General features: G+C 52.6%; 3 protein-coding genes and 1 long non-coding RNA gene across 5 annotated transcripts; 1 reads left to right on the top strand and 3 right to left on the bottom strand.

Annotated features, from left to right (window-relative positions):
* Positions 1–25,232: 25,232 nt before the first annotated feature.
* LOC119113895 (zinc finger and BTB domain-containing protein 49-like) lies at positions 25,233–44,810 on the bottom strand. Its single transcript, XM_037238159.1, has 4 exons — positions 44,790–44,810; positions 44,458–44,647; positions 43,901–43,954; positions 25,233–25,690 (listed from the first exon to the last, which is right to left on the bottom strand). The coding sequence occupies exons 1-4, from the start codon at positions 44,808–44,810 to the stop codon at positions 25,458–25,460; spliced, it is 498 nt and encodes a 165-aa protein (XP_037094054.1). The 3' UTR covers positions 25,233–25,457.
* A 13,019-nt stretch (positions 44,811–57,829) lies between these two features.
* Positions 57,830–76,288, bottom strand: LOC119094328 (phosphatidylinositol 3,4,5-trisphosphate 3-phosphatase and dual-specificity protein phosphatase PTEN). 2 transcript variants are annotated; one of them, XM_037217398.1, is made up of 11 exons: positions 76,056–76,174; positions 73,684–73,860; positions 72,870–72,999; positions 68,352–68,526; positions 67,247–67,354; positions 66,025–66,169; positions 64,983–65,391; positions 64,523–64,549; positions 60,551–60,665; positions 59,899–60,004; positions 57,830–57,991 (listed from the first exon to the last, which is right to left on the bottom strand). In XM_037217398.1, exons 2-11 carry the CDS (start codon positions 73,766–73,768, stop codon positions 57,963–57,965), a joined length of 1,329 nt encoding a protein of 442 aa, XP_037073293.1. In that variant the 5' UTR covers positions 73,769–73,860; positions 76,056–76,174; the 3' UTR covers positions 57,830–57,962. The 2 variants fall into 2 exon arrangements, with proteins under 2 accessions (XP_037073293.1, XP_037073301.1); XM_037217406.1 differs by lacking the exons at positions 64,523–64,549; positions 76,056–76,174 and adding an exon at positions 76,220–76,288.
* A 2,139-nt stretch (positions 76,289–78,427) lies between these two features.
* Positions 78,428–114,227, top strand: LOC119113988 (H/ACA ribonucleoprotein complex non-core subunit NAF1). The gene is made up of 10 exons (XM_037238257.1): positions 78,428–78,503; positions 80,179–80,347; positions 81,363–81,523; positions 82,802–82,900; positions 84,894–85,042; positions 87,625–87,722; positions 110,075–110,189; positions 111,399–111,562; positions 112,066–112,297; positions 114,147–114,227. The coding sequence occupies exons 1-10, from the start codon at positions 78,428–78,430 to the stop codon at positions 114,225–114,227; spliced, it is 1,344 nt and encodes a 447-aa protein (XP_037094152.1).
* On the bottom strand, positions 104,339–108,434 carry LOC119092005 (uncharacterized). Its single transcript, XR_005093483.1, has 4 exons — positions 108,359–108,434; positions 107,271–107,428; positions 106,536–106,634; positions 104,339–105,374 (listed from the first exon to the last, which is right to left on the bottom strand). It is a non-coding gene; the product is annotated as an uncharacterized LOC119092005 (long non-coding RNA).
* Positions 114,228–120,096: the final 5,869 nt, after the last annotated feature.

Below are 120,096 nucleotides of genomic sequence, written 5' to 3' on the forward strand. Positions count from 1 at the left end.
TGACATCAGTGTACAACCCGTCACATATGTTGAGGCATCGCAAGCCCCGTGTCGCACCTGGCGTTCTGCCGGCATTTACCTTTGTCCACAGCGGCTGCTGGGCGTGGTCAGTCGAGTCCAGCGTTTCCGGAGGGATATGTGAGGTTGTTGCTTCCCCCGCCAGTGTCGAAGTCATCACAGAACGACGATGGGTTTAACACTAGTTGCTGTATCACTATTGTGTAGACTGTGCATATGATTTGCAACAAATATAAAGCCTTTCGTTTCATACTCTAATCGCTCTCCATCAAAAGTGCACCAGCTGAGTTTGGTTAAGCTACTCACAATTCAGTTCCATACATGCTACCCTCAATCTTGCTTTGAATTTGCTGTGGTTCATGAGCTATTCGTAATTCATTTTAGTTCCTCATTTAAGCCTGAACGTTTTTCTTGCTGCGAACACCCAAGTTCACTTCACTTCTTTATTAAGCATAAGCAACACAAGCACAATCTCCATTCATCACTTTGTTAATCATGACATTCTTCTCTTTGTCATTACTCCTCATTCACTTCCACTGCTGCATTAAGCACAATCCACTTCAGCACAGAGCCGAGCACACCACATTACATAAAAACCATACACTGATTCTAGTCAGCATACCTGCGCAAAACACAAGTTGCCCCTTTGCTAGTTGTTCACGGTACCAACGGGTTTCACGTTATGGTTGATCTACTTTCTAGAACTCTGTTCTAAAACTAGGTCTCGCTTTATGGCGTCCCACCGCGAAGAGGCTTTCTGATGCGCTGCCACAAACGATGCGCGCGAACACATGCTGCCAATATATGGGCACAGAACATGTTTGCATTCTTCGGTTTTGTCGCCGGACAATCTTAGCCATTGTCCGTCTTGACCATCTTAACCATTCATTTGCTGGCAGGTTACTCATTATACAATTAATGCACAGAGTTGAGACCTACTCGGATTTCGCGGGGCCAGTAGTCAGAGCACTGATCCGCTGACTCAGAGCTCGGTCGTGACCTCGGTCTACCATTGTGACCTCGAAGAGAGGGGTCACCAGACCGGTAGGTCTGTTCAAACGCAGACCGTGCCCGTGAACCGACTGGCTGGCGCTGCTGACGCGGTGCCAGTCGCGTGACAGAGCCGCCAAACCTGAATCGTTTCCTCCTGCTGAGCTTGTGCCGATCGAGGATGGGCCTACCAGTCAGCGCTCTTCCAAAGACCTTCCTTCTACTATCGCGCTCCGGCGTGCGCCCAGCTAAACTGTGCAAGCGGTGTGACACCGCTCTGGCATTCGTAGTGCACGAGGAGGAGGCTTGTATGTGAACACGCTTTCGAATCTTGTGCACCGCTCGGAGAATCCAACGCAGATAACGTGACCAGTCAACTGCCGCGACATGGAGGTTACAGTTTTAAAGCCTGAAGCCCGCACACTGCGGGCTCAAGAATGGGCTCAAAAATGGTGCAAAAGTGGTGCCATTCTACCAAAAGTATTAAAATGGGCTAAAAAAGTGGTACCCCTCTGGTTCGCAACGTCCGACCACCACAGCAATGCTGCACATTCAGTGGACTTCAGTTGCTGTTGACTAGAGGTAGCACTTTTGGGCTCTTTTTACCTGGACTTTGCGAGCGTGCGGGTTTACAGCTGATACCGCCAGCAACAAGTCGTGAATGAGCCGTAATGTTTCGTTTCTTAACTCGCAAGGTTTCCAACGTTGCTTTGACATGTCATGTGTACTTTTGAAGTCGTATCTAGATATGGTGATATATATGTATATATATATATATATATATATATATATATATATATATATATATATATATATATATGCGTGCGTGCGTGCGTGTTGGTGGTGTGTGTGTGTGTGTGGTGTGTGTGTGTGTGTGTGGTGTGTGTGTGTGTGGTGTGTGTGTGTGTGTGTGTGTGTGTGTGTGTTGTGTGTGTGTGTGTGTGTGTGTGTGGTGTGTGTGTGTGGTGTGTGTGTGTGTGTGTGTGGTGTGTGTGTGTGTGTGTGGTGTGTGTGTGTGTGTGGTGTGTGTGTGGTGTGTGTGTGTGTGTGTGTGTGTGTGTGTGTGTGTGTGTGTGTGTGTGTGGTGTGTGTGTGTGTGTGTGTGTGTGTGTTTGCGACATACATTTATGCTGAGATTACACAGCGGACCGGCCGATAACCGACTCTCGGACCTGCAAAACTTCCGCATCAAAGGTTCCTCAGACTACAAGTCACTGATCGTTGCAGACAATATTTTGAGAAAAAAAGAACTTTGATCCAGACTACCTAATTTTGGAATGTCGTTATTGTACATTGCTTTTTCATGCCTATTCGCGGTTTATGCTATGAGTAGGGACATATTTCGCCCCTAAATCTACCAATGAAGGCAGCGTTATTCACGACAAAATCGCTGAGCTGTACCCATGGTGGTGCAAATAGAAAAGCAAGCGTAAGATGCTTCGTCCCCGCTTTACCCCATCTTGTTATGCTGTTCCGAACGGTCCACAGATTACGTCGTGTTTCCAATGATTTCCAGAACTTCTGTTCCTTTGAAAAGGTGATTGAGCACTGGAAAAACATTGTTGATTTTGCCGCCCCCCCCCCCCAAATTATAATCCTTCAATTAATCCAACCGGTGAAAATAACTTCAGTCTCATACCAGCGAGTACCTACGTGAGATCGGTATTCCTTCGCCAGTTATCTGAACCTTTAGCCGCGTTTGCGGTTGCCACTTGATAACGTTTATTAAAGCCTCTACCAGTTTTTTAACCCTATTTTCACAACGTATTGGACAAATACAAATCGCTTTATTGTGATATTCCGGCTTCCACGTCATTCAAATGGAGAAACCGGTGAAAATAGGCAACTGTTAAAGCTACCCATGCTCATATAACACAATTTAAGAATTAACAAAAGCTGAGTGGTCTCTAAGCCTGACTTCTGTCGCGTTTTGCAAAGTGAAACCCCCTTGCAAGTCATTGCATATCATGCTGCACAAGCATATGACCCAGAGCCATACCAGTGTTCCTTAATTTGTTAGCTCTGGTTTATCGCGGTATAGGTGGCATCGTGATGTTCAAATACCTCTGGGTCCGTACACCTTACCACGGATGTTAATACAGCTGCAAACTCCAGTGTTGTCTTCCGAAGTTGATCACGGTGCTGCATCCCTGCTTCGGCCCGGGGGAACATCCGAGAGGTGTTCAGTACAGCTCATACTGACACACGAAGGAGTATCTCGATGAACATGAGTTTGTATTCATGCCGGTCCTGTCCATCCTTATGCAGTTGTACCAGGGCCCGTTGGCTGTCTGCTTACTGTTGAACCACTCAGGCTTCAGCGTGATGGGCCTGTTCCTGTGAACGTTGTTGTAAACGCCGTCGGTACCACTCGCCTCGACGATACCGATGTAGAAGAAGCGACTGCTGCCCTTCATCATGCCCTTGAGGAAGCTGACCTCCTTGTTCGTCTCGGGGAATGCTGGCTCCACGCCTGGTCCGTCCCTGAAGCAGTATTGCTCAATGTAGCTTCCGCGCCTGATCGTTGTCCCTGGGTGCAGTCGGAAGGACTTCATGGTGCCTGGGACCCTACGGAAGTCGTCGGGGACGTCTTCCAAAGTGTAAATTTCCTGTTCGATGCTCGGCGGGCTGGCCTCGGTGCGGAGGGCGGGGTAGAGGGTGCAGTTGTGGGACACCTTGTCGTAGCTCCAGTGGGTACATTCCTCGTGGTGGGCGCACAGCAGAGCACAGGTGGTGCGCCAAGGTGCAGAGGTCGACAGGATATTCGTGGAGGCTCGGACAGCATAACGGTGCCTGTACAGGACACCGGCGCAGGAATTAGCGCAAAGCACGAAGGCCAGTAACATGGCGGTGGTAGGAGACATTTCGCGGTCTGTACCTGACAGTTCTGAGGGCTTCTGATCCTCGTTTCACCCAGGATGGGCATTTATCTATATGACCTTGATATCTGTTTGATCCAATCTTGGTATCTGCCCACACTGTAGTTAAATACTTCTATGTATATGGCCCTGGTATCTGTCGGTCCCGATTTCTGACTGCACCTCAGTTCGTTGTTCTTCCGTAGTTCGTCGTTACCGTTATCTGACTCTACCTGACTTCGACGATTAGCTTCCGTGACCGTTGTATCCGCTCGTATCTGGGCTTGATATCCGTTGTGTCCGGACTTTGTATCTTCGGTATCTGACCTTGAAATCTGCCGGTATCTGAGTGGGATCAGCCCACCTTGGAGCCCTGGGGCGCGGTACGCGGCTTGTCGGCACCTTTTACGGGAGCGTCCTGCACGTGTCCAGACCTGACGAGCAGTGGCCGAGCTGGAAACCTCGGCACCATGGCTTTGAGTAAAGCATGCGCCGCGTGATTATCGAGCTTCGCGACGCCCAGCACTGGCACTGCGACCAGAAGCCGCCCATGGTGACCCGAAAACCGGTCCGGCACATTGACCGCGGGGCCGTGTGCGCAACGGCAGCGTATCCAAGGATGTCGCAGGCGTGCGAAAAAGGTGGATAAAGACCCTTTAACGCCAGTTTTGTCCACACATCGTATTGCAGCATACATAAGGGTTACTCCTTGTCGACTCAGCCAGTGAAGGGTCATTTTTTACGCTCGGCAATCTGGAATTTCGAGGAAGTTTTGACAGGGTTTTTGCTAGCTCTGAACACAATTCTGGGAAAGTTAAAGCACCTGGAGGTACCGTTTTGAGGAAATTTGGGCCAGAGGTACCGTTTTGAGGCATTTTGCCTAAGATAGTAGCATCTCTTATGCAAAGTTCCAGGGTGCTGGCAGCGTACGCTAGAGTGGAGAAACTTTGTGACAAGGTTGGCATCACGTTTTGAATGGGTGGGACGATATCAGAGGGATGGATGCCATTTCTCTAAGAATGGTGTGAAAATCCTGAGTAAGGTGTACGAACATGCTGCTCAGGTAAACTAGCTTGTTGGGACGGGGGGGGGGGGGTGAACATACAACAGATTGAGAGAGCTAATTTAAGCACGCGGAACAGTGGGGCAAAAAAGTGTAAGATATCTTTGGTGCTCCTTTGCAAATGCAATATCTATCAGGAACAAGTTTGGCGAGCTCTATGCTCCCATGCTGGCAGAAAATGTAGACCTGGCAGCTATCACTGAATCTCGGATCAGTGAGCACTTTTTTGGGGACAATTTACAGCAACTTGAGGTATCTGAGTACAGCATGTTCACTCTTCATGAAAACGAAAAATGGAGGTGTAATACTAGTGCATGTAAGGCAGAATATAAAGCGTGAAATTGTAGACGGCATGAAGTAAAACGATGGTGAATAATCCTTCTAGATTGACCCGATTACGCCGAAGGGCAAACAAGTACACATTGGAACTTTCTTTAGACCTCCAAACAGTTGTCAGGATGTGGAAACAGATATATTTGAAGAAATCGGCCGGGGTATGAATGGAAAAAGTGTGGTTGGGGGAGGTTTCAACATCCCGGGCTGGGGCGAAGATTTTGGCTCATTGTCAAATAGTCACAAAAACACTTTTGCATGCCTTGAATAATTTTTCAGTAGCTGGTGTGCGTACCCACCAGGGCACATAAGTTTTGGATCTTGTTGTGACTAACGAGGAAGGGTCAGTAGATGTGTTAACAGTACGTGAAACACTGGGAAATAGTGACCATAATATTGCAAAGGTCTCGTCGCATCTAGGTTATTTAGGTAAACCTAATCATACTCAGTGTAAACTGAGACAAAAACTTGAAAAAACAAAGCAAAAAGATTATCGGAAGCAAGGCTAACACATGCTCACTTGCACACTTGCTCTGGCGATGTTAAAAAAGTCCTTAGCGAATGCAATTTTAAGCCTAAGGGATCCTCCGTCGGTTCGCTTCAGGAAGATGGAAAGTGATGAGCGGAGGACAGGGGTATTGTAGATGCTTTTAGTGGGCAGTTTTCTTCGAATTTTGCAAAGGAGTACGTGTGTGATTTCGCCGGTCATGGGGAAATCTGATAGGAGGCAGTCTACATTTGAAGGTGACCAAGGGTATAGTAGGGATAGCTTGAGGAAAATCAGGGTTAGTAATGCGGCCGGATCTGACGAGATCAGGGTTAGTAATGCGGCCGGATCTGACGAGATATATGGTAGAGTGCTTAATAAATGAGCTAGTGCGTAAGCTTATCATCTTATGCTGATATACAATAGGCCATTAAGTTTTTGAGAAGTATTTGAGGACTGGCGGAATGCCAATATGGCACCGATGTTTGAGAAGGAGACCAAAAGAGTGTCAGCAAATGCAGGCCTATCAGTCTTACGTCACTAGTACACAAGATCTGAGAGAAATTCATTATGCTTAGCATTCAGTTACGCTTAGAGAGGCATGAATTGATAAATAGTAGTCAGCATAGTTTTTTCTCTGGTAGGTCCTGCTTGAAAAATATTTTGGAGTTCACGGAGCATGGTCCTGGTCAGGTAGATAAAGGCAATAATTTGGATGCTCTTCATCCAGATCTTAATAAGGCATTTTGATATGGTGCCACACCAGTGTCTCTTATATCAGTTAGAATTGTATGGTATTGAGGTAAAAAATCTTGCGTGGGTAGGGGCTTGACTGTAAGACTGGAAGAAAAGATTAGTGCTCAATGGTGCTGAATCTCAGTGGGCACTAGTAGCGAGTGGGGTTTTACAGGGCTCGGTGTTGGGTTCCTCGCTCTTGATTATTTTTGTGAATGATATTGAGATGGGATTAGAAAGTAAGATGCTTAAATTTACTGACGTCATTAAATTGATAGGGGTGTCGAAAAATGCGGACCAGATGAAACTTGGCTTCGAGGGGCTAGTGAACTGGGCTTCTCTGTGGCAGATGATTAATTATAATACATGCAAGGTGATGCATATGGAAAGTGGCAGTGAGGTCATTCGCTTTAAAATGGGAGGCCGAGAGTCGGACTAGATCGAGCACGAAATGGACTTAGGAGTTACAATGTTCGGGGATTTAAAGGCGAAAGCAATGTGGGGATGCTAGGAGCGAGGGAATTTGGATGCTGAGACTTATTAATTGGACTATGCATTAAAAGAGTAGGAATGTTGTCAAAATGTGTACTAGCTTATGTCAGATCACACCTAGAGTACTGCTTACAGGCTTGGTCTTTTTGCTTCCAAAATATGTAGGCTGGAGTATGTACAGCGAAAGGCGACAAGGATGATAAATGGGTTTTGACAGCCTAAGATATAAAAATAGCCTTAAGGCCTTGAATTTGTGTTCAGTGAAACATCGTAGACTTAGAGGAGTTCTGATTAAGGAATTCAAGACTACGACATGGATAAACAAGGTAGATCTACAACAAACACTAGAAACTAGGCCAAGACGCAAAGGAAAACAGTTTCAATTAGCAAAAGGTAGGAGTAAAACTATGAAGAGGTAGATGTCATTTAGTCCAAGAGTATTTAATCACCGCAACGAACTTCCAAGCAAAGTTCCAGGAAGTCCCTCCATAGCAGCATTCAAAAATCGTTTCGGCAAGTTCTATCGGTCTAAGGATCTCATTTATGGCTAAGTTCAGTCAGGTCAGGTGTTAAGATTGGTGTCAAGGATGGGTGCGAAACTTGAGGGAGGTCAGCCTTCATAGACCCGTGTGGCTTTTTTGACCTCATGCCTATGTGTGTACATCACGTGTACAAACATGAAGTGGTCGAGCCCCTCGAATTTATAATATTCGCCAGCCCACGCCTGTCCTGGTGCACGCTGGCTGGTTCGACCGGAACGTAGTCCGTCAGCGTCTGTGTACACCATCAAAATCCGAACTCATGCTGAGCGCCGTCAATATGGACTCGCTCAAGACGCTCGGTTCTACTCCACTCGGCTCGGCCACCTCCCGGAAAAACTGCCCCAAGTGCCCCAAGAAAAGTGCCCCAAGTCATTTTGTCGGACTTGCTAAATGTACCCGACGCCCTCGCAGAAGTTGAAAGAGAGTGTTACGCAACTTTCATGGAGTTTTAGGCTTAAATAGCCATTTTGAAGACTATTCCATGCAGTTCACGGCCCTGCCCTTCTAAAGATCTAAGCCCTTCTAGCTTCTGAGCTACATGTCCGCGAAAATGTGTATATTATTTGGGGGGGGGGGACTATTTCCAGGTCACCAAGCCACCCACGACGCCATAATAGCACCATTCAAATCTAGCCACGCCATAGATCATGTGGTGCTAAAGGCCAAAAATAACATTATCGTCGAGCCGTTCAGTTCTGATGACCGTGAGTACGATTTCCAAATACTGCGGACGTGAAGGACTCTCAATCAATGCTCAGCAGCCTGTGCAAGTTTCATTCACGACTGCTTGTTCGGTTAGCTGGATGAGAGCCTTTTAGAGCAGAAGAGATCATTTCAGGGCAATGTGATGGAGGAGAGTGGGGCGGCAAGGGCAGGACGATGGGGCAGGACTATATGCGCCTGGGGGCCCACCGCCGGGCCTTAGTCCGCGCAGGGGCCTCTCTGCGGGGTGTGCGCCGGGCGCCCGTTCAGGATCCCCTCCAGGGGCCTCTCGGCCCACTCGTGGCTGGCGTGCGCAGCCTGGTCCGGACAAGCGGGGCGTAGCGAGAATGCGGCGTAAAGCCAAAAAGAAGACAAGAGGGTCGGATCAAATCGTCGAGATGTTAAGTCCCGAATCTCGAGACGTTCAGTCCCGAATCCCGAGATGTTCAGTCCCAAATATCGAGATGTTCAGTCCCGAATACCGAGATGTTCAGTCCCGAATCCCGAGATGTTCAGTCCCAAATATCGAGATGTTCAGTCCCGAATCCCGCTTTGTGCCACATAACATAAGAAGTTGGACAGAGTTGCTAGCTATCACAGAAAAAAACACCGGCCATAATCGAGCATGTAGATACAAGTAAACGTCTTAAACTGTCGAATAAATATACGAAAGCATCACGCGTAAGGGTTAAAACACGAGCACATAATGATGTTTGGCGCAGTAAACACTTCCAGCGCCGCCACTGGCTATCCTATCCTCCGGCAATGTTATGCTTTCGGGGAGTTGAAGTCAGCAGTGCAGGGGAAGTGGGAGGGGGGTACACAGAGGGCAAGCACGCTTACTCGTTCTATGTATCTTGAATAAGAAAACTTGTTGGCAGACCACGTTCTCTTGCATGCCACACTAAGCTGTAAAAACTGGCGTCTTCAACGTCTGCTGAGTTGAGATCTTGGCAACGTAGTTTCGTCTGTGTATGGTGTACTCTTTACAGCTCGGCTGAGAAAGAACCTATAGGTCATGTAGCACCTAAGATGTTTTTTCTACCCATTTAAATGAAAAAAACATTGGTTAACGACCACAAGTAACTATCACACTATGAACATATGATATTCAGTGGACAGTGAAAAGTCTTGAACCAGAACATGTTTGCATTTGAACAAGATGCCAGCCGAGCAGGACGTGTTGGGGTGGGGGGTGGGGGGGGGGGAGGGGGCTTAAAAGGAGGAAGGAATGGGAGGGGGGGGACATTTAGTAGGTAGTAACATGCTGTATGCTCCAATCTATTTTTTGCGTCAAACATATCAGCAATCATGTAATTTTGTCACTCTTAAATGGTGACATCACCCACCTACTCAAGTGAAAAATAATTTCATTACACCGCGGCCTGAATTACACAAACTGAGGTAAACCGGGCGCGTTAGACAAACCAACGTTCGGAAGGGAAATAAATCCCGAAAATGCTGGTACGTCTGCATAATGATGCATTTGTATTTCAATGGAGCCCGCACAGCACCGGCCATGCATTATTCGCAAATCCTTTGAAGTTGTCCTATGCTCGGAATCATTACGTGACAGTAAGCACCTCATGATATAACCTACCTGCAGCCCTGCGTCCATCAACAACCAACAGCGGCGACCTCCTCCAACTGGGCCGGCATGCCCCCCCCCCCCCCCAATTTATTTCTTTGTTGAGGCACGACATTTTGGAATGCGGACAACCATTGACACGGGCTCCGAATCAACTGAGGGATATTGTTCCGGGCCGCCAGAATGGCAGCCGGAAGACAACCCGTGTGGGAACGGAATGGCCCTTCATCCCTTGACCGGGAACAGTATGTGCCCCTATTGTTCTATTGCAGGGCCCCTTTCCCGGAGAGAAATAGGGAGTACCATTAGTGTTGAACTGAGTTACCAAGAACGAACGACGTTATTCATTGTTTGCCTGTAAACGTCTATGCTTTCGCAGAATCGACTAGTGAAACAAATTATCCAAATGATTAAGCTCGCACGCCGGTTTTCGCCAAAGTAAGGACAGCGATGGCCCGAGTTGCAGCTCCCGTAAAGCCAAACGGTGTTGGCCTCTGCAACCAACACTAGGTGGCGGGTGCCGTGCGCGCGAGAGCGATCGTCACGGAACGATGCTTCCGAATGTAGCACAAAATCAATTCGTACCGTTCAAAGGATAGGCTGGACGTACCTTTCACAATTTTAAGGTTGTCTTCTGGACAGATTAACAGCTACAGCAACGCGAAAATAAATATTCTTCCTTTTCTCATTCAGTTCTGCCACAAGATTATAGCACCACTACGCGGTGCTATAAAGGCCTGTCAGCTCATTTCATCAATCTAAAAATCGCACACGCAAAATGTACGCCAGGCTACCTTCTAAATGCATGGTTTGATGTCCTAAAGCGTGCAAAGGTACTTTTTCAAATGCGTCATTATTTCGTTCACCCGTTGGCCGGGGCTTAGTGTTAGCCGCGGGGCCGACGCTACGAGGTCTACGGAGACTACACCTGCCATCGAGGTTTTTGTGACTAAGAGTTGCGGACACGCATTCTCAAAACTACGTCACACAATGTGTACATCACGAACCAGTTCTGACTGAATTCGTCTGTTTCAGCGAACCGGGACTCACTGTGAACGACATTCATTTGCAGCCTAACTTTGGTTGATGTCCAGAAAGTGATTTTTCTTAGAAACACGACATTCTGTGATGTCTTTTACACTGAAGTTTTCACGCTGCACTTACACTCATACTGGCCCACGATTCTTAAGTGATGATTTCTTTGTGATGGTGAGTCTGGCATCCCTTGCACCAACTGAAAGTCTTGACAATTCTTCATGAAAACAGCAGGATGCCCTGTGTCGATATAGGAATATCAGCGTAGAGTGGTCAAATTTCATGTATTTGAATCACTTGCATGTTGTGCTGTATTGTCACAGTTGTCCATAACGTCGTGTTGACGCATCGCCTAGTACTACTGCAGATTTTCTGCCGAATCTGTGTATTTGAAATCATCATTCCCGTCATCTGACTTGATTAGCGACAGAGACACATACGAATGACACTATCTAGATGTCTTTATTCTGGGCACCCCGGTCGCAGGAGAAATTCATGTCGCCGATAGCATGTCTCGTCAGTCGAGATTGTCACATCAGCACAGGCAGCATCAGCAAAGGCATCTTAATTTAAAGGCACGCTGCACCGGCTTCTTGCAGTCCCACATTTGCATGGAATTTCGAACTGAAATAGCCATCTCGAAGATAACTCGGTGCAGTTCACAGCCCTGCCCTTCTTCAGAAAGGTAGGGTTGCGAACATTCTAGCTTTGGGGCTGGAATGTTTTAGCGTTAAAACAGTGTAGTTCCTGAGCTGCACGCCCTCGAACATGTGCAAACTATTTCAAGGCCACCCAGGCATCCATAACACCATAACATGATTCAAATCCTGGCATTCCATTGGTCATGCGGCGACAAGGAAAAGGCAAATACAATTGTCCAGTCATTCATATCTGGCGTTCGCAAGTACGGCTCGCGATGTAACGGCCGTCAATCGACTCTCAATCAATGTTGTGCAAGGTGCGATGACGCAATCGAAAAATGACGTATTGATGAGCATATTTACTAAGTAGAGAATTGTGTTGCCTAGAGCAGTCTTTTCCACTTCAAAGTGCACCGATAGTTGTAAGCGAGCTTATTTGATCGCATATCATGCTTGCTTCAATGCCTTCAAATGTGGAGCATTCTCTTGTAAGCATAAGGTGGTGCTACCCTGGCACCTCCCGCCAGTTCTTGCGACGTACGTGCAGTGGCCGGTACCTCACGCCAGCACAGGTTTAAAACACCCTTACGCACTCCGTTCGCACAGGTCGCACCACTTGAGACCTTCACGGAGCTAGATGGCCTTTACCCTATCCCATTCGCCACCGATGGCGCAGTACCCGTAACCACCCACTGCCGATTCTTTACTGGCTATACCCCCCCCCCCCCCCCCCCGTTTGTATTGTTCCAGCGTTCCAGCTTGAAAGTGTGAAAGCTTTTTGGAAGTTGACATCGCAGCTTACTGTTTGAAAATTTCAAAGTGACGTGGAATAAGGTAACTACCACAAAAGGAAGCCAAGACCGCGGCACTGATCCATATTCATTTTATTGTATCCCAAGCTTCGGGAGACCTTGCCTATATCCGTACCATATTTTTAACGTGCCCTAAATCCGTACCCAACCCAGCCCATAACCATTTTTACGGATATACATGGACATTCTCAACCTGTGAAGGCCTCCAGCGCCTCCCCCCCCCCCCCGCAACGCGCGTCCTTGTGACGCCACCCCTGTGACGTCACGCGCAGCACCGCGCACCTCGTGGCCGCGCAGTCGGCATCACTGACGACATCCGCCACCTCGAGTCGACGCAGGTGACGCCACGTTCAGCACTGGTACCATTCCATAGCTATGCTTCCCCTGCACTTTCAGCTAGCGCCGGCGGCAGCTGCCATCAGGCCAGCTGACGGTAATCAGTAGTGGTAGCGTCCTATATCAGTCAGTAGTGGTAGCGGCCCGTGTCAGCCAGCTGTGGTAGCGTCCTATATCAGTCAGTAGTGATAGTGGCCTATATCATTCAGAAGTGGTAGTGACCTGTACCAGCCAGCAGTGGTAGCGTCCTATATCAGTCAGCAGTGGTAGCGTCCTATACCGGTACATAGTGGTAGCTGCCTGTATCACTCCGCGGCGGTAGTGACCTGCGTAAGTCAGTAGTGGTGGCGGCCTATTTCAGTCAGTAGTGGTAGCAGCCTGTATCAGTCAGTGGTTGTAGTGACCCGTATCAGTCAGTAGTGGTAGCGACCTGTATCAGTCAGTAGTGGTGGCAGTCTGTATCATTCAGCAGTGGTAGTGGCTTGCATCCAGTCAGCTGTGGTAGCGACTTACATCAGTCAGCTGTGGCAGTGTCCTGTATCAGTCAGAAGTAGCAGCGACTTCTATCAGTAAGTATTGGTAGTGGCCCGTATCAGTCATTAGAAGTAGCGGCCTGCATCAGTCAGTAGTGGTAGCGGTTTGTCAGTCAGTTGTGGTAGCGGCCTGTATCAGCCAGGTGTGGTAGCAGCCTGAATCGGTCAGCTGTGGTCGCATCCTATATACGCCAGCAGTGGCAGCGACCCGTATCCGTCAGTAGTGGTAGCGGCCCGTATCCGGCAGTAGTGGTAGCAGCCCGTATCCGTCAGTAGTGGCAGCGACCCGCATCCATCAGTAGTGGTAGCGGTCCGTATCTGTCAGAAGTGGTAGCGGCCCGTATCCGTCAGTAGTGGCAGCGGCCCGTATCCGTCAGTAGTGGTAGCGGCCTGAATCGGTAAGCTGTGGTGGCATCCTATATACGTCAGCAGTGGCAACGGCCCGCATCCGTCAGTAGTGGTAGCGGCTCGTGTCCGTCAGTAGTGGTAGCGGCGCCGGGTGGGGACCAGACGCATCATCTCCTCCGCGGAGAGGTTGTGGATCCGCCTCAGGTGCGTGCGCAGCCCGGCCACCTTGCTGGCCACCAGACCGCACAGAGAGCAGCGCGTGGCACCTTGGTGCACCTTGCGGTGGTGTAGCAGCGAGCTCCGGCTGGAGTACGTGCGGCCGCAGATGCTGCACGTGCAAGGTTCTGTCGGCACAACGAGGCGTCCAGCCGTTTGTCTCCTGGCAGCGGGGACAGCGCTGGGTGCACTCACAAGGACAACGCTCAGTGTGATACACAGGGTAACGTCCAGTGTACCCCACGGGACAACGTTCAGTGCACTATGCAGGATAACGTTCAATATATCACGAACGGCAACGTTTGGTGTTTTCCACAGGGTAACGTTCAGTGCGCTATGCAGGATAACATTCAGGGCACCAAGCGCATGGCGTTCACCGCGTCACACAGTCACAACGCTTAGCGTGGCACAGCGAACGAGTTCAGCGATCATGCACGCAACACCCTGCTTATCACACGGGGACAATTTCAGCATAGACGATACCACTACACCTTGCACTAGCAGCTAGGGGTGACGCATACCAGACCTTGCGGAAAATGGGCCCGAAATGAGCACCAGAAGCTACCCCATACAAGACCTAGAGTAATATAACAGGTTGGTTTTGACCTTGGTCTGATCTTCATACCTGACCCTAGGCCAATGTCGTTTTTTCATGCAATGGTTGTATTGCCTCAGAAAGTGTTTCTGAAACGCACGGCTTCGTCTAACACTCCGTTGTTGGGTGAGATTAAACGATTCCCTAGAAATTGTCTTCGCTGAAACCATGACCTGATCTTGACCTTCCACAGGTCAGCGACCTTAAAAGGTATATCTAAAATGTTGATGCCAAACGATTCGTTATTCAATTATCTACAGGTATGAGAAGTTTGGCGCGGCTACGCCACGCCGTTCAGAAACCATTCCGGAAAACTCTCGGGGGGGGGGGGCGGGGGGGGGGCGGGGGGGGGGGGGCAATATGATCCCAACCCGAGCGCGTGTTAGGCATAAACGATACCACTACACCTTGCACTAGCAACTGGAGGTGACGTATACCACAAGTCGTAGACAGGGTGCTCGGCATGGCACGGTGCGAGGCCTTTCGCATACCGCGCAGAGAGGGAGCGTGCAGGACATCGTTCATGGGCACAGTCCACTGCGCCGCGCAGTGGCAGTGTGTACTACGCAGAGGCGCGTCCCCCGTCCAGGCGGCGGGGAGCACGGGGGCACGGCCCTCCTTAGGACCCGATTTGAAGGCCACAAGGTCTAATTGGAGGTCGTATAAGGGGTGCAAGCCCTGCGGGATGGGCCCTCAAAAGCCAGTCGGGCGACCCCTTCCGGCGACTGAGCCCTCTGGATCAATGAGAGCGTATACGTTTGTCAGGCACCACTAGAACCAGTCGGCTCCGTGTTGGTTTAGGTCTGAGGGCCCATTGCCCGAGCAGGGCCTGGGCCGGGGCCAGTTATTTACATTGGTCGGGGCCCTTGAGTTAATGAGAGGCCCCCTGCATCCAGCAGAAGTCCACAAAGCCTAACTAGGGGTTCTGTGTTGGCAAGGGTTCCAAGTCTACCAGGCACAGTGTTCAAGGGGTCCAAAGAGGAGCCAAGGGGCCCTTCGGGACCGACGATCAAGGGCCCAGATGGAAGACTCAAGGGTCCGAAGGGCTGGATGTAAGTCACATTAAGGATAGCGTCCAGTAGGGCCGTGGGCTCAAATGTCGCTCAGAGGGTCTCTTGTGCCGACTGAGACTCTTGGACAATGCTGGGCTCTATTACGGCCATAGACGACGAACACCGGACAGCTGGTTCTGTGTCGGTTTGAGCTCTGGGACCCATTTTCCGAGCGGGAACGAGGTCGGGGTCCGCGATTTACCTTGGTCGGGGTCCCTGAAACAATCGATGGCCCCTGTGTCGACCAGAGATCAACAGTGCCTACCAGGGGAACTCGTGGCGGAAAGTATCCCTGAGTCGGTCAGAGGCCGTATTCGAAGGGGCCGAAGGGAGCCCGAAGACGGGCCTGAAGTGCCTCCCGGCGCCAAAATTAAGGGCCCGATTGGAAGGCAGAAGGACCCTAAGGGCACAAAAATCTGGCTGTAGCTTACATCAAGGACCCCGTCTGTGGTGCCGCGACCTCAAACGTCAGTCAGAGGGCTTTTACAACGATAAAAGACCCTAGGACAACGCGGGTCCCTATTTTGACCAAAAACGACCAGCACCGGACAGTCGGCTCCGTGTACGTCGGAAGCCCTGCGGCCCGCTTCTCGAAAGAGGACGAGGCCAGGGCCCGCAATTTGCATTACTCACGGCCGCTGCAACAATGAGGGACCCCTTTGTCAGTCAGGGTCCACAGCGCCTAACGGGTGGCCCTGTGTCGGCTAGGGGTCTCAGGACGGCCACAGGAAACATTCACTGAACAGGGAAGGAACTGGGCCCCGAATGGAGGGCCTCTCGCATTGGTCGGGGTACTTTGAGAATGAAAAGATGTATGAGGACATGCGATGAGAGTCCACAATGCTACAATGGAATGGACCTGTGGCAGTCAAGGCCCCGGTGCGGAAAGGGGCCCTCTGCAGCGTCTTAGCTAAGGGCCCGTTCAGGCGAACTAGTGTCTCTGTGCCCATTTCTCGACCACAAGTGGTGATAGGGAATCTTGTTGCGTTCATGGGGACTTCTGCCTTGATCTGGGACCAATTGCCCGAGTCAAAGGACATCCCGCGTCGGGGAGGGGACCAGTCCATGGAGGAAATGACAGCGGGTTCGTACACCGCGCTGGGACGGAACCGCCCTTTAGCCCCTGGCCGAGGACGAAAGTGTGCTCCCTAGTGTTCCGCCCACGAGTGTCATGCCCCTAAACGAGGTAAGAGGCCTCGAAAGTGTTCAATAGAATGGATATGACTTGCGATTTTCTGTTTATTTGGTCCAGATCAAACAGGAGTGAACGGCCCAAATGATGTAAGATTGTGTTAAAGAGGAATCAAATCGGTTCACATTGCATTTACACACACCTTTACTATTCCTTTAAACGGGACAACCAGACAAGCCCTGACCACCCATCTTTCCAAAAGTAGTGTTCTAGAAGACTTTAACGGACGGGCATCGGTAAACCATGCACAAAGGTCAAGTTAACTGTCTGGATCAGGCGTAATACGACAGGGTCGTGTTGCTTTGAGCCGGAAGTCATACGCGTGTGAAACCAGACATCCGTACTTTTCCGGCTCGACACAAAATGGGTTGTGGACTCATAACCATTGGAAACTTGGCCTCAAGTGAGTCCATTCACCTATAGGAGAATGAGGGTAAGTATGCCCCACCGGCGTACGTGACTTATTTAGTTAGACTCGAACCGGGTATGTTCTCCCAAGATGGGAGGGTTGAAAGCAATTTTTTGCTATTTCTTTCCCGCCAACGTTCAGAGGGTTAATGCTAAATCTAGATAAGACAGTTCTATTAGACTTATTCCTCGCAGAAAAGCAGAATAGGAGAAAGGATAGAAAAATGCGTTCATATTTCGGCTGCATCCCTTTATCGAAACAAACATCAGTGATGGAATTGAACGTATCATGCTCCGGTGATTTGATACTCGTTGCGATAAAAGCGTTTAGCTAAAAGATAAATGCTTCTATCTCTACTTTCTACTGGTTATGCTGCGAGCAATAAGCCAACAATGCACTCTCATCTACATGTATAATACTTTTCGTAAATGCGCTCAACAAATTAGGTAATGCTAACTTCACAGATAGTGATGGGAGGATCTTGGCCCATGGTCCACCTCCCTGATTTCCGTGCTATACAGGAATTAAGCACAAATGGACGTGAATGGAACCCGAACTGGAAGGTTATGCACGTCCGAAGCTCATAACAGACATATGAACGACCCTATAACGCATTAACCTCTTAATCAGGCACATGACTACAACCGAAATGAGTAAGAGCTCAATGCTTCCAGCCGACTCATGGCTTCTAGCCGACGCCTGCTTCTAACGGACTTAATGCTCCTAGCCGACGACGCATGCTTCTAGCCGATGCATGCTCCTAGCCGACAACGCATGCTCCTAGCCGACGACGCATGCTCCTAGCCGACGCATGCTCCTAGCCGACGCATGCTCCTAGCCGACGCCTGCTCCTAGCCGACACATGCTCCTAGTCAACGCCTGCTCCTAGCCGACGCCTGCTCCTAGCCGCCGCATGCTTCTAGCCGATGCATGCTCCTAGCCAACGCCTTCTCCTAGCCGACGCCTGCTCCTAGCCGACGCCTGCTCCTAGCCAACTCCCCCTCCTAACCGACGCCTGCTGCTAGCCGACGCCTGCTCCTAGCCAACTCCCCCTCCTAGCCGACGCCTGCTCCTAGCCGACGCCTGCTCCTAGCCGACGCCTGCTCCTAGCCGACGCCTGTCTGGTGTAACGCGGACCGTGACGTCAGTCGGATCCTGGACGGCTTGGTCATACAGATCATTTGGATAGTCTGAGCCCCGTTCAACACGAAGTCACGTTCCAGTTGAGAATAATTCCTGCTAGATTCCGAAGGATGCCCTGGTAGGAAGGAGAATTCCTGCTAGATTCCGGAGGATGCCCTGGTAGGAAGGAGAATTCCTGCTAGATTCCGAAGGATGCCCTGTTACGAAGCAAAGGCCGTCGTGGTATCTGTATCTGAATAAGTGTCTGGTGTAATAACGATACAAAATGCGGCAGTGGACCCCCGTGGCGTTTAATCGTCCCCATTTTCAATTCCGAGTGTGATGCGGTATTGTCTTTATTACATCCGATCTCGCACAGCCATAATGAGCGCGGACCGAGTGTTTTCGTATTCGGATCCCCTGTGACTCGGATGGAGTCTCGTTTAACGTGAGGGCAGCGGAACCGGCTGGCCAAATTTGTTGCATGGCGCCTAATAGCGCGTCCTCGCTATAATTTCTGTTGTGTATCCACTGATATAAGTACGGGCACGTGCCCTGGGGAAAACTCTGCACATGCACCCCTGAACTCGGACTCGTTTTGTTTCCGCCGGGCCCATGTTTCTCCGTAGCCGTACCCCTACCAGTAGCCCCTTCTCCCCCTCCCCCTCCCGCTATAGTTGGTTTGGATCCCATGAGATTCGATCCCATGAATTTGGCTACTAGATGGCTGATACCACACCAGTGCCCCGAGAGCAGGCTTATGGCCAGCATCCAGATTTAGTGACGTCACTAAAGCGCGTCGTCGCGGCTTAGTGACGCGTCTTTATGCTCTTCTCTATATGAATTGTACACATACCAGGACTTTTTTGATGGTTCAACGGTGATTTCAACCACTTCATGCACCACATTTGTGTAGGGGTCTAAAATGAAACAACCATCTTGAAGATCATTGCATGCAGTTCACATAAGACTTGTCATACCTATTGTCATATACATGTATGTGTCTCATGACATAAGACTTGAAACCCTCTAGTTTCTGAGCTACACGCCCGCGAAAATGTGCAGACTATTTCAATGTCACTCATGCATGCGAGACGTCACAAAAACGTCATTGATTTACTGCCGCCCCATTGGCCATGCAGCGCTCAAGGACGACAAGAAATAACCATCAAGTCATTCAAGTCAGGCGTTCGTGAGAACGATTTCCAGATACATTGGACGTCAATTGGAGCGCAGTCAAAGGAGAGCAAACTGTGCAAGTTTAAATGCCGAATCATAAAGTGTGCTGCATAAGATAAAAAACTGGACACGGCTGTTGGTATTACGGAAATGGGGTGTGTAATCGAATACTTTAGAGGTAATGTTACACATTTGACGACGTTGAAGCACGTATCAGATATGATGAAATAAGCTCACCTATAACTGTTCGTATGCTTGTAAGTAAAAAATACTGCTGTAGATGATACTTATCTGTGCCCTAAATATGCTCTCCTATGCTTCATTGTTTGATTACGCCATCGTAGCTTGTATGACATTGATTGGGAGCCACTTGACGGTCGTTATATCTGGAAATCGTGCTAACGAACGCCAGATATGAGCGACTTGCCAATTAGATATCTATTGAATTTGATCACTGCATGGTCACGATAAAGGGGAAAAACACGAGCCCATAGTGGCATTTACTTCAGCGAACACGTCCAGCACCGCTGCGACCATCTCTTGGGGGGATGATAATGAGAGCTAGTGTAGCAATTTCGCTCGGCCAGTTTGGCATCCAGCATCTCTGACGTCATAGAAACGTTCTATAAAGCAATCAAGTAACGAAGTATTGGGAAGCATGTTTACTAAATAGAGAGATTGTGTTGTTCACAGAAGTCTTTTCCACTTAAAAGTATATCAATAATTATAAGTGACCTTATTTCATAATACATGATGATTGCTGCAATGTCTTCAAACGTGGAACACTCCTTTACGTCACGTCTTCAGCGACCACTAGGCAGAATGCGATCGCTCCGGAAAATTCGCAACAAAAATCCAAGCAAATCATGTCCAAATTCGCATACCTACGGCACAAAACAAGCATGCAGATTGTATATTTGCGTATTGTACTCTGATTACCGCAGTGTATAAGGTAAGTCAAAGCGCAGTGATACACGGCAAATGCCAGAACGAATCATGCTATGGATATGTGACTCCGGCACCGACGCGCCACCAATTTACGTGCACTACAGATGCACACGAAACACAGAAGGCATAGAAGCGGCTCACCAGCGAAGTGACAGGCCAAACCGTGACTTTTAAAACGCGCTCGGGTGGGGGTCAAATTGACCTCCCCGGAGGTTTTTCCAGAACGATTTCCGAACGGCGCGGTGTAGCCGCGCCAAACTTTGCATAGCTGTAGATAATTAAGTAGCGGATCTTTTGATGTTAAAAATTAGATGAACATTATAACGTTCCTGGCTTATAACAGGTCAAAGTTAGGCCATTGCTGTCAGAAAGCATTTCCAGGGAATCGTTCAATGTGATGTAACAACGGGGCGTTAGATGAACCAATGCATGTCTAAGATGGTCTCTTAGGCAATGCACCTATTACATTTAGAATTAAAACCAATTCCATTGACCTAGGGTCAGGTATGAAGACCAGAACGAGGTCAAAACAATCTGCCTTTTTACTGGAGAGCTTGACTTTATGGGGTAGTTTCTAGTGCTAATTTTAAATTTATTCACTACAGGGACCGCAACAGACATCTCCTATGGGCTTTTAAAAAGTCAAAGTAGGTCACTAACCTAAAATGACCCAGGCCAATATATATATTTTAGGAACACAACACCTGGTGTAACCACAGACGCTCAGACAACACAGAAGCAAACTGGCAGGTATTTGGTCCCTCTGACCTTATATATCGACCTTATTTGACAAAACAGTAAAAGGTCACTATCTCACTGATCTTTTGCTTAGAACAGGTTTCTAGCACCACGGCGGTTGTATGAGGAGATCCGGGGGCACGAGACACCAGTCTGGAGTTGAACCGTGTTTGACGTTATTTGACCCCAAAATCATGACCTCGGAACCCCAAACTCTGACACAACAGAGTTCACGTACAGGCCAGTGCACCCTGTAAATTTGATGTATTTAGCTATGTTAGTTTTCAAGATCTCAGCGGGGTCAAATTGACCCCACCTGAGCAAAGGGCATTCAACCGGCCACTCGGACGCGTGTTAAGCGAAGAGATACGTCCGTGCCTTAGCACGGATTCCTGAAACGACAAGGTGCATGGAGCCGTTGTCAAGATCGTCAGCATAAGGTGTATATTTGCACAAGAAACTGGAATATAACGTATATTTTCAAAATCCATCGTTTAATGCGTTAAATCATCGTTAGATACCCGCTGGCATAATGTACTGATACACTGATGCACCAGATTCAACATCGTGACAGCATGCATATCAAAACACCATTTTCCTGGTTTGAATTCAGCAAGATTCACGAAGCAACAGCGAAAGAACAGCAAACGCACAACGAACTCACATGGACGCCGGCTACGTCAGCGAGAAACAATTTTCTCCGTCCTCCCCAGAAACGAGTCATCCACACTCGAGACCACGCGTGGGTCTGGCCCGTGTCAACCCTGAACAAACTGGATCTCCACGCGTCTTCTGTCGGCGCATGCGCCGTTCAGCGGCGCAACAATTTTCTGCTGCCCGGTGCCATCGTCTGAATCGCGTCATCACCAAGCCTGTGCACGTAGTGCAGGTGCCTGCGCAGGTCACTGACGCGACTGCTCGTTTTTCCACATAGCGCGCACGTGGTCAATCCGGTGTGCACCTTCTGGTGCATGTGCAGCGACACGTAACTTGAATATGTCTTCTCGCAGTTGTCACAGCTGAACAACGCTGCGGACACGGCAAATTACCAGTTAGGGGATGGGGATGTCGGGATATTAGGGATGAAAACTGGGCCTTTCCCGTCTTTTCCAGGGTATCCCTCCCTACCTCCGCCCTACCCCGCCCGTTGGTCATGTTTGTCAACGCCTATCCATGGCTAAGTCCAATGGCCAAAGCATGACTAAAACATTTTAGCATAAAATAAAACAATGTGAGCTTGGGTGGGTTCGGGTACCTAATCATGTGCCCCAGGCACTGAAAAAGTACCCCTGATTATTGATATTGAACCGTTGTATCTCATACATGATACACCTTACAGAGGAAATACTCGCGCAAGGCTCGGTACAAAGTTCAACAATCGGAAAATGGACCAATGTCTGTCCAGAGTTTCGCTATGGATGTCAGTTAACCTCTCATAGAAGCGCTCATAAAAGTACCGTCCGGCTGCTGAATTGCTTGAAGGCTTGATCACAGAAAACGTTTGATTGATTGCGCACGTGGATATCTTATTTACCTGCATCTGACGGAGCCCAAATGCCAAGTGAACCCGTTTTAGGTGGAGACGAGTCCGACACCACCAGTCGGGTGCGTGCGAGTCCCAGTCGACGTCAATATGTTCACCAAGACCAACAATACTGTCGTTGCCAAACAGAGGCATTGTTTGTGTTGTGGTGACAGCTCATCTGTGAAGTTCATTTACGTCTCGAATCTGCAGTGCCGTTGACTCAGTGAGCAAATCCGCGCTCGACTTGTAATTTTCAGGTGTATTTCGTCGCACGTCGCTAAGCCTCGCTTCAGCGCGTGGGAAGTGAGCCAGCGTATCAACATACCGCAATGAGCCCCGGTGTACAAGCTTAATCCTTTAAGAACTCCGAGAACCAGCGGCTCAAATGGCATTTCTTCACTGCCTTGAACAGGGGAAGTTTGTGCTTTCTGCAACTGGATGGCCTTTTCGGTATCAGAAGAATCTTTCAAACTTTTTGCGAATGTATCTTAATGTAGTACTCTTCGCTCTTGCTGTTGCTCTTGCAATAAAATGCCCTGCCCACATAACAGACGCTGCGGGAAACAGTCCATCAAGACATGCTTGGTCGACATGTTGGTATCATGCATGAACTCACATGACCGTGAAAAGAAGAGCAAACGCCACACCAGGTGTGCTGCAATGCTACTATATTATAAAAATGGCACAGGCGCTGGTGACAAAAATATCGAATGGACGAGGTACAACAGACGAACACAGTAACACGAACGTAGTTTCTAAACGAGACCGACGAAATCCATGGGATGAGTCTTTGACATTAAAAAAGCACCACTCCAGAAGGGAATCGCAATGCTCCTCGCATAACGCACTCCAATGAATCAGGAAAGGCACTGGGCCTATGCTGATTGGGTGGAGGATGGCGCTAGGCTGCACCGTCAGCCAAATTCACCAAAGGTTGCGTTTGAGCTGTAAATATGACCACATTCCAAGCAGCACAGCACGGAAAACGCGTACGCACCATCTATTACTCACGCAGTCGTCCTTCTTACGGTCGCATGTCCTGTCGCATCCACACAGACAGGTTTCTGTCTGAGTCTGTCCATATGCACAGTGTGCACGCAAGAGTCTTTAGCCCATTTCACCACTATGGGCACGGTCATGGGTATGCACGTCCGCGCAATATTTTCTTCTTCTCAAAGACGTTAAGCTCACATCGGTGGTGCGCACGCTTCCTCCGCGTAACCTTAAACACGCACACAAATCCCCAATCAAATCTCCAGCGCATGCGCACGCGCCGCTCCGCGCATGCGCCGTTCATCGCCGCACGATCTTCCTGTTGCGCGGCGCCATCTTGAGAATCGTCTCCTCGTCCAGCCGGTGCACAGTAGAGAGGTGCTTGCGCAGCACGCTCACCCGGCTGCAGGTCTTGCTGCACAGCGCGCAGGTGGTGAGGCCGAAGTGGACCTTGCGGTGCAGGTCCAGTGAGAGACGGCTCGAGTACGTCTTTCCACACAGCGGGCAGATGTGCTTCGCTGCAAATGCGAACAAGTGGCGGCGTTAGGGTTCAATACGCATCACGTTTTAAACAGACAGTAATGGACCAGGCATAAATGCAGCTAAGTGAATTTGTTTGCAGTCCTTTTGTCTTACAGGGTGTCAATCCAGACAACTTCCAGGACTTCAGAATCTGTGTAATTGCGCCGAGCTTAGTCCGCTTCCTGAGTTTTTGGCCCCCAACGCCGCACATTTTTATCATTTGGGTCAAAGTGACCTACCAGAACGACTGCAGACCACGAGAGCCAGGATGTCGGACGGTCGCCGCCCGGTCAGCATGTTAGAGCAGACACGTTGGGTCTCGAGACGTGACCGTTTATTCGGGGCGTCTCTCATGAGTCGCACGCTCCGAACACAGATTTTGACGCTGTCCTCAAAACTGCCTGACCACGGCGTTGGCGATCTTTTCTCGGCTGCTTTAGCCGCCGTCCCCGACTGGTCCTTAAGGAGAGGGGGGGGGGGGGGGGGGCGTATCGCCATTATGGCCTGTTGTCTCTGTGTGAAGGGTGTGTGGTGGTTTCGGCTGTATTGGGAGGGTCTGCAGCTCCAGAGTTGACATCAGATCTTGGGAGGGCAGTCGTTTCCGCCTTAAGCGCTCGATCACGTCAAGGAGTCAACAAGTATGTGAGAGAATGACTTTTTGAAAGAGAAGCATGGATGGTGAAGCGGAACGTACCGCGGCGGCGACAATTACCTATGAAGCGCGAACATCTTGTTCTTTTAAACATACCTTTCAAGTGAAAAGTGAAGCTCACCAATCCGAGCGTCCAGACACTAGACACTAAACACAAAATGCCGTTAACTCAAACGAAACCTGTGTTTGCAGCGCGAGTTTACCCAAAGTCCAGCAGCTGTCCAAGAAGTTTGTGCAAAAAAGCGAACAACACACCTTGATGTATTCTTACGCGCAAACTCTGTGTGATGTTAACAAACGACGCAACCATAGTGCAAGTGCCCATAACTGGACATGCATCACATTTATTACAACATTTCCTGATTTCCTCACGGGTGCCGCCTGTGATGCGTGTCTAACAGAGTACCCAACGAGTGCGTCCATGGTGCCCTGGAACCTGGCCCAAATGGACGCGCACGTAGGCTTCATGTCTCCACTTGGTCAACCCATCGAAACGCCGCAGCGATCATCGCAGGCACCTAGGGTCATACCGAACTCGTCCCACATTACGATTGTACTGCAGAAACAGCTAAGGGCATCACGTGAAGTCTGAAGACCCGCGCGCGTTCTGATCAAGAGCGTGTGTTTCCACAGGCACAACAGAGTACACCTGAGCACGTAACAGAGCACAGAGCACAGCGCAGAGTAGAACGCAGTCGTACCCCGGCCACGATGCCACGCACCACCTCCTTCCACCTCTGCGGCGTGGACCCTCATCGCACACATTGTCGGGCATCGCGTAGCAGTTTCGTCGGATCCTGGTTAAGACTGCTCCCCTGCGTACAGTCCTCGCTGCATTCGTTTCGGCACAATCTGATCGATGTCCTCCTGTGGTAGCTTGTGTACCATCTTAAGATGCTTCCTCAAGTCGGCCACCTTGCTGGAGACCTTGCCGCAGACAACGCATACCGTCAGGCCTTCGTGCACCTTCATGTGAAGGGACAGAGACTTCTCGTGACCGTACCACTTGCCACAGATCTTGCAACTCATGCCGCCTGTCAAAGGAGGGAGCATTAGCCACCAGCAGTGCGAAAGACGGTAGCAGATGGACAAAAACACATGGGCAGGGCTTGAAATCAAACACTGCCTCGGGGGTGCAGGTTGCGATGAGACCATGTCAGTAGCAAGTCGGGGTGATCAGTGTGGTCAATCCCAACATAGCGTTACCACGAACCGTGAGTGAAATGCCGTGCGGGATGGGAGGGCGGTGTGCAACGCACAGATGCGAGAAAATGCGTGCCTGGCAGACAAGTGGGCGGATCCTTCTCGTCGCCACGATCTTTGGTCACTTCCGCCACGATATCTGGCCTTTTCTGATCCCATGTTCAGCATCGCGAATTCAAACGGGGGTAGCTCAGTGTCTCACGCTTGCTACGGCTGTCAACATATTTCCGGGCGTGGGTTTCAAGATATCAATACGGCAAAATTCAAACCTATGCCATCGCGTGGATGCTTGAAAAGCGATGCCGGTTAAAGTCAAGAAAATGTCGAGCATAACATATGTCACTTTCTACAATGCAGGTATGCCCTGTGAAAAGCTGTTGAACATTTGTATTGTAGAAAAACCCTGCCAAACAAGCCTGAGCATGGTGGCGCAAGCGCGCTGGGCTGTGGTGCATCGTTTGGCGATAAGGACATACATCGGCGCTTGCTGTTGTAAATACGTAAACGTACATGCATACACAATACGTTGATGTGGTTTTTCGAGGACCCGCGCCAGGCCAGGCATTGCTCGCTCCACGTCGGCGTCCTCCGACACCAGCGGCGCTGTCGGCGCGCGAGTGCGCGAGAGTATGCACACTAATTTCAACCACACGAACACAACTGTCAATTTCCACATGAAGTGCATATTCACAATTTATTGACAACCACACAAAAAGGCGATGCCCCACTTCAGAGTACAGTCAGCATGTTCTAATCGTTCGGAACTATAACAAAAAGGATGGAAATTCGGTTTACCATGCGTCCACAGCTTCATAAAGCATTCCGCGACGGGATACCTACAAGGCTAGCCGTGCCTGTTGCTGGCTGAGGAAGTTCAACCAAAGGGGTGGGGGGGTGGAGGATCATGATGTGATGAGGGGTGCGATGGTGCAGCCCGTTCAACAAATGAGATGGAACATGGTCGAAAAGTTCGCGGCAGCACACTTTACAGTGATATAAACATGACTGACACACAAGACAGCTCACGACTCCGAGGCCTCGACTCCCTGCGAAACATTGCCAACCAACTCGATGCGGTTTCAAAGACAACTTCACACCGGTCAGTCATTCAAGAGCGCAGACCCAGTTCAGACCAAACGACGCGTCATTACGTTTCCATCACCATCCCACTTTGTTTCCGACACACAGGGCGCATCGCCCGTTCCACGAATCTTGCTGCTTGTCAACAAAGCTGGCTCCAGACCACACCGGAATCAGCTCGCAACTGATGTTCACTTAGTGCTGGCAGTCGCAAGTCGTGCTATTCCACAGCAGAACGAAAAAGCGTCTGGAATGGACGGCCCATCTTTGGAACGCGGCCACACGTTTCCAGGTCGCAACGCAAGCTGGCTCGTTGGCGCTTCCCTTATGCATCCAAACGCGTGGCATCGACACCGGCGGTCGGCACAGATGTTCGCACACCCAGGACTGACCCCTCGAAGTCGACCACTCGCCAGTCATCGAGCTTCACTCTCTCTTTTCTTCTCTCTCCCACACTCGCCCTGTCAGACAGCATACGAGACATCCCCTACTGTCACCAGGTGGAGCACCCCGTCCGGTGTCGAGGGAACGCCTCAAAAGGCGCCGGGCGAGCCCGCCAGTCACCAGCCGTCCGCCTCGCCCAGCGGCGGCGGCTGACCGCTGGCGGCCGGCGTCGGCCGCTCCTTGCTCTTGGTGGGCACGATGCGGCGCACCTGGTCGCCGGTCAGGTCGTGTGACAGCTCCAAGTGGCGGCGCAGGTCCGCCACGATGCTGCACACCTTGCCGCACAGCGGGCACGTGGTGAGGCCCAGGTGCTTCTTGCGGTGGTGGCGCAGTGAGTCGCGGGTACTTGTACACGTTGCCGCACACGTCGCACCGGTGCACCGCGCCTGCAACAGTGCGGCACGTTAGCAGAGTTGGCAGCAGCGGAACTCTAAGCGAACGATCCGGTTCGATTCACGGGGAAGCCACGGTCGCTGGAAGCTAAGACGACTGGGGCAGTCGCTGACAGTCCAAGCCACGGTAGCGCCGCGCCACGCGCCGCGCGCGTCCAACAAGAGGGTGACGGGAAGGCACGGAAAGTTCGGGAGCTGAGTCAGGCAGGATTGAGTCCAGCACAGCGTTGGGCGCTTTGCAATAGGCTCCAACAGGTCAGCGTAAGCTGCGACTATGACGTCGCACGCCCATGGAAACAGGCAAACTGCCTCTGTACCATCGCGCATTATGTGATGTTCTGACATGGCTCACAGGCGGACGCAACCACTACGCCAATTGAAATAAGCACCGGCGAAATATCGTGCCACATGGCTGTGCATGCGTTTCTGTCGTTCACAACCGAACCATTCAGGTATGAAAGCACGAGGCACCGCCAACGCGACCCTCTCGCGCCAGATCCGAATATAAAGACGACTTTGGTCCTTAGCCAGAAATGATCAACGTTTCTAGCGTATCAAAGAATTGTCACTCACCACGACGTTGCCAGCCTCGCCATACCTATACTACTCATGGAAGCTAACTGACGGCCATTTGTCTTGGAATGCTTCTCCGCCGTCCACGGAATTCGGATACAAAACAGTCACGAGTCATCCTATTTGTGACATCCAAGTCATCAATGCGGTGACGTTGAGAATTGGCTTTCAGGCTGGAACGAATATCAGTAGCTTTTTTGGCGGCGCTCTTTGGTTGCTTATGTCCAAACATAACAACCATGCCATACTAGTGTGAATTTCACGGGATTTCCTGGTTCATTCGCTTGCGTAAGTCCGTGCAATGGATTGCAACCAAAAATCGTGGAACATTTTATGCAAGACACGAGAGCAGTACTTAAGCCATTCAAATCTAGGCATCCGTTCAAATCCGTTCAAAACTAAGCAGAGAAAACAAGTATTCTCCTAGCTATTCGATCACGAATAAAGCCATCATCACTGTCCTTATGACTGCGTAATATCCTCGCACCTGCGCTGAACAAATCATGTTCAAATAACGATACGGCGAAGTGAGCATACTACAAAAAAAACCCTCTTGTGCGAACTGTAGAGCTACGACGTGGCATGTAATCCTTTTTTGCCCTCAGCGACACCCCAGTATGCCTGACTCATGGATCTGAAGAGAAAAGTTGCGCATTCTTACGCCAGTTACGCATTTTTGCACTTTAGGTTATACTGTGGGCGGTTATACACTTTAGGTAATACTGTGGGCGCAGCGCTAACCCGAGGTGACTGTTGCGCCCGCGCCGCCCCGGCCATGTCTTATCATGTCTTATGTCTTATCCAAGTCTTATCCGCGTGTGTCAGCGTCCAGTTACGGGACGGCGGGTTGTGACTTGCATATGGGGAGACCCGGATGGCAAAGGGAGCAGGAGTCCTGTGCGCCACTGATCTTATCAGTTCATTGGCGTGATACACGTAGAATGCAGTGCGCTTTCCGGCACGTCTCTTGTTAGCGCATCGACCGTGCCGATCCGCGAATGTAGACATAATGCTTGCTAGTTAAGGAACCCACACGTACTGATGAAAATTGCGGATTTGAGAGTGCGTCCAAATTTGTGCGAGACTTAATATCAGGGGTCAAGTTGAGAAGAGTTTCATGTAACAGCATACAAGCGTCATCAAAATACTACATCTAACAGCTTAATAACGTATTTGGACACGGCGAAGAAATCGCAGTCACCCGTGATGAGCTATGGAAAAGACTAAGTAAAGAAACCAGGCAAGGCTTGTAGACGCCGGGAGGTGAGCAGCCGCACACGTTGGAAAATTGCTAAGGGCTAAAAACATGTTGCCTTGCTTTAGAATGACTACAATGGCGTCTTGAAAAACCAACTATCACTGGTCCCTGCTGGCTTCTGCTGGCCTCGGCTGACTTTTTGAGACGGTGCTGTTAGTGGTAATTGGGGCCGCTGATTGTGAATTGTAAGGTGTTTGAGTTTGTTTTTGTCAACCATCACACTTCAATACCATTACATACAAAACTCCATTTCACTCAGACGTGCTGTCAAATTTGGCCGGTCTAGCCTGACCAATTCACCGAGAGGGCATTGGTGTGTACCGCTGGGACTTAGAATGTTTTGTATCGGCGACCGGTTGTTCTGCAACACCTATCACTAACTACATTACAAGCCTTTGGTAAGTTGTGTTTCCGTAGTCGTTCAGACCAGAACTGAATGATCGTCATAAAACGGCCACGGCCTTCGCGTGGGATTGCCTCCGTAGCGAAGGGTTCACACTTGCAGTACTTCAACTTGACTCGAGAGGCGTCCTCAACTTGACTTGAAACTCGAGAGGTGCCCTACTAATCGGTGCGTGCTTGCGGAGCCGGAACTGGATATCGTTATGAACACGCGTTTTGGCTCCTACACTTTATGTTCTTTCATATTTCTCCGTGACTTTATAACGTTTACTTGCATTTACATGTTCGGCTATGGCGCTTTTTAAAGTTATCCGATTTCCAGCTTCATTTCCATCCATCACGTATTTTTCCTAACTTCCTGAACCATGCAGCACAAGATGTGATTCGTGTCCGCTTGTGCTGAACGCAATATACTGGTTGAAAGCCAATGAAGTACATTAGTGCCTCACGTTGTGCTGACGTACGCTAAGCATGATTAACTCGATGATGATAATTGTCACCCCACGACCACATGACCTAGACATGACATGACCTAGACACCACATAACTAATGCAGTAAGCAGCATTCGTGTGACGTTTCTTCACCGCCATGCAAAGTTCCCGGACGTCAAACTAAAAAAAAAGGGTTTGGGTCTCCAAAAGGGCATGGCCGTGAACCGTACTGAACCAGCGTGTTTTGAGGGCGACTCGAATGAATTCAACTCAACACTTGAAACGGCATTGCTGTGAACTGCATTGAATTGGCGCTTTCGAAGGCGATGTGGCCCGCCCGCGCAGTGAAGTAGTCAGAGCCCCCCAACAGTCGCGTTCTGCGACCCAGCCACATCACAAAAATCGTAACAAATGACTTGTTTTCCCAATCGTAACAAATGAATTGCTTTTAACTTTCATTTTCCACACCGAAATCATTCTGAAATCGCCTTTTCGTTACCCTTTTGCCCTGAGAAACCCTGCTAGGTTTGACAACTTTAACAGCTTGTGATGAAATGACGCCACCTGACAGGACCATAACACGCATCATTCAAAAAAATCCATCATATGCGTGGATACGGATGTTATGATGAGGCTGCTTTTGGAAAATGCGCAACATCTGGCGGTAGCATCTCAATCGATCATAAGTTTTAAAACAAAGATTGGATAAATTTTACGTGTTGTTTTTTTTTTACTTAAAAAAAATCAGAATTCAAAGTGCCAACTCAAAGTAATAAGGCCGACAATAAACAAATGCAATTTGTTAAACGTGGCCTGAGACCATCACCAACAAACAGTCAGAGATGCGTTTATAGTTAAGGAAAGAGCGTCAATTAGTATTTTTTATTGTCGATGCCACACTTCTGCGGAAGACAAAACCAGCATGGTCTTAGTGCAGCATACCAATAACTTTGCCACCTGGAGAAGACGCGAAGTGGGATAGAAGACGCGAAGACGCGGCTGCTCGTCAGTTACTGGAAAGGAAAGCGATGCTTATCTTTTTACCAGACTACGAGTGTTTTGGGCGGTCAGTGGTGCATACCGAACCCTTACATCGTGGAATCCCGGACCGGAGTTCGGCGTCTCACACCTCGACAAAGGTCAGTCCGATGCCTCGGCCACGATGAGCGTGAAACGTTTAAAATCACTCTGTGATCGTGGTCAACTCACTAAATGCGATCCAGTAGCCAGTCTACCTAAAACACTACTGGTAACGGTTGAAAAAAGCCGGTGCGGGCCTATCGTTTCATTTACACATTTTATTACAATACGAAACATCAACAGGGTAAAACTAGGAAGGACCAACGCAAATGCAAAACCTAAATTACATGTGCTTTCCTGACCCAACGGGAAAACAGAAAATAGCCACCATCGGCAGGTCCCATCTTTCCAACCTGCGCGAGGCCCCCTGAACAAGAATTTGCCTCGCCCAAACACCACCTGCACACATCCTTCTACGTTTCTGCAAGGCTCTGGCATCCCACTGCTTCGCTGGTGATCATAAAAACCATCCTTAACCGCACCGCCGGACGTCCGTCAGCCCTTGACGTCAACAAAAATCCGCCAGTGTGTCAAGCATGACAACAGGCCACCATGCCTGGGGAAGCAAGCTACCAAGGAAAACAGCAACGGAGATGGCGCAGGCATCCACGTGCATACGCTTTCTAAATAACTCACGCAGGCAAAGGCATCCTCGAGCTGCTGCTTGAAGGGACCGCCAAACGACCCTCCGAATGTGTCCACTAGCCGGTCAACTCGGGCGCGGCAGCGACCGCAGCATCCCAACAGCACCTGCTCGCCGACTCCCCTCACCGTGAATAACCACCGTCAGCCATCTGCCATTACCTTCGCAATCGCACACCACCACGAGGTAGTAGGCAGCCCATATGCTGGTGCAACAGCTCAGTGTTCGCTTATCGTGAGTTAACGCACAGTGGTCTGGTCAAGGTCAGCACGCGACTGCCGAGCTTAGTAGCATAACAGGTCAGCACGATCAGCACGGTCAGGTCAGCACGCAGCTGCCGAGGTCAGTAGCATAACAGTCCTTCACGCTGATTGTGGCGAGACAAGCTGAAACACAGCCGACGATGTGACTTGCCTCCATCATCTCATAATCCACGATACCCTGAACCGCAAAATCACACATCGCCCGAGCCGGGCCCCGACTCGGGCCCGACTCGGGGCCACCTGACCGAACCACTGATAACCCCTAACGCACAATCAGTCGGTGCCGCGAAGCGTGCCACTGGTGCAGTCCGCCGCGGACGCGCGCTGTTGGTAGCATGTCTCTGCACAGGCCACCGAGGATACGTTCTGTCGGTCCGCGTCACCGGCGACGCCAACATCAGTCACGATCGCAGGTCTTCGCTGACCTGGCCCCTTGAGCGGCAGACTGCATGAAGGCATCGGCTAAGCCCTGCCGCTTTCCACGAGATCTGCCAGCCCTACATCAACGGAACTCCTGCACTCTGCCACACAGTATCGCTGCACCCCCGACGCCATCTAGGAGCGCTACATCACCGAAAATCGTGCGAGCTGCCATCACCCACACAGCACGACGCACACACGCCCGCGTCACGGGACCAAGCCGTCGATCTGCCCAACCCACGCGAGCTCACGACGGTCCCGTCTCCGGCGTCGAGGTCAGCACTCCCCCGACGACGCGCGGCTCAGACGCAAACTGCCGCCTCTTGTTGGTCATGCGGTCCACCTGGTCCTGAGTGAGGCCGTGACGCGTCACCATGTGCCGGCGCATGTTGGACGTCATGCCGAGCAGCTGGTGGCAGACGGGGCACGTGGTGCGGCCGGCGTGCTTTTTCATGTGCTCCGTCAGGTTGCGCCGGTGCACGTACGAGGCGCCGCACACGTGGCACGTGGGCAGGCCTCCTGAAACGGAGCAGCGACGGTTTGCAGTTCCGCTGTGACGCTCACGCGCCCCGCAGCGTGGATCGCTACCGCTGCAGGCCGCCACGGGCGCGGTTCGGCTTGGAGTGGCACATCCACACTGTACAGAACTGTGCATTGGCACACCGAGAACTGTACAGAACTGCACACTGGGCACGCCGAGAAATGTACAGAACTGTACATCGGCACACCGAGAACTGTACAGAACTGTACATAGGCACAGCGATAACTGTATAGCTGTGGAGGAGCCGGGAGCCGACTGTTTGGTGGGAAGCCGACTGCTTGCAGCAGGAAAGCAAGCGCAACTGCCTGAGAGGAGAGGGGCTAACGCTGTCCTGCCACTGGCCGTTCAAGTCGGCGCCAGTGCACTGCTACCAGTCAGGGGCCTCGAACTTTACGTGAGGCACGCTTAGCTCGCGACTCCGTAGCACAGTGCAGCAGCCAGCAAGCCTACGTAGTGGCATAGACGAAGCTGGACAAAAACACGTCGGAAAGCCCGGTCTTGTACCCTGTTTCTCGTCACATTCGCTAACAGCCTGTTTATAATGTCAGTAGTGCGGCATCATCGGGCTCGACGACGCACTCAACTGCTGAGCCTACATGGCGCCGCCTGACCCTCACCATGGAGGGAAGGAACTCCGTGGACTCCGTACCTCTGGTGTCCCTGACATGCAGCTTAACAGCTACACCATGGGTACCCCGTTTCTGCACTGCATTACCGAAGTTCATAGAGACATAACGAAACCACCCCGCGTCAAACTGTATTTGCTAAACGTTTAGGGAAGCACAGACCAAGTCCGCAGGCCTTAAATCGATCAATCTAACCACACTGAGTTCTGATATTCGTCATTAATAAACAAAAGATCAATTCTCACTGCCAGCGCGACCAGTAAAAACACAATATACTATGCACACAAGAGCCTGACCGTGTTCACCGCAAGGGGGGAATCATTAAAAGGCATGTTGCACATTTGAAAATATTACCAAGCATCAAATATGATGACAAAAGATCACTTATGACCATAGGTATACTTTTATGTGAAATACTTCTCTAGACAACACAATTTTTCTGTTTAATAAATACGCTCCTCAATCCGCCACTGCTTGAGTACGTCATCATACCTTGTAAAACATTGCTTGAGAGTCAACTGATGGCCCTTACATCAGATCGTGCTCACGGACGCCACATATAAACGGTTTGACAATTATATTTTTCTTGATCTTGACTGCCCCGTGCCTAATGGAATGAGCTAATTCGAATGGCATTACTACGGCGTCGTGGATGCCCGGGTAACCTCGAAATAGTCTCCCCGAAATAGTCCGCACACCTTCGCAGACGTGTAGCCCAGGCACTAGAAGGGTTCACGTCTTAGAAAGGGCAGGGCTGCAATCTGTACCACACAATCTTCGAGACGCATATGTCTGCTCACAGTCGCGTACAAATGTGGAGCACCCCCTCTAACTAGCCCTCCCGCACGAATAATAATGGAACTGAATCGCAGCGGATTCCCAGATGGCTCCTGGATTATTATGATATAGCCGGCCGCGACTGCTTAACTCAGCAGCCTTGTGATACTGTGTGAGCACGCGACGTTCCCAGTGCGGTTGATTAACGGGCTTACTGAGGAAATAACGCAGGATGGATACTGAACTTCATGGTGCCTTTGTGCTCGTCATGCCATCAAACTACGCCACGACAGCCCGCCATCGCATGCGACAAAATGTCACACACATCCACACTGCGGCGAACTAGACTATCTCTCTTTGCCCAATTGACGGCAGCAGGTCGTCCAAACGGAATCTAGCGTCAACACAGAGCCCCAGCTGGGCCATCTGGAACAACCAACACCACGGTCAATCACAGCCACTTTGTAATGATCCCGTCCGTTAACGGCACTCCGTCGGCCCGGCATCAGGCCCATATCACTTCTCTGCCTCCCCACACGCTGCCACCATCACCGCCCTCCGCCTCCGCAGCCGCAGTCAGCGCGCCGGCCGCTGCTCAGTGCTCGCCACGTCCCATGGCCGCTGCTCGGCGTCCGCCACGTCCCACGGCCGCTGCTCAGTACCCGCCACGTCCCACGGCCGCTGCTCGGCGTCCGCCACGTCCCACGGCCGCTGTTCGGCGTCCGCCACGTCCCACGGCCCGGACGCAGCAGCAGCGGGACGCGTCGCCAACGCCGCGTCCCGGCCAGGCGCCGCCGGCCGCGGACCGCTCCGCCTCTTGTGGGTCATGCGGTCCACCTCGGCCACAGCCAGCCCGTGCTGACTGGCCATGTGCCTCCGCATGTGCGACACCATGGCGAACGCCTGCGAGCAGACGGGACACCTGGTCTGGCCCAGGTGCTTCTTCATGTGCGACGTCAGGTTGCGCCGGTGGGCGTAGGCCACGCCGCAGGTGCGGCAGACGTGCTGGCGCTCTGAAACGGAGCGGGCCGCGGTGACGGAGACGTCTCAGCGGCGGCAACGGCGACAGCACACCGAGCAAGCCCGTTGCTTCAGCACGAACGGCGCGCTGGCGGCTGTGGCTGAAGAGGTGGCGTAGTTTGGAGCGGAAGAGCCAAGGCTCCGGAGAAGCTGTGGCAGCCATCAAGGCGGTCCCGACTGTGCGCGTGCGACACTTTCTCACCAACGTTGGCAGAATCGACGTTGGAACGCTCGGTGTTACAGCAGAGCCCGTGGACCATCTTGAACATAGCTCTCATTTGGCGTCCCAACAGGAATTCCATCTAGCACGTACATATTCGTCCGAAGATTCGTGCAAGCCATGGTATAAGAAATTCAGCCGGCAATGACGGAAAGAAAATGGTCGCATATGACATCAGCCCAATGTGCATTCCGTGTAAAATGCATGAAGCGCGCAACACCACGGCGACCCTACAATACCAAAACGAAGACGTTGAGGGCCAAGCACATACCATTGCCTCCCGATGTAGCAACGAAAAAGTGAAAAATACGGTCACATTTCTGACAAAACGTCCGGTGGCAGTTATCAAGCGGGTAAAACTGCATCAATCCAATGCACAATCATCTTTTTACCATGCAGTACAGCTTTGTATAATGCCGTTCCCCACTTCCACCAACCAATGTTATCGCTAACAACGTGTTTTAATGCACCACCATCCATGACAATATACGTGAAAAAGTGGCTAAATAAAAGTATAAAAAAGTTTCAGGGACACTTTTGAGCGGATGGGGCGCAACAGGACCCCGGCAATCGCAGCGCCCATAAAACCAGATACCATCATCACCACTTCAGAGTGGGCGCCTCAAAATAGTAAAGAACGTGCACCTTCGTGCCGAAACAACTAGAATTCCTCACGGCATCTCGAGACATCTGTTTCTCGATGGCCCCAGCACGCGTGGTGTCCCTGCGTGGCAGCCGCGGGCTGGGACGCCGCCAACCAAAGTTGACTTTGGGCGGTGTTTAGTATGAGTGGTCAGCCAAGGAATTTCGAGGAGCGCACTGCTTGCTATGAGTCAAGGATTCACATGAATTGCGTACATTGGCTCAAATCTATCCTTAGCCGATAGTGCTATCACTTTCGAGGCTGCTGGTCCGCAACATTCCGGCTTAAGAAGCCCGCGGGAGCTTTTAATACTACTACTGCTGGCTTCATTGCGGGTAAGGGCGGAAATTCTTCAAATAAAATTGTCCTACTTGCATTTTCTTAACCACACATGTATTCTTAATTAGCTAACAATTGTAGGTAACACACGCTGCTGAAAAACAGACGCTATTTGCTTACACAACAATGATAAGACAGAGAAGCTACATTTCATTAAGTTTGGCAATACATAAGGCAAAACCAACTCCTTCAAAACCAGTTTCATTTAATTATTTTAAAGTTTTCCAATGCATGACATTTCATAACCGAATAACTTATGGCATCCTGTAGCTCTGAGAGTAAGCTACCATAGCTTAATAAGTGTCCAATCTGCATGTGTGCATAATTACTTCACTGCACATTAGGAGAGAATACAATCTCAACACAAGAGCAAGGCACATTCTGAAGTCACCCCACATCAAGGCACATCACTGAAGTCACCCCACAAGTCACCCCACTTCTGCCATGGGTGAAGTTTCTGTTCGATCAGTGGGCTCCAGCTCCAGTTCCCAACAGCAAAACACGTGGCGTTATCTATTCTGATCAGCCACATCCCAGACAGATCTTGCAAAACAACACTCCTGGATTTGGCACCCAATTTGTCAGATAAACCACAGGTCAAAATCAATACAGGTAACATGCAAACACACAATGGTTTATACGCACACGTGATGGATACAGTAAAATAGAACATATTCAAACAGGAAGCAGCACCCAATGTCTGGAATGAGTCTGAAAGCATGGCCCTACATTGCAATTCCAAAAACATGCCGGTGAGATCCATAACGGCAAACCAATTCAGTACTTACGCAGCTCACGACGTTCTCCGCAAATTATGAGACATTATTTAGCAATGCCTTCTGATTTGGTGCATATATGCTTTTTGTTTATAGACCATGTTTCTGCACACAGTTTGTAGTTTAACTAAGCCCAACTTTCATTTTAAACAATAATTTCTAAAATCAAACAAATTGTGGTATCATACTACTTATTGGTTTACCAGATACTTGTGATACCAATCACGAAATTCATAGTGATGAAAGTTTGTCCAATGTAATCACAATCGAAGGTAAATTCCTTTACATAAAAGACATGTTACATATGAAAGCAACCAAGTCATTTGTGAGGAATGTTTTGCATACTCAGAGCTCTTTGATTTTTACTGCTTGTGGTAGCCCATATTTGATCTCGTACAGGTTCATAACCTGAGCATTACGCGTTCATTACGGTTCATAAAGCAACAAAATCTGTAGTCAACCTCGAGTAGCGGCACATTTACGCATACAGCGTGGTGGCAACTCTGTGATGTTATATTTTTAAGCTTGACAGCTGGAGTGCATCTTTCAAAGCATATTATTGTCCCAGCTGTACATTTTTTGTGTGTCGACTGCAGATATAACTAAAAAAAAAAACAGTTATACTCGAGCAGTGATATTTCATTACCTCTACAAGTCGACTTGTTTAACAAGCATTGCATCCCTTCATGATTTCCACGTCATCAGCATCTCACTCGTACACTGCTGTGTTCACAAATGCTCGTCCCACCACTACCCAATTGCAGCTGCATTTTTACATCACTGACACTGAAAGATTCGCAGTTGGCATCTCATTGTCCAAGTCAAAACAAATCAGACACTACACCTCACCACCTGCTCAGGTAGCGGTACTGTCGGACCGCACTCTTTCACGATAACTGTACTGATTCCTTTCCAGTGTGCTTCGAGTGCTCCACTACGTAGTTCAGGCCTGTCCGAACGAGGGAAAATTTTACGCAGTTGCGCCTTTTTGTACTCAGTGAAACACCTGTCGATATCTTTCGCGTGACTGTGATATGTTATTTGCCGCCGGTGAAGTGAAGAAACTTGGTATCAAAGCAAAGACCAGGTTGTCAGTCTATGGAAGTACGACTTGTCGCGTGGTTTTAGTTTGTCTAAGATGCGCCATCAGCTTTCACACGTACTGGTCGTTTCCGTCCCGTTGATTCGTGCAACTGTTCACCTACCAGAGTTGTATTCGCACACGCACAGCGCACGGAGCCCTCAATACCATGGACGTCAAAATAATTATATTGAATTATCATTCTTAGAAGATTCACATAGACTTCACATTGCTGCCAATACCAATAGTTACTCAAGATGCCTGCAGGAGTGTTTTTTAAGAACAAAACGAAAACACTAGACACAATCCCTTAAATAGAAAGTCATCCCAAATTGAAAACGGCATACTGTTCAACAGTCCATGTCTAAGTAAACACATCTTGCGCAAATAAGCGTGCGTGCGTGCGTGCGTGCGTGCGTGTGTGTGTGTGCGTGTCAGACGAAGACCGAAGACTAATATATGCGTATAGCGCATAGCAGTTGGCATCTGGAACAACTGCATGCAGTCAACGTGTGACCTATGTAGAAAAACGCAATATTCCAGGCAACATAAGTACGAGATCATTCCACAGCATTCCCAAATTCAATTCAAACGTAAAAAACCTTAAAAACAACTAAAAGCTTAGCACGATATGACACGACACTACAAATATCAAGCATTCACCGGTGGATGGGAGCATGGTAACAGAAGACCCCAGCGCGCAGCGAGCGGGACCAGTACACAGCAAACGGGACCGGACCCACCACAAAAGCTGTCCAGATTAGTGTCTGCGACACGGCAAAAACCGACCCGAACGGAAATCTACGGCTTTCGCAGTACTCTTATCAGACCACCACGCCGGTATCGTTCCAAGCGCAGCCATCTTTGAGAGCACCATTCTACGAACTACAGAGAGATGCCAAACGCTTCACAGTCAGAGTTATATACGTCAGATGCCTATCGTTTTAGTCCAAACTTTTCACGAAACCCTTTAAAAAAAAATATTAGAACCGTCTAAATATCAGAGTTTGCGCGAACTGTGTGACTTTTCAACATGATGATGACGATTTGGGCTTTGGGCAGCACCGACCACGTTGGTCATATGGCGCCCAGACTTTTGAACACACACACACCCGCACGCACGCACCTCCGCACGCACACACCCCGCACGCACGCGCGCACGCACGCACGCACGCACACACACACACATAGCTATGCATACGTCCAAGTAACATGAAAGCACAGTCCTACTGGCATTGTTTAGTGCTTCACTCTTTGTTTTATATTGATGACCTACTAAGACAGCACAGAGCTCACCCTGCTGCTTAAATAAGCTCCCAAGTGGCTAGCATTTCACAGATCGAGAACGTTTTACGTAGTAAAAGGTTCTCGGCTCTATCAGTGGTATGAGGGAGAACGTATCGGCTTGCAACGTATGGATACTACACTGGTAACTCAACAACACTGCCTGCACCTATACTTCATTCCCACAGTTCGCTGGACTACATGTAACCCGTCCTCCCAGCACCCCACCACCACACCAACAGCGGATTTCCTCGCTGCAGTCTTCGTATCTACTTGAAGACAGTGAAAAAACAGTAAGAAGTCAAACCGTCATAAACACGGGAGATGAAACCACAAAAATATGAGACCCACCTGCAGCAACAGTCGACGTATTGCTTCCAGTCCGTCAGGGCACAATCACTTCTTCGTGCTGCAACAATGCTGTTCTGCACATTGACCTCAGAAGCAAAGCCGCGAAAAATACGCATGCGCGAAGCTTCTGTGATGTAAGAAGGCTCATTTACAGAAGCCTGATAAGCACTTCGATGCTTGGCGCATCAGATACGATAAACGGCGATCTTGATGACCTACAATATATAACCTACAATATATATCCTACAGTACATACAATATTGCAGCTCTCAATAGCATGGCCAACCACAAAAGCCTTGCATCTGTTACTTTTATGTCGAATATCTTTGGATCGAGCGGAATGTTTTTTGTAACCTGCCTAGGTAGCACGCCAGGTACACAATGATATTTGATGCCACTTGAGAAAATTCTGCAAGACTCGAGAACGCTTAAGTTTTCCTACAAATGGTGATATGGTACGGGTCGCAAATTCAAAACTTATACGGTTGCATCGCTCATCCAAAAAGGCATGAAGTTTGCCTTGCTATTTTGCAGAAGGCGCGCTAAACGATGCAAAAGTCGGGGTAGGGTGCATACAACCCATACCCCCCTCCCCCCTTCCCGCCCCCCACGCGTACGTAAGCGTCAGAAAATTGAAATTTTGCCCGTGAGTTATCAACGAACAGAGGACTAAAATAAACGGATATTCCTATCTGGTGCGTGCGCCGGACGCCATTTTCGTGACCGTTGGAACCAAAAACCACTTGAATGGAAACCGGGTAGTGACCATGAACCCCATCACCACACCACTACCAGTCTTTTACGGGCGAATGGGCTTTCCAGCGTTGTCAAGTTACCCCACACTTCATCCAAAAGAGCCCTTCGAAAGACACATGAAGACATGCTTTCCAAAGGACGTGCAGGACGCAATCAGAGAGCGCATGAAGTATGAATGGCATGAAAAAACTCAGCGACGACAGTGAACCGAAACGGCGCTCGTGAGTCGCTCAACAAACTGACGAGCTCAAACACGATCAATGACGCACACAACATTGGCCGTCACACAGGCACACAGTAAGCTGGCCGACGCGTTCATAACGCGGCCAGATCTGATCAGTCCGCCCGTTCTTTACATGCTTTACGCTTCTTGCAGCATCAGCTCGAGCCGGAACAACGGCACCCGAGCGTCTGCCCGCCGCCGTGAGATCTTTTGGCAGACGTCCTCAGGCGGCCGCTCAGAACTCCATGTGCCATGTGCCATGTGCCTCGGAACCGTGTGCCATGTGCCTGTGTGACTTCCGCTTCGCTCAGACATGTCCGCAGACCGCATCCGCCGAACAGCCGCATGTCCGCGACCACTGGCACTGTTTGGCACACATTTGGCTGTGGTCGCGGTGTAAGCATTATCATTAGGGAACACTTCAATGTCCCAAGGGGAAGGACTGAGCATAAGGCGGCGATGTAACGCTGGTGTTTACTGAGCGGTCGATTTCCACCCAGCAGTTTCGAATCTATCATGATATCAGCACTTCACGGCGCGCTGCAGCAAAGCCCTCCCGTAAGTCCAAACTGAAACAAGTTGCCTTTTTGGGTACAGTTCTCGGCGCCCCTTCGACCACTGAAGACACTGCTCACACCAGTGAACATCGGAGAGTTTGTTCGCCGTGAAATCCGCCGCCGCGACCAGATTACCGCGGGCCAGACCAGGTGATCTGCCCCACGACCATTGACCACGTGCAATCGATTTGCTTACGACGCACTTATCATACCTATGTCAGGATGGCAACCGGTCAGTGCGCTGCGGGATATGTGAAACTGACCATGTTCGGGCTTTTGTGCTCGTTCGAAATGCGTGCGCATTCGTAACCAAAGCAATGGAGTGAAAGGCATCGAGCCCACCAAAAATTGGGAATGCTATGCATAGAAAGCCGGGGCATCTTACGCCCTATGTCGTGTCTTTATTTTTGCCAGTTGTTCGTTCTTTGTACTCCACAGTTTATGGAGCATGTAGATCATACGATGAACAATATGGAAGGTTGATTCGATGCATCAGTATCAAAGCAAGACTTGAACCAAAGCATTAGGGTGTCGCGAACTGACGAACAGGAGCAAAAGGAGTAACATTAGACCGAGCCACAAAAAAGTATGCCCATTTTCTTCACTCCGCATTTGCTAGGGTTGCACACTCACTTTTACCAATGCGCAAACACAGCTGGTAGATCCCAATATTTCCTTCAGTGTGACAGCAAATGTAAAATGCGAGAGTTCGACACAGTTTTTACGGGTCCCAAACTTTAAGCGTCGTCGGCTCGCGATACTTCGCCGCCTCCGACGGCCCGGGGATAGCCCGCTGACGATTCCACGCGTGACGTCACGTGCCAAAACATTCGAAGTAAAACATGGGGCAGTCGTAACCCGCACGTGATGCACTCGCTTGACGTTTCCTAGCTTATTTCACACGACTTTTAGGGGTTGATATGTCGGGTAGGGCCAAAAGAGGTCAACACACGCTTCTGCGGTCACTACAATCTTCATTTTAATCGCATACTAGCAGTAACTGTCACATTCAAACGGCATTTACATCGCCAGTGATGCATATAAATTACCCTGGCCCAAGATCTACCAGGTGTGGGGCTAATTTGGGCATTTTAAGATCCAGCATAAAGTGACCTTCATTTCCTACGACATCAGTAAAGGTCACGGGCATCGAATGACGTTGATACAAAATTTATTTACAGCTTAACTTATTCAAAATAGATACACATCCCTTATCCGCGGTCATTTTCTTTCTTTCCACTCAATTTGAGTGTGGGACTGTAATGACGCTAGCAGTGACAATAATTATTGGTGGTAGGTGGTACTTATTGGTGGTGGGTAGTAGTTATTGGTGGTAGGTAGTAGTTATTGCAAAACACAAAAATTGGAAATGTTGGGACAACCTGATTTCTTGGACAGTTTCTGGACTGACAGCTGTTCCGCCCTTCGACTATAGGTTGAACTTGGCACATGAACTTCCCGCAAAACGCATCTCTGATCAGAATGGGACGCAGAGCGGACCACGAAGTTTGCAAACAAGGCGCTAGGTCAGTGACCTGACTTGGTTTCAGCGTCTGCATTGTCAGACTGCGCATGCAACCTTGAATTTCCCCTCACCCAAATTTAACCGCGGTGCACTGAACGGATTCAGAAGTGCATTCCGAAACCAGCGGGATTGAATCCCTATGCCACGCGAGGGTTAGATCTCGAGTTTGATAGACTGATTTGCGCAATGAACGGGATCAATACACCACTTTTAATCCCATTTCACGCGGCTGAAATGACTGGCTGCGCCTTAATGTTGGACTCGTGCCACGGATTGGGTTTTTCGCCCGGTCTGCTGGCATGTCTGAGCGAATAAAGGCGCACACATAAGCCTACCTTGCGAACCGCCGTCCTCGCTGCAGCGTTGTGACGGTCCTGCCACTCCGCCTGCTGAAACAGAAGCAACTGGGTCAGCGCCCACCAGAGTGGCCAAAGGCGCATCTGGTTGTGATGTTGTGTAAACAATAAACGCAGCAGAGATGATACCAAGGCGGGCAGAGGCTGTCAACGTATCTGCAACACTCTCGTATGAGAACCATGTTTTCGGATCTTTGCACCGGCAAACGCTGCGATTGTCGTGGCTAACTGGTCACTTCTCGCTGTCCATGACCTGGGATGTTTCCTGATGACACAATTCACCAAAAATTACGTAAACTAGCTTCCTGTTCAAATTCCTTAAATTCCTATTCCTATTAACTAGCTTCCTGTTTCTTCCCACCAATAACCCCCACAGCTGCAAAAATATTGTGCGCCTTTCGAAACCCACCAGCTACAGCATATCCCGCACCCAAAGCGGTTCCCGACTTCAGCAGTGCCCCGCCGCCCCTCCCCGGCGACCGACCACCCGGCCGCGCCAGCCGACGGAGGCCGGGTGGGTCGGACGCAACGCTCACCGCTGCCGCCGAGCCGTTCGGCGCTGAGCAGGAGGGCGTCGCTCGACTGGTCGGAGCCGGCCTCGAAGCCCTCGAAGTCGGCCACGCGGCCGAGCGCGGCCTCCAGCGCCGCGCCCTCCGCCGTCGCCGCCTCCTCCGCGTCGCCGTCGTCGTCCAGCGTCAGGTCCACCTTCTCCACCTTGATCGGCTCCTGGCCGGCGGTCGCCCGCGGTCAGCGCGCCGGCGCTGTCGTCAGCGGCCGCCCCACAGGTGTTTCGCACTGGACGTGGCCATCATTGCGGCTTTACGACGCATTCAGCAGCTCAGGCTACGTTGTGTCGCCTGCCCCTCACCCTGCCACGGAGGGAGGCCATCGCGGGGAACGGGACCCCGTGCCTCTGATTTTCCAGGCGCGCGATTTAGCCGCAGCGCCACTGGCATCCCTCTCAGTATTGGACACTACGGACAGGCTTTTTCCTCGGTGGAAGCGGGTCGTGCGCCAGCGTCCTCCAAAACATCAGTCGCACCTGTGCCCGACGCCGAGACAACCCTCCGCTCATCCTTTACGCTCGCACTTTGTTCCCATCCTACCTCGATATTCGCCCGTATCGACATCACCACCGCTGATGCCGACAGCCACACAGAAAGCAACGCACGCTGCCACGAACACAGCCGCAATGATCCCCAGCCACCGATACCTGAAGGGGCACCTGAGTTGGCTCGGGCGGCGGCGGAGGCGGCGGCGGCGGCGCCGGAGACGCGGCGCGCGGCGGGTCCGTCTCGGCGCGGCGCTTGTGGCGCGGCTCGCCGCGGCCGGCGAGTCGGCGCGGCGTCGACTCGCCGGGCCGGGCGGCTCGGGCCAGCGGGCGCGTCGGCCGGGCGCCGGCCGCTCGGCCCAGTCGGCGCTGGCCGGCGGCCACTTGCGGGGGCTCTGGCGGCGGCGACGGCCTGCTCGGGCGCCTCCGGCTGCGGCGCGACGCCGACGTCAGGACCCGTCGGAACGCTCGGGACGCGCCCCACCGTCCCTGGTTACGCCAGTGTCACGAAATCCCAATAGCAGACAGGGCATTTACTGATGCAGCGTTGTAGGCAACTGATAACCCCTGAACCCATACAGGTGACCTGCAAGGAACGGAAAACACTGGACTCAAAGGGCTATGATAGGCATCGATGATAACGTTTTAACTCCAGCCCCGAACCCAATAGGCGCTACGGGTGGCACAGGCACGTGAGCATAGCATGCATGGGGTGGAGGCGTCACATGCCCAACAACGCGATGTGGCTGGGACGTGACGTCATTAAATCCTGTGCACAGCGCGGTTCTGCAGGGACACAGATGCATGGTTTCACAGGGACACAGATGCGTGGTTCCACAGGGACACAGATACGTGGTTCCACAGGGACACAGATGCATGGTTCTACAGGGACACAGATGCATGGTTCTGCAGGGACACAGACGCATGGTTCTACAGGGACACAGATGCAAGGTTCTACAGGGACACAGATGCATGGTTCTACAGGGACACAGACGCATGGTTCCACAGGGACACAGATGCATGGTTCTACAGGGACACAGATGCATGGTTCTACAGGGAACGCCTCAGAAGTTTGCACGACTATGTTACGTCCACTGAGGGGCTGCGACTGCCAGAGCCGAGCCAGCAATAACAACGGGTATAAACCGGAGGACCCCACCGAGGACACCTAGGTTCCGTTCAAGGTTTCGAGCCAGCACTCTGTTTCAGCAGCGGCGGTGCAAGTTCTGCGGCAGCTCAGAATAGGAGCCGCGATTCAACAACCAGACTCCCGTGGCGTCTGCTGCGCCGTATTTTGCCCACCTTGTCGTCGTTCCCACTGAGGCCCTGGACCTGCAGCATCTCGGCCGTCTTGATGAAGCTGGCCAGCTGGCTCTGGGCCACGTTTGACGCTGCCCTTGTACATGAACTCGATGATGGCCCGCAGGTCGGCGGCCGACGTGTCCTTCAGGAAGATCACCATCTGCTGACATGGGTTGTCCTGAAAAAGAACACATGAGTGCAGGGCTTGCATGTTATGATACACTGCCAGGCCTGGCCACTTCGGTCTGATATCTTAGGATATACAAAAAAGTTGGTCTAAAAATTGGTCCAATTCAGCATACCGTCATCCACAACGCAACAACAAATACCTCTGTACAAGACCGTGGCGTTGTTGCTGTTGAAAACGCTCGGATAACATGGTTGCAGCATTTTCAAACTCCCATAACCTATCTGAAGAAGAACATGAACCTCACCAACAGACCCGTTTTGACGGCGCATGATCACTTACGAACTGTTGCAAACCAACCCATATTTAAAAACAGCGTTGGCGTCATCTGTGAGCCAGTGCTAGCGGATTATCTCGCATGAGTCTAAACTACGACACAAGGACGGGCTCAAGATACCGCGGAACCTGTACGTCATCACTCATCCAGCCCACGGCCTGATCTGAAGAAACTAGCACGGATCTGCAATATGTGAGGGGTTAACCTCGTCAAACCATCTAGGTCTCGCCCTTTTCAACAGTATGAAGGCGTTTATCCGACTCTGCTTGACAATTTCACACGCGATTTCACATTTCACAATTTCACACACTGACAATTTCACATTGCGTCCGAGGCGCAACTTCAACAGCCTAGTGGTGGCGTGCTAAGAGATCTCCCACTTTCAATCAGATGGTCTTGCGGCGCATGTCATGGCTCACGCATCAAAGTGGTCACATGACGTCGCGCGTCTGGCTAAGACAGGTCAAATAGGGTACCCAGTACGCTGAATGTCCAATTAAACTAGCCGTTGGTTGCCATGACGTCCGGAATTTTCGAAACGTAACCTAGCAACCCGATAGCAATTTTATTTTACTTACGTGCACTGCACCTTTCATTGCGTTAGGAAGTTGACCGGCGTTGTGCAATTCCACCATACGGTACGCGTGAGCGTTACATAATTATCTGAAGCATGATGAGCTATTCATAGTGTAAGAATCCTTCTACTTGACGTGGCCTACGTCACTGGATAATTCCAGGTCAAAATGATATACCTTGAATGACACCGTGCGCGCTGCCGACTGCTGCCTCTGTCAGCACCCATAAGACTTTTGCATATGCAACACCAACAGAATCTGGCCTAACCGCTGCGATTTCGCGGCATTTAAATACCCGGAGCTCCTTTGTCGTAATGTCGGTCGCAGTAACAAAAAGCGGAGCATCTACCTCAGATGACGTCCACAGAGCAAAGCCAACGCAAATCAAATAATCCGCCCATTACTTCCAATGTGCATATGGGACGTGCTGTAATCACCATATGACTTGCCAGCCAAACTAAACATGCTGACAGGGAATTAGCGAAAAATACATCTAACAAGATTGGTGATTGCAAAACGCATTTCGACACTTTTGGTTAACCTGGTTGTTGTATTGCAAACAAACCACAAAACTAATTTATAAGTACATTAATAGTGCTCTATAATCCGCTTTGTCAGACAGACAGCCAAGCACTTATCCAAAGAGAGTGGTCAATATTTTTGTGGGGTTTTGACCTGAAAAAGCCATCTTGAAGACTTTTCAGTACTGTTCACATCCAGCCCTTTTAAAACCTAAGACCCTCTAGCTTCTGAGCTACACGCCCACCGAAATGGGGAAAGGTATATTGGGGAGTGTTTCAGAGTCACCTTGGCATTCATGGCGCCAAAAAAACGTCATTAAAATCCTGCCATTCCATAAGTTATGCGGCGATCAAGGCCAACAAAAATATAATTGTTGAGGCGTTCATATCTGGCGTTGGTGAGCACGACTTCCAGATATAACGGCCATTCATTGGCTCTCGATCAAGGTTGTGCAAGGGGCGATAACGTAATCAAACAATGACGTATTGGGGAGCATGCTCATCAAATAGAGAAATTGTGCTGCCTATAGCAGTCTTTTCAACTTAGAAGTACATCAATATCTAAAGTGAGCATATTTCATCATATATGATTCCTGCTTTGATACATTCAAATGTGAAACATTCCCCTCAATGTGATGAAAAGTATCTGCAAATCAACACCAAATTAACAACGCCGGTCAAATCGGCGTGACTGAAAACGCCCATACACCATACATTATGAATTGGTGTTCAGCTTTGTGTACCTTGAGCAGCTCCCTGAAGTATGGGCTGCAGGCAGACAGCATCATCCGGTGCGCGCGCACCCGCTGACCCTCACAGCAGAGCGTGATGTCCACCAGCTCGCCATCCAGCCTCAGCTGATCAAACAGTGACGTCACACTGCCCTGGAAGCCATCCCACTTCAGGCAGAACTTCTGGCCGTCCATCATCTGAAAGCGAGCAGGACAACCCCCGGCGGTTTAGTGCGATATGAGGTACGGATCGCCCGGTCAGTCTACCACGCCGAGCATACCGGAGGTCTGCGCGTGGCAGCCGCCGCGTCACACGCGGCTCGTGTTCCTGGGGTACGGTAGGCACGATAAACTCGACGCCCGCGTCGTGAAGCGTCAACAGTTTGGGCAGCTGCCTATCCCGAAAAAGGACCCAACATTTCTGCGATCTGTCCAACTTAACTACGGCGTTGGTCGGCGGTGAGGCAGTCTGGACGAACAAATGTGACAACGATTCGCCGCTGGGATAAGAGGAACATAACTGTACCAGCAGCTTGATGCACCAAAGTAGCAATGGCAGCGCAGGATGGCGTTGTCGGCGTTTGCATTGCGAGGAACATGGGGGTACCAGCAATGCCAGCTGGGTTTCACACATTTCAATCTGCTATCAGGCTGATGTAGAAGCGAACTGCACTCTCTTCAGCCTGGCAAATGATGTGGCTCATGGTCGGCTCATGCCCATTGTCACCCATCAAGGACATCAAACACTATCGGCGAAGATCGCGATCGATCAATCGAAGATCGATTGCGGATTGGCGAAAGATCCGCGCGGGCGGCCTGCGCTATGGTCCCAACAAGCACCATACAGAGAACACAACCTGTTTGCTTGCACAGGCAGAAAGATCCGCGCGGGCGGCCTGCGCTATGGTCCCAACAAGCACCATACGGAGAACACAACCTGTTTGCTTGCACAGGCAACCATTTGATCATGCACATTGGGCCAGCGATGTTGCTAGTGCACAACATATGCCAGGCCCCGGTGGGGGGGGTGGGGGGTGGGGGGTTGGTCGACACCTGCCTGCCAGCAAGCAGTTTGGGGGAGGGACTGCTCTTGCTGAATGAGCCATACTTGAAATACGCTATCTGTTACACAGGCAGCTATTTTGTTTGTCATTAATTAGGCATACAGCGGAGTTTTTACAAATTCATTATCACAGTATCAGAAACTTGCAAGACAATTCACAAAATTCAGTGCCACGGATGATGAAAGCAGGAGGCTCTTGTGCTCAACAAACAGCTTTTCCGTGGTCTTCAATGTCTTAGTTTTCATCACTGCCCTCACTTTTATGAGCCTCATGCTTGGGAAAGACACAAGAAAGTATATTGGAATCCATGTGACTATATATATATATATATATATATATATGTATATATATATATATATATATATATATATATATATATATATATATATATATATATATATATATATGGGAAAAGTCACCAGAAGACATACTGCCATTAAACCTTCCAGAAATGTTGCAGTCCTGTGCTATCACACCTGCTACCAGCAGTTTGCAAACATGTCACTTTTGTTAGCCCCAAAGCCAAAATTATGGCTGCACAAAGCACATTGAAAACTAACAAATTCCAAACAACATGAGCATTGCCAGTACTCCAATTTGTTCTTCCCAAAGCCCTGTCACTATGTTGTAGCTTGGAGTGCTTCTTGACAGTAATACTGTACAGAGCTGTCACTCTGCATGTTACATGCTGAATCCCAGCTTTGCCAGATTAATACAGCAAGTGGAGTGGATGCATGGTAGCAAACAAACAACTATCATTCAGGCAGAGATTCTGCAGCCACCACCTCATTATTTCCTTAATGTGGAAGTACTGTGTGTGAACTACTTAGTGGCCTGCCAAAATGATGAACCATGTCTTCTAACAACTTTTTTTTCTAAATACACAACCAGAGTAAGGAATCATTATGTGTTTTGTATTAAAATAGCAGGAATTCACACCTTATGGAGACCCAGTAATGTTATAGCTCAGGGTGTATCACTCTGAATCAGCTGGCTGTGTTGACACCTTGGTAGTTGTTTACCATTCATACTATAAGTTGTGATCAAAGCTCTAGACTACAGACACCAATAAGGATATTAACGGCCAGTATTTGGTATCTAAAGGTGTAAAAATGCATTACTGTCTTTGCTTGCTGTTGTACAGGGTATCTTTCAGGCAAAAGGTAAAGACTTGTGAACAGAATACTGGGCACAAACTGAACTCATTATATTCTGAGAACAAACTGTCTCTAAAATACAGCTCCTCAATAATTAACAACAATTTGAGAACAAGATTATCACCTGACATCAGCAACACATAAGCCTGTGAGTTGGGCAGAATGTATGGCCTTGAGTGTGGAAAAGTGTATTCATAATGGCATGAGCCAATGGAGCAATGATAACACTGGTATGGTAGATGAGACTGCTGAAAGGAAATGAACCTTACTGGTTGGTCTTGAAGCCCATCCTACCCATTCAATCATGACCAAATGAATGTAATATCAGACTGGTATATTGATTTGCTTACACATTTATTAGTTATCCATTATCAAGTTTATTCTATGCCTTATATCATTATCATAAAAAAATTTAAGACAGGATGTTATATATCTACATATCATTGATCATAACCATCTGAGGTTCACAGCATCACAAATATGAGACAACTACAGGTTCTCATGACAAATGTTATTATCTTTCATGCAATGTTTATTTACTCAGTCATTATGCATTTTGGGAAAAATGATACATCACATGAGAGATACAGCAAGCATTATACACAACTGTCTTTCACAATTTTGATAGCAAATAGAAATCCAGTGGTAGTTTACTTCTTGTAGCTGTGAGATATGAGCAGTATTGGACCAGTACTGATCATTACTATAATGTATTTAAGACTACAGTCATGTAGCTTGGCTAAGCATAGGCAACCATCTAAAGGCAAAATTATGGATTATGGCATAGGTACACTTGCAATCATGGCATCAGGCTAAGTAAGAATTTGCTGGGTTAGATCAGTATGGGTTAGTCTACATCACATTATTACACAGTTCAACAAAAACTCCTCAATAAAATTACTAAAATCTGTAGCCAATTTTCCAGTGTTTAAACTCCACCAAAAAGCAGATGGTTGTTGATTTCAAGATCAAAAGCAATACTGGTAGAGGCATGCAGATTGGGAATAACATGAGAATCAAAAAATTGTTACCTTACACTCGTAAGTATGAATTGTGTCATATTTCAACTACAAATTCATGGCAAGGAGGAAAGCAAAGAAAACAGCATGCAACTTTTTGTACTGCACAAAGTAGCTACTGCATATAGACAAAACTCAGCAAAATATGTCCAGATTATTGGTGTCCCATGCGCTTCTTCAATAAGTCAAAACAAGTCAAATTTTGATAGTCTTTTAAGAACTGCGAGGCATATCCAGGAGCAAAGCAATGCGTTTCAGAATTTTGCATGTTCAATTTTATGCCTTCAGCATGCAACAGTCAACACGGTACATCATAGGTCATGGGCTTTCTTTACCGTTATTAAACAAGGTGACCGTTTCACAGAACGGTGCCGGTCTTCTCACGCTGTCCACGGCCCTCCTCACGATTCCCCCAGATACGCCTTCTGCTCGTTAGTGTTCTCCGGGCCTTATTCTGTTTTTAGGGTTTATATTACGGCTCGCGAACAGCGTCACCGTCCCGTAGATTGTCTTACGAAGGCAAGTGTGCGCCGGATTCGGATCAGATCAAGTTTTTTTTTTGCATTTAAAACCCTTCGATTCGTTTTTCGAAGAAATTCAAATTTCTCAAAAGATCGAAAGGTTGAGTCACTTAAAGTTGGCAACCCTTACACCAAACTGCTGTGGTATCCTAATGCACGATGTGAGCTCGCACTTGGCATCATAGGAGTACTTCGTTGGCTGGCGCTTGTTCGCTGCGCCGCTGCGCGAGCCATGCACTCCACCGAGATCGCGATTTTTCAGTGTTTTTGCATTGATTGGACAACCAATGATAGCTTCAGAATGGCGACGACTGTGGCTATGGGCATGGCTCTGCTCGGTAGCGGACGTCGCGAGCGGTGGCTGGGCGGCGGTGCGCGCCCTCTCCCCGCCGCGGAACGTGCCGCGCTGCCAGACACGCGGCGCCGCCCGGGAGGCGTCGGCTTGCCTCAACGACTTCCGCCCTCCTTTCCACCGTGCTAGTGACGGTGATGTACACTGCTGGTCGTAAGCTTCATCTGCCGGTGACGGAGCCGGCGGTGGGTAACCCGCGTGCTGTGGCCCGTGGTGCCTGGGTTCACCACGCTCGCGATGTTGTCGGTCGACACGTCCCTCTCCATTAGCGGCGTACTGCACGCGTGCTGGCGGCGGCGGCCGGCGACCGACGACGGGGCCGCGCACGGTGCTGGCGGCGCACGGGTTCCGCTTCCCGCGCCTGACGCCCGCCCACGTCCCCGTCACTGCCGTGGTCGCCACGCCGCCGCGTTTGGCCGGCTCGGCACTGTTCTACGGCGGTCGTGCGGCGAACGTGATGTGCAGTGACTGCCGACCAGAGACGTGGTGGCAACGCCCGCTGTATGTCGACAACCTCCTACGAGCGACGCCGACGGCGCCGCTCTGTCTCGGTCGCACCTGGTCCCTGGGGCTTGACTTCCAGCTGTTGCTGCTCGGCCCGCCGTTGCTGGTCGTTTTCCAGCACAGTCGCCGCACCGGCGCCGCCTGCCTGGCGCTGGCCGACGGCGCGTCTGTGCTCGTGCCGGCGGCCATCACTTTTGCCAGGCGCCTGCCGCCACCTACCTGGTGCCGGGCGAGCGGCCAGCGGACGCGGCCACGCGGGACGACTTCCCCTACCTTGTGTACAACGCGCCGTGGTCGTGCGCCGCGCCCTGCCTGGCCGGCCTGGGCGCCGGCCTGCTGCTGGGCCGGCCGGGGGCCGTCGGCCGCGCCTGCCGACCGCCTGCGCCTGCGTGGCGCTGCAGGTCGGCTTGGTCAGCCTGGATCGCCTCGACTCGCAGCCGGACGCCGCCGCCTAGAGTGCGACGGATGCGCGAGCCGGCCTACCCCGCGCCGCCTGGATGCTCCTCTGCCACGGTGTTGTCGCTGAGCCGCCTCTGCTACGCGGCGCACCTCGTCTCCATGCCCGTGCAACAGTGGTGAGTGTGGGGAAGTGGACGAGCCCGTGCTGCTCAACACGGCCGAAGCGCTGGTTTGGGGCGCCTAGCACCTGGACATCAACTTGGCCCTGGCCTTGCTGTTCACGCTGTTGGTCGAGATGCGGCAACGGCAACGATTGTCCGCCTGCTGGCGCGAATGTTGGTCCAGGGTTCGGCGTGTCGCGCCGCCAGGGTGCGCGCTTGGGAGAACACGGAAGGACACGAGGAGAGCACGGAACGAAGGAACACATAAGGACACGAGGAGAACACGGAACGAAAGAACACATAAGACACCAGGAGGACACGGGACGAGACCCAGCCGGGGGTCTGCGTCGCGAACGCCAAAACGAAATTCGAGAGCAGAGCAGAGCAGAGCGTCGGAGGTTGGGCCGGGAGTGTCATGAGGTCAGAACAGCAGTTGGGACAGACGAGGGAGCGTCAGGAGGTCGAGCCGGCAGTTGGGACAGACCAGGGAGTGTCATGAGGTCGGAAGAGCAGTTGGGACAGACGAGGAACGTCAGGAGGGTCGGAGCAGCAATTGGGACAGGCGAGGGGAACAGTTGGGACGGAGACGAGGGAACGTCAGGAGGTTGGACCAAGCAGTTGGGACGGACCGGGGAGTGTCATGAGGTCGGAGCAGCAGTCGCGACAGACGGCGTTATTCAGTCGAGCCGACGCGATAGAGGAAGCACATTTGTCGCACAAGAAACGCCTTCGAGCGTGGTTGGAAGCTTCTTTTTGTTGTGAAACATAAAAAAAACATACAGGGGTGGAACATTATATCTCCTGGGGGATGGTGGGGGGAGGGACATGGCCCTCAAGGTTAAACTGGATCCCCCCAACATTGGACTGGGTTTTCTGGAATATCAGACTGGAGATTCCACAATGTTGAACTTAGCCCCCATACCCTCTCATTTCTTTACAAAGTGGATAATTCAAAATGTTGTTAAAAAATCGCAGCATGGATATACGTTTCAAATCCTTGTTCACAAATCCTTGTTGAAATCCTTGGTGCATGTCCCGACGCCATGAAAAAATCAAATTGCCGAACTATTTGTTCAAAAGGCTCCTGTACTGTGCTGTTGAAATGAGACACGAACGCCGCATTTCAGACAGCTGTGAATGAATGCCGAATTCAAAGCGTCTTTGAATCGGTCTTGTATTGCTTAGGTCTCTGCAATTTGTGTTGGGCATGTCACTAGAGGCGAGTTCCAGATTTCATCAAAGCAGGTGTCACGCTTCACTGTGGTGCTCCCCCCCCCCCCCCCACCCCCGCCCGGACCTTGGTTGCCCCCGCCCTCACAAAACTTCCGCTATTTCTGCCACATCTTGAGAGCCAGAATACCGATGGCCGGGAGTTGCAGTTTCCATCAAACCGAGGTGGACGCTCGGCGCGCGGGAGCAGGCGTGAAATACCGCTTCCGAAAAGTGACACACGCCTGGACAATCTCCGTTGTAATGTAACATGTAACATTACATGTAGCATCTAACATGTAGCATTACATGCAACATCTAACATGCAACATTAACACTAACAAGTCGACATTCTCGGGCGTTTAAAGGACTCCTTTCAAAAACGTTAACGTTTTTGTTCGCTCGCTGGCCACCGTCTGGTGTAAGCCGCGGGCCGACATCACGTGGCCTGCGGAGACTGTAATGCCGGACGCCGGATTTTTCTTTCATTTTCTTTGAAGATTTGCGAGCGCGTATTGTCAAAACCATTTTGCCATCTACTCGATAACGTGGATTGACGATGCCGATACAAATTCATGACTCCATTTTGTTCTAAGATTTACATTCACTATGCTCTACGTTCACAAATCTCTGTACCTATAACCCAGAAAATTCCAGCACATCATCTAAATGTCATCAGCTCAGGAAAAATGCACTCAATCATTGTAAGATGAATACTGAGGACGGTTTATTCTATGCAATCGTTTGAGCCCGTTACCTTTAATTTATTTATTTCAAAATAAAAATATCTTCATTTCCGTTGGTTGCATCTGGCTCTCGTTTCAGTTAAAGATAATTATTAAAGCATAACGAAGAAAATCGTGCCCGTCGAAATCAAGTGAGCCATATCCGGTGTTTTGTTTCGACCGGGCACTTTGCCATCCCTATGTCTCTTTCCCACCCGACCAAGACTGGCTGAGCCCCGTGTGTGTGTGGGGGGGGGGGGGGGATCATTGAGCATCGAGCACGCGTGCATGAGTATAATCAAATCGTCGCTGAAGTGCCAGTTTGAAGGGAATGTTCGACATTGGAAGATACCGAAACAAGCATCAGGTTTGATGAAATAAGGGCACTTATAACTATTGGTATAGCTCTAAGTGGATAAGACTGCTTTAGATAACACGTTTTTTCTACTTTGTGAATATGCTCCCCTATACACCATTGTTAGATGACGTCATCTTACCTCGCACAGCATTGGTTAAGACCCAATTGATGGCCGTTATATTTGGAAATTGTGCTCACAAGCGCCAGATATGAGCAACACGGCAATTATATTTGCTTAGTCTCGATCACTGCATGACCTATGGAATGGCAAGATTTGCTTGACGTTATTATGACGTACAGATGCTTGGATGACCTTGAAATAGTCTCCCGAATTAGTCTCCACATCTTCATTTGGCGCGTAGCTCAGAAACTAGAGGGGTTTAGATCTTAACCTGCATCAGGCTGGGGTCTCAGACAACTGCGCTCGGCCGGGGAGGGGGGGGGGAGAAATATTACTTCCCCTGAGATCACGAGCTTCCGAACGCCTCATGAGGACAGCAAAGATGCCGTTTTGAAGGTCCGTCAAATAATTAAGACTATGCAGCCAATTTTTAACCTTAGGTCAAATATCAGGTCTCTAGAAGTCACGGAAGAACAAAACGATCGTTCCGAATGACGTAGTGCGGGATCAGGGCCCGAGAGAGGCAACCGTGTATAAGGTCCCTGCGTGACCAGCGAGGTCAGGTAAGGCTGAGCGTCACGCTCGAGCGTGCGCCTCGAGCCCAGGTGCGGCTCGAGCTGCCACCGGCGCTGCCGTAACGCGTCCTCAAAACAGCATTGCTTGCGTTCAAGATCGCTTTTGAGTGGCCACCTGAGGCGGAGGCGCGTTACATAACTGCGCAACGTGTGACGCAAGATTACGGCCGATCACCACCAGAGCCGTCGCCGCATACGTAACTACGCAATCAGCACCAGCGCGGATCCGTCGCCACTGACTGCTGGCCTCGGGTAGCTGGGAGGCTCCGCCTGATCCCATACAAGAGAGGCTCGGTGATTGTCCACTCATAGTCTGCACGAAAAAATACACCAGATGCTCACCATACAAAGCCACCACAAGTTGGAACTGAACCAGTGCAGAACATGGATTAAAATCGCGAGAACATGGCGGCTCCGTTGTGTCTTAAACAACTGCCTCAGCGGCACCCCGTGGCCGGGCGCGACGCCTGCGGGTTCTCAACGCGTATGACATGTCCGGCACGTAGGGCCTGCGGGTTCTCAACGTGTATGACATGTCCGGGCACGTAGGGCCTGCGGGTTCTCAACGCGTATGACATGTTCGGCACGTAGGGCCTGCGGGTTCTCAACGTGTATGACATGTCCGGCACGTGGGCCTGCGGTTCTCAACGCTTATGACATGTCCGGCACGTAGGGGCCTGCGGGTTCTCAACGCGTATGACATGTTCGGCACGTAGGCACACAGTCCGCCGCGCCAACGCGAGCGGCGCGGCACACGAGTCAGGTCGGGTCGGGTCGGGTCAGGTCGGACTGCGTCGGGTCGGGTCCGTGCCGAGGGCGGTCCGCCGCCGCCAGGTTCGGCCAGGTCGACCGACCTTGTCCGAAAGCTGCGCCGGACGGCGGGTGTCACAAGGTCCGGACTCACACAAGGTGTACCTCGTCAGGTCATCTCACTACAAGGTCACCTCACCAAAACGTCCCTGTCCACAATGTCGCCCGTCACAAGACCCGGTCTCGCCACAAGGTCCAATCCGCCACAAGGTCACCTGGTCAAAAGGTCAGACCCGCCAAGTATCCGGCCCGCCACAAGGTCACCCTCGCCACATGGTCCGGCCCGCCACAAGGTCCGGCCCGCCACAAGGTCCGATCCCGCCACAAGGTCCCGCCCGCCACAAGGTCCGATCGCGCCACAAGCCGTCGCGCCGGCGGTCGGCCCTGTCTTCTTTGTACTCTGGCGCCCCACGCCGGCGTCGTCACAGGTGGGTTGTCTCCTTGCCACTGTCTGCCAACAAGGACGAACAGCACACGGTTACCGGTGGGGACGGAGCCGGCTGGATGGCATAATCGCACGCGTGACGTCACTGGTGCTGGCAGAATCACACGCGTGACGCCACTGGTGCTGGCAGAATCACACGCGTGACGTCACCGGTAGTCAGGTCGGGCCGACATCCGTGCCGTGGTCGCTGCATGCCGGCGGCGGCGGGGCTCGAGAACGCAGGGACCTCGCGTCACTGTAGGGCGCGTCAGCTGCTACGGCCGTTCACGGACGGAAAGGATTCTGACAATGTGAAGCGTGACGTGCCGACACCAAACGACGTCCCTGACGTAGGTCCGCGGCGGCGTGCGTGGCAAGCGCTGGGAAGCATGCGTCCTGCCTGGTCTGCTCGACTACCCGCCACCGGTCACGCTCAGGCAGGGACCGCAGGCACGTCGCAACACGCACGAGGCCGAGACCAGACGGAGAATGGACCTCATGCACGCTCAGCAGGCACGCCGTCCACAGCTAGAGAGGGCATGACACCACGGTCGAACAGTACAGCGGAGAAAGGCAACATCGCGTCGTCATCCCACTTACGCCAGCTGCGAGCGGATAGCTTCTCCAGTCCTGACGAACTCACCAGTGGTGACCGAAGGCAAGCATGGCTACCCGTCCCGCAGCCGGTCCTCCCGTCCCTGCACCCGTCCTCCCGTTCCTCTACTCTATTTCCCCGTCCCTGCACCCTGTCCTCCCGTTCCTCTACTCTATTTACCCGTCCCTGCACCCTGTCCTCCCGTTTTCGCAGCCTGTCCTCCCGTCCCTGCACCCTGTCCTCCCGTTCCTCTACTCTATTTCCCCGTCCCTGCACCCTGTCCTCCCGTTTTCGCAGCCTGTGTTTCCGTCCCTGCGCCCCGTCCTCCCGTGGCCACACCCCGTCCGCCCGTCCCTACACTCCATCTCCCCGTCTCTACACCCTGTCCTCCCGTCTTCACAGCCTGTCCGCCCGTCCCTCCGGTCGGCCCGCCGCGCGGGCGACGCCACAGCTCACTCACACAGGTGCGTTCGCGGCTAACTGGGCGAGCCGGGCGAGCCGGGCGGCCGGTCGACCGTGCCGGCGGACGGCCGCCGCCAGGTCACCCGGCCGGCGGCGGGCCGCGGCGCCGCCGGGGGCCGCGGCGCTGCCGGCACAGGCGCGCCGGCGTCAGCGGCCGGCGTCGCAGCGCGAGCATGCAGCGCGGCGTCACATGCACGAGCGTCAGGCGGCGGCCGGCGCGCCACATGCCACCCCACCCGCCACCCAGACGGCGCGCCACGGCCGGTCGGGCAGCGCGCGGCCGGCCGCGGCGTGTCAGAACGGACGAGCGTGGCGCAGGATCGGCTGAGGGAGGACGGGGTCGGCCGGCTCCAGTCTGGCTGCTCAGACTGCGACATGGTCAGTCTGGCTGCTCAGAATGCGACAGGGCAGGACAAGTCAAAACACGACTGGTCGAGTCACACTGTGCTGCTACATGAGTTTTCACGACGCGCCCGCCCTCTGTGGTTCTACGGCATGATCATACGTTGCGCTCATCACGCTACGGGCGACGAAACACCAGGCCGGCGGCCAGAATCAAACCCACGACCGTCCGCACACGTTCGTATGTGGCGCTCAGCCAACTGAGCTGCGGCGCCCAATCACATGTGTTCACATCACACCAACGTGGGTTGGGACAGGGCACGTCAACTCAGGACGAGATCATCTCTGGTCAAACTGGGCGCGGCTGGGTCACGCCGGGGGTAGCGTGGGACAGCCAGCACAACACAGACCAGCTCTGATCAGCCCAGGTCAGGTCAGGTGAGGTCAGGTCAGATCAGTTAAGGCCAGGTCAGGTCAGTTCAGGTCAGGCCAGGTCAGGTCAGGTCGGACGGTGGGATGCGGTGCGTGCTCTCACCGGGGTACTCCTCCTCGTCGTCGTCCTCGCTGTCCGAGTCCGAGCCACTGGCGTGTGGCAGCCGTGGCGTCACGTGGCCGCGCTGCCGCACCAGGCTCAGGTGCATCTGCCGGTCACGTGACGGGCCAGCCGTTCTCAAACGCACGCGGCCAGCGCTTCAACTGACGTTCACCTGATGCGCTCAAGTGACGCTCCAAGTCAAACTCACAAACTCACGTGACAGTCCAAATCAAACTCACACACTGACGTGGCAAACCGAAACGAACTCGCACACTCATGCGACACTCGAATGCCAACTCCCGCGGTCACGTGACACTTACCTCACACCGACGGACTTCATGTGCCGATGAACCACAAACTCACATTACTCAGCACACTACAGTATTTACGCACTTAAACACCACCCAATTTTTCAACAAAACGCTGTTATGCGTATGCTAGCCTTCCAGCTTGCATTGGATTCAAACTGTTTCCTCTACCACCAAGGCACGCCACAAATGCCAATCGAGGCTCAACACAGCTGCCTACCCAGGCAAGCCACAGCTGCCTATCGAGACAAACCCCAGCTGCCTATCGAGACAAACCCCAGCTGCCTATCGCGCCACGCCGCGTCGCCGCCCGCACCAAGCCAGCTGGCGGGTCAGGCCCGAACCTTGAACGAGTCGGGCAGGCGGGAGTCCTTGCAGCCCTTGTCCAGCTCGTACTTGGCCAGCGTCAGCGTGATCCGGTTACTGACGCCCGGCAAGACGTGGGCGTCGCTGCAGGAGCTGCGGAGGAGGCGGCGGCGTGCGTCAGAGCCGGGCCGTGCCGGGTGTAGGGGGCCAGGCGGGGCGAGGGCCGGGCCGTCATGGGCCAATCTTTCCTGGGCTACGAAAGGTCACCACGAAACTCCGCATTGCTGCGTGGAAGGAGCGCACTTCAGGAAGGCTTCGCACACCAGTTTCGGCACGTTCCCACGTCTGGGACTGAATAGCAAGCCGTGAGCCGGCAGCGCGCCTCGCCAGCACCGGCGTCGGTGCGACGTTCGCGGGGAGCCGGGCGGGGCGCTGGCCGCTGTGTCTCCGCCGGCGGGTGCAGCCGGCGCCGCCGCAGGCTGACCGACCTCCGACGAGGTCAGCCACGTCAGCCGATGCACGGCAAGCACGCACGAGTGGGGGCGAAGGGCCTCGGGTGGCCGTTGTGAGGGACGAGTGGAGAGGGGATGGGGGGGGGGGGGTGATTCTGCATTCTCGACGCAGCCGGCCTGGTGAAAACCGTCGCGAAACGAAACAAAAAATTGCCGAAACGACCCTAGAGCGTCTTCTCCCATCGCCCGCATGTTCAGTTACCGCAGTCCGGTGTGGATAGCGAAACGCGCGGCAGGTGGTGGAGCGCGGCTTCTAACATGGGTTCAGGTCGCATCTCCGTGTGTGCGAGCTTCTCTACGTGAACGCAATGCTACAAATAAGACTCCTTCGGCACGCCTCTCCACAGCAAAGTAGCACTACAAGTATGACAACATTCTGGCAAGGGGGATGTCCGTAACACGCAGTTTTTTTAAAATCGAAACCCATCACAGACATATCGTAGCTCAATTGAAAACTGATGACTGAATCAAACGGCAAAGTGGCACACGACTTCCAAACACCAGCAGCGTTCCCGTGGCGCGTGCAGGCCATCGCGCCACGTGACCTCAGACCCGCGCGGCGGCCACGTCACATGACCCCAGTGACCTCGCAGCGCGCGTCCACCTGGGCCCAGTTCTTCACTGACTTACGACCCAAGCTCCGCTCATTCAGGTGGCAGCCCGTGACGTCTCAGTCGCACGCCAATAAAGAATGCCTTCAGTTCCAAATATGGGCACCAGTAGAGCCGGCTCATTAGATTTGAAACTTTCTCAATTTCATAGCTTTGGAATTTTAAGAAAACTCAAAAAATTGCACTCCAATTGGTACTTGTTCTCGAAACTGTTTACATGCACAGAAACACACTGAAAACACGCACAGAAACACTTCAAGCCCGTGGAGACATCTGGTGCGCAGGAATGGCACAGCTGCACATTATTTGAATGAGCAGTCAGTGGCTAGTTTTGTGGCTAGACATCCTTGTCGATCACACTACCCACATGAGATCGAACCTGCCCATTGGCCGGGCATACAATACCGTCAACAATGCACCGACTGTTGATCGGCCCGCCCGTTGCCTTTGCAACAGCGACGGCTTACTTGTAAACAAGCACACCTCGCCTCTCGGCGGAGTAGGGAATGGGCCTGGGCCGTGACACCACAATAAAAGTATGGGCTTACCGGGCTAACCCCAGTGGGAAATGGGCTTGGGCCGTGACACTACATAAAAAGTATGGGCTTACCGGGCTTACCCCAAAGTGGGGAATAAACTTGGGCCGTGACACCACAAGAAAAATATGGGCTCACCGGGCTTACCCCAAAGTGGGGAATGGGTTTCCTTAAAGCAAGTCATAGCAATACCTGGCAACGGTCGACGCGCCGCTGGCGGTCGTGCACTTCAAGCGAACGAACAGGTCTCGATTGCATGTTTATAATGTAATCGACAATGCTGTTTTTCCACAAAATTTGCCAATAGCTGTTCAATCGCATTATACTCAACCGCACCATTCATGCGTACTGTACGTCTCCATGGGGCTACATTAGCTGACTCCACTTGTTACCCACATTTGTAATTTTGCCCGCATTTGGAATCAGAGGAGTTCTTCACTGGCGCGTATCTGTGACGCCACAGGATGCTACCGGAGCGGGAGGAGCTTCGGCCGTCCTACCGCGAATTGCTGGGCCCAGGCGCCGCGACAGCGGCGTGTGCGGCGTCGCTGGAGCCACCTGGCGGCCGCCGCCGGAGTCCTGGCCGGCCGGTGCGAGGGCGCACTGTGAGGCAGTGGGCCGGACACGTGCGATGACGTCCCTGCACCCGCGCAAGACTCGTTGTGATGTCCCTTCACCCGCGCAAGACTCGGGTGTGATGTCCCTGCACCCACGCAGAACTCGGTGTGATGTCCCTGCACCCGTGCAGGACTCGGGTGTAATGTCCCTGCACCCGTGCAAAACTCGGGTGTGATGTCCCTGCACCGGTGCAGGAATCCGTGTAATGTCCCTGCACCCGTGCAAAACTAGCTGTGATGTCCCTGCACCCGCGCAGTACTCGGGTGTGATGTCCCTGCGCAGGTAAGGCACTTTGCAATGTTGTCCCTGCATGGTGCATGTGGCCACGTCAAGTCCGTGACGTGTTGTAGAACCCATGCCACAGAAAAACGATTACGCGTGCCACACAACCATAACCCTCATAACGATTGTGACCGTGCCTCGATAGATCAACAAATCATGACCTAAAAAACAGTTTTTCAATTAAAACGGATCAGGTCAGGTCAGGTCAGATCAGGTCAAATCAGATCAGGTCAGATCAGATCAGATCAGATCAGACCAGACCAGACCAGACCGATTAGATTGGATCGGATCAAAGCCCACGGCAGCAGCGCCTGTGTTGTGTGAGCCCAGACCCCACCATCCAGTCGTCCAGTCCCCCGACCAGCGGCGGAGTGCGATGCCGAACATTTAACGTGCCGCAGTGCTCGGCTCAGCAGCCGCTGACGCCAGCCGCTGACACCAGCCGCTGACATCAGCGGCAGGCCATCCCAGCCAGGCGCAAGCGGTCGGCGCCGAAGCGGCCCGAACCCGCCTGACCCATCACGGGGAGGCTGGGCGGTAAGCGCTCTTACTGACTGGATTGTGCTAGTGGGGGGGGGGGGGGGGGCTTTGCAAGGGGTAACGCTTTGCGACTTTGTGGTTTGTCTGCGGCGAGAAGGTTGCGGACTCAAAATGAAAGTACAATGAATAATGTGGCGCATAATGACATACGCGTTTCGAAGGTCACCAAAAGGGAAGAACTGCCTTGTCACCACCATAGGTTGCACCGCGCTGTGATGATAAATCAAGCAGATGCGTTAACCACTACAGTACCGGCACCCAGCGAACTCATTACTGCACCGCAATAGCGAATCGTGACGGAGCGGAACGTGTTCAAAGTTCTTATCTTGTATCAACGACCTTCAATATACCAGGATGTTCTGGCTAAACAACGTTGTAATGATAAGTAACGATTACACTGACGGCGCTCAATTAAATATGGTTGCTGCCACCGTCAACCTGGTGTGTGCCGTCAATGTTCTGTCGACCGTCAATCGTCTATCAGCATCACAACGTCTTTATCCAGCGCAGAAACCATTGTAGCTGACGCGCCCTATAAACCCACCAACTAAACCAGCGCCTTTAACCAGTGTCCCCTGGCACATGGAAGGTCGTTCCCTGAACATAAAAACGTGTGACACACAATGCCGAAAACCACGAGCTGCGGGCCTTTCTTACGTCGACAAGGGAAAATGCCAAACTCAACAGAGCATGCACGGCTGTCCTCACATTGAGCCGAGAACAGGCCGGTTGCCCTAGCCCCGTCGCACGCCTCTCCAACCCAGTCCCTCCCCACCAGCGACGGCTGCACTCGTGCCAGTGTTCCGTGCCAGTGTCCCTGCATCCGTGTCGTGCTGGCAGCGTGGCTTGTGGGGCCACAGTGCAGCGGTGATAAAAGCGCGTGTCCCGGCCGACACCCCAGCGTCACTTACTGATGCCGAGACTTGAGCTGGGGACGCCTGCAAAACGGTAAATGACTGCTGAAACTCCGCGAGACCAGGCAGGCCAGCGGTGATGCCAGGCTTCAACTAGAAAAATACTGCTGAAACTCCGCGAGACCAGACAGGCCGGCGCCGTACGACAGGCGTCGGCTAGAGAATTATCGCCTAACTCCGCCAGACGGCTCGACGTGTATGTAAAGCATCGACAGGAAAAACAGGGTTGGCCCATTGTGCGGCAATGACGCGCGCATGACTTACCTGGCAACATCGTGCGCCCGACGACCGGGCCGATGGGGCAGCGGCGCGTCCGGGCTGCGACTTACCCCGTCGACAAGGTGACATGAAGGCGGCATCGGCACCAGCCGCGGCACGCCTGCAACTCATCCGCGCGCACGCACGCACACACGCACCAAACAACGGTGCGGCAGCGCCGGCGCGGCCGCGGGCTCACCTGGCGATGGGGTACGCCTGGCCGGGCCCGTTCTCGTCCTCCGGACAGCTGGAGGCCCGCGCCATTCGCTCCGTCCGCTCCGTTCGCGCCACCTCCGCCGCCGGCCCGGCCACGAAGAACGTGTTCAGCCACAGCCAGCACAGCTTCTCCTTCGGCTTCAGCTTGTTCTTGGGCTTGCAGAGCAGCTCCAGCTTGAAGTCGCCGCACAAGTGCAGGTCTCCGTTGACGGGGATGCGGAGGCACGTGTCGCCGGCCCGTCGCGCCGGCTCCACCGGCCGCGAGCTCATCAGCTTGTGCTCCTTCTGCTTGCGCGCCTCCGAGTCGAGCAGCGGCAGCGACGGCACCGGCCGCGCGTCGCCGTTGGACGCGTCCGGCGTCGGACCGCGCGTCTTCACCGAGAAGTGCACGCCTGAGGACGGCGGACACGGGTCAGCGGCTGGTGCGGCAGGGCAGAGCCGGTGACGGCAGGGCGGGCGACGGCCAGCGCGGATGACGGCAGAGCAGGGTGGGTGACGATAGGGCAGCGCGGGTGACGGCAGGGCGGGGCGGATGGCGGTAGGGCAGCCAGAGCGGGCGACGGCAGGGCAGGGCGACGGCAGGGCAGGGTGGGTGACAGCAGGTCAAGGACAACAGACGCTTTGCCCCAACCATCCGTTGGTAAGTAATTCAAGGATATACCATGCCAATGAAATACGCATTAGTGATAAACATGGTCATCATCAATGATGGGTAATCCACTGTCTTTTCAAATAAGGTTTCATGCGGTCTTGACCCAAGTTGACCCCCGAATAGTGCATTATTACTACAGGTCGGGAAGTGCCGGCCCGTCGCGCACGGCTCGCCTCGCTGCGTTACAGCTGACGCGGCAGCGGGATCGGCCGCGCGAGGTCGCCACAGGTCCTGCCAGGTCACGGGACCGTCCCACCACATGGGCTAGCTCCGGCTCCTCTCCGGACCGGCCCGCTCCCAGTCCCGCCCCATCACACGGCCGTCAGGCGGCGGCGCACGCACCGCCGCCAGCCGGCCGGCCGGCGCCACTCACTGGAGACGATGTTCTCCAGCGCCCGCTCGGGCTCCAGCGTGATGGCCTGCAGGAAGAGGTTTGTGGGCCGGTACGCCGGCCGCTCCATGCCCATCAGCCGGTGGAAGTACTCGACGTAGCGCCGCTGGCTGGGGATCGTCACGCCCTGCCGACAGAGCACCGGGCGCGTCACAGGTCACGTCACGTCACCCTCGTGCGCCGGGAAGGCCGCAGATCGCTCGCACGAGGGTGACGCTGACACAGAGGCGAGCTACCCAGCGCTGTACGGCCCCAGCCTGCGCGCATGATAGATGCATCAAGAAACGGGACAAACGTATCCGCGAGAGTATCCAAACGCGGACGTGCACACGCCGGCCGGATGCACAAGATAACACGATTACCAGCAGGCTGGGTTCTTTCGGCCTGAGAAAGCTGCTGTGGGATAGAAGGCGCCGGCCGTGGCGGGGTGGCAGCGGGGCAGTGCTGGGGTGGCAGCAGGGCAGTGCTGGGGTGGCAGCGGGGCAGTGCTGGGATGGCAGCGGGGCAGTGCTGGGGTGGCAGCAGGGCAGTGGCAGCGGGGCAGCGCTGGGGTGGCGGCAGGGCAGTGCTGGGGTGGCAGCAGGGGTGTCAGTGCTAGGGGGGCAGCAGGGCAGTGCTGGGTTGGCAGCAGGGCAGTGCTGGGGCAGCAGCAGGGCAGTGCTGTGGTGGCAGTAGAAGCAGTGCTGGGGTGGTGGCAGGGCAGTGCTGTGGTGGCAACAGAGGCAGTGAAAGGGTGGCAGCAGGGCAGTGCTGGGGTGGCAGCAGGGCAGCACTGGGGTGGCAGCAGGACAGTGCTGGGGTGGCAACAGAGGCAGCATAAGGGTGGCAGCAGGGCAGTGCTGGAGTGGCCATGGGGGTAGTACTGGGGTGGCCATGGGGGCAGCACTGGGGTGGCAATGAGGGCAGTGCTGGAGTCGCACCGGGCCGGCGTCGGCGCCGCGCCCTGCCCCGCACACAAGCCCCTCGTGGAGGCGCGTGCAATGGTCGGGCGGAACTCCAGCCGAAGCGGCCTTCGCACCGACTCGAGACGGGATGACGGAGGCAGCACGACCCCCAGTGACTTTATGCCGCATGACAACAGCACGAAGCAACGAAGGCGCATAGGACTGCAGTGATGGGAATACAGGGGTCACTTCGCAAGGACGGGCTGTGCGCCACACGGGACCACGCGCAGTCGCCGCCCCAGGCGGCCGCGACAGCCTACCTTGCCGTCTTTGGTGCGCTGGTCGCCGTAGTAGGCGAGGACCTCGGCCGGCGTAGCGAACTGCCCGGAGTACAGCAGGTAACAGCAGATCATCACTCCAGTCCGACCCTGGCAACGGCAGGTAACAACAGATCATCACTCCAGTCCGACCCTGGCAACGGCAGGTGACAACAGATCATCACTCCAGTCCGACCCTGGCAACAGCAGGTAACAGCAGATCATCACTCCAGTCCGACCCTGGCAACAGCAGGTAACAGCAGATCATCACTCCAGTCCGACCCTGGCAACGGCAGGTAACAGCAGATCATCACTCCAGTCCGACCCTGGCAACAGCAGGTAACAGCAGATCATCACTCCAGTCCGACCCTGGCAACAGCAGGGTAACAGCAGATCATCACTCCAGTCCGACCCTGGCAACAGCAGGTAACAACAGATCATCACTCCAGTCCGACCCTGGCAACAGCAGGTAACAGCAGATCATCACTCCAGTCCGACCCTGGCAACAGCAGGTAACAACAGATCATCACTTGTCAGGTCCTGGCCAAAACCACACATCAGCAATTAATAATCAATACGTTATCTACCCGCCTATGTAGCCGATATGGCGATCGGTTCAACAGCTGTTCTTTTTTCGCGCGGGGGCGCTGGTTGTCGAGAAAGGCGACACATTTCCCACATGCAATGTTTTTGACTAGAGTGTGAGCAACTGAGAGAAAGCGGCGTCCGTTGCACAGCCTACTCTCCACTACGGCATCGCAATGCCACTCCACATATAGCAGGGGCACATCCTCCCTGATCAGCAGGACCGGAATAATAAAAAAGAAAGGAGCGCGTCCTCCCTTGCGACACACCACCGGCGCATCTTCACCAAAACCAAAACCCTGACCCGACCAGACCGCATCGACCAACCAGACCCATCAGAGCGTCCCGACCGTTTCGAATCAGCCCCCTTGTCCAATCCTCCCCCCCCCCCCCCCACAATCACCAATACCGCCACGTCACCAAAATAACGAAAGCACCACCCGCATCGAGAAAGCCAGCACCGAGACCCAGACCAGCGACCGGACCCCCCCCCCCCCCCTCCGTCCGCCGCCGCCATCGGTACCTTGCCGGCCTTGCAGTGAATGGCGACCACGTTGTCGGGGTGCGCGCACAGCCACTCGTGCACCTTGCGACAGAACGGCGCGATCTGCTCTATGCGGGGCGGCTTGTGGTCCTCGAACGGCTCCCATTCGACGCGGCCCTCGAACATGGCCGAGTCGTACTGTCGCTCTCGGCACCTGGTGGCAAGACGGGTGACGTCACGCGTGGGCCCTCTGTCCACCCGACCCTCGAACATGGCCGAGTCGTACTGTCGCTCTCGGCACCTGGTGGCAAGATAGGTGACGTCACGCGTGGGCTCCCACACACGCGGCCCTCGAACATGGCCGAGTCGTACTGTCGCTCTCGGCACCTGGTGGCAAGACAGGCGACGTCACGCGTGGGCTCCCCACACACGCGGCCCTCGAACATGGCCGAGTCGTACTGTCGCTCTCGGCACCTGGTGGCGAGACACGTGACGTCACGCGTGAACTCGTGACGTCAGTCCGTCGGCCCGGCCACCGAGCACGGCCCAGTCAGATTGACACTTGCAGCGCCTGGCGGAGACAAGTGACGTCATACAAACAGGTGACATCATGCAGACACACGTGACGTCAGAGAGCCGGCACGGCAGACGAAAACAACCCAGTTGTATTCACGCTCCAGCGGTCGGCAGACAGACAGATGACACCCGCGGACGAGACCCCTCAGTCCGCTCAGTCGTGAGCTACGGCTTCCAACGCCTGCCGGCCGCCACTGACGTCACGCAGAGACATGTGACGTCACGCACCCTATGCAGTGCGCAAACACGGTCCAGTCATGAGAACGCTTCCGTCAGCTAGCGAGGACCGGTGACGTGATGTACCACATCGCCGCGGCACCGTGCCAATAATATCGTCATGACGTTTCTCACAACGCGCAATATCAGCTGTTGGGGTCACTAGAGCCCAGTTTCTCATCAACCTACGACACAAGCTTGGTGACGTCACAGATACGCTCCAGTGAAGAACGCCTTTAATTCTAAATACGGGCACAAAAACCAGCCCATTTAACCCAATAGAAACATCTGGCTCGCAGGAATTGCGCAACTCGAATCTGATTCGAATAAATAAGCTTTCATAATTATTGGCGTACTTTTAAATGGCTGCTCTACACAACACCATCTCTCTACTTCGTAAATATGCTATTCAATGCGTCATTGTTTGATTGCGTCATCGTACCTTGCACAACATAGATTGAGAGCCAGTTGTCGGCCATTACATCATATATGAGGGACTCGATACTTACGTTATTCTTGGCGCTGATCGTCGTATGACTATAGGAATAGCAGGACTTCAGTGACGTTATCATGGCGCCATAGACGCATGAGCGACTTCGAAAAAGTCTACTCACAATAGTCTGCAAATCTTCGCGAGCATATAGTTCAGAAACCAAAAGGATTTAGGCCTTAAGGACAGGTTTGTGAACTGTAGCGAATGATTTTCAATATGGCTATTCAGTTCAAAGCCCCACACAAATGTGGAACACTCCCTTTAAGTTATTAAAAATATATATATGGCTAGACACCACTGTCGATCCCACGGCCCAGGTCAGGCCAGGCCTCTAATTTACCACGCAGGACCGTCAACAGCGCATCGACCGTTCCTATGCGTTGCTATGGCAACAGGGACGACTTACACGTCATACGGATTGAACGGTGACGCCAAAGGTAAGCAATGGACTTACTCCGAAGTAGGAAATGAGCTTTTTGCCCATGAAGAACGGGTCTGACGTGGGGGGGTAGGAAGCGTGTTGCGAGGAACTTCGCCGACAGGTGCCATTGGCGGACAGTTGGGCCGAGGAGGGCTGGAGGGACGGCGTTCGGGTCAGTGGTGGGTACGGCAGCGTGGCACCGGTTGGGGGTGGGGGGGGGGTGGGGGGGGGGGGGCACCGCAATGGGGTCTGGGATGCGGCGAAGTAGGCGCCGTGAGGCCACACACTCCCCGCCTCGCACCGGCGTCACGTCACTGTTGCGCGTCCTGCAGCGGACGGCTGTGACCTAATGGCGCCGGTTGGAGACGGTAGCGGAGGAGCACACGCACCAGGCCCCCCCCCCCCCCACGCTCGAGACGGGGTCTCCGAGCCGAGCGACAATGCCACCGGACACGTCGGCGGCACTCGGGCACGCCTCCGACTGCTGGTGCCATCACAGCCGCGGCATTCGCGGAAGAGTAACGGCGCATCATCGCTTGTTAAAGCTCACCGACGTGCTCCCTAGCGAACGCACACGCTCGCACGACGCGAACTGGTAGCCCTTCAGTTTTGCCGGCCAGAACCGGTTCGCGCGCGCGGGGCCACGAGCCGCAGACATCGCCCCACTGCCTGCGTGCGGAAGACGTCCGCCCACGTGGCGCACGCCTGCAACACGCAGTCGCCGGCCGGCATCCCGCCCGGAGAGGGGAGCCGGCGGCCACCGGTGGCCGGTGGGCGCGTGACGTCACGAATTGGAGGTGGCGTGCTTTCCGCCGTGACTCAGTTTTCGCGGACGTTTGCGCGCGGCCGCGGCGCGCCAGGAAACCGTGACATCCCGTTGCGGTTGGGGCGATAGCCGGGTCGCCACGGCAACACGGCAAGCCCAAGGCGGGCCTCGGGCTCCCTGAAGCGTTGCAAAAGACCGACGGCGTCGGACACGGACGGGATGTCCGACCGACAAGGACAGCCATGGACACGGCTTGCCAGGACACGTCCTTGTCCGGGGCGGGGACGCGCGATGCCAGAGAAGTGTGACGAGTGGTCCACTGTCATCATGGGGTGATGTCAAAAGCTATGCTCATGACCAGCCAGGTAACAGGTAGCCAGGTTTGAGGTAACTAATGACCGGACAATCGATCCCAATAGGTCAAATGAATAAGTTGGAAAGACAATGGTCCTGAGAATTTCACGAGCGGGGGTCCGCTCATGTCAAATAAACGCACTAACACGGAAAAACTGCTTAAAAGCGGCAAAGTGTGGGTGTGACCAATGGTGACATACATGAATTTGCTTTGCTTTAAGGTTTGATAACTGCAGCGAAAGTATTACCGACTATCCAGGTATGTCGGGTGGACTTCGGTAGCAACAAATAAGCTTACATCGCCGTGTTATTGTCATGAACCGATCGCCTCGGTTAACGCCACAGCGTCTGACACTCGGGATCGCTTTCGAAAAGGGTGCCAATATTGGTCTATTTCCAACTGATCGCTGGCGCACGTATCGTGCGGGACAGTTCTGAGACCCTTTAACAAACTGCGGTCGGTACATTCGCCTGCGCAGTGCAGATGAGTTCACGTCTCCGTCCGCTGTGGTTAACGAGATCTGAAGCCACTTCTCCAAAACGACCAAAACGAGCGAATCTAGCGCCTCCATAGGAGAGCGCATAGCCATTCAGATACATCGTCACAGGCTTTGTCTTTGCGATTGTCCGCTTTCTCCTTCGTAAGCCTCATTTAGCCTGACATCGCTGCAACGCTGGAGCGTCAACCTCGAGATCTCGGCAAGGTTTCGAGGTTTCGACCCATGCTCTTCACGTTTTTGCAACAACGAAACTCCAACTTCGCGTGCCAATCGAGTGGAGAGGGGGGGGGGGGGGGGGTCGCGACGTTGCAAAGTTGCAGGAAAATCCCGCCGGCCCAAACAGCTTGCATGACAATGTCCGGCGATTCACACATCATAACTTTTAAAGAAGGGCGCCTCGCGTTGCTGAGAACTGCATGACTTGAAATCAGTGGCTGGAAAGAGATTAGCGTCAGGAAAGGACGAAGGCCGACCTGGGCGCCCAAGCGGGCAATAAGTTCTCAGTTCACATGCGACTCGCCCAACCCGCTCCCTACCCGGTAACAACTGGCTATCTTGCCTTGCGTGTATTCCTCTGGCTCTCTGCATGCGAAATATGATTATGGCTGCAATCAAAAGACCGCCGACGTGGTTTTGCAAGAAATATCATCGCAGCTTATACCGAGTTGTTCTGCACCGTATTCCTTTTCACGGCACGGCCTTTTCCTGTGGTAATGGAAAGCGACCGCAAAAAGTTCATTCACGTCCAGCGTGCGCTAGTTGTCCTCGCCCACCAAGGGCATGAAGAGGCAAGAGCGCAGGCGAAAATCCATTCCAACACTCTTGACAATGTGTGGAAAGATCTTCAGCCGACACGGCGTGTTGTCTGAAGACCTTACGTCCCATCGGGGCGTACGAACTAACTCGGCATTTTGTAACGTATTCCACAACGAAGTGACACGAAACGAATCTATTCGTCACAAATGCGGCTTGAAACGCAAAGCGCGGGCCTGAGTTTAGTCAAAAAATCAATAGGTGAAACAGAGCACACACGCTGTTGTCTTCCCCTCCCCTCCCCCCCCCCCCCCCACACACACACACCAGCACACCCTCCCTCTCCGGGCGTCGCTGTTCGTCACAGCCCACGCTCCACACCCACCGCCACCGCCACACACCACCACCACACACCGCCACCGCCACACCACCGCCGCCACACACCACACCACCCGCCGCCGCGGCCGCTCACACTCACAGGTTGAAGAGCTTGTACCGTCCTGGGTGGCGCTGATTGAGGAACTCCAGCACAGTGCGGGCGTCGTTGCGGTAGAGCTTCTCGATGTCCTGCGCCGGGTAGCCCATGGCGATGATGCGCGGCGTGATGTCTGCGGCGCCGGTCAAGGAGCAGAGCGACGGCGGGGCGGGGGCGCGCGCCGGCATAGTCACGTGGCGGCGCGGCCGGGTGTCGGCCGCCGCTCTCGTAGCTTTGGGATTAAAGTTCCATGCTAATGATTTCGCCACAGCGCGGGATGCTTCGATGATTTTAGTACAGTCTTACGTACTAATTTTCGCGGAAGTCATTTTTAGACGCCGAAGAAAGCCAGCGGCATCAATGGACGGAGAACGACAACACGTTCACCGGTGGTGGTTTGAGAATTTTTGTGTCGCGCTACTGCCACGCCCATAAACGTGGAGGGAAATAAAGAACAAACGGAAGGAAACACGGCTAAATTAAGTAACGAACACAAACCGCGCCGGCCGGGACATGCACCACATACATCCTACGGGAAATACCCAACAACACATAAAAAGACAAGCTTGCATTCAACCGCGTCTTCTTCGCCTCACAACATATCACGCAGGTGGTAAACTGCGTTACAAAGTGACCCCCAGTGCACTTCACCAAACTTAGACCCCTGAGCCCGGCAGCGCCGCAGTATGGGCCACGAGCTCACAAGCTCGGCGCACCGAGATAAGGCGACGACCGCACTCTGGGATCAGCTATCGGCACCCCTTCCGGTGATGTCACCCGTCCCTCTCGTCAGGCGCTCTCCGGCCTCAAAGGATACACGATAGATCGAGGTTGAACTTGCCCTCCTCAAACCTCTTCTTGTTCTTTGACACCATTGTCTTTATCACGTTTGAGGAGGCCATGGTGGCGATGAGCAGGTCAGGCCAGGCCAGGTCAGGTCACGGCAGGTTCGGTGGCGGGTCCACGCTGGCCAGCTGCCAGTGCCGCCCTCAGCCTGTGAGTGAAGCCAGGTTGACTACGGGGCTGGCTTGACTCAGCTCAAGTTACTGAGATTGGACGTACCAAAACTGCCTTGAGCTAAATATGTAGAAAGTTCCACCATTCCCCTCCATGTTCACGCAAAATGTACCTTTGCAGGACGTTTTCTCTCCATATGGCAATGCATCTGCAAAGTTGGGCTCTGTGGGAGGGGAGTGCAGCAAGCTGGTAGGTGCTTGCATTGTGTCATCATCTTAGTAAACAGTATTAGAAAACCAGGGCGCCGCAAAAGTGGCAGTGTTTCAGAAAAGCAGGATGTGATGTGGTTGAAAAAGGCTCATAAACTTAATTCTAGTACACCATTATCATTTTGCATGACTTTTAGTCAGAGGTTTCAATGCTCAACATTGTCATGACCGCAGAGATCGTACCAATATTTGCTAACCAAATAGTGTCAGACATCACAACCACAGGCACCACATACCAACTGCCCCTAAGCACAGCCTTTGGGGGGTAGGTTTAGGACATATCAGCTGTTATGGGTCATGCAGCCACAGCCTTTTGGGTTTGAATGGCAATATGTGCTGGGTTCCATCTGTCTGGATTCCAGAAGTGGGAGCAGGCAGTTTCTGAGATTCCAGTGATTATTGGAGTGTTGGACCCAATAATATCTTAGCCTTTTTTCAAATCTATACTGAACATGAACAAAGACTGCACAACCAGTTCTTTACCTTGCATGCCACACACCTTAGGAAAGTGTGGCATGCATACCTGCATAAAAGCCCATCACATTAAACTACTTTGAATGTGTCACTAGGCCAAAATACCAGTCAGAGAAATACTCAGGTGAGACATAAATAACTAGATGTCATTACATTTCCTACAGCGATACAAGTACAAACAGCAGTCCAGTCTGAGAAAAATCAGTATACTGTGCGAGTGACACTGATATGCTGATCTTGGTGCACATGCACCTTGAACTCAGTTCAGGCTAAAATTACCAAAATCATAACCCATGTTTGTCTTCAAACACATGTTATGGGTATTTTGCATTAACACACCATTACAACACTCTGATGCCATAAAATGGTGGCTCTCCATGTGCTGAAAAAGGGCTGCAAAAATAAACATTCCTCTAAGCATCTCCAACATAGCAGTGAAATCCTGGAAATAATTCAGTACATGTATGCCATACCTCTGAGAGCTCAGATTTGGTGCAAAGTCAACAGCAATTTCAGTGCATGGAGAGCAATGTTTCAAGGAATTATGATGTACAAGTAGTTTCAAGGAAAGCAGCCTTAAAGAGAATGTTCCACATCTGAAGATGTTAAAGCAGCATCAGACATGATAAAATAAGCTCACTTATAGCTATTGGTACACTTTTAAGTGGAAAAGGATGCTCTAGACAGCACTATTTCTGTGCAAAGTAAATATGCTCCTTAACACTTCATTGTGTGATTACACCAGCATAACTTGCACAACACTGACTGGGAGCCAATTGACTACCACTTCATCTGAAGTTGTGCTCACAAGTACAAGATATGAATGACTCAGCAATTATATTTTACTTCAAACTTTGTTCAAACTTTGTTCAAACTTACTTCAAATGTTCAGAGTCCCTCTGAAGTCTGCACATCTTTGAGGGTGTATAGCTTAGAAACTTGAAGAGTTTAGGTTTCAAGATGGGCAGAGCTGTGAACTGCTCTGAATGGTCATGAAGATGGCCTTTTCAGTTCAGAAATCCATACAAATGTGGAACACTGCTTTTAAAAGGTCTTCATGCAGAAAAATACGTTACAATTCTGATAAATTTTGTGTGACCTGACTTTAGCACCCAAAAAATTGTCCCGAGAGATGAAGGTTTAGCACAACGCCATGTGGGCATCCATCACACTTTTTCCTGGACTGATAATGAATTGATGGAGACTGTACACCAAACTCTGGCTCACCAAATTTATGGCACACACATGCCAAAAACATTGTGGCAACATCACCACTACCCTACTTATGTTTGGCACCTGTATTTTCACAGTTTGGGCAGTAATTAATTCAGTCTGTCAAATTCACCAAAAGCAAGGTATCAAAGCAAAGCGCTTTACAGCACAGGCAGATTTCACCAAATTGAAACATAGGTATACGAACATGCAAAATAAACATCGGCCGCGAGAAGCGCTCGCGAATTCTAAAGCACCTACCTCGGTAACTACCTACCTCAGCGAACCCTATACACGGTGCAGCAATAGCATGTATCACAATCAGCTCAGACAATGCCAACCTGCTCGTGGCAAGCAGCACATATGGCGCTCCAATAACACGACACTATCTCCTCAGCCATGTAAGGCGCACACCGCCCCGCTCGAAACGCGACCACATACCTAACGTCTTCAGAGCTACGTGCGAACACTATCGGTTGGGAACAAACAAGAACAACGGGGGCACGTACGCTGGCACAGACCGAAAACCTTTTGGTATATGACGCTCTTGTGACGTACAGCGGACCGCTGCTAATGCGAAGGAAGTCATAGTAATTACGTCCCTCAAAATTTTATTGTTTAAATGACGCCTTGAGATATATTTGCAGTTATTTTTTTAGTGAATAGAACGTTTTAGGTGTGCTTTTATGGTATATAAGTGCATACAATTCTCCAGAGCTTATTTTGCTGACTTTATATGACGTCATTTATTGGAAAAGCTTCAGTTCATTGTCAAGCCACTTTAATGTGTGATTCAAGGATTGAAATTTGGAACGAGCTGATGCTGTGCGACAGCGTGGTAGGCGGCCGTGGTTGCATGTGGCGTGAGGAGGTGCTGTTGACCGTGTTGTTAAGACCCATGCATGCACTGCATGCGCCCCGCCTTGGCTTGAAATTAGATGGCTGCAGGCCGTATCAAATGTTTTTTTACATTAGGCGCAAAGTTCCAAGCTGGATATTTGGATAGGCAAAAGGTGGCCCGCAGGGCTCAGTTTGTGTGGCAGCTTATACCTATTCACACTTGGGTCTTCTATCTGTAAAGTTAGCTCAATTTGGTATGTCCTTAGTCGGATGAGTGCAAGGGAATATTTTTGTGATACATGCCTGAAATAGTGCCTTGCTAAGCTATGATTTTGTGTTGCTGATGTAACATTTGTACATGTACAACATGCACTGCTTTTATTAGACATTAAGGCTGAAGTATGGAGAGGGCAGGTATGCCACCATTGTGAAGTTTTCGCCTTGGACTGGTAACAAAAAATATATGCAGCTGATCCAGTATTTCCATGTATTTGGAATCTGGGGCCATACTGCCCATGGCAGTTACTTACCTCATCATTGACTATATTGGGCAGTAGCAAGCAGAAGCTGCTTGTACATACTTTTGGCACTTGATGTATGAGGTCAATGGGACCCACCTTTCAGAATATCTGGAGCAGCAATCAAACAAATTCATCTGGTAGTTTTTGTTTTTCATGCTTTAGGGTGTGAAGTAATCCACATGGTGTCCTGGTGGGTGCTGGTATGCTTGCTAAGAGGTAGAAAACCTCAGCCCTGGTATAGTCCACGGGCGTCAGATATAAATTCTATAGGTATAGTACATTCTGAACTTGCCATGTAGACTTGTTAAGGGTTAAGGGAGGTCAGAATATAAATGTCTGTTTTGCTGCATTGTGCTAAGTGTATACTGAACATCTGTTTAGTTTTATGTTATTTGTATACTGTGTATATGCTTGGGGCTTTTTGCTTCCACTGTGCTTGCAATGACATACCAGCTGAGTTTCTGTCAAGCCACCATTGATTTGCATATTTTTATGGCTTGATGTTGCAGGTGCAAATGGATCACAACTTGAAGACATTCACATTTGACAGGATCTGAGTACATCATTGTCAACATTTGCTTTAAGTTCAGTGGTATGATGTCTGGACAGCAGGATGGCCAAGATGGACATGGTTCATTAGAAGAGCATTGCTCCAACAAACCAAAACTAATGAAGCCTGAAGAGCCAGCAATAATAAATTATGACACTGGCCCAGTTTCATGCTCTGACAGCGAATTAGCTGACTCCTCATCTCACTGTAACCCAGCAATGGCCAGCATCTCCAGCAGTGTATCAGAGGGCAGACACAGACTGTGCATCTACAAAGCCTGTCACAGCAGACAGAGATAGTGTCATGGACTGTCACACAGATCAGACCATCACACTGTGTGCGGGAGGCAGTCCAATGCGTGATGGCTGCTCTCCTCCCCGCAGTGGTGATGCATCAGTTTCAAGTGCCATCATCACTTCTGCTGCCACCACTGCAGCCATCCTCCACACAAGCAGCCCACCTGTCCACCTTTGCCCAGTGGCGGACTCTGTGCACCCAGTTGCCGCGGAGGCGTGCTCAGGCGACCAGCGGACCTGGCAGGGCTCCCCTGGCACGCCCCCTAGAGCTGGCGACGGGCTCCCCGCCAATCACGACCCCGGCAGCGGCGTGACGTCATCAGTGGGTGGGGCTGAGGGTGCTGGCACGACAGCCGACCGCGGCGCTGATCGGTCGTCCGGCCCGGCGCTAGCGCCGCCGCCGGTTAACAGCGGCAGTTCAGCTGCCGGCCACGGCGGTCAGATGGCGCTGGTCGAGTACAGCTCCAGCGATGAATCCAACGAGGAGGAGGAGGAGGAGCAGCAGCCGATGCCGCCAGGTGAGGGGAGTGGTGTTGAGCGTCGGGTTTCGCGCCCAGTCAGCACAATGTTACATCATGCCATGCCATTTCACAAAATTGCTTTAGTGTTCAATAGAGGATGTGGGGAGGACACAATTGGTCAATGAGGTTGTGGCAGCTGTTGGAGTCACCATGTCAGCATGTCTCCAAAAACTCAGGATTTTGTAACTTTTCAGTTCAAGGGGATAATCGACATTTCAAGGTAATGAGGCAACCGCCAGATATGATTAAATATGCTCATTGTAATTTTTGGTGTGCTTTTGAGCCCTAAAAGACTGCTTTAGATGACACAATTTCACAACTTGGTAAATATACCCCGCACTACGTGATCTTTTCATTGCGTCATAGAACCGTTTATGGCGTCAGAAGGGCTGCAGAACTGGCCGTGCGCAATTGCTGCCCCAGCGGACAGGCTGACTCACTTACAATACTGCAACTTTTCGAGAGGTGTCCTGGTAATGTGTGCCATGTTCCCAGGACACAAAGGTCGTTTGCATGTCTTCTGGCTCTTTTGTGGTGTATTTGCATCTTAAGCTGTGATTTTATGTACACTTGCATTCACGTGCTCATTTATATGCTATTCTTAAGGTATTTAATTCGGGGGTGTTCGCCGACGTATCCCATTTCCCTAATAATTAGCACCACTGTCCAACTTCCTGTATAATGTAGCGTGAAACATGGTTTGTTTTTTAGACCTGCGCTTAATGCGTAGCGTTGTTTGAGAGCCAATTGAAGGCCTTTGGTTCCAGAGATCGTGCTTGCGTACATCAGACACGACTAACGCAAAGATCATATTTTCATTGACCTTCAACGTCGTATGGCCAACATGGTGGCAGCATTTGAGTGAAGTTTCTATGGCGTGCGTTTCTAGTGACGTTTCTTGCACCTTTTGTGCAAGGAATGCCATTAAATATATTGTTATCTTCTCCTTGATCCTTGTGGCGTGTTTCATGCGTGCCTGGGTGACCGAATTAGTCTGCACGACTTCGCGGGTGCCTAGTTCAGAACACAGGCTCATCCTTAGAAGGGCAGGGCTGTTAACTGCACCGAACGGTCTTCAAAATGGCTATCTCAGCTTAAAACCCAATACAGTTGTGGAACGCATCCCTTAAATTCGCGCTGCCAATAGCATTTCCACGCCAATATTTGTCAGCACTCTCCACGCAGGTCAGACTGTTCATTCCACCGATAGGACTATCCACTGAGGTCCATGCGTTCCCGTGAGAACATCGGTGGCCAGCTGACTTCCCACGCCGCGCGCCGCCTCCCACGCCTCGGAAGTGGATTGTTGCCGCCTGAATGGTGCGCTGGGATCCGCCTTCGAGCGCGTGGGTTCTTGGTGCGGTGCAGTCAGCGGTGCAGTCAGCTGTGCAGTCATCGAACGCATGTCTTGGCGCGGTCGCCTATCTGATAATGGCCGTGCCTTCACTGACCAGTGCTCTCCTCTGGGACCTGTTGCAGCAAGTAGCGGCGGGCCGACCCGCGACGAATCTGGCCCACCCGGTGTCCACTGTGGGTCCGGTGTCCGCTGTGGATCCAGTGTCCGCTGTGGATCCGGTGTCCGCTGTGGACCCGGTGTCCGCTGCGGATCCTATGCAGCAGCGGAGAGACAGCCCGGTTTCCGTGGCCATGGTGGACATTACTTCCGGCGCAGAGAATCGCATGGACCTTACCGCCGATGGGGTGGACCAGATGGACTTTGCTAGCGGTGGAGGCGATCACGTGGAAGTCGTCTCCGGCACAGCGCACGGCACTGCCGGTAAAGTGGACCTCGTGGACCTCACATCCAGTGCAGTGGACAACACGCTCAGTGAACAGATCCCGTGGAGTTCATCTCCCCCGCGACGGACGGCGCCGGCGCGGTGGAGCCCGCGGCGGCCGCCGGCACGCCCCAGGACGTGGAGACGAGCGCCGGGGTGGTGGTGCTCCGGCCGGACGGGCGCGGGCTCGGCGGAGGGGCGCCGGCGCCGCGGTGGACCGCCGCGGACGCTGACGGCCGCGCTGTCCGTGGCGCCGCTGACAGGTGAGGACGGTGTGGCACAGGGGGACAGGCACCATAGAGGGTGCAGGCAGGGGAAGCGCGGTGCGGGGGGAGGTGAGACAGAGGGACCGGGGAGGTAGGGAGGGCACTTGGGAGGTGGGAAAGTGTTTAGGTTATGTGGGAACAGGTGCAGACAAATTGGGGGTGCAGGAAAGGTGGCAACGGCCACAAGCGGGGTGGAAAGGGCTGTAAGCGAGGTGGAAGGGGCTGAAAAAGGGGTGAAAAGGCTGCAAGTGAGGTGGAAAGGTTTGCAAGCGAGGTGGAAGGAGCTGCGAGCGAGGTGGAAGAGATACAGAGGCTGTGGAGAGAGAGGTGTAGATGCGTGGTAGTGGGGCGAACAGGGGGGTACCGGTAACAAGACGTGCCTTTGGAAACGAATAGGTTTTCAGGGGGTGGAAGTGGCCGACAGTATAGGGTGAAATAAACGACAATCGACGAACTTGCTTGCAATGGCTTCAGATAAGCGTTATTTGGCTGGTTGATGTATAAACTCTATGAATTTATTTATATCCGATGCTCGTCGGCTTGTCCTGATCTAATGCTATGTCGGCGAACAGTGTGATCGGTGCAAGTTAATGCGCCACTTCTATCAACTTCCGCCAGGGATGTATGTGTCAATCCACTCGCTGCAGCAACTGCCATTAGACCGCATACGGGTCGTGGAGACAGGGGTGGAGGCACGGTATGGGCGCTCACACGTTCCCGGCTCAGTGTTCAGACGTGATCCTCTGCTGTCGTCCCGACTCTGCCATCGCTGGGCGGGAAGCGCCCCGACAACAACCGCCCGTGGCCGGCAGCTCGGAGGACTCCGAGTCCGACTCGGACTCGAGCTCCGACTCCGACTCGAGCTCCGACTCGGACGGCCAGGAGGTCGCTGAGAAGGAGGAGGAGGAGGAGGAGGGAGGCGAGAAGGACAAGGCTCGGCGTGTCTTCGGGCCCATGACCAAAGGAGAACTATGTGAGTACTCAAGCCTAAGCTTCTCAGCAACTCTGTCCTCGGGACGAGTGCTGAGCAACCCTGCCGTAGGCCCATGGTTGCTCAGCAACTCTGCCCCCGGGCCAGGGTGGCTTAGCAAGTTCCCTGGGGTGAAGGTGCCCATTGGCAGGACAGCGGCGGCTGCAGCAGACACGCCGCTGTTCAAGTGATCTTACTGGCTGATTTCGGTTCACGGACAGGATTCAGTCTGTCCGCGAACAGCGCAGATAGGCTTCATTCGGTGGTGGGCCAGTGAAGTTTGTTGTCGGTGGCCGGCAGGAGAGAAGTAGAAGCTTTACCTGTTGTGGTAGTATCCAAATGGGCAGTGTATGAGCTCTATGTTGTTTATGTCCATTTTATTTCATGGCCGGTATAAAAGGTGGACGCCGTTGTCCCATGTTTGCATCCATGATAGAATCAGACTGTTCTTTTATGTGAATACCTGTTATAAACATAATTTGGTACATTCTCCAATATACAGAAGACTAGGAGGTTTTCTGGACAGGCCCAATCCCCTAAAACGTTGGTGTGTACATTTGACAACCCCTTCTGTTTCTCCACCCTGCAAATTTAACACGCGGCATCATGCTCCTGATTATTTAGCGTTACCGACCTACACCCCGTCATCGCCCAAACACTGTGCCGCACCCTCCTCTCCCGCCCTGCCCTGTCCTGCTCTGCCCCTCCCGCCGCCTTCCGCCTTGTTCCTTCCGCCCCTTCCGCCCCGCCCCGCCTTGCCCCTTCCGCCCCGCCCCGCCTTGCCCCTTCCGCCCCGCCCCGCCTTGCCCCCTTCCGCCCCGCCCCGCCTTGCCCCTTCCGCCCCGCCCCGCCTTGCCCCTTCCGCCCCGCCCCGCCTTGCCCCTTCCACCCTACCCACCTTGCCCCTTCCTCTCCGCCCCCGCCCCTTCCGCCCCGTCTCGCCTCGCCTCGCCTTGTCTTGTCTTGTCTTGTCTTGCCCTGCCCTGCCCTGCTCTGCCCTGCCCTGCCCTGCCCTACCCTCCTGCCCTGCCCTGCCCTGCCCTGCCCTGCCCTGCCCTGCCCTGCATTGCCTTGCCTTGCCTTGCCTTGCTTTGCCTTGCCTTGCCTTGCCTTGCCTTGCCTTGCCTTGCCTTGCCTTGTCTTGTCTTGTCTTGTCTTGTCTTGTCTTGTCTTGTCTTGTCTTGCCTTGCCTTGCCTTGCCTTGCCTTGTCTTATCTCGTCTCGTCTCGTCTCACCTCGCCCGCCCTGGCCACGCTGTGACGTCGTTCTCTGACGTCGCAGGCCTGCTGGACTTACCGGCCATCGAGCACCTGCGCATCTCGCTGCCGGAGGAGCAGTGCACGCGCGTGGGCACCGTGGCCAGCGTCGTCGAGTGTCTCGGTGAGAGTCGGCTTGGCCGGCCCGCGGGCGGCGGTGGGCGAACGTCGTGCCACGGCTGGTGGGGTCGCTTCCCATGCGAGGTTTTGCGTGGGTGCGCTGTGGTCCATGCGTAGCGTTCGATTGGTGGGTTGTTGTTGCTTGGTGGTCTTGGTTTGATGAGCTGTTGTTCCTGCGTAGTGCTCATTTGGTGGGTTGTTGTTCCTGGGTGGTGTTCAGTTGATGGGCTGTTGTTCCTGCGTGGTGTTTAGTCGGTGGGTTGTTTTTGCTGGGTGGTCTTGGTTTGGTGGGCTGTTGTTCCTGCGTGGCGCTCAATTGGTGGGTTGTTCCTATGTGATGTTGTTCCTATGCGTTGGTGACCTGATAATCGACGGTGGTCCTGGGCTGATGGATCCTTATCCCCTCCCACATGCTTTCAGTGGTAGGCTGTGCCGTCTTGCACTTATGGTACAAAACCAAGCCCTTGCGGTGTGCCGCTTATCCTGTGTTGTTTTTGGCGTCATTGAGTTGTATTGAACTCAGTTATGTTGCTTGTCTGTGTGGTTTTGTCGTCTGTGAGTTGTGCGTGATCTCCACACGGCAAGTTTCTATCTTCTGCCACGTGTTCGGCGTCTTTTCCATTACCGTTGTCATAGAGCCTGACGGGAGGAACTACCCCGATACAGTGTCCCTCACCTGTGAGCTTCACTAGCCTAGCTCTCGCTGGGGCTAAAGCATGGGTTCATTGGTGATCGCAGTAATCGCTTGCGTCAAGAATGACGCAATCGATTGAAACATGTCGCAATGGACCATCTCGCAGTACAGTTGTCTTCGCTTCGAACGTCACGCGCAGGGCGCCTTCTGTGACTTATTCCGAGCCTCTGGCATAATCAATTTGATGTTCATCTCTGCGGAAAAAGATTAAGTAGGGGTTTGTCACGACCATATGCTGTCTGGACGGGATGCGCCGAGTCCGCTCACAGAGCGATACCGGCCTGGAGTCGACCTCTCTGAACAGAAAACGGTCTGCAATTCAGATAGCTTTTTCTCTCTGATGTAAAGTGTGTTGAGGTTACCTGATCTTTCGTTGCACTTCACTTGGACGCTCTCCCTGATTATGCCACCGAATCTATAAAACATCACGCGGGTTTTGGCTGCTACAGAGTGCGATGAATCTGAAGATGTGGGCAGAATAGCCCGTCGCTGTGTTTGAACCAGTGCTGTGTTCGGCCCGACTGAATGTAGCCTAAAGCCAGGGGCATTGGCCCCGCTGGTAGCGATGCAGTTTGTCTTCCTATTTCGTCATTGATTGTTTTATTGGACACCTGAATGGATGGACTTTTCACTGATGTTGCTGCGCCTTCACTGGCTGAGGAATTACAGACTGTCACTTGGTTTGGCTAGATCGGCCAGGGTGATGGGCGGGAGGAAGGTTGAACCGGTCGCACACAAGGCTCAGGGAACGACGTCTGCAGTTTACTGGTGTTATGACCTCAGATCTGCCTGTTTCGCCATGACATTTGGTCTCGTGTCCTCTTCACTAGCAGCACCTCTCCACTTCACCAGTGCGGTGGTCCGACTGTGTCCCCACCAGCGGTCCGACTGTGTCCCCACCAGCGGTCCGACTGTATCCCCACTAGCGGTCCGACTGTGTCCCCACCAGTGGTCCGACTGTGTCCCCACCAGTGGTCCGACTGTGTCCCCACCAGCGGTCCGACTGCATCCCCACCAGTGGTCCGACTGTGTCCCCACCAGTGGTCCGACTGTGTCGCCACCAGCGGTCCGACTGTATCCCCTACCAGTGGTCTGACTGTATTCCCACCACGACAGGTTTTATTGTATTCCCACCACCGGAAGTTTGACTGTTTTCCCACCACCAGAGGTTTGACTGTATTCCCACCACCAGAGGTTTGACTAGGTTGACAGAGGTTCCCACCACCAGTGATCTGTATATCTGCACCAATAGTCTGGCTGTATCCCCTGTCACCAGCGGTCTGACTGTATCTCCTGTCACCAGTGGTGGTACAGTCGACTCCCGGCTCGCCGCCGCTCGACATCGACTCGGTGCTGTTCCTCGAGAGCGGCCGCCGCCCTCTCGGCCGCGTCTATGACGTCATGGGGCCGGTCCACCACGCCGCCTACTGCGTGCGCTTCAACAGCCCAGAGGTAGCTGCACTCACGGAGCCCGCGTGCCACCGGCGCGCGGGTTCTCGTAGACCGGGACTCGTGACGTCAAATGACACGTCTCGCTCGCGCGCGCTCGTGTTTGCAGCGTAGCAGGAGGCGGAAGTTGGGAGGTGAGCTCGGTCGAGCGTGGTTGGCAGATAACACGAAGGCGCCTGAGGTATGGGATGCCACCCAGACTCGCCGTGTGTTTACGAGAAGAGTCTGGACCTTGCCTGATACTAATGAGCTTTTGGCTGCACCAAGGCCAGTCGTGCCCACCGTAACCTCTCCGGTGTCGATGAAATCTCGCGCGTAGGGTCACATATGTCCCCATACGACATCCAAGTGACATTTACTTCTCGAGGTCATATGGGCCACAACATATGACGTCGAATATTGAGGCTTATCTAGAAAGATGAGCCAGAAATTAATTGGGACGATCCGGTGCTGCCGCGATAAATAATTATGACCACTCCCGGTCTTTTCGTGATCACGTGATCTTGTGACCTTTGTTACATTTGTAACATCCTTGACCTTTTAAAGAATTCCATCCTGAAAATTTTGTTTTTTTCTCTGAAAGATGGCCGGGACTGTGGGTTCTGACATACAGTTTTCTTTGCACCTCTGGCCCTGCTGTGTGTCACCGACGTGAACGATGAGGTCATGTTGTGGCCTTTTAACTGCCGTGGTGTGTGTGGCATACAACGTAGCCGATAAGGACGCCCTTTGAAACAACCAGTAGGTGGGAGGTCCCGAAGGTCACGCGTCAGTCATGGACGTGAGAATGGACAGTAATTACAGGTGGAACATGACATCTAGTGTACATGTCTATCATTTTAACGTCACGCTTTAGCATACAATGATGACGCGAGACCGGGCGATGTTGATGACATGCATGTACGGCCCGCTACACAAGTTCGCCACCGTGACCAGTGAGCCTTGCAATGCCCTCTGCTGTGTTGCTGTATGTTACATGATGACATTTTGAGGCCTCCGGTGAACTGGGTAAACAATGGGTTGAAGGGATAATGGATGAGTAGCCACCATGGGTAGCGGGTGGGAATTACCCCATCCCCATGGGTGGCGGGTATGACCCCAGCCGCATGGATGGCGGGTGGATTAGGTAACGGGAATCTTCCCCGTCAGGGCCTCTTATGTCAGTGTCGTATTTTGCTGTCGCCTGTAAAACGTGTCAATGCCATGATTCATGGGCATCTGCTCTTGCAGCACAGACATCTTGCAGTTATTTTCTGGTATAACTTTCCAGACGTCTCTGAAAATTCCATGGCCTAAATCCCGTGCCATTACTTGCCAAAAAAACTAACAATCGCAGCGGGTGTAATTTATGACAGATGTGTACGAGTTCCGAGTTTCTTCAGAATTCTCCTCTTCTCCGAGGAGTGGTGCTATTATTACCGCCCTACCTATGTGAACAGTTTAAGGTCTACCTGGGGGATTTTTCCAAGGATAGGCCGTTTTGTGCTTTTTTGGTAAAGCATTGCTAGCCCCCGGTGAAATGGCAGACTAGACGCCTGCAAGGAAGTGGAGAGTGACTTGTGCAATATCCAGTGAAAATGCGTGGTACACTCCTGCCAGTAACAGGTCGTGTTGCTCTCCTGTATTCAAATTCAACTTCCCAACATTCTTATTTGAATCCACAGACATTTCCTTCTACCAGTCATTGACAACAGCTTAGTTCTTCCCCGAAGGGGCGTGATTGGCTGGGTGAACGGTGTTTCTCTCGCTCGCCGTATAAGCTTGCCATCGTAATGGTGCTACTTGTGGGGGTTGTATTGCGAACGGGCACCTGGTGGCCCGTCCTTTCAAGGGTGGAAGTCCCTGCCGCGAGCGCAGGCGTGAGCGCGTGCGTTGTGACAGGAAGCTGCTGGAGCTGATGAGACCAGGGTCATTTAACAGGCACAGAGGACAGTCTCACCGTGGCTCTGGTGCCTGCGATCGCGGTGCCTGCCCCACAGATCCATGTCAGCTAATGTGGCTTGTCCTGATGATGTTCTGTAGCTTTAGCGCGCGCCGACTGCGAGTAGTCCTGATCTACTGTTTGTTGGCGTGGTCATGGTATATCGTTAAGCTGATGTGATCCTCCTGCCGTGAGGGGGGGGGGGCGGGTTTAGGGTCACCTGCACCAAAGCCCCGCATGCAAAAGTGGCCTTGTTTTTATGTCACTCCACATAGAGGCATAGTGCCTTTCAGTGGCGCCGTCTTGAATCGTTGGAAGAAGTCCTCGCTGTACGGAATTGGCCCGACCTTTCTCAAAATTCGCTTTAAGTTCTGTTGTCGTTGGCATCCGAAATGTAATGCAATAGGTAAGTTGCCTCCCCCTCCCCAAGAAAAAAGCCAACAGCAACGAAAAAAGGCGTTTGACGTTGCCATTTTTGGCACCAGAAAGGTTCCAAAGACCATAGCCTTATCGTAGGACTATCAGCAGCTTCTGAGAATGAGCTGCACGTCTGCGGGAGCTTCGAAGAGAGCCACTGGCCCCGAGGCTGCCGACGCTGATGACGCCCACCCGATGATGCCGCTGAGATGGCCGTGCTTGGGACCGCTCTCGTTCTGCCCTCCAGGAGATCCGCGAGTTCGGGATAGAGGCGGGCGCGGACGTGTTCTACGCACCCGGCTCGGACGAGTACAGCCATTACGTGTTCGTGGAGGCGCTGCGCAAGTAAGTAAGGAGCGTTTTTTGGCGATAGGTGGAATCACTCTTGACCCGTTTGCTTCTGCCACGGAGCCGCAACTGTGTTGTTGCGGACTTAAGGTACCGGGGGGAAGCCAGGTCGGTACAACTGTGCCAGGGACAAACGGTACTTCTTGGTCAGGGACAATGGTTGCAACTGGGCCAGGACAGGGACGGCTGGGACATGGCTGGACCTGATTGAATGCGGAAAACTGACGGGGTAGGAGGAAGGATGGGACAGAACAAATATGTTCGTGGCAGGACCAGAACAGACCAGACTAAGCCGAGCCAGACCAGAACTGTTCAGGCCCGACCTGACCAGACCGGACCGCACTGGACTAGACCGGAGTGGGTCCGAGTAGATTTGACCTGACCTGACCTGACCAAACCTGACCAAACCAAACCAGACCAGACCAGACCAGACCAGACCAGACCAGACCAGATATACATATATATAATATAGACCAGAGCTGGAATGGAGACAGAGGCAACCAGAACTGCACAGAAAAGACGAGCCGAGGTGGGGGCGCTGTGTGCCGTTCCATCCTGTCACGCGTCCTGTCAAGCCCTGGGTGGCGCTGTCATTAATCTGTCCCTGCTACCACAGCACAGCACAGCACAGCACAGCACGGCACAGCACAGTACAGCACCACACAGTACAGCACCACACCACACACACCACACCACACCACACCACACCACACCACACCACACGACAGTCATGTGAAGGCATATTCTTATTACTCGTTTTATTTTCAGTAAATGATATTCCAAGGGCTTGTAGGTTAACTGAATGCATGTTCATGTTTACAATCGAAGTTTACACGCACGTTTGTTCCTGGCTGGCGCGAAACAACCAGTTTCTGGGCGTTTTTACTTGTCGGCTCGATTTCCCAGCCGCCTCGGTAGCGCTCACGGGCTCCCGTCCGACCGGGCAATTCTGAAGATGCCTCGACCAATCACGCGTCAGTTTTGCGGTCTATACCGTCTTCCTGTCCTGGAATACTCCCGCCCGCTCAGCATTGCCTGAAGATTGTATTCCAACTTTGGAAGCGCCGGTAGAATTGTACGTCAGAACAGCTGTGCAGCGGCAATCGGGAGCAGGGCCAAGGTCGCTGGGTACGTTTTGCGCCGTACGCACGGAAGGGTTGCGTCGCTAGCCAGTTGACGAAAGGTTTTAAGTTGGCAAAAGTGCTTCGTGGAAATTGTTTGCGGCTCCAGCTGTTGCTGTGCAGTGTTTACCGAGATTGAGGAGATTGAGATATTGAGTTTGATCACAATATGATAACTAACATACGGTGCCCGGGTCCCATTAAGTATGATATTTGATTTTCTGTTTACTTTGTTCCATGAACAAATTCTGTTCTCCGCTTTGTTGTTAACAATTGTCTGTTCGAATCGCTTTATGCTTATAATGCATGTCATGCATTATGACATGCTTAATGCATGCCATTCTGCATGCTGGCAGTGCTGATTAATGTTATATGGACATGGGGCCCAGTACCAGAATGGTGCTTTTTATGTAACCTACATACATATGAGAGCAAGCACCAGAAAGCTTGCAATGGCTTAAGCATGCAGCAAGAACTAACAACTGAAAGGTTTGAAAAAGCAGTTTGTTCTCTCCATGTCTCCATAATGTTCCAGGGGGTAAGGCAGACAAGAGCTTGTCAAAATTGTTCCTATGAAAATGGTGAGATGAATTAAGATAATTGATTTTTGCATGCCTCAATACCATTGTTTAAAAATTATGGTTGGTTATTAAAGGCTTAAGCAGTGCGAGAGGTTATATTTGGTGTCTACAAATGAAATGTTGGTCTGAAAAACTGGTTTGCTAGGAATCTCCATGCCATTCATGCATGATAGCCACCAGTCTTAACCACCTAGTTTTTAAGTTGAGGTGTTATGCTATCTTCTTAAACCTGATGGACATTCATATTGGTGGGAATGTAGTGACTAGCACTTTTGGACAAAGTGGTGGTTAGCTATTTTATGCACATCAGTATCTGTAACTTGCTTATAATGCATATCATTCTGCACACTGGTGGTGCTGATTAATATGGTTACATAAACATAGGGCCAGGTATGAGAAAGATGTTTTTGAATGTAACCTACGTACATATGAGACCAAGCACCAGAAAGCTGCAATGGCTTGAGCATGCAATAGTAACTAACAAATTAAAGGTTTGAAAAAAAATAGATAGGTTATTCTTGATAATGTCTCCATAATGCTCCAAGGCATATGGCACACAAGAGCTTCTCAAAATTATTCCTTTAAAGATGATGTCATGAATGGGAATGTAGTGTGTGGGAAATGTGGGAATGTAGTGACTAGCACTTTGGGGCAAAGTGATGGTTAGCTATTTTTGGGCACAAATCTCACTCGTTTGCCATTATTTGATGTCACGGCACTGCAGGGATTATGGAAGGGGTCCCCAAACGTGGGCTTTCTCTTCCCATTTTTTCAACTAAACATTTATTCCATATATCACTGCATACCACATTCAAAACCACATTTCAAAGAAACTTGCAATGCTTGCTTCAGGCTCGCCACCACTGCTCATGGCAGTCACTGAATGTTGGTTTGCTATGACTGTGTGGACATGGAGGAATGAAACAAAGATTGTGGGTGTGATGAGATGCATGGGAGCAGCCAACTGACTGTGACTTATGCTGCCTGCTGTTGGTACCAGGGGCAGATCTAATATGTTATGGGTTTGGTTTCCATCCAGCATTTGCCTCTCATCCAACATTCGATCCTGGTGATGTCACTGGGTCATGGCAGGTCTCTAGGGATTTATCTCACACCTAGCTCAACAACCATATGATTGTTTTGGTTGCTCTCAGCAGTCAAAGCCACCTTGCCAAACAATGGCTTTTGTCCCACCTGACTCTATGGTGAGCTGAAGAGTTTGACCATCACATGGCAATCGATCACTTCCTTTGATGACAGCACTGCAATGAAACAGGTATGTTCTGTTCTCACACAATGACTACTGGACAGGCTGCAGTGAATTCTATCCATTTTGGTTGGGTTGGGAATTCACCCTGTATTTGACATAAGTCATGTGGTGCTCAGGGCCACGCCAATGGGTTCTCTGCAGAATATGACATTTTTCATGCAATGTGGGCCTTGTTGCATGCAACACCATGGAGTTCATGTCAGATCTTTCGAACAGATAAGGTGGGCCGATGCCGTCACTACCTCTTCCATGTTTTCACATTCGCTTGATATGTAAAGACAAGTCGTATCATTGGATGTATTGCATACGATTGCCGCAGTGGCAAAGCGCAAGGCAGCGTTTTCAATCCGTCACAAATGTACACATACAGCTTGCACCGAGAACGCGGCGTTAGGGTCCTGTACCCGAATGCTTATGCATGTCTAACAAGCATAAATAGCTATCTGCTTAGACTGGCCACCCAGCCAGCACATGGCAGCGACCTGAACTCGGCTTCCGCGGGCCTTGTTCGTCGAAGCTAAGTTCAGGTTCAGCTAAGCCATGGAGGTGGCAGCAAAGTTCGAACTACAAGCGCAGCACATCTTACAACATGGTCGGTCAGGCAGTCAGTCACATGGTGGTGATATGCATGCACATATTTGGAAGGCACGACCAACATAACACATGACCAACACACATCACATTGATTACATCACCGACATCACAGCCACGTGCAGAATGTCAATACACCTTACACCTGTCGATAGGCTTCAACGTTGGGGCCATATTTCGGAATGTCAACAGCAGACAGCCGGGCTTCCATGCTGACCAGACGCAATCCTTGCGGAATAGACGAATGGGAAAGCTGAACTACGGCCCAGCCCAAGACGTACCACACAGGGATAGGACGCTCGGCCATCCGTTCAACCTGATTAGCTTCCCCATTTCATGTCATGTGACTTCTATTGGCGCCACGGAAATCATGTGCGCTAAATGCCCTTCATTTTTTAAGCATCTGAACATCTCCTGTCTTGCACACAGTACCCATACAGCACAGCCCATTCGGCGGAAAGCCCTGTGACCAACATGATCAGCGCCATCTCCGGCGACCATGACGGAGCCACTTGACGTTCAACGTGATGCAACCTTGGAATGACATTCCATTGTCACGTATATGACCTCGGCGCCCAACTGGAACAACTTATGCATGAAAAAGATCCACAATGGTCACAGGAAACTTAAACTCTCGTACCGATCAGTGAATGGTAGTTAGCACGACAGAAAAAATGCCAACTTCGGAGTAGCACAGGGTAGCATCATAAGGTCAGTCATGTTTAATTTATCTACGAATGACCTTTCAAGCCATCTTCTGTCCAAGTGTGAAATTATATGCATAGGTGTGGGTTTGAGTCCCCCACATAGTACGCAGCCCGCATGGGGGCAGTTCGGCTGGCTTGTGTTCAAAAGGCCAATGCGTTTGGGTCAAATCACTCTCCCGACAGGTGTGATTTAAACGGATTGCCGCGACCGAATTTCTGTCCATTTTGTAGTGGTAAAGACCTGGCTCTTTAAGTTCAGACTCAGGGAAGGCTCCAGAGTAAGAGAGGTTATGCCGTAACCCTCCCTTATGTTATCCATGAGGTCTTTTGTGCATCGAACGGGCGCCGAAATGTTGTGACTGATTGGCGCCAAAATCGTAATCTGAGAACGCCATAGCCTTTTTTTAGACGTGCCCAATTCCTGGGGCCCTCTTCATTTCGCAACGGTACCGAATTCCTTGGACCCACATACAGCTCCAAAACGTTGCTTTTTAGAGGCACCAATTTCAGGACCACCATTGTCTGATGCTTTTCCCTTGACAAAAATCGTGGATCGGTTCATTCCTTGAAGCAACACCAGCACCTTCATTTCCGGACAACATAGCCTTATTTTCAAGATGTGACTAATTGAACCGGGCGTACGAAGGGCCAAAACATGATTTTCAAGGGCTTCAAGTTTCAGCCCTTCGGCAGCTAGATACTTTACCGAGTTTGCCGTGCGTCTGGACGCACATTATTCCGGCATCTACATACTTTTCATTGACAACAGACACCACATGCGAGGGGTACCACAAAGGAACCATAAAGCCATAGTTTTCGAGGAGCACGAAACTCTAGGGGCACCGCAATGTCATGTCTCACTTCACGATATTGTGGGTCGGCTTCTTCGTAAAAGAAACGCTGTAACCTTCATTTCGGGCCAGGTAATCTATATTTGTAATTGATGTGAAATTCTATGGGTCGTCACAAACGGCCCAAAATTTTTGTTTTTCAAGAAACCTCATTCCAATGACCACGATCAGGGGCGCACGCGAGGGGCACTTAGGTCCAGAGGAGTCCCCCTCCCCAGGGGGGGGGGGGGCTCCATATATATATATAATAGTCGGCTCCGTGTCGATATGGACCCTGGGGCCCTTTTCCCAAACAGAGGCGGGTCGGGAGACTGCAGAGCTCACGCGGAGGCCCCGTTGCATTATTCGGGGTCCTGAAACAGTGAAGCCTCGATGCTGGTCAGTGGTCCAGAATGCCTAACAGGGACCCAGGACCATAGCACTGAACGAGATATTCCCCGCCATGGTTCGACAAGGGCTCCGATAAGCCAAACTGGGGTCACTGCGTCATTTATTGGACCCCTGCAGCGATAAGACATCCTTTTGCGTCAGCACTGATCCGGTGTTCGATGATGATGACGATGCCCAGGTCACAGGGCCCATCGCATCACGGATAGTACTAGTGTATGGTTTATACTATTCATGACCTACAGATCGAACAGGGGCCGCGAACAGGGCCCGGCCGCCGTATCGCCAGGGTGGCAGCGGCTAAGAGTCCGGGCTGGGACGTAAGGGTGCTACCGGTCCTGACAAGGCAGAATTAATTGAGCAATTTTGAAGTTGATCTTTGACCTGATAACAAGTTACAGCTGATTACCTACGGTAAGGTTGACGAGCGTCCACTTTCAACTCCATATTATTTGCGGTGTCCCATATAATTTTTCGTTTAAGGGGTATACTACACACTTGTGATTTTTATGGGGTTTCAAATAAAAGTAATTTTAAGACGTTTCGGTCCCGTTCACAATCCTGCCCTTCTTTGGGCCTAAGACCTCTAATTTCTGAGCCATAACCCTGCGAAGATGGAGAAAGGCAAATCGGGGAGAAATTTTAGACACCGTGGCATCCATGACGTCATAATAACGTCGTTTCAATCCTGCCATTCCACAAACCATGTGGCGATCAAGGCCAATACAAATGTTATTTCCGAGAAGTTCATATCTAACCTTCGTGAGCGCAATTTCCAGATACAGCGGCCGTCAATTGTCCCTCAATCAATGTTAAGCAAGGTACGATAACGTGATCAAACCATGACGCATTGAGGAGCACAAACAGAAAGTTGTGCTGTTTAGAGCAGTCTTTTCCGGCCAGATAGCATACCAACAGTTATGTAAGCTTCTTTCATCATGATACTTGCTTCAATCACTTTAAATGTGAAGCATTCTCTTAAATGTGAAAAAATATTAGGAGTGTGATCATCATCCCGCCAACACGTTGTATAGCCAATGCAAATTATCGACCCCGTTTCGGTCCACTAGATATGCAATCCGCGTGTCCTGAATCCTCATTATTTTTGTAGAACCCCGGGAAATCCAGTCCTCGCCTTGATTGGGTCGGATAACAAAGGGCCGAATGGGTCATTGTAAAGCAAGAAACGTCCGCGTTCTCCTACGATGCATTCAATACAGAGTGATTTCGAATTGAAATGTACCAAATCCAGCGAATTAGCTGGAGACGGGGTGGTGGAACTTCCACCAGTAGAGCCCGTCGTTAATCGTAGTGCATCGCCTCTACCAACACTGGTTGCACCTCTGGCGTCGTTGCTTGTGCAGGTCCGCGCACTCAGAGGCCGAGGGGAGGGGCTCTTCTTTTAGACTCGGTTTCCTATGTTAGCATCGTGCATAGCTCCTGGAGGGGACCTTTTGTGGTTTTTTGTCTTCGCCGTGCCAATGTAATGTCAATTTTGAACAAAACCGACGGGTAATTGCTGCCCACAGTCGCAAAGGCTGCGACGAATGACTCCATTCAGTGTCTTGTAAGCACCTAGATCGAACCTTTTATATGAACGGATGATAGAGGTTAGAACTCGCGCTAAGCAGTGCTTGTTGCGTGAGCCTGACCCTTACCATCCTATCGTGAAATTCCTTGTCAACGGCTAAATATGTGGCGGAAGTTTAAGGTACGGGAATCTGAGGCCACAAAGAAATAACAGTCAAGTGCTGTGATGAATCGTTGATAGTGAAGTTTTTAATTGAAATAGTTCAAATCACTTTGTTTACTCAGACTTTGTTCATGGAGCAGTGGCATTAGTACCACACACAGCTAACAGACTATGTGACAGATGGTCCTAAAGCCTTTACCCGGGCATTTCTAAGACTGGTTGGCGGTTGGTGGGCAGGCTTGCGGCGCAATCACTCAAAGTGTGGAAAGAAAACAGAAGAGTCTAAAAAATAACTACAACTGGTTGAACCACTGGTCGTAGGACCTATTTACGGTTCGCCGCTGGACAGTAAATTTTGTTTTTTGCGGGGCCCTTTCCCACCCGCCTATGTCCGGTGTCGCGGGAGAATTGGGCCCCGCACTGAGAACATTTATTTACTGTGCTCCTTCTAATATGGGCACGCTTGGCCGGCGTCGGGCCCGGTGATGGTGACTGCTGGTGAGAAGTGGCCGGGCGACGCGGTCCTCCCCGCCCAACTGTTATTGCGGCAAGCTAAACCGGTGCGCCGGCCGATAGACGTTTACCACCCGCAGCTCAGCGGCGGGCGGGAGCCGGTAGGGCTGCGGCGGCAACAGGCCGAGCAGGCGGCAGCTGCACCCCCTGCAGCAGCGAGATGCGCTCCAGGGCTTTCGCCCGGGCGTTGTACCTGGAGAGATCACAGATTGTCCGTGAACGTGGGCATCGTGTATGGAATAATCACGTGGGGCCTACAGTGGGTAATCGTCGGACGCCTGCTCGGATTGCAATATGTTTAGACAGTTATGTCGGTGTGCCGCATGGGCGCAAGACGGTTCATTAGCGGCTTTGGTGGGCAAGGATATACGAGCACCGATAAGCATTGCCATCTGGCCATCTGATCGGGAGGCCATCTGAGAATGTAGCGAACAGGATTAGCTGCGGTTGCATATGCAGGTCTCTGCGGAGTTGGTAGCAACTGCGTATGCAACCCCGCAACTACTGAAATGTTTCATCATTTGAATACTGACCACGACGTCAGCGTGTGCTGGTTCAGATGTGCGAGCACGATGCCCGTGTGGGCTTCTACCGCTGGATGCCGCAGGAGGGCTTCTCGGAGCTCGGCCAGGTGGCCCAACACCATCCTCAGCGCGGGCACAACAACGCCACCCACACGCCGCGGGTTTCGGTAGCGGCGGCATAAGTCCTCAACGAGGCGCTCGCTAAGCCGGTTGATACTTGGCTTTTGGGCTGGAACAGCCCCGCTCTTAAGCGAGACGCTGTGGAATGGAGCAACGGACATGAACAGCGCACAACTGATGCCCTGCGTTTCGCGACGTTCCAAATTTAGCAATAGGACATAATGTACGATAGCAATCCATCGTCTAGCGGCGTGCGCCACTCGCGTGACACTGTTACTACATCCATTATCGGAGTAATAAGGGGGACGAAATGTCCCTGCAATGAGCGAGAGGGATGAGGGCGCTCATAACTATCTGAACTTTCGCTTACAATTTTATTAGGATGAAGCAAAAGGAAATCGGAAACTGTGTTCTTACGTTCTGCACAGTCAAAACTGGTTGCCTGCGTTTTTCAAATTGGTTTAGTGATCGCCTCAACAGAAACAATAAGCGGATCATGACAGTCATACAACACAATATTACTGACCGCCGCACGGTGTCGGTGCCGGGCACGGCACCAGATTTGCGCTTCGACACTTTGAAGCGGCCGGTTGTAAGCTGGTCCTGGTGACGTGGGGAGGCGGCCACCCTCGCCTTGTCGCCGTCGGACAAACAGCTCCACAGATGGATGATATCAGCTGCCTCGCGGTCGGTGATATATCCGCGGGAGCGGGGTAGCTCCGCCAGGTATGCGGCGAGTCGGCACACCTCCGCGTACCCGGGCTGTCCGTCAGGACCGGTAACAGATTCCTAAAACACAAAACAGATTCAACAGTACGCTACCTGCCCTCATTCGAAACCGGCCAGAACTAAAACATTGATGACTCGCTCCAAACAGACCAATCTCAAGGCGCTGCCAACTCGAAGTTGAAAACTCGATGCTTGTGACAGCTGGCGAAGGTACGTACACATGTGACACAGTGAAACATGTTGCTTAATCCGAAGGTGCATCGTACCTGCGCAGCAAGTGGTGCCATCCCAACTTGCACCACCCTCGCGGCGGAGGCAGGCGGCTCCGGCTGTGGGGTGGAGGCCGTAACACCCGAGCGGGTGCAGCGACGGAGCCCGACGGCTCCGGCCGCGGGTGGAGGGCCGTCACACCCGAGCGGGTGGCAGCGACGGAGGCAGGCGGCTCCGGCCCGCGGGGTGGAGGGCCGTCACACCCGAGCGGGTGGCAGCAGCGGAGGCAGACGGCTCCGGCCGCGGGGCCGGCTGGGGGCGCGGCAGCTCCGGCCAGTCACACCGTCCTGGCAACCAGTGAACAGTTATCGACATGGACACGATGAACGTACGACCTTCCATCCATGCCAGATCTGACCGTGGCGTTCCGGAATCATGCTCGCTCCAAAGAACTGACGCAGCAAATCACGTCCGGTTGGACCTGTTTCGCCGCCAGCAGAACATGGCTAATGCATGTGTGAAATTAATCGAATCAATTATTCAATGCACAAGACGGCGGTGTTCCATCTGCGTACAGTGGTTTTCGCCACTGTACACACGGGGTAAAAAATTACTTACCTCAGGCAGCCCTTCAGCCTTCCAGTCAGGCGACATGGGAAAACGGGTTCCAACATCCCAGCCGACGGCGGTACGCATCGGCTCCGGTTCCAGGCCTCCGTGCTGAAACCGTTCACGTGAAAGCTACCGACCTGCACTGATATTGCGCAAATCGCTCCGAGGACACAACATGCGCCGAGTGCGTGGTTTCCGTGGAACGGTCGACATCGCGTGCCATTTCACGGGAATGAACTGGGTACTGCATATAAAGCCGATGTGGCATGACTTTATACACTAAAATGCATTTATTTGACATCCACAATCCCAAATATTTTACGGCATCTGCGTCTCAAATTTTACTGGCATCTTTGGGCAACTTGACCACGAACGCTTTCAGCATTGCCTGTCTTGTACATAATCAACCCTGCTCCATATCAGATATCCTCCAAATGGTCACTAATCGGTGATTGATAACAAACGATGTCATGACATCAGGTTCCGAATTTTGCTGCAGATCTTTGAGTTGCATCTGTATGCACTGGAGAGTACTCTTAGTGTAGCGTGCGCGGAAGAAGATCGCGGTGAGGCGTTCGTGTTGCAGAAGGTTTCAAATGTTACAGAATGATTCAAAATCCACGATTTTTGGGACGGTTTTTCCACGATGACCTACTTCAGATAATTTTAGTGTCATTTCAGATTTTCCTGACATCATCTGACTTCCCTTTTGTCTGTTGTGGTCGTGGTCATGATGAGTTGTATATAATTAAACAGGGCTCTGGCCAAGTTATTAGCTAAGCAAAAGTGAAGATAAACTTGAGACATCATATCTTACCTGTGCGGCTGGTGATGCCGCCACAGCTAGCACCGCCCTCGCGGCGGAGGCAGACGGCTCCGGCCGCGGGGTGGGAGACCGTCGCGCCCGAGCGGGTGGCAGCGACGGAGCCAGGCGGCTCCGGCCGCGGGGTGGAGACCGTCACAACCCGAGCGGGTGGCAGCGAAGGAGCCAGGCGGCTCCGGCCGCGGGGTGGAGACCGTCGCGCCCGAACGGGTGGCAGCGACGGAGCAGGCGGCTCCGGCCGCGGGGTGGAGACCGTCGCGCCCGAGCGGGTGGCAGCGACGGAGGCAGGCGGCTCCGGCCGCGGGGTGGAGGCCGTCACACCCGAGCGGGTGGCAGCGACGGAGGCAGGCGGCTCCGGCCGCGGGGTGGAGGCCGTCACACCCGAGCGGGTGGCAGCAGCGGAGGCAGGCGGCTGCGGTCGCAGGGCCGGCTGGGGCGCGGCAGCTCCGGCCAGCACACCGTCCTGGCAACAAGTGCGTCGTGAACGGTTATCAACAGATCTAAGGGCTGTGAAGACCGGTGGTCCCCGGCTGCACGCAACACACCGCTCTGTAATCAAACTTCCGCGACTTCCTTGTCCGCCACGCTCGAGTACTTGATTTGAGGTTTAACATATCATACTTCACCAGCTCATTTGTAAATATTTTACACTTCAAAATCCCGGGCAACAGGGAAATAATTCAAACAATGGCTACATCGAGATGGTTAACAAAATAGGTCGTTAAACTGGTCATCAGAAAGTACCCAACACGTGGCAATCTTTACTTAAGTGTTCCATCTTGCGTTATAATGATGCCTGACAACGCCATAACATCTTACAGGAACCGTTGGGCCGGCATAGTACTACCGAATCCTTTTGCAAGCTGTTCACAAACTGTTACGCGTAGCGGCTCTCATGGGCTCGATTTGGCCCGGCTCGCCGCGACCGCCGCACAACACATCGCATCTCAGAGCCGAGACAGAGCTCTTATGGCATGAGCACTTACCCATGCCGGTGGCGAACACACCAACGTAGAGATGCCCAGTGCATCGGGCATGACCGCTATGGTCGGGTCCAGCTCCACATCCTCGAACCCCTCATCCTCGGTGTCGTCATCCTCGGCGTCACCTTCCACGTCCTCCTCGGCCTGCTGGTCCGGGTCCGTGGAGTGGTAGGCGTCTAGGCGCTTGCCGGTCTGGGCGTAAAGGTACGCCACCCCGGACGAGCTCGCCTGTCGACGGTCATCACCAAGGTCAGCCGCGGCTAGCTGGCTGTTGGGTCGGCGACTAGCCGGGTCGGCACCCGCGTTTTACGGGTTCGTCGATGTCGTGACCAGAGCCTAGTTTCATAGAGCGAAATAACAAACCTGGCACTCTGATTTGCGCTGTATAAACTGATAACCAACAACAGGCTAGCGTGGCCAGCGCGTCGCATTTTTTCATCCTTTAAAGATCAAGGAATATTCTCCCATCACCCAATGCATACATCACACGAGTTACGGCGCATCATGAACTGCTTGATATTCTAATTGATGTGAAACTCGATTCCGATGGCTGAGCGATTAATACTGTATGAAATCATTAATTTGACCCTTACATATGGAAGAGGCTTTACTTATTACCGCGCTTTGTGCATGTCAATGAATTAAACGTTCAGCAAACTGCTAGCAAATTAGCCCTGGATTGGTTGCTATTCTCAACTTTGATCACAATTTTCCCGTACAACAGTTGCTGGAACTTAAACATCGCGATGGTCTGTGCTGGTCACTTACCAGTGTACTGCAAGGAACTTCATCCCGCCGGGGGAACAGGTCCTTCGGAACACCCGACGGTACAGGTCGCGGCCGCAGTTCTGATGCGGCCGTCGTAGCAGCGTAGGTGGTCGGGAGCCTGGTCCGACGCCGCCGCATACCGGTCCGCGTTCCAACGGACCAGGCCCTCCACCAGGAACGCTTGGTAGTGCAGGTCACTAAGCAGTCCGTCCCTGGCAAGGTCACGGACAATTACAACATTAGATACTTGGGCTGTACGTAGTGGTCTGCTTGCACCCACAGGGGCCAACGGTACACGATCGTTTGTCACAGGCATTGCAAACTGTTTGTCACAGGCATTTGCAAACTGTTTGTCACAGGCATTGCAAACTGTTTGTCACAGGCATTGCAAACTGTTTGTCACAGGCATTGCAAACTGTATGTCACAGGCATGCTCCATTCATTGTGCCAAGTGAACGCTAACAATATTACCATGGCGCAGAGTGCGATGACCGCTCCAGTCAAATGACATGTTGCGAGCTTAGCTCACTCAGCATGCAACTGTCGCTCCTGGCAATAAGGGTCGTATATACCTGGGATAAAACGGGCGAGGTGGTTGTGGAAGCTCTCCGTCGAGGTCGTGCCGCGTGCTGACCGGTAGCAGCGGAGGGTCACGCCGCCTTTCACCAGCGTCCCGGTGACTCGGTGGCAGTGGAACACCGGATACGTCCTGGAGGCAGGCGACGTGGCGCTTCTGCTGCTCCCAGATGGGCCAGATCCGGGACTGGTCCAGCAGCGGCACGCCCAGGCTGTCGACGCCTGCAGGGTCCGGAGAGCAGGCGCAGTAACTCATCAATGCACCGGGTGGTGATCTCGGTGCCTCGAGTCTGGCGTCGGCAGTGAAGTTGGAACTCCCGCTTGGAGATTTCGCGGGCCAGCACCGCGTCGGTGACAATGGCCATCCCCTTGCGGGCCAGCTGTTGCCGCTTGGCGTCATAGAGCGCCGTCAGGTCCTCCGGGTCCGTCTCGAGATGGCCGCCGACAACCGGCTCATCAGCACTCCGTACAGCTGGTGGGCGTCGGTGGTGACCCCGGCTGCCAGGGCGACGCATAAAGTGCCAGGCATCCAGGCGCACTGGCACATCCTCCCAGCCGGGGAACACCCGCAGCGCCGGGCAGCTGGAGCCGGGGGACGGCGCACAGCAGTCCCGGTCCACGTAGAGCGCCAGAGGCTGGGCACCCCTGCCTGCCGGTAAGCGGGCGACAATGCCGCTGCCGAGCTGGTCCAGCCCGCCGCCTTCCGTGGCCGTTAGCACGCTGTTCAGGACCAGGCCGTGCTCGTTGGTCACATTGGTGGCCCAACGTGCGGTGCCAGCGCCGATACCAGCCAGCTTCTTGGCCACCTGCAAACAAATTGAACATTTTAAGAAGAAGTACAGAAGGGTCCGTCCTACAGGCAGGCGTGGTGTTGTCTAGCAGCCTTCATTGGGCTAGAAGTCCAGAGCATAAAAGGCCTTAGCAGGCTTTCAAGCCATTCAAGCGGCTATTAGGTTGATTGTCAAGGACCCGTTTAAGGGTCATGCCACAAATCGTACATGGCCAGTCAGACGACATGCGCGGTATGGAATGCGACGGGTGACGCAAACATGCGGGATATCATCACGTAAATGATATCAAAGCAAAGGAAATGAAGCCAGGCGTATTTGGCAGGTGGACACGGCAGGATATCTATGTCGTCTGGACAGACTGCTAAGGTCGGTTTACATATGATTGGTGCGCGGCTAAGGTGCGCGGTTTACATATGATTTCAACGCTAGATGCAAGACAAGCGTACCTTCCGGGTGGAATCGATCTTGAGGACCTGGCCAAACACGCTGGTGATGCTGGCCAGGTACTCGTTGATGCGCGGCAGGACATCCTGCAGGTAAACCCGCATGAGCCAGCGGGTGCTGGGCATCACCGGGGCCGGCGGCGGCGGCGGGAACGGTCGCTGCCAGGCCTCGAATGCCGCGGATCGCATGCTGCAGTCGCTCATGTAGAGCAACATGCGGCTCAGATGGTCCTCGCTGACCTGCTCCGCCACCTGCTTCATCAGCTGGGTGGGGCTGTTGCCCAGCGTCCGCTCGCGGAGCAGCCGGACGACAGCCTTGTCGCAGGTCAGCCTGGAAAATACGCCAAAACTTATTATTAACGTATTATCAGTTCGGTTCATTGACAGCAGACAGAGAACTACAGTTGGCTTTGTACAGATATTGCCATGAGCTCCCTCTCACTTCGCTGGGAAATAAAGTGCATGCTTGCCGCCTTTAGCGCCGTCTCCAGGAACGTAATATCATCTCGTATCTAGACGGCATGATATAGATATTACTTCATGTGCCCGAGCTCTTTACCTAATATGGGATACTCGGATCCGACGTATTTCAACGCTGTACAACAGAGACGATTAACGATAAGCAGTAAAATTATATGCATGTGAGAGTGCTTGCATGCGTACGTATGCACGTGCGTTGACGTTTGAGAACATTCCTGGTACCAGTGTGCTGGTGCTTACTTATACGTCAAGACCGCTGGAAATTGCAGCTGATGCGCGACATCCAGCTGTCTGATCAGCCGTTCGTCCCAGGCCGTGTAGACCTTGATGGGCCGGCAGCTGGGGCAGGATAAAACTTCAGTTGCCAGCCAGTAGCCGGCCCGCAGGTCCAGCACCTTCCGCAGGCGCTGTGCAGGCCAGCGCCCTTAAGATGGCTCCCGCACTCGGGGCAGGCCAGGAGCACTTTCCATAGTCGGTGTGGCAACCACAGGAACAGCGGGATACCGAAAGTAACGTCCCGGTCCGGCAGGCGCGTTGTTTGCCACCAATGGTGGGGCTGGTGGACGGCACCAGAGCTCGGTGATCTCCTTGAGCTCGGTGCGACCGCGGCCACACTTGACGGGCCGGAAACAGTCCACCTATCCACTGCTGTTCCCATGGCGACAGATAGTCGGCCCAGCCATAGGGCAGGTTGGAAGTCTGACTCCTGGCCCCCGGAGACAGGGAGATCGCGGGTCCGGCACTGCTTGTACCAGCTTCCGGTGCGGACGCGCTGGCGCCACGTGCGGACGGGTCTCGCCCGGACGGGCCGGCGTCGCGGCCGGACGGGCCGGCATCGCGGCAGGACGGACCGGCGTCGCGGCTGGACGGGCCGGCGTCGCGGCCGGACGGGCCGGCGTCGCGGCTGGACGGGCCGGCGTCGCGGCTGGACGGGCCGGCTCGCGGCCGGACGGGCCGGTGTCGCGGCTGGACGGGCCGGCGCGCTGGCTGACGGGCCGGCGTCGCGGCTGGACGGGCCGGCGTCGCGGCTGGACGGGCGCGGTCGCGGCCGGACGGGCCGGCGTCGCGGCTGGACGGGCCGGCGTCGCGGCTGGACGGGCCGGCGTCGCGGCTGGACGGGCCGGCGTCGCGGCTGGACGGGCCGGCGTCGCGGCTGGACGGGCCGGCGTCGCGGCTGGACGGGCCGGCGTCGCGGCTGGACGGACCGGCGTCTCGGCTGGACGGGCCGGTGTCGCGGCTGGACGGGCCGGCGTCGCGGCTGGACGGGCCGGCGTCTCGGCCGAACGGGCCGGCGTCGCGGCTGGACGGGCCGGCGTCTCGGCCGAACGGGCCGGCGTCGCGGATGGACGGGCCGGCGTCGCGGCTGGGAGGGTCACGGAACGGGCAGGTCACGGCCGGGCGCGTTACGGCCGAGCAGGTCAAGGCCGGGCAGGTCACGGCCGGACGGACCACAGTCGGGCGGGTCACGACCGGGCAGGTCGCGGCCGGGCAGGTCGCGGCCGGGCAGATCACGGCCGGACGGCTCACGGCTGGGCGGGGCCGGCGTCATAGGCGGCTCCGCTGGTGGACGCCGAGGCCTGTTGAAACAACGGAAAGGTGAACGTCTCAGAAGGCCTGTGCAAACTTCAACATGCCGCTCAATGCCACTTTACACATCGCTTGCAAGCCGATTTCAACTAATCACGACACGACACGTGCCCCAAATTGTGCGCCAGCAAATTCGCTGCTGGAATGGGACACCAACTGAAAGGTTCGTTCCGACTTGATGTGCAAAGCATATAACATGACATGACAACGCGGTAGCCATTGACAATGATCCTACCTGAGCGCGGCGCGCGGGCAGATTCGGTCGGATGTTGCTGAGCCGCGGCGAGAGGGACGACAGCCGACCAGTCTCAGCATACTGCCGCAGACGCTGGATACCCTGCCTATCCTGGGGATCCTAAGGAAGCGTCTGTGGTGAGGAAGCATCAAGGACGCAATTTTTGCCAGGATGCGACCGTCCACCAAACATGCCAAGCACAAGCAGGCGCCAAGCCGACCATGGTGCACATCAACGTGGGGCAAATGCAGGGTAATATTGTCTGGTCTCGTCAGCAAGTCCGGCACGTGCATTGTGCACAGTTTACATCGTGACCAGGCGCGCAAGTAGCACGTTATTCCTTTCTAGGCAAATGCAGCCAGCCAAGCAAAACCAACATGGTGCTTCGGTAGACACAAACCACCATATGCTGAACCGTGCTGAGGCATGGAATCTCATGGACATTAAGTTCGTACCGTCAAAATTTCGTAATATACAAGGTTCATGTAGTATTACGTTCGTCCGGTAAAAGGATAATTAGGAGAAAGATCAGAACTACTGTGTCCCGTCGTGACGAGCTCTGGCTACCCGGTATGGGACGGGTTTAGCCCGGTACAACCAGGTACAACCAGGTACAGCGAGTATGGCTAAGCAATACGGCCAAGTATAAAAACTTTGCCTTCAAAACCACCCTTAACCTTTAGAATGTAGCATTCCACGATCTTTGCAAGTTTGTTACACCATGTCATGGCGTCAATGCCTGTAACGCGGTTCAGCACATGGCAACAACATAAGGAAAAAACAACATCGAAGTCCGTGCTTCGTGTGCCAGTCACCAAGCATGTCATTAACAGGACAGTGTTACCAATCACACCATGTGCCAGGCAGCCCATCACGTCAAATTAGCCATGTATATTGCCAGCAGAAAACCATCTCCCGCACACCCTCAAAGCAATCAAGCATCCAGGAACCAGGATTACGTATTGCAAAGCATGCACTTTTGCAGGGACACCATTGCCATGGCAGGATAACGTGGTAGGAAATGTGACGAAGGTATCGATGAAGATGCGTTTGCCTAGAAACAAAAGTGGTAACATTAGTGTGGTGGTTACGCACTTCAATACCTGCTGCAAACACTGTCATAGCTGTGACTTTTTCATGGGCTAAGGTGACCGTGGCCTTTGACAAACAGTACATGACATGTCACACCCACACCTGCTACCTTGGAAAGCACGCAAAGGCATGGCACGTCACGCCCATTCACTCACTCCCGCTACATTGAAAATTGAAAGGATCGGGCCTACCCTCCTACCCAGAAATACGTGTTCATACCCTCACACGCAGAGACAGCTAGCTCATAAGCGTGTTTCTTAGTTCAAAAGGGGGCTTCCTAGTTCATAACGGGGTTACACAAGCGCATAACGGGGGTCTCCTAACTCATATCGGGGACTTCCTAGTCCATAACGTTGGCCTTCTAGTTCATAACGAGAGCCTCCTTGCTCATAATATGGACATTCTACTTTATAATGGGGCCTCTTAGTTAATAACGAAGCCTCTTAATTCACAACGGAGCCTCCCATTCAGCTTCTTCTTAATGGGGGCCAACTAGTTCATAACGGAGGCCTCCTGGTTGAAAATGAGGTCTCCTAGTTCAAAACGGGCCTCCTCGTTCAAAACGTGGGCCTTCTAGTTCGGGGACCTCCTAGTTCATGACGGCTGCCTGTCGCGCTAGAAAAATACCTCCTCGAAACCAACTTGTGAAAAGTTTGATGCAGAAGAGTAATCTCGACCGGATTTGGTAACATCTAGCACATCCATTTGGGTTACCCGATCGAAAGTTTGGTAATTGACGTAACTTGCAGTCTTCCTTGGGGCAAGAGGGGGATTCGATTTGGAATCACAAAATTTGGGGAGGGGCAAACATATATCCTTCTCCCTGCCTACCGACAGGCGGCAACTGCCTCCCCCCCCCCCCCACCCCACCCTACCCCAACCGCACCCCAAGCCACCTCCACCCTGCGCCACCCCCGTACCAACATCTGTCAATTCTGTGTAATCTTTGATGATCATCGATGTCAGAAAAGGCAAGTCAGGAAGAATAGTACAGGCACATTGCTGACATAACTTATTATGCTTACAGGTACGTTTCGTTGAAATTGTGTAAGATTACTGGTAACCACGTTAGCAAAAAGATCAATTGTCTACTAAAGTGGCACCATAATACGCCCATCTTTACCTTATGCAGGCCACACTGACAGCCTCGGCTAAGGGCAGACCTTCCAGCAAAGGACAGCATAGCCTGTGTCCCACCACCCTGGCGAGGGCAACGCTGGACCTGAAACATAAATTTGGCTTAAATATGGCACAGTTGCTCACAAAAATTATCACAAAATGCAGCAGAACCATGACTAATTTGCTGGCACATACATTTCTGAAATCCCAACCTTCAGCAAAAGACTGACAGCTTGCTACTCTTGTTGTCAGGGCAGGCATCACAAATTGTAAGTGCGCTTATGTGCGTGAAGTAAAAGTAGTTTGATCTTCATATTCAGCAGAAATCGACGACCATTTCGATTTTCACGAAATAGTGTCACATACATAGCCAAACGTGCGCTGGCAACCTACGGAAAGGATATGTGTACGGCACAGAGAGGTTTGACCTCCAGAGGTTAAACAGGGTCAGCTGATACGTGTCGACAAATATGTGTGCTATCTAAACTATTCGATTTGGAATGTTATACAACCGCCAGAAAGGCTTGAAATATTCGTTACCCAAAAGTATCAAAAGGCGTCACCGTTTTTCTTGCAAACTTCCTTTTCGCATAATACATTATTTTACGTCTACTTCAGCTCGAGACCTAACGAATTGAACCATCCCGAACGCTGTAATTGTCGGACATCACCGATAACGCATTCGTGGTTAATACCTGCACGCTTATGCAAGCGTGATGTACGCTAATACAGCACTTACCTTGAGGTACAGGTCACGGACTGTCCTTGACTGCTTGGGGCCAGGTCTGATGCCCATGTCCGCCGCCCACACTCCTCTGCTGGCAAACAGCCGCAGCCTTGCCAGCCAAACCGCATCACCAATGGCCTTATGGCTCTTCGTTTTAGTCATTCTTCGTCCTTTGATTGCAGACACTGTGTTATTCCCCCAGTACACCTAGCATAACCATATCACATCTCGACACCTTAATTCAAAACATAGGTTTTAATCGGTTGACTGACAATGAAAATTATAGTTTAATATGCCTGACTATCAAATATGCTCACTTCCTTTTCATATCCAAACCTGCAAAACATGACTAAAGCCTATCGATCCACCGGGTCGGGTCAGATCAGATCAAGGGTCGTATTGAATCGGGTCGGATCAGGTCAGGTCGGGTCGGGTCGGAGCGGATCGGATCGGATAGAATCGGATCGGATCGGATCGGGTCGGATTGAGTCGGGTCGGGTCGCCAGCTTACGTACCACGATTGCACCCCTCAATCGCTACCCCTGATCCCGGCAAAGGGGACGGCGACACGCAAACAAAGGCGACGGCGACACGCGAACAAAGGCAGCGGCGAGACGCGAACAAAGGCAACGTAAACAATGCCGCTGAACAAAGAAAGGAGCAAGTAGCAAAAGGTAGATATGCACTCACTTTTTTCTTTTACGGTAAATTTAAACTACGTATCTTTTGATGACTACGCAAAAATATTTTTGCAGTGTGGCAGCAATCACCAAGAAATGATTCATTACGGACGTAAACTTTGCACGCACGTTGCCTACTCAGGCGCTCAAATCAAAACATTAGGGTTTGTGGACATCTCAACGTGGAGGAGGCTGGGTCCCTCACGAGAACACAAATGAAACACCCTTGCCTTTGCCCTTTGATGATATGCATCAACTATGTGCCTTGGTACCTACACACCTAGGCGCCTTTTTTGCTGGGATGAGGGGAATCAGGGAACATCATGAAATCACGCCTTGCTGCGAAAGTCAGCAGAACGTTTCAGCAACAACAGAACATCACACATGTATATACACGCACGCCCTCGCCAGCTCACTTACCACAAATGCACACCACAATCACTACCCTTGATCACGACAAAGCCGGCGGCGACGCGCGAACAATGGCTGCGTAAACAACAATGCCTCTGAACAAACGCAAGGCACAAAGGCCATCGCTGTTGCCGTCGGGTACAATTGTACCACGAACGGCAGCCAAACGGCACACATCGGCGTGACGTCAGGGGACGGTAGAAGTGCGTTTTCTGAAGATGAAACTTCAGTTTGCCTTTGTAGGCCCATAGCATTATTCCAAGATCTACCGGTAAGACCCAGCAATCTTCAGATCACGGCTTGAGGGTCATAGAGGTCTACCGTTTCCTGGAGAGGCCCGTCACCTCGCGTGACCAAAGCCGGCCGCTGATTGGTGGGGGGACTGCATTTTGCATAGAAACGTAGCCAAATTTGGAGACTTCGACGACGCAATTTCGATGACAAGAGGCTAAACCGCTGGGGAACTATTCCGTATTGAGAAAACTGCTGCATACCAGAGGACGTCAATAACACAACGGTCTCCTGGAGGCGTCAGTATTCCAATGAAAAGCTCCTTTCCGTCACTCGGCCGCCTATATTCTCTTCCTCTCGAGTTCCCCGCGCTGAGTGAAGTTCCCCCCGGTTCCCAGTCGAACGTTCCCCAGCCCTAGCGCAGTAGGCAGCGCGTCAGTCTCATAATCTGAAGGCCGTGAGTTCGATCCTCACCCGGGGCACAATTTTCAAATTTGAGGGTGCGATGAACTTTCATTTAAAGAAACGTTGTTGCTTGTAACCATGAGCGTTGCGTCGGAACGTCGGGTTTGCTGTTGGTATTTCTCGGGTCGTTAATATATGCCGCTTGCGCTGTTGACGGCAGCGCGTCAGTCTCAGTCAGTCTCAGTCAGCTCACCCAGGGCACCGTTTTCAAAATGCGTGGTTGCGGTTGGACTTTGATTTAAACAAGTGATGTTGCCCGCCACGAGCACTGCCTTGGAATGTGTGATTTGCTCTTTGTATGTCTGAGGCTGTGCATATATGCCACTTCTATTGTTTCGATGAAGTCATAATGCTAAACTATGAACCTAACTGTCTCCATAGTCCTTGTTTTTCTCCGAGGAATAAGGCTATTACTACGGTCTTATCTATATGACTTATGCTCCTCGCTAATGCAATGAACAACTTACGTGATTATGTCTCAGTGATGTGATGACATCGTTTAAACCCCAGTCTCATCTACGTGGCGTATGTTCCTTGCTAATCCAGTGGACGAATTACGTAATTATGTCTCAGTGATGTGATGACGTCGTTTAGCCCCAGTCGCCTGCTGAGGGGTGCAGCGTTACAATCCAACACGATACTGCTATGCGTGGACAAATGAATAAGCTCATCCATGAAATGTACCAATGACATATTTCGCCCGGATTTTACCCTCTCTCCGCTCACACTTGGGCATGGCAGTAACCTCAAATGATCAAGACTTACACCGCTTCTCTTTGTATACCGATGCGTGGTATTTTCTCAGCATATCACCTTAAAATGTCGGAAAACAGCGAGAAATTCCGTTGCGCAAGTGCGTCGGCATACTCGCTGCTTGAGCTCAGTCTGTACGGGGTCTTCACACACTGGCGGCGTTTTTGTCGGGACCCGGACGCGTGTGGCCCGGCGCCGCTCGCCGACAGCCGTCTGTCGAGCGTGATCCAGGCCGACCTTTGTGTGACCTCCGGCGACCCGGCGCACTCTGCGCAGGTTGCGGGGCTCGGACGCCAGCTGGTGGGACTGCAATGAGCCGCCGGAGAACTGCCGCGACTTCTCCGACGACGAGGAGGAGCGGGCGCACCGGCGCCAGGCCAGGAAGCGGCCGGTGAGCGTGCACGTGACGGCGATACCCGCCGGGACCGATGGGACCGATGGGGCCGCCGGGACCGATGGGACCGATGGGGCCGCTTGGACCGATGGAGCCGATGGGACCGATGGCGCCGCTAGGACTGCTGGGACAGCTGGGACCCGGATACTTTGGTGGACTCGCAGATTTGTGATCTGTGCGTGTTTTAGGTGCCGAGTGGAAGATGACGGGTGGGTCAGTGAAATTACCCGCGGTACGTTGTAATGTGACGCTTTGCTGCTGGGCGCAGAGGCATGACAAGAGCCCCTCTCCCCCCCCCCCTCTGCTGAAACACTCACTTCCAGTAAATCCTTGGATTTCCAGTAACTCCTTAGCGTGACTTGGAAAGAGTGGATGCGATCTCATTCGTCCTGACTTATACTCGGTGATTCGGTGACTCGGCACACGGCCTCGGTACTGAGTGAGATGTTCTGCTCCCACCTGGCACAGCGCAGAGCTATGACCGCGGCAAGCAGGAGTCTGGCTGTCCGCCTCCTCCCCCTCCCCCGTCGGGGCTGTTCGTGCCCGGTACTGCCGTGCCGGCCTGACTAGTCGCGTGTCCGTGGCATTTGAATCACCGGTTAAGCAGTTCGCTCATCTATCGATTCAGTCAATCGGGAGGCAGGCGGGGTTTGCTCTCCGCCTGCGTATGTGGATGCTTGAAACGTCGTTCCAAGTTGAGTTATCTGGCGTTGAGCTCCCAGGACTGTCACGCGTAGCTGTCAAAAAAGAAGAAGAAACTGTGACGTAAAACTCACGTGCGCGTTTTTAGCTGGGCGCCTCTAAAAGTGTTTGTGTCGTTCAGCTGTGAAGTTCACCTCTTGACGCCTGAAGCGCTGGGCGCCTCTGAAGGCGAAGATGATGTGCCCCCCAACACATGCGCCGCAGTGACAGTACACACAGCCGTATCACGTGTATCATGTTGTGCGAATGGGGGTAGTTGTTTTCCGACAGTCTTAGTGCAAGCATTGCTGGATGGATATGCTCTTGGACTCTCCAGAAACAGTTGATTTTATAGAGTGCACATCAGTTTCATAATCCACACAGGCATTAGTGGCGGCGAAAAGTTCGGTGTGCAGCTGTCGCTGCCGCCAGCATGAGGGCAGACTGACCCGCCTCGATGGCTGAGCTGGCTAGTGCGCCGCAGGCACCCTAACCAATTGAAAAGCCTCCATCGTATGACATCAGTTGCAGGGAGGTGCGCCCCCGGCCGCGGCGGCGTCATCGTCGGAGGGTGGGCCGCCCCGACCCGCGCGGGGTCGAGGTCGCGGTCGGGGTCAGCCGCAGCCGCGCCCGCCCTGGATGCCGGCACCGCCCCGCAACCCTTTCTACGGTCACCGGCCCCCATCCAGGTGCGTGAATGCGTCCTCCTGTTTTTGTTTTGTTTCGTGTTTTGTCGGTGTTGATGTCAGTGCGTGTTCTCGTGGCCCTTTGGTGTTGATATTTGTGTTGGGCAGCGCTCTTCTGCTCGTGGGCCATGTCTGGTGTGGTCAAGGGTGCTGAAGCGTACGCATTGAAGAATCGTACAGTTCATGGATGTAGTGATGCTTTCCCACGGATTAAATTTAAGCGAGCTCTAAGCTAGTTCATCTGCGTCTAGCGTCTGGATTTTGGAATGTCCCGCTGTATCGTTTTCTCCGTAAGGGATGTATTTTCGTGACAAACTCATAGAGGTATGCACCACTTAATTGTCTTTTGTGAATGGACACCGTAAACAATAGTTCTTATTCAATGTTTCCGTTTTATTGGGCTGATCGCAGTGCGTTTCACACCTCCCCGTCCAGCATGGCGTCGGTTGGTGAGCATTTTGATCCGCCAGACGCCACATTAAACCGCGAATTGTGCCGCCCTCCAGCGGCGGCCCGCCACAGTCGTGGTGTGCGACGCCGCCACCCACCTGGCCGCCACCAGCTTTCCACACCGCGCCGCCGCCGCCGCCCGCGGCGTTCAACGTGCCTCCGCCGGGCCCTTTCGGTCAACCGCCGCCATCTTTCTCGCGGCCGCCGCCGCCGATCGGCGTGCCACCTACCGGCGGCCCCAGGCAACAGCCCGCCGCCGCCCTGGGCACAGCCCGGCTTCTGGGGCCGGTGACGTCACGCCACCACTACTGTGCTGGCGGAGGAACTGAATACATGGCAAGGACAAACGCGTCGAAGGATTGTGTGTGGCGGATCTTGTGTGATGTCTTCCATTGTGGCATTGTGTGATTTTCCACTGTAGCGAATGTAGATGGAAATGAATGCCGAAACAAGGTTTTGGGAGCTACCACATCTGGCACATAGTACGTTGTATGTAACGTCCAGTCACTGTGGTCGGTGTATAGACGCACGCGACGTCTATGCGCATCGGGTATGGGGCGTCTCAGCGGGCCGAGGTGGAGCTCCACCCCAGCAGCGGCCGGGGTGATGAGGCTCCACCCCAGCAGCGGGCCGGGGTGATGAGGCTCCACCCCAGCAGCGGGCCGGGGTGGAGCTCCACCCCAGCAGCGGGCCGGGGTGATGAGGCTCCACCCCAGCAGCGGACCGGGGTGATGAGGCTCCACCCCAGCAGCGGACCAGGGTGATGAAGCTCCACCTCAGCAGCGGGCCGGGGTGATGAGGCTCCACCCCAGCAGCGGACCAGGGTGATGAAGCTCCACCTCAGCAGCGGGCCCGGGGTGATGAGGCTCCACCCCAGCAGCGGACCGGGGTGATGAAGGCTCCATCCCAGCAGCGGACTCGGGGTGAGAGGCTCCACCCCAGCAGCGGACCGGGGCAATGAAGCTCCATCCCAGCCAGCAGCGGACCGGGGCAATGAAGCTCCACCCCAGGACCGGACCGGGGTGATGAAGGCTCCACCCCAGCAGCGGGCCGGGGTGATGGAAGCTCCACCCCAGCAGCGGACCGGGGTGGAGCTCCATCCCAGCAGCGGACCGGGGTGGACCTCCACCCCAGCAGCGGACGGGGTGGACTCCACCCCAGCAGCGGACCGGGGTGGACCTCCACCCCACCCACACCCGCTCAGGTAGTACAGGCACCTTGCATGTCAGCGTGATGGCGTTAGTTGGCACCAGTTCTTCTCTGATGTACTCGCTTTGCGTTGATCACTCTTTTCCTTGTCGTACCCTCCCCGATCACATCCTCGTCTCACATCGCATCCACGGGATGGGATCACAATCGGCTCCTCTGGTTTGCTGATTTTTATGCTTCGATATTTTAAGGTCCACGACATCTTCATGTTGACCATATGACATTACTCGGTTCAAACTAAAAAAATCATCGTCACATTAAGATGACCTGGTATGCCAAGTGTCAAGTAATTCTAAGATATGAAGGCAATAAACTCGGCGTGGGGCTGTATAGTTTGTACCGGAACGCCTCGTTTTCATTGCAAGTGTGCATTGAGAATTAACAACTTTAAAGATTGCGTTTTAAACCGTTACAACTTCGTTGTTACGGCTTTAACCTAAATAGCTATTACACAGCTGTACGGTTGTTTTAGCTGAGAGCCTGTTTCAAGGTCACCCCATACAGTTAACAGCCATGTCCTTTTAAAGAGTTGAAATATTTTTGTTTCCAAGTTTGACTCACGTGACCTTACCCTACCTATTTCGCGCCGCCCATTTTGATGTCTCCTTGAAATGTGTGACATCACAGGAACGCCGAGCAATACCCCCGCCTCATTCGTCGCATTGCCTTCACGGTTGAGACAATACGGCCATTGGGAATATCCGTGTTTGGAGGGGTCTAGCACCGAGTGGCGATAGAGCTTAACTTTAGAAGCTAGTCGGCTGATTGTCTTGACTGAGCTGCCGAATGCATGTCCCCGATCACTCGATCGACCATCGAAGCTGAGGATCCGCCCGGCGCCGACGCGGCCGCCGCCTGGCCCTGGCGCGGCCGACGGCCCGGCATCGATCGCCGATACCGACCAACTGGTGGCTCCCGGGCCCGTCAGGCACTGGTGCAGCTCGTCCGGGTTATCCCGCGCCCGCACTACGTCTACCGACCAGCTACTGCACACTCAGCAACGGTGTAGCCTGGCCGACCTCACTGTTTGCGCCGTGCCGTGTCGCGACGTCCGCCGTCCTTCAACTGCACAAAGTCGGTCAGCATACGGCACGAGGCGCACGTCTTGGCCGAGAGCGAGGCCGCCTCCACCAGCGACACCGCGCTCCGAATCAGCCCGTCCTGGCCCGACCGGCACCAGTGGCACTGATGCGCGGGGGTTCTCCGCCGGATCCGATTGCTCCACTGCTGTCAGCGGGATCAGGCCGGCGGCCGGCAGGCGACAGCGGCGGGCAGCCGGGCCGCCGCCACGGCTTGGTCGGCTGCTCGCCATACTTGATGCCGCTTGATGCCCCACTGCAGCGGCCCGGCAGCGATACCTCAAAATGCATCACCGCAGTCGCCGCCGCCGCCAGCCTCCTTCGCTGTTCATTATCTGGAACAAGAGTAGAATGCCCGCGCCATGAAACGGGGAAGCCCACTGTGGGGCGCGACGTATGGTGCACAACCCGTTCGCTGATGCACAGAAGTATGCAAAGGATCATTTTAGGGGCGTGTTTGTCGATGGCCAATGTTGCAGAAGTTTGCCTCACTCAGGCGACGCCAACTTGTTACGGCCCGAACGGGACGGCAGACCGTAACAAGGCAGGCCTGTCGTCAGCGCTCATGAACAGTACATACACCACGCTTGACAAGCCAAGAGGTCACCCAATATGCAGCAACTCACTGGCCGGCTTAAGGTGCACTTATTCACTACAAGTAGGCTTTGATGTGTGCGTGAGGGACTTGTCTAAATGTCTAAAAGCTTGAGGGAAAATGTGGCGGCAAAACAGGATTCTCCATCCACCTTACCTGCCCGTTTTAGAACGAATATTACTCTTTGCAGCATTGTTGGTAATTCATCGCGCAAAAGACACCCTGAGAGCCAGTATTCGGTAGTCCACACACCATCTATTAGGTGCTCTGCAATGTAACCGATATTGTGGTTGAACATGCGAGCGGTTTTGTTCGTTAGTAAGTGACTGCGCAGTTCAGGCTATTTAACCCCGTGGTGATTTGAAAATGTGCGTGATGGCAGTGCTTATTTGAATGGGACATTTTTTCGGACGTTTCGGCACGTCCGATAAATGAACGAACGGCTTGTCGATGATGTAATCTTGGTAAACTTGATTGGGTAAACGTTGCTAAATCAGGCATCAGCGTTCACCCTCGTGGTCATTTTTCACAACAGAACTGATCGATGCATTGTCTAGGCGCGTTGCTACATAGCACATCATGGACAAAGGTGATCCAGGTTTGGAACTGGAGCTAATAGTAACGGTCGCATTTTGGCCCACTTCATGCAACACATTTTTGGCGCGGAGAAAGTGTCGCTTTGCGTATAAGCCAGAGGGTGTCTGAAGTCAGAAGGAGAACAGTTATGGCTGGATGAGCGTGTGTATGCTAGTAATGGCCGTAATTTTATGGCTAATACTGAAGTCTACTAAGTGACATATAATTCACGTTAAATACTTCATCATGCACGAGTTCGTCACATGGAATACTGAGTACAACGAAAACGCGTCAGATAATTGAAGCCGGGCTTCCGGGTGTAAGCCGGCCTTTCCTGGGAAATTTTCTTGCGAGGATGGGGTTTTCAAACTTAGATTGCGGGCCACGCAATTATTGAGAACCTCAAAATCTCTAAAGCGCACCATCTAAACTCAGTAATTTCTATCGGAGTAGGGGCAGCGCTATAGCTAAGGATATGTAATGAGACGGCGAGTCCTCCATACGACAGAAAGAGACAGTGACAGTGAGTATGCGGTAAAACCATCAATATCTGTGTTGGCCATGTAGATGCAACTTCAAATAGTTCGGCGTGTAGCATATTACCGGAATAAAAAAGCAAGCGACTGATCGTACTACTTTGCTCGCGCACATTCAGGGCGAAAAAGCTACACTTGTGTTGGGGGGCGTTATTATCTCCCACGGCATAGGACGCACTGTGCCTTGACCGCCAAGATAAGACCGCGACCCACGGACCGCCGCTACAAAACGCGCGCTGGAATCGTCCCAAGTTTCTAAAATCAGCCAATAGGAGACCTGATATCAACAATAAACCAATGAAATCAAGCCTGACAGCGGGCTCTTTGAAAATTCAGCCAATGAGACTACAGCAGAGCGTCGACGATCCGTAGCAGGACGGCCATTGGTCAACAGCCTCGGGGAGGGTAACAGCCTAGTTACGCGCTGCGGATCTCGGGCTCGTCCCGCTGCTGCTCCAGCGTTGTCGTGTGTGCACTGTCGCCATGTAGGCAGTCACTGCACGCATTGTCAGATGTGTGCGACGGCTGCAGCAGTGGCGTCCGGAGAGCCGGCGGTGGGACGGGATGGAGGTGTGCGGTGCTCGGTGATGTGGCGGTCATCACAGCTCCGGCTTGTCCGCCACGCTTCCCGTGCCCGTGCGACCGACGGGCGGCCCGCAGGCCAGCACAGGCGACAGCAGTCCATTGCCTGCAGACGGGCCGGTGACACGAGCGTCCAGACCAAGCACTGGCCAGCCACAGGCTCACCCGCCATCCAGGGGTGGCACAGTGCTGCTGGCGGCCGACTGGGGTGCAGTTAGACCTTGCCAGCAAGCCGCCTGTCAGCAACTAACTGCCGCACAGCTCCGGCTGCACGACAACGCTGCTCAGCACTCCTCTCCCCAGCTAGCTGCAGCACGTGCCGACACAGCACGGCCGTACCGCGCGAGCTGGCGGCAGCACGTGCAGGCAAGTGGCGTCACCGGGCGTCGGCAGAGGAGGACGAGCGTCGGTGAGGGGGGGGGGGGGGGGGGGGTGGCACGTGGCCGTGGCGTGTCGGACGGTGGCGGCGTACCTGACCGAAGTCGGGTCGCCGTACTCTGGCCTGTGTGATACTTATGGCTGCCTCGCACGAACACCGGTCCACCGCAGCACTGGATCGTGCCTCTGTCTTCTTACCGTAGCACCCGGCGCCACATGAACAAGTGACCGCCGGACGTGCAGTGTAACAATGGAAGGTAACACGGTCAACCAGGCGATGCAACGGTACATGATGTTACCAACAACGATCCAACATCTTGAGGGTCAGAGGGCGGTGGGTGTCAAAATAGCGGGCTCAAAAATACCTGTCATTGGTGGAATGTTTCACACAACCAGTGCCGGTTGAAATGTCCCCGACAAGGATACGGTGCAATGCACTTTAATGTACATTCAGTGCTTAGCAAGCAGACTCGGAGCTTAGCCGTCGGACCAGACTTTGCGCGACAATTCCAGCCTCCGATGAGTGACCCGGTGCGCATAATCAACTATTTCATTTGCAGAGCGACGAACGCTCAGTTCGCTCCATCCGTCGACACGGAGGAGAGCGGGCGCGACATCCACCTTCCACGTACTTCGAGTGTGACGTCACGGTCCGGGGGCAGCTGGCGCACCAGGCTGTCTACCAGGGACCTGGTCCGGTCAAGGTCAGACCACCATCACCGCAGTACCGTCAGTGACGAACAGCCGAGCACCAGCCTGCATCATGGCACAGGTGACACCCAAGACACGGCGGAACAAAGGGCTCACTACCTACGTGCTCCGTGGTACGTCACGCGCCCCATCAACTGTTCGCCAGCGTCAGCAGACGTTGGCCTGCGAGGCTTCCGCCGCCGTAAAGCGGGCGCCGCCCTCTGCAGCCGGCTCTAACTGGATTGATGACGCAGTGGGGAGCCCGGTGTGACGTCAGAGCCTGTCCGAGCAAGAAGTGCAACAGGACAAAAGCCAAATGTCAAAAAGGCGAAGAGTCAAAAAGTCAAAAGGACAAAAAGCCAAAAATGTACAAGTTAAATGGGTAAAAAGGTCAAAGGGGATAAACGTCACATGAATTCAAGTCAACAGGCAAAAAGTCGAAGGACAAACAATCCAAATGAGTGGCAAAAGTCCAATGCTTGAAGATAAAAGGTAAAAGTCCAATGTAGCAAGTCAAAAGATTAGAGAAAAATATAAAGTGTCAGCGGTGAAAGCTAAAAGGACTAAAGACTACGGCAATAATACGCTTCCGACTCATCTCCCACTCCTTTGTAGCATCCCCCACTTGTTTGTAAAAAAGAGAAAGAAGAGCATAAGGAAATCAAATCAAAAGGAAAGAGGTGCCTGGTAGCCATGAGGCAAACAAGCGAAAAATCCTCGTCCAATGCGCGGGACATCTCTAGTTCACATCCAGGGAACTCCATGAGTTCTACACGGTCACGAGGGAACTCCACGAGTTCTATACGGTCACGAGGCCTGTGCGTCTCATTTACGTTCAGGCTGGGCGTCCTTTCTGTCAGCATGATCCCCTGCATGCCTGCTGGGACCCTTTCGTTGTAAGTGTAGTCAGTGACGGCGCAACAGGGAGGGAGAAGGAGGCAGTTATCCAACTACGTAACTGAGCTAGTAGGTCCAAATTCGTATTTCTGACCCTTTCTGCATCAATTCGTAAATTTGACAGAGGCTTTTACACCAGATATATCTACTTACACAGTCGATTGAAAACCAAGTAGCTCATCCCATTCCAATTTCTGTCCATAACATTATCAAAACCTTAGCACTATCGGACGGCTTGATATAGTCAGCGGAACGCTTTTAATAGAAACTGTTGTTTTTCGCGACACAAACCTGTCCAGTCACAAAAGTGGCTGCATACAAACAACAAAGTCCGTTTACAAATTTTAGTGGGTACCTTATGTCTGACATTGTTTTTTTTTCATTGGTCTCGGCAAATCAACAAAAGGGAGTTAGAGCTCCATAGGTTACCTATGCATTTCCAGAATCCAACATAACCGAGAAACGTGACATACATAGGCATGGTACTTTTCTGAGAAGATAGAATAGGGAAGGGTAAGAACGTTACTGGTGCGCGTTCCCTTGTCTTTTTCCTTCCCGCCAGACTCGAGAGACCCATTAGATAGCCTCGCCCGCAGGACCTCTCTGCGAGGGGACACTTCCATTTTGTCCGGAGTGTCCGCAAACCGCCTGACAGCTGTGGCACCTGCTCGTCGGAGGAGTGTTCTGTCATGGGCATGGTTTGCTGTAGTTGAAGAGATCTAAGGCATAGAAGCTAAAAGACTCACATCGCGAAAAAAGCATCGTGAGTTAAAACAGTTACCCAGGGGTGAATTTTCCTATTCCGTAGCTACAAGACATCACATTGCGAAAAAAACAACGTGGGTTAAGACACCTCCTAGGGGTGAGGTCTTCAATTCAGCTGGGGAGAAGTTTCAGCCCCCCCCCCCCTCCCCATTTGGGCTTCAGTCCCCCAAGCATAGGGAAGGAAGTGGGCCACATCTGGGGAGACGCATTTTTGTTGGTATATTTTGGGGAAGGTTGGGTCATCTTTCACTGTTCAGCCCCCCCCCCCCCCCAATAAATTTGGGACCTACGTCCCTGCACTTCCATCACGCGAGGGGGCCCTTTTTCTATCTAATGCTGGAAACCGGCCTATGCCCCTTTTGCGGAGTTACAGAGCCGATAAATGGCTTATTCCAACTGGCTGAGCTGGGCGGGTTCTTCATCCGCCCCCCCCCCCCCCCCCACCTTAGCCCTCCCTGTGAACGCCTGACCAGAGGCCTTCGGTGTGCTTTGAAGCCATGTTAAATCCAGGGAACTGATTTTGATAGCTTGTTCTGCCGTTGTTTTTACGCGTTGTCTCTTATGACTTTGTGATTTGAGTTTGAATTTTGGCTTTTATCATTTTTGACTTGCACACATTTGATTTTTACCTGTTTTGCTTTTTGCCTTTTTGAGTTTTTGGCTGCTTGACTCCTTGTATTTGACCTTTATCCTTTGGAATTTTTGCCAATTGTTTTTGTCCTTTTGACTTCTTGTCTGTTTGCTTTGTTGGCATTTGACTTTGATCCTGTTTGACTTTTT

Source organism: Pollicipes pollicipes, unplaced genomic scaffold (genome assembly GCF_011947565.3).
Source record: "Pollicipes pollicipes isolate AB1234 unplaced genomic scaffold, Ppol_2.1 Scaffold_1600;HRSCAF=1878_pilon_pilon_pilon, whole genome shotgun sequence".
Lineage (NCBI taxonomy): Eukaryota > Metazoa > Arthropoda > Thecostraca > Pollicipedomorpha > Pollicipedidae > Pollicipes > Pollicipes pollicipes.

Excerpts from the sequence above, each read along its gene's own strand:
- LOC119113895 (XM_037238159.1), bottom strand. The coding sequence starts at position 44,810 with ATGGCCTCCCTCCGTGGCAGG. Across the intron at positions 43,955-44,457 it reads CGAACGGCTCGGCGGCAGCG|CAGGCGGAGTGGCAGGACCG; the intron begins GTGAGCGTTGCG and ends CTTCTGTTTCAG. Across the intron at positions 25,691-43,900 it reads CGAGGACGGCGGTTCGCAAG|GCGGCATGAGTTGCAAGATC; the intron begins GTAGGCTTATGT and ends CTCCTTTGACAG.
- LOC119094328 (XM_037217398.1), bottom strand. The coding sequence starts at position 73,768 with ATGGCCTCCTCAAACGTGATAAAGACAATGGTGTCAAAGAACAAGAAG. Across the intron at positions 67,355-68,351 it reads TTCACTGCAAGGCCGGCAAG|GGTCGGACTGGAGTGATGAT; the intron begins GTACCGATGGCG and ends TGCCGTTGCCAG. Across the intron at positions 65,392-66,024 it reads GCTGGAGAACATCGTCTCCA|GCGTGCACTTCTCGGTGAAG; the intron begins GTGAGTGGCGCC and ends CGCCGTCCTCAG.
- LOC119113988 (XM_037238257.1), top strand. The coding sequence starts at position 78,428 with ATGGCGCTGGTCGAGTACAGCTCCAGCGATGAATCCAACGAGGAGGAG. Across the intron at positions 78,504-80,178 it reads GCAGCAGCCGATGCCGCCAG|AGAATCGCATGGACCTTACC; the intron begins GTGAGGGGAGTG and ends CTTCCGGCGCAG. Across the intron at positions 110,190-111,398 it reads GCCAGGCCAGGAAGCGGCCG|TTGCAGGGAGGTGCGCCCCC; the intron begins GTGAGCGTGCAC and ends GTATGACATCAG.